Here is a 106,525-nt window from a genome sequence, read left to right as displayed (position 1 = left end):
ATCCATTTTAACTTGCCATCTCTGTCAGTGTCAAATACACCTCTTTGTTGCTGTGGTCATTAGTGCCACCTGATATTCTGCTGACTTTACGGCAATGGAAGGGATGCCCGGAAATCGCCCTTGTGGGACCTGAGCATGGAATCAAGTGCTGCCTTAGGACGGGGCTGCGTCCCTTAGGCCACCAGGCTGTCTCTTAAAACAGCTGAAGCCTGGAGGCCCTGAGTAATACCCTGGATGACACAACATTTAACAGTGCAGTGGTTTGAATCTAGGTTCAAATGCTACATCTGAATTAACAGCGTGTGATCGACTGCTGGGGATGTCAGCTGAGCAGACGGTGGTTTATGGGGCCCAGTGTGGGCACCGCGTGCCAGCCGTCTCTCCACCGGAGCCCTGACCACAGCCGGCAGTCCTGAGAGGAAGCGGCTGTCCGGCCGTGCCCCGGCCTGGGCTATTTCTGGGCATTGGCTCACATCTGTTGGCGGAATGTTCCCCTGCTGCCCCCCATAAGTCTACACCATATCCCCCCCCCATCTGGGGGCTGGCCACTTCCTCCCAGGGTTAGGCAGAGCTGTTGGGGTTTACTTTTGCTTAACTCATAACTGGGGATGCTTTCTCGTCTGTATAAGGGCTCACTCAGGGGAAAATAACCTGCACTAAATCTCACCCACTAAACTAGAAAATTAGTCTTTAGACAAAATGTTCACTTGGCCTGACTTCATATGCACAGATATATTTCCACAAAACCTTTATGCTCATATAGCGTATTGATGCACTATCCTCCTCCCAGTCATCCCCCTTTTGTCGGTCCCACAAGTTGTTTCCAATTCTTCACTACTACAAACAGCGGGGATCCAAACATTTCAATACTGACTGCTTTTTTCTAACTTCTGGATTTTTTCCCTTAGTGTAAAGAATGTGAGTTATTTCACAGTTCTCGTAACTAAAGACACACCACTTTTGTAAAACCAGCCGCTACGTGCAGGGCACCAGCGACGGTTAGGGGAACCGCGCTATGGCAAAGATTTATTTCTCTATTCTCTTCTTTCTATTCAGAGTCGTTTGTGATTAACAAAATGCCAGCACCCAGAAACCAGTCGCTGCTCGACCCACAATCCGAAATCTTTGCTTGAAAATCTAGGGTGTAAACTCTGACGAGCCCTTTCCCCATTCTCAAATGCTCAAGTTTTTGCTTTTAATATCAGTTATACTTCAGGGGACTCAAGGGGGCAAGTGGTGAAAGAGGAAGCAAACAAATGAGCACGTAAGCAAGGCAGGATTTCCTTCGCCACCGGGGCCTCCTGAAAGCCCCCGTGTTCACTGCAGGCGTCTGGGGGACCCTGGTGGGGGCAGTGCTTCCTCAGAGAAGGGACAGCGGCAGGTTCCCCACTCCCATGGGCTCCCGCCTCCTGCTCTTTTACCTTTCTTGGGGTTTTGCACGGACCCTTTCCTGAAGTGAGGGTGGGAAACTGCAGGATGTGCAAGGCCGTTGTCTGCTAAACTGCACAAAAGCGGGGCCCCGAGTTAAAGGCACGGCTTTCCAGCACGGACACCTCACCCCCGGAAGCCCGCACGGTGGTTTCATTCGTTCACAGATATTAATCGCGCTCCCCGGACATGGGCGACATGCTCCATGCCGTGCTCTAGCTGGGGCTTCCGGTCTAAAGGAGGGAAAGAGACTTCACTACGAAAAGTCAGTCGGTGGTAGAAGGCCACAAAAGTTGAGGCGCTCGAGGTCACTCTGCAGCAGAGAATCCAGAAAAGATTCCACGGAGGCGGTGGGGTTGTTTTTATTTTGTTTGTTTCTACAAACTAATAAAAATTGAAAAATGCAAAAAGTGTCTACTGCCCACACTCCCCCTGCACGTCCATTCCTTGCAGGTAACCTCTCTGAGAGTTCGCTTGGTACAATTCCAGGAAGTAGATTTTTGAACTGGGACTTGAAGAATGAAAAGATTTGGTCAGTGGAAGAGAAAGGGGAAGGGATGAAACAGTGGAGCTCTCTGAAATGGGAAGCATTAACTATGGATGGGCACTCAGCCACATGAGTTACTGTTGCAATATTCAAATTTCCTAATGTTATCAGGTCCCTTGAGTTTCTAGTAGTCCTCATAACTTAAAAAGAAAAAGAAAGAAAAAAAGAACCAGTTAATTCATTCCAGATACCTGGCTTCCTTCAGATTCCCCAGATATTTTTCTTGATTTTCTTCTTTGGTTTGACCATGGAGTGAACCCGAGAGAATGAATCATAAGCCTTCACCTCCCGGAAACTCTACTGCAAGACCTTTGACTCTCAGAACTTCTTATATTGCATTCAGATCCTGGGGCGATTCAAGATTCTCTCACGCTGCTGACCCTGGAAAGGAAGGGCTCTAAGTGTGGAGGATGTTTGCTGTATGGAAGCAAGTACTTAACTCCCAATTCAGTTGCTAACTTTCTAGATCCCCAGGACTAGTTTGTGCTCCGTTCCTCTGAACAACCTCTACTTACCTCTGTCAGAGAATGTAACAATTTATATTGTAATTGCTTCTCATTACTCACTATTTGTAGATTGTGAGATCCATGAGGTCTGTCTGCTCACTGTGGTTAAGTTCAGTGCCTTAGAACCTCAGATATTTTCAGAATGAATGTGTCAACATTGACTAATGTCCTCCATGACGTAATCATAGAAGTAGCCTCCGGACACGTGATGAAACGATAGCTCACCGACAGCTGAGCTACTCCCCACACAGGAAGTCTGAGTTGTGTCTCCATCGTTGACATCCCAACTCACTCGTTGGTGAGGAGAGTTGAATTTCTGTGCTTATACTGCTCAGTGCATGACACACACTCTCCCTGGCCCTCTTCCTGCCACCACTTCCCCAGTCAGGGGTGTCAGATACTCGGCAGATGCTGCAAGATGACCTGGCTGGTGTCACCCCGTGACCTGTGTTATCACCGACCTTCAGACTGAGCCAGCCAACTCCACAGAGCACAGCGAGCCACAGACGACGGCTCAGCGTTCACGCAGACCCCCCACCTCAACCTCTCCATCTTCATTTCCTGTGTCTCTTTTCCTACCTCTTCGGTCTCTTGGTGTCCTTCTCAGGTGCCTCATATCTACCTCAGGTTTTCTGTATTACTCAGGAAGGTCTAGGTTTGCCACAGCAACAAACACCACCCCTCTCCCCAATTTTAGTGGCTTACTACAGTTACGTTTATTTCTTGCCCGTGCTGCCTGTTCAGTATGGGTTGGTACATTGTTCGTTACAGTCACTGAGGGACCCAGGCTGATGGAAATTCCTTTTCAGAGTGCCATGGTTGCTGTGGCATGCAGAAGCAACATGGTGAACCACACACACACACGCCTAAAGCTCCTGCTTGTGTTCCCTCATCAAAGCAAGGCAAACGGCCAGGCCTAATGTCCATGGGTGCACGGAAGTACGGTCCTATCAAGTACCTAGAAGGAAAGGAGACCGGGATATCTGTGATTGGCCTTATTGACTGCTCTGCTCTCCTTTTATTGATGACGTGTTTGGACTTGTCTGCCACGGCCTTGGTATCCTGCCTGATGCTTGGCTTTGCTCACTCTTTCCGTTTTAATCCACCCACACTTGCAAGGGGGGAGAAATTTCTCTGGCTGAGGAAACCGGAACACTGCTTCCCGCCAGAGGAAGGAACTGGCCACCATTAATGGGAGAGCAAGGTCATATCATTAAACAAAATTCCCGGAGCATTCCCAAGCAGCATCTTAGCTAGTAGCTCTCCTTTAGCCAGCCACTTCGGGACCACAAAGCTCTCCCTGCCCGTGGTATATGCCAAGGACTCGGCGGTGCTGGGTGACACATGCCCCTGCTGCAAAGAAGTTAGGTCCTAATGTGAGACAGGCATATCCAAAAATACCCAAAGTGAGCTTGTCTCCCTTCCTAGCCCAGTACTTTATGGGCCCGGTGCTAACGTGGCCGAGAGAAGAGCTTAAAGGGAGTTTGGGGGGAACTCGGGGTCTGGCTCAGTCTGAGCTCAGGACAAGGTTGTCAGTGAGAGAGACACGTGGGCCCACTTTGCAGTCATTGGAGGGAAGTTGTCTCAGTCAGCTGTGGCACCACATGCACCGGGGCAGGGTCAGTAGGAAACGAAGTGTCAATTCCAGCAAAACACAGCCTTTCGGAGATGCCCTTGAGGGGCCTTGAGTGGCTGATGGACTTGGCATGAGTCTGAGTGTCAGCTTCTCCAGTGACGAGCTTGTGACCCTCTGGGCTGATTTTCTCATCTGTGAGATGTTTTGGTGAAGATTAACGAGAGAATGAATGCAAAGCACTCACCTCTCTCTCCGGAACACGGTAGGCAGCCAGGAAATGTCAGCTCTTGCTAAAATTATCGGAAATATGTGTAAGTATCTGCAGAGGTGGACCTGGCGCATTTGAAACCCAGAGCTGATCTTTTTTAACCATTCCTGCCTTCACAACAAAATGTTTTTCTGAAATAATCATGAAATTATATAAACATTAATAATGGCCAAAAAAGTGCTGTAAAATTCTTTTATTGAATTTTGTATATATGGTCATGATGATAAAACATAAAATATAAAATCAATATCCAGTTCAACAAAAGAATTAATGGATTAGTGCTTCTTAATTACATTAATGTATTTTTTTCAAAAAGGGGGAAAATCTTATACCTAAAAACTGATCTGTCCCAGTTACAAATAATGTTTGTTGTTAATTAAATAGAATGAAGAGGAATAGGAAAATATCAATTTCAAATACTCAAATTTTTAAATATTACTCAAATAAGCAAGATATTTCATGTTTGAATTTTAATTTTCACATAACAAGGTTATTATACCTTGCAGTGTGCATGCTGTTTTACTCTCTTACATTTTAGACATAAACTCCAAGCGATCACACAGAATGGCAGAATTGAAGTAACTCAGGCTCTAATTCTTCATTTTTATAATCTCTCTGTTATCATTGTTTATTTCAAATCTACTGCTTAAGTGCAGGATGATGTAATTCCACAGAAGATGGAGACCTGAACTCCAGGTGAACTTAGTTTCGAAAGGAGCAGGTGTAGCTAAGGCCATGCTACTAGAGGGTGGGGGAGGACAGCTGTATAAATGGAAATTTTCCTCTGAATTATTTATGGAGTAACTTGCAGGTAGTTGATTTTAAGGGCTCAAGAGCCCACACAGCCCAGTTTTTTTTTTGCAATTTTTTTGAGATATTTTCACACATCATCTAATCCATCCAAAGTATACAATAATGGCTCACAGTCTCATCATATAGTTGTGCATTCATTGCCACAATCAATTTTAGAACATTTTCATTACTCCAAAAGAAGTTAAAAAAATAAAAAGAAAAAAAGAACACCCAAAACATCCAATATCTCTTATCCCATGCACGCGCGCGCGCGCACACACACACACACACACACACACACATAAATATAATGTTTGTCTTTATTTTATTACTCATCTGCCCCTACACTGTATCCAGGGAGTGTCAGTCACTAGGTTTTCACAATCACATGGTCACATGATAAAAGCTATCTATAGTTACACAATCATCATCAAGAATCAAGTCTACTGAATTACAGTTCACAGATTCAGGTATTTCCTTCTAGCTATTCTAATACACTAGAAACTAAAAAGAAATATCTATATAATGCTTGAGAACAATCTCCAGAATGACCTCTCAACTCTAGTTGAAATCTCTCGGCTGCTGAAACTTTATTTTGTTTCATCTCTTTCCCCCCTTTTGGTCAAGAAGGCTTTCTCAATCACATGATGTCAGGGTGAGGCTCATCCCTGGGAGTCATGTCCCACGTTGCCAGGGAGACTTACACCCCTGGGAGTCATGTCCCACGTAGGGGGAAGGGTAGTGAATTCACCTGCCAAGTAGGCTTAGAGAGAGAGGCCACATCTGAGCAACAAAAGATGTTCTCTGGGGGTTACTCTTAGGCATAGTCGTAAGTAGGCTTAGCTTCTCCTTTGCAGGAATAAGTTTCAAAAGGGCAAGCCCCAAGATCAAGGGCTTGACTTATTAAATTGATAGTCCCTAATGCTTGCAAGAATATTAGGAATTCCCCAGGTGGGGAAGTTTAATATTTCCACATTTCCCCCCAGTCCCTCAAGGAGACTTTGCAAATACTTTTTTATTTCCTGACACACAGCCTAGTTTTCACTTGGATCCCTCAAAAAGCATAAAAGGGATGCAGCTTTATAACATACACCAGCAGTTCTTAAACTTTTGCTCTCACTCTTCAAAATTATTGAGGAGCCCAAAGAGCTTTTGTTTATGTGAATTCCATCTATCAGTGTTTACCCCCATAGGAAAGAATAAGTGGGAATTAAAAGAATATATATTGGTTGAGTCATTTTAAAACAATAACCATCCCATTAGTCAAGACAAATAACACATTTTTACAATAAAAGATGCTATATTAAAAAAAAAAAACATTAATGAGAAGGGTAGAATAGTTTTTGTAAATCTCTTAGGTCTGGCTTAATAGACAACAGCTGGATTCTCATATTTGCTTCTGCAGTCAGCTGGTGGCAACATCAGTCATCGTGTCTCTTCCGGGAACCTCACTGTACACCTGTGTGGGAATGAGGGTGAAAAAATAATATCTTAATATTATTATGAAAATATTTTTAACCTTTCAGCGCACCTGCCCTGAGATTCCCACAGGAATCTCCAGAACACACTCAGAGAACCACTGACTTACCCAATACCTCTTAACCCCCCTCCCCACCCCTCCAATTCATGTGTATTCTGACTCTGCTCTGGGAGTTCTCACGGTAGGACCTGATCCCTCCACTAAGTTCTCAGCAGCCCAAGGTGCAGAGCTCCCCTGGGGTTTGGGTGCCTCTCCCGTCACTCAGACCGTCCCCCACCCAGGAGAGCCCAAAGCTGGCCTCAGAACCCTTCTCCATTTCTGTCCATCTCTCCAGTCCTTCTTTCTGACTGCTTCTCCCATTCTGCATCACAAGAAATCCAGAACTGGGTGGAAAGGGCAGTTATTTATTTAAAGGAGAGGAGAGCAGAAGGGGGGAAGCTGAGCAGGCAAAGACCAAAAGGAGGGAAAATTTTAATAGATTTTGTCTCTGTCTAAAGGCTTAGTCCAAAGCAGTTCTACTTGCAATAAAGTACTCCTCTGTTGATGCCCCCTCTGACCTGGTGGAGGTTTCAGTTGCTCACCTAAGGTTCCTGCACCAGGGTTTTGACTCGCATCTGTGCAGTCCACAGCGCGTGCTGACGAGCCTGCTCCTTGGAGCCACAGGGGGTCCTGCACCACCTCTACGGTCTCGCCCCCATCTCACCCCTCATTGCTCCCAGCGTGGCACGATGACCCCGTCCACCACAGGCATTAATAAATATCCAAAAGGTGAATGAAGGCACGAGAAAGAAAATTTTAGAAAGCTGAGACTTTCTCCTCTGGGTCTATTACACTGCTTCTTTACTTGCCTGGGTCCCCGCTTTCAGCCCCTTGGGTCTAGAGGCCACATCTAGCTCCCCATTGCACCCCCATGTACAGCATCCGGCACATGGCTGGTAGTTGGCAAATATCTGTTGAACGATGAGGAGCATAGCAGCATCTCTGCAGCAGCCTTGCTGTCGTGTAGCCGGAAGAGCTGGACAGGGGCTGTCTAGTGCACCCCTTGTTTGGCCACCACTAAGGTAGCAGTCTCAGCTTCTGGGCCCCAAACTGCATTGAATGAGCTGCTGGGTTCGATGCCAAGACAATCTTTAAATGAAGAATTCTGCCCTTCTCCATCTCCTTGACTGCTTTGAGGCCAAACTCCTTAAAAGCATCTCTCCCTACAAATGGGATTCCAGGAAGGATTTGAGCAGATATTGATGCACAAAACATTATAAGAAGAATCTGGAAATCACAGAGGAAAGGGATTAAATTATAGCCCCTTAAACAAGGGAACATTTCAACACCATTTTCCTTTCCCTTCTCTTCTCCCCACCTTGTTTACAACCAAAAACAGACGAATGAACACCGCGGGGTCCCACCCCAGGGCCCGGGGCGCCCGAGCAGATGCCACATTGTCGTGCTGTCCCCTCTGCACCTTCCCCGAGAGGCTGAGCGAGGCGGGTGCTGTCTCCCACTTGCTGTGTGCTTCCCAATCGGAGGAGGGGTTTGCAAGCAAGGTTGGTTCCAAGGGTGATGCCCAGTGGAACCCCCCATCCTTTCCTTCCTTCTTCCTCACAATCACCCCCCAAGGGACAGACCTGCTCCCATCCTCCCTCCTCTTTTAGTCTCCTATTTATAAAAGTCACCCCCCACCCCACCTAAGTCAGAGTAAAACACTCTGCTCTGGTCCCTGCAACCCGAAGGGCGTGAGCTCCATCTGAGGGGCGCTCCTGGGAAAGCCAGAGTCTGTGCAGCCATTGAGGCTCCCCGACCCTATTTCTGGGCACACTCTGCTAAGCGGGACACACTCACACTCTGGGGAGCCATCTCCAGTGACCTGTTGCTGCTGAAGGAGGCAGCGAGGTCCAGATGATGGACAGAGGAGGCTTCTCCTAGGCCTCCTTCCCGCAAGGGTCTAAATGGTCATAAATAAATAACCTCAGCAGTTTTTCTTTTGCATTCTTTGGCTGCGCCAAATAAGTTCAGGGGTAAGTTTATTTGGTAATTTTATTTCTTATACTTATTTTAACTTGTTGTCAACCTATGTTAATTTATAAGTTACTGATTTTTAAATTCTCCACACATCTGTCTTTTTTTTATTGCATTAAAAGAATCCAGTAAAACTATTAAAATGGCTTTAGATTTGTGCAGTGGATATAACGGCCTGTTTAAATCCACAGCCCCATTTTATCCTTAGGAGAAAACAGTATCAGGAGCAAAATGGGCGTTATTATAACTGTTTCTGGGTCACAGCTGTGTCAGTCGGGGTCCCCACAGGGACGCTCAGGTTGGCAACACAGGGTCTGTTTCCCGGGGGTGGGGTGGCTGCAGGGACCCCCAGGGCAGTGCAGTTCTCCAAACTGTTCCCTGGGGCAACCACATCACTGCAAGAAGCAGGGACTACAGATACCTCTGCTCCCTTCTGGAAGGGTGTGAAGACTCAGCTTGTGAGATTTTTGGCCTGTCTGAGGCAGAGGTAAGGAAATAAAGGGAAATAAGATGGCACAGAAAGCCTTTTCCTCAGATTGAGAGGTGGGGGAGTGGTGGGAGGAAAAGGGGGGAGAAACACAGAGGGCACCTCGGAGTGCAGCAGAAGAGGGAGTGGGCACACTGCCCGCTGCCGAGGAGAGCCGAGCCCTGGGCTGGCAGATGGGCCCAGTGCAGGGTCGGTGCCCGCCCAGGAGTTGCAGCAGCTCAGCCCGGCCCGTGGCCCCCCCAGCTTCCCAGGCAGCCCAGGAGGGGCCACCAGCATCAGCACCCACCAGGACACCTGCCAGCCCAGAGCTTCGCCAGCTCGAGTTACCTGGAAGCTCTGTAAAAGCACATTTGCTAAGAAGACGAGTGGATAAACACAAAGTGGTACAGCCATACAGTGGGCTATTATTTCACCATAAAGGAATGAAGTTCTGGTGCACGCGACAATGTGGATGAAACCTGGAGACATCAAGTGGACGGGAATAAGCCAGATGCAAAAGGACAACTGTGGTATGATCTCACGGACGTGAAATAAGTAGAATAAGCAAAGTCATGAAATCAGAAACTAGAAATCAGGTTACCAGGGGCTGGGTGGGGGCGAGGAATGGGGAGTTAATGTTTAATTGGCACAAATTTTCTCTCTGGGATGAAGGAAAAGTTTTGGTGATGGGTGGTGGTGATGGTGGCAGAACTTAGGAATTTAAATAACCCCAGTAAATTGTATATTTGAAAGTTGATTAAGTGTGAAATTTTAGATTGTATCTAAGTTAATAGAATTTTTAAAAAATGGAATCTTAATATAAACTATGGACTATAATTATAATAATATTGTTTCATCAACTGGAACAAAGTTACTATCCTAATGCAAAGTGCTAATAATAGGGAAAACTGCATGTGTAGAGGGGGGGAATATGTAGGAACTCTGTACTTTCTGCATAATTTTTCTGTAAATCTGCAACTGCTGTAATGAAACACACAAAAAACACAGTTTGTGTTTTTAAATTCAGAAGGCCTAGGGCAGGGCCTGGGAACTTGCATTTCCAAGTTACTGGTGACACTGCTGCCGGGCTAGGGCCCACAGCTGGAGCCATGTCCCAGGCCCCCAGATCTCACAGCAGCTCGGGGTGCCTGGTCCTCATATCGCAGCCCCCCACCCCAGTCACCTCCAGCACACCCCTGATCCTGGATACCTCAAGGGCCACCGAGAACCTTCCTCTACACCTGCACTTGGGTTGGGTGGTGGGGAAGGAGCTCATGCAGAAGCAGATGAGATCCCCTAAAGAGCCCTTCTGCCCTGGCAACAAGCATTCCTTGGGGGCTTGTTAGTTTGAAGCCTACTCTTGGCCCTCCCTCCCTGCCTGCCTCTGGGCATGCTGGCCTTGGCTCCTGCAGGGTGCTGGCCGGGTGGGTCGGCAGGTGGGGGCCTGGGAGCACTGGCCAGAGTCCTCCCGCTGCCTTGGAGTGAAGACAGCGTCTCTCTCCTCAGCATGGTCCCCACATCCTCCCTCCGTCCCACCAGGCTCTTCCCCTCTGGACTTCTCTCAGACCTGGAGCACATTTCCTCGCCAGCGGGGCAATGGAAACCTGTTCTCTTTCTTGATATTCCTCCCAAATATGTCATCTGTGTCCAAAGCCAGGAAACTGGTGTGTCTGTCCGTGTCCGCTCATATCCATCCACAAGGAGATGAGCCCGGGAGAGCCTGTCTCCAGGGAGGATGCGGCATATCTCCAAAACGTCCATCTGCCTCGAGGGCCTTTTGTGGCTAATATTCTGGGGTAAGTGGTGACAGGATCAAGCCCCTGCCCTTCAAGAACTACTTGGATTGGACCATGGGTCTCTCTTGCCCACCCACCTGTCTGGCTTTCCTGTCGCCCACCTGTCTGGCTTTCCCGTCACCTTAGCAGTCGGGTCAGCTTGGAGGCCCCTCGACCATGCGTTTGACGATTTGGTTCTGATCATTGACTTGGACGCTGAAAAGAAGAATTCTCTTTTCCGAGCAGCATGCATTCTCATTTTGCACTTGCATAAGAATGGCTTCAGGTATGTTTTTCCCCGAGGTTGCATCAGAGATGGCTCTTTGATTTGGTAATAAAAAGTGATCACAGTGGTCTATTAATTGACAGAAACCAGTTCAAGCCTGACGATGCAGTCTAGAATTCTGTGGGTAGTTACCAACAGCTGCAAAAAGCCCCATGAATCCTGGGCCAGAGAAGAATCATCATAAAAATTCTAGCAATGGAATCTGCAAGGATTAATGATAAAACCGCAGCCAGACTGATTTCTACTGTAGAAAATGCATCATTAGAATGACTACCTTCACAGATGATTTAACCTTAACTCAGGAAAATGTTTGTGATCACTACTATGCGCCAGGAACATACATGAAACCATGAAGACAAAGCAGGCGTGATAAGCTCAATCACAGCAAAAGCGTCTTATAAAAGCACGGTTGGGGGAAAAAAACTAATTTTCACAGGGGAAGGGAAAGTCCCTTGGCAGAAATGTCACCTGTCCGCCATTTGTGTATAAGGCAGGGAGGGGCCCAAGTCGAAAACTTGAGGTTTTCTAGTGCATATATCAGGACAGATGGTACTGGAGCTAACCAAGTCCTCGGGAAGAGGCCTGGAAGGGTGTTTGAACACACTGACATTTAAGATATTTTGCAGAATTTCCACCTGACTCTTAGAGACTATGACAACAGTAACAAGATATTTTATCTTTTCAGGTCTGTTGACTTTTTTTTTTTAAGACCACAAATTCACACTTCATTTCACACTTTTAAAAGCGTATTGCTAATCTTTTATAGGTGAAGTTCTTAAATTATTCTTGCCTATAGACTTGGGTCCTGTGTGTGCTCACAGATCTTCTACGTCCTCTTGTCCGGTGCTGAGGGAACCCAGATAATTTCTGGTCACAGCTGCAGATCTGTGGTTGTAAGTGATCTCCTGGAAAACAGCCGTAAAGTTGCTGAAATTATCCTTTTAAAATTTTTATTTCATTTCATGACATAAAATACTTCAGCTTTGTTCTTGTGGCTAGATCTCAATTCCTGGCATTTGCCCAACCATGCTGCATTATCAAAGAACGTCATGCATTTTTAAACAAAATTATCCTCATTTCCAGAGTCTTTCATTTCTTTTTCTGTGAACTTCAACTTTTTCAAATCAGTTACCCTAGCCAGAATGGTAACTATTGCATCCATTATCCACTACACCACATGTAGATTTTTTACTTCTCCTAAAATACTTGCTTGGAAATTAGTCAACCTTTTGTTTTTTGTGTTATGCTCATTTTTCTCTTAGTGCGCCATTCTTTATTACCAAGTAATTGGTTTTCCTTATCTGCCTAAATATGTTGTTGTTTAATAATTGCCCAATTTCCACAATAGGCCAGAATATGGATGAGAATGTAATATCAATCCCTTCCCTTTTGTTCTAGTTTGCTAATGCTGCCGGAGTGCAAAACACCAGAAATGGATTGACTTTTATAAAAGGGGGTTTATTTGGTTACACAGTTACAGTCTTAAGGCCATAAAGTGTCCATCAACAAAAGGTGCCTTTACTGGAGAAAGGCCATTGGCATCCGGAAAACCTCTGTTGGCTGGGAAGGCACGTGGTTGGCGTCTGCTTGCTCCCAGGTTCTGTTTCAAAACGACGTTCTCCAAAATGTCTGCATCAGCTTCCAACGGCCATCTTCAAAATGTCTGTCTCAGCTCCAGCTGGCTGTGAGCGCCTTCTGTCTGAGCTTATATAGTGCTCCAGTAAACTAAACAAGGCCCATGCTGAATGGGTGGGGCCACACCTCCATGGAAATTATCCAATCAGAGTTATCACCTACAGTTGGGTGGGTCACATTTCCATGGATGCTGAACCAATAGGTTCCAAACCAATCCACACTAATACGCCTGCCCCCACAAGAATGCATTAAAGAATATGGCTTTTTCTGGGGAAGCTAATATATACAAACTAGCACACCTTCCAAGAGAATATTTTTAAATTAGCTGCCAAAGGGTAGATATTACTTTTAGCTTGATACTAGGATCATAAACCATTAAAAAAGTGACTATATAAAATATAGACTTTGTGCATGGCAAAATTTCACTCTATCAATCAATGAATCAATGAATCAACCAAAGGAAAAGCAGGAGAATATGTTTGCAACCTAGGCAACTGAAATGGTTAATATCCAAACTATAATCCTTTCTATAGAAAGAGATCTTACAAATCAATAAGAAGAAAAAACAATCACCCTAACAGAAAAATAGATAAAGAACACAAATAATCAATTCACATAGGAAATACAAAAAGCCATGAAACGTGGCAAAGATGCATAACTATACTAATTATCAGAGAAATAAAAATTAAAAGAGCAATGAAAAAAATGCTGATTAGATTAGCAACAATTTTAAAGGATTGATTTAAAAAACCCACAAACGCCTAGTGTTTGTTGCCCAGGATATGGAAATATGTGCCAGGAACGTACATTTTCAAACACTGTGTATAGCAGGAAAAATAGGAACAGCCTTTCCATAGGGCAATTTGACAACATCTACTAGAGATTTAAACATACGTGTTCTTCAGCGCAGTTCTCGGACGTATACAAATAATAAATAAACATAGAATTGCATGGAGATGTCTGCAGAATTTTATCCATTGCTTTATTATTTACAATGGGGGGGATATAAGATTTCTTGTTTATTTAATAACAAAAATATGTTACCTTTATAATAACAATAATAATGCTATTGAGGGGAAAATAAAGTATATGATTGAATTTTTCCAAAAATAGATAGTAGAATATCCTTCCATAATATACCTAAGTTGGAAGTCATAATGCCTCATTCATTTGATATAAGTTGAGGACTCTTCATGTGACTGAGAGCTGAGGAGTGCCTGTTACATATTAAGATAAGGCAAAGGTCAAATTTAAACCAGCACAGCATTAATAGCTCAGAGAGTGTCATGGAGTCAAGGTTCAATGGGATCTGTTGTTATAAAAGAAAAATTGGTAATAGATACATTAATTATTCATGTGTAAAATGGCTTTTGCCAAGCTTAAGAATCTGTGAAAAAAGTTATTAGTGTCTCAAATCCATCTTCCCAGTACAATATTTAATTTAAACCTCTGACTAAATTAATTAATGAAAACTTACTAATTTGCTATGCATTTTATTGTGAATTTTAAAAAATCTAAATCTAAATTGAAAGAGACAATAAAAGAGTTTCAATATTTCTAAATGGATTTTGCAAATAACCTAATCTTGGAGAAAGTACATTGAATGGAATTCGAGACTGACAATTTCTCTAATACATATTGTATAACACTTAGTTTCCTACTCTCTTGCATTATTGCTTGTCTGTTTTTACATTCTGTTGTATTTGTTATTCATGTAAAAATTTATGCAGATGTTGGAAATAAGACAAAAGGGAGACTTCATTTCCTTTCAATAGCATTTTGGAACGTTGTTGAACAGATCCACTCAAGGATTATTTGATTCCCTGGGGGATGATGCCTTGGGTTGAGTTGGTAATTACTATTGATTATAGCCCAAAATCTTAATTGTACAATTTTGTCCCCAAATTGTCCCAGTTTTCTTGCCCTCTTAGGACATTTCCCTCCTTCATCTCTTAACTTAGCAAAGACATGTCAGTGTGCCTTTATGACAGACTAAATATATTCTTGAATTCTTCTTTGGAAACAGTTTTAATATATTGTTGAATCTCTCACTAATGTGTTAAATAAACTTATATTTGTATGAGGGTCATTTTTTTAACTTTTTGAGCAATATTTTTTGACATAAGTTTTTTAAAGAGACAAGATCCTTGTTTTCCTCCTATTTGACATTTACTCTATTTGAGTACTCTTTTCCAAATTTTCTGTTGCTAATTATTTGGAAATCTGGGATATTAATCAGTATGTTGTGAACCAATATTCTCATCCGCTTTGGGTTTTTTGCTTTGTTTCATTTAGCTTCCCATAGGACCCTCCAGCCAGCAGGCCTTCTAGTTCCTTCAGATAATTCTCCTTCCTTTGCTTCATCTTAGGTCAAAGGGAGCTGGGAGACTTTGTCACTGAAAGGACCAGGCCCTGAAACACTGTTTAGATTAAATAGTGTTTAATAGCTATTAATAGTTATTAATAAGATCAGAGGAAACGGGCTTTTTCGGGGTTCAGAAAGCTCTTTGTGGGAAGTTAGTCTGCATGTCGCTGGGACTGCTCTCCTTGGGATGTGATATTTGGATATTCAGTATCAGCCTCATTCAGTGATTTAGGAGACATAAAACCTAATATAACCCTTTTGCAATTCATCTGGGACCTTCTCTAATCTCACCAGTCAAAAGCTGACACTTTATTCACAGCCAGGCATCCTGTATTTAGATAACTGAAATAGCTATTCCACATCACCAGCATGGATTAAATTTCTTTGATTTACCAAAGACACCAGCATGGATTAAATTTCTTTGATTTACCAAAGACGGAGAACAGACCAGATCTTCACAATGAGATGGGAGGTAGTTGTCTTCATTTAGAAAAACATTAGGTAAATTTCATTTAGAAACACGTGAATTAGCTTATCCAAGCCACTAGCGCCAACAAGCAAGCTCTTAAACCAGTGCAGAAAATGGCGCCATAGTGTTTGGAAAGACATAATAATTCTTATAGGGGGTACTAATTTAGAGGCAGAATGCATGATGGATTGGAGAAGGGCATGGGGGGGCAGTGAGTGAGAAGAAATCATTTTGACAGCTGGGGTCCCTGACCCCCAGTGAATAGACCTTGGGAATAGATACAAAGAAATTACCAAGCTTGTTTTCTTTAATTCCTGAGAGGAAATAAGCAATAAATAGTTCTAAATGCCTATGTCTGTAAGGTGTTGTACAACCTGCTTGGAGGAATGGTGACAGCCTATCGCTGAGCTCATCGCTCAGGAAAATAGGAACAAACAGTGTCGATATGTGCTGAGCCCCTGCTCGTCAGCCACTTCCTCCCATCCCAGACTGCTCACCCTTCACAAACAACCCTGAGAAGCAGCTCTTCTCGTCGCCCTTCACAGGTAAGAAAAGGAAGTTCACAGGGCTAAGAACCCAGCCCACAGGCTCATGGTGGGCAAGTCAGGGCATTAACATCTGAACTCTGATCCAATTGGCTCTCAAAGTTCTCAGTGTGGGTCATCAGATGAGTAATGGACAGCCTGTTTTATTTGTCTCATAAGCAATATCGTGACAGTGATACACCACATTTTTGAAAGAAAAAAAATCACAATCAGCAAAACCCCGTTCTTTGAAATTTGAAGGATAACCAATGTTACCCCCGCTTTGCCTCCTTATAGCCTAGGATTTCTTCTGTCTGTTTGATGCCAAACTTGCCCATGCTTTGATTCTTTCATTTGCCCAACAGTTATTTTGTTATCTGACCCAGGCCCTGGTCCTAAAATCCACTTTAGCTGCACTATTCTTGGTTTTAACATTACACAAATCTTCTTTTGATATCTTTGTGAGAATTAGATTAAGTTTAGCTTTCACACAGGGTGGGGGCAGCTCAGGGGAATGGCAGAGGGTCAAGAAGCCAAGCTGTAATCGGTGGCCAGTCCTCCTGTTTATCCGCCCACTGTCCTTGCAAGGTGGAGATGGGGGGAGGGTAGAGGTTCCTAAAACAGCTTTATAAGTTGTTACCAAACTAGCTCAGACTGGCTCTGCAGTTAAAAAACAAAGCAAAGAGGGGTGGAGACATGTTTCAAATGTTTCAAGTTTGCACAGGAGACTTTTTTCAAATGTTTCCAATTTAGGCAGGCTGCATGTTTCAAATTTGCTGGGGCTAGTTAGGCTTCTCCAATAGAATGTAACCTCTGAAGTATCCAGCCACTGGAGAAACAGGGGAGGGACTTGCAGTTAGGCTTAGGGAATAAATACTGCTGGGTCTATTGTTCTGTGCACCAACCCCCCACATTTTGGCTGGGTACCTGTTCTTGCAAGATTGTGAATAAATTCTTTTCTTCTCCACAATCAGGTGAGCATTTATTCCTTTTTAGGAATAGTGCTTGTTTCTCACATCTTCCCCCCAGATCAAGAGGAATTAACTCACTCCAAGAATTCATTCAATGAATAAATATTTCATGAGCTCTTAAAATTCTACCAGGGATGAGCAATATGTCCAAGGTAAGGAGGATGTAAAAATGAGTAAGAAACAGGCCCTGAACTTGATAAGATCTGGTGAGGAAAGAGAAGTGAACAATGAAAATACAGCTGACAGCAGCTAGGTCATTCAGACCAACACACTTGCTGAACATAACATAAAAAGTGTTTTTTTAAAAACTTAAAGTTAACAAAAAACTTCTTAAGAGCAGAAAGGAGCTAAAAGAAGTGAAACACTGCCAGGTTTCTTGAAGCTCATCCTGCAGAGCCTAAATTCTCTGCTGGATTGGCTCTCCACTCAGCCATGATCCTTTGGCTTTAACAATATGGAGCAGCAGAAACTCTGCTACACTGCTGGAGGCTGTGCACACTGCCATAGCTCCTTTGTGCACAGTTTGACGTGTTGAGCAACTTTGAAGAAATGCATAGACTATGAGCTAGCAATTTCACTGCTGGGTATTTCTGTTTCAACAGAAATGTTCGCACATAACAGGGAACACTTAATAGGAGCTGGACATGTAATAGTCCCAAACTGGAAACAAGCCACATATCCATAAATAGTGGAATGGATAAATATACAATCATGGAATACTATACAGCAAAAACAAAACTTGAATTAACTACGTGGACATGCAGCAACTTGGACAAATTTTTGAAACAGAAGTAAAAAACAAACATGCAAAAAATTACATGATTTAATGCATAATAGTCAAAATGGGAAAAACTAATTATATTGCTTATGGATGAACACTTAGATGGTAAACTATAAAGAAAAGCAAAGATGTGTTACCATAAAAGTGATTATCTTTGTGCAGAGGCAAGAATTATGATTAAGAAGGTCCAAGAGAAGAAATATTCCATTTCTTAATCCAGTTGGTGGTGACAAGAATGTCTACTTATTTGTATAAAGTATTAGAGGGTCAGTAAGCTCTACCAATGAGTTAAGTCCTGCTTGCTGCCTACTTCTGTAAATAAAGTTTTATTGCAACACAGCCACACTCATTCTTTTACAATGTTGTCTAGGGCTGTTTTTTTTGCTACAACAGCAGTTCAGCAGTTATGACAGAGACTGTATGGCCAAAAAGTCTAAAATATTTACTCTTTAGCTCTTTACAGAGAAAGTTTAGCCTTGCTTTATACTAATTTATTAAGTTGTATTTTATGTCTAACACACTTTTTGTAGGTGCATTGTATTTCATAGTAAAAAAAAAAAGGTTATAAAAAGAATGCAGTGTATAAGTACAATGTGGCAGTATGTCCACATGGACAGGGCTTGGAGTCTCATGAGAAGAACTTGGGGTGTAAGGAAATACTTTTGGGAGATGATTTCTTAATGAATGATTAGGAATTAGTCTTGTGAAGAAGGTAGAGAAGCTTCAATTTCTAGGAATATGGTGGACTAGGTTATGCCGAAAAATACTAGACTCCTGCTGAAAAACAATGTAAAATGATGTATAAAATATTTTTTAAAATATATTGCAAGCATGCAGTAGCTGACAAGTTAGCAAGAAATTACTGCACAAGAGTCTAAGTAGACATGGAAACCTAGACAGGTAAGTGGAGTTCTGCTGTTCCTTCTGCCCTGAGGAATCTGTCAATCTGACCAAAATTGAGCCTGGATTTTCTTGGCCTCATGGGATAATGGGATAAAAGTCCACACTTGGGGTCAGACAGAGCAGGGTGGGCTGGTCTTACGGGAGACCCTCCCTCCATAAGTTGGAGTTTAATTCTATTCCTTAAGCAAAACACCCCACAAGAATACTGTAAGGAAAGTTGCATTGATACTGAGCAGGGGATGGGAGATAAAAATTTCCCTAAAATGTCATGACTGTGAGCCAGCACTTGTGTAGATCTGTAGACCAAAATCATATCACCTGGGAGTTTCAATAAAACTCAAGCTTTGAGATTATTTTAAACTTCTCCTGGACTAGGAGTGTCCCAAAGCTGCTGGCGGAAACAAGCACAGATTCTCTCTAGAGGAAAGCACCTTCAGCCTAAGGTTCATTAAATTTCAAAGGACAATTTTTTCAAGGACAGCTAGCCAAACATAGCCATGGCCAACAAGCACTCAAGGTAACCTGACACCTTGAGAAAGAACCAGTAAAAACAATAGATAGGAGAAACTGGAAGGCAAAGATTTCAGCTACTTAATCATCAGGCATGGACTATAAAACAATGATACTTAGAGAATTTTTAAAGCTAGGAACTTGTAAATATGTAGAGAAAATAAACAATAAAATGTGTTATAGCAAATTTGAATAATCAAATAGAACTTCTACAAATGAAAAATTTAATAATCGAAATTAAAAATTAAAGAGCAGAAGCTAAACTACATGAAAAGTGGTTAAAAGGCTTGGAAAAATACCGTGAGATGGCTTAACATCCATTCCATCAGAATTCTAGAAGGACAGAAAAGAGGGAATGAGATAGAGGAAATATCGGAAGAAATAATGACTGAGAATTTTCCACAAATGATGAAAAAGACCAATCCAATTCAAGAATTCAAGAAGCCCAGTGAATCTCAAGCAGGATAAATTATAAGAAATTCACACCTAGAGCTATCATAGTGACAATTAAGAAAACTAAAGTCAAAGAGAACTTAAAAGGAGGCAGAGGAAAAGGACAGATTACCTTCCAAGAAGCAGTGGTTAGTTTTACTGACTATTCCACCACAGCAATGGCAGACAGCAGATAATGGAATCACATCTTCAATATGCAGAAGGCACTTTCTGCCAACCTGGAATTCTAAAACCCATGTAAACATCTTGCAAAAAAGTGGGCAAAATAAATGCTCTCTAAGAAACAAAATCTGAGAGCATTTGCAGTCAATAAAAATTACTCTAAAGATGATCTTTAGGTAGAAGGAAAGTGATTTCAGATGGAAGTACTGTGAAAGAGGGAATAAGAAGCAAAAGAAAATGGAGAAATATGGGTAAAACTAAGCAAATACTGATTGCACACAACAAAAACATTAATTCCAGGGGCGAGAAAAAGATAAATGAAAGTGAATGAAAACAATAATATAAGTAAGAAGGGTGAATGGAGAGAGGTATTTTTAAGATTCTTCTGTTGTCCAGGAGTGGGCTAAATGTATTGATTAGACTTTGAGAAGTTTAATATTTATGTTACAATTTCTAGAATAACCATTAAAAAAAGAAACATAGGTTATTTCTTCTAAACTGCTAGAGAATAAAAATATGGAATGTTAAAAATATTAAATTAATTGAAAATAAGGCAAGAAATAAGAGGAAGAGATTTTTAAATTTATCGTGACATCAGAGGGGGCTCAATGAATAATGAAAATAGTAGCAGAGGCCCTGGGGTAGATCACTCTTAAATGAAATGGTTAATCAGGGATCTCAGCGATTATTAGAGTGCAAGAGACAAAGGGCAAAGCCACTGTTTCTCCTTATTGGCAACTACATGGCACTCAATGAGCTGACCAGTTCCTCCAACACAGGGATGTTTTCATGGTGTGGTTTTTAATATGTGTGTTGTCCAAACTTGCCATAGTTCATCAGCTGTCATCCATCCCTATCCTCGAGACCAAATACATGCGTCCCCAGTGGGACCCTGAGAGCCCTTTACCCTCCACCAGCCCCCAGGCTCCTGAGCGTCCTTGACCATCACTCTGTAATGTGGTGGTTCCTCTTGTCACTGGCAAAGCTCCTCTGTCCAGGGAGAAGAGTTGCCTTTGCTGGATTTGAGGAACTCTCTTCCTTGTGTAAGACAAATAGTTGTTGGTTTTTTTTTTTGCAGTGTGAGACCAAATTTGGGAACCATTGTTTAAGCTTTCCTGTGCTGGGGTTTGTGATAAATCCTGACTTTTGTTTTGTTTTGTTTTTCTTCCTTGCAGAGGAAATTAAATACAGCAGGCCTCCTTATGAAGGGCTGTATCTGATGTGGCAAAAGCAACAAAGTCAGGAAGTTCCAGGGATGGCTCCTGGGTCCAAACACAAGCAACACCCCCGCTAGATGAAACAGAGAATGTTCTGCTAAAGCAAAAGATGCAAGACATGGTCCTCTGAGCACCCAGAACTCAGGCTTCTAAGATCTCTTTTCGTTAGTCATTCAACAAACAGTTTTCAGCACCCGTCACTGGCTGCCCCGCACTATGCTAGTCGATCCATGCACCTAGGAGCTCACTTTATAGGAGGGCAGCCCAGCACCCGGACTGCCAGAGCCCAGTGCAGAACAGGGGATTTCAGGCAAGGCGTCCAGGACAGGGCGAGATTAAAGCTGGGGCGTGCGGCCAGGAGAAGAGGAGAAGGGGTCTAGAGATCCCAGGCAAAAAGAGCCACACTTGTGGATGCACCAAGACGCAAGCACGTAGCTCCTTGAGACACAGCAAGTTCGCTTCCCCAGGGACGCCCCAGGGGAGGTGGGGAAGGTGCGGCTAGAGAAGCAGTTGTTCAAAACTGAATAATGCTGTAAGAATGTTTGAAATCCTAGGCCCCCACCTGTGGAGAAAAACAGAATTCCTTAGGTGGATAGCTGTGCCCCTGCATTCATTTTTGGTTTATCAGAGATCTGGAATGTGATGGAAATATGATGGATCATAAAAATTCAGGCAGGTTGATAGATTTAGTGATTCAAACTACACAGAACTGCAGCAGTATCTCTAGGATTCAGCTTCTTTATCTACAAAATTATAAAAATATCTACTCCTTACGCTAAAGGACGTGAAAGTGTTTTATAAGCTGTAAACTGTTGAGCAAACATAATAACAAATATATTAGGAGCCCTTTTTTTAGCATTTGCATTATCATCATTGTAATCTGCATCATGATCAAAAGGCTAATAACTCCTCCCGGCCTGACCCATGGTGAGAGATGGGAAAGAAAGGAAAGGACAAAGAAGGAAAGAAGGAAGAGGAAAAGGGGATGGGGGTGGCCGAGGGCCCTGGTTCCCAGTGCCCCTGCGGGACACGGACAGTGGAGTCTGCTGAAGGCTGAGGGGGATGGTGGGTGGGTGGGGGGGTTGACTGCCAGGGCCAGGAAGGACCCGGAAGGGGAAGTGGCTAGCTGTGTGGTGGGCGGATAAATAAAAAAAGTGAATCTGTGAGCCAACGTTCTATGACTCTTTGCATATTTATTGAGCAGTTATAATCACATTCATTGCAAAGTTATGGCTGCACTCATTTTTTAGGAATAAAACTTTCGGAGCAAGGAAATCCTAAATTGCTAAGCCTGTGCAGGTTTGGTCATGCTTTTCAACACATAGCTAAAGCATGAGTTCAAGTGCTCACTAAAAAGAAAATTGGAGAAAGTTTATTTGAATCCTATCAGAATGCTGAATGTGTCAAGTAGGACCACACATGTATTTTTAATTTTGTCTGTCACCCCTCCTTGAGTCAATTTAAACCCTAACATAGGAACAGCCAACTGAAATCATGCTTGACATGAGTAGGACAAGCTGTGCTACAGGTGGAGAGCAAAGGGTGGGACAGAATGTTCTCCCAGAACCCCAAGCAGCCAGAAGGTTCTTTAGGCACCTGTTTGGGCCAGTCAGAGCTGCAGCTCCTGTAGGAGAGCTGAGGGGCCTGTGCTCAGAAGCAAGCCCCTCCATCTGCTCCAGGTGGGTGGCAGGAGGAGGGGGGTAGGGAACAAGCCAAGGAAAGATGGACAAAGGAAGCAGGAGACAAGAACACTGAGCTTCCTTCTGGTCAAACCTCTAGGAACCATGTTGCTTAACAGCAGCCTAAACCCCCCAGGACAATCCAGGAAATCTGACTTAATGCATGCTTTAGTTTACACCAGTGTTTCCTAAATTGGATCCCAAGAACCCTACTGTCCCAAAAGATCTTTATTGGTGTGAATCAATATTCAACAAAGCAAGTAAACAGACAAACAAAAACAGGGTGGGATGGGATTCTGGAAAATGCTAAGTTAAATAGAATTAAACAGGCTTATTTACTGCAGGACTTCTCAGATCCTTTAATATGGTAATGAGCCTGTGAATCATCAGGACAGAGCTACAGTATTTGGGAGTTTCCCAAAAGGAAGCATTTTTAGTGGAACACTAGTTGCAAGAATGTTCTGCAGAACACTAAACCAGAGTCCTAAGATGCCATATTCATGAAACTCATGCTAATTATACTTGTAATCACGAACGATGGCTCAGTTATTCTACAAGGTCAAGAGGGTTTTTAAGCACGTCTGAAACGTGTGTGTGTGTGTGTCTGTGTGTGTAAATATGTCTTTCATGCATCATCCCTCGGGATACAGCTCCAGAAATATATATTGAAAAGTTTGTATGGACAATTGCAAACATCCACAGAAGTCGAGCACAGAGTGTAATGAACTTCCTTGTACCCTCCACCCACCTTCCACTGTCAGCAGCGCCTGCTGAGGATGTTGCATTTATTCTCCCCATCTCTCCCCGCCCTGCAAACTGGGTTATTGGAAAGAAAATCTCAGACTTCATTTTGTCTGTAAATATTTGAATGTGAATCTCTAAAACAGACAAGTGTTCTTTTTAAAACAGCCATAATACAATTACCATACCAAGAAAATATAAATGACTGAAATCACTTTACCTGTTTGTTTCCAACGGAAGCTGTAAAATAGGCAGCAAAGGTTTTCTGAGCACATCCTTGTGCCGGGCACTGTGCGAAATGCCTTCCCGACTTGCTTTTAGGACTCTCAACCACCCCCGGTGGCAGGTGCCTTCGCGTCCCGTTTCACAAACGAGGTGTGTCTGCAATGACAGCGGCTGAGCAGCCAGCCCTGGGTCTGCCCCCACTCACCGGCTGTGTGACTTCAAACAGAGTCACCTCCCGTCTCTTCAAAGTCTCTTCAGGCCTCCTTTTCCTCCTTTCCCTCCCCTGCAAAACAGGGCAAACAGTCGTCTCCAGCTGTAGTAGAATCACGAAATCCCCTAAGATCCTAAGAGGCACTGCTCTGCTCTTCCGCATGGCTGGGGACCAGGGGGAACTTTCTAAATTTTATCTGATCAATTAAAGTTAGCCAAAGCAATGATTCCAACCGTCCACCGGGGCCGTGCTTAGTCTTCTTCCGCAAACACGATCCAGCTCCCAGATTTTCCTTTCCCTCCTGTCTGTCCTCCAGCGGGCACGAGGGCATGGGGAAGACGGGTGGCTTACCATGGGGCAGGGAGAGGGGCGTACAAATACAGGTTCTAACCAGGGCCTTCTTGAGAGTGAGAAGGAGAGCTGGAAACAACTGCCTGAGGTTGCAGGCCCCCACTGGCCCTGTTCCCGGCCAAGCCTACGTCCATGTTCCCGGTGGAAGCAGGGGTAACAGGCCCTCAGGTGCCACTCAGGCCATGCACTCCCCTCTGGGGCCTCTGGGCTCCAACACAGTGCCCCTTGTCCTCCTGGGTGCTGCCCACTCTAGTGGCGGGCAGCCATGGCCACTACCAGTACCTGACATAGTGGGACTTCAGCCACCCGCCATGGTGGACTTGCTCCCGCCCACCTCTGTGGGCTCCGTGGGCTCTGGGGGTCTTGTTGTACCTCCCCTGTGGGCCCTGCCCAGAGGACAGACCTGCAGCCTTCAGTTCCTTGACCCCTCTGACAAGGCCCCTTGCCAGACCTCCAACGACTGCTCTCCTATGGGCTTTGTTTTACAGAGTCCGGGGAGGTAGCCTTATTTTTATTCCTGTGTTGTCGTCAGAAGCGGTGATTCTCGTGCGTACCATGAAGGCAGGGGCCACTGCAGTGTTTCCTTACTCAGGTTCCCTGGCCCGTAGCGCCCACTGGCTCACACAGGTCCTTCATAAGTGTTTGTTGAATGACTGCTCAACTGTAGCCTTCCCTCTGCTTGGCCACGACTCATCAAGTGTTCTTTGAAACAGTCGCCTCCAGGTTGCTGTGGGAACAGCCTGATTCTCCCAGAAGCCGCACTGAGACGATGAATGAACCGTGTTAGAAACTCATCTGTTTTGTTATAAGAAAAGGAAATTTGCTCAGACTAGCTCAAGTGGAAGGGCAGATTGTTGGAGGACACGGAGGAAACCCGCAGAACTCAATTTCATGAGGGACAGCTGACCTCACAGGAACCAGAACGTTATCAGGCATCGACCAGCTCCCCCCCACCCCCATCCCCAGCTTCCCATGGCCTCTCACCCCAGCTCTCCTGACTCATCTGCTTCCTGAGCAAGTTTCTAAGGTTAGAATTTCACTGCCAAAACGTGTGGGCTACCTGGGGAACGAGAGGCAGGTGGGATGGGGATGCCTCTGGAAACTCAGGAGAATGTGGCTGAGAGATGCTTTCAGGGTTTTGGTGCAATGACGACACGTGAAAATTGTATTTGAGAAAGACAATCTCGACAACTGTTTGCCTCTTGGACTGGCTTTTGGGGTCTTAATGTTAGTAGTAGTTTTTACCCAGGTGAAAACACACGTCTTTTCATAAAATGTACTTCCCTTCAATGGGCTTTAAGCACCTATTGGGATGTGTTTACTTTTGTTCTCCAGCAAAGCTCGTAGGCAGATGCTTTTTATGAAGTGCTCTTATATCCCTCTGCTGAGAATTCCAGTTGGGGATTAGCAGATGGGGATTGCGTAACCAATGGAAAGGCAGTCTGATATCCTTTCGCTTCTTTCAGAAAGATGTTTCAAACATGAATAACGCATTTTGTTTGGGGGATGCTGTGGTGAAATTCATTTCATGGTGGGGACGGTATCATGAAGTAATTCCATCCCAAGAGGCAGAGAGCGAGCAGCTGTTGGGATCTGTTTTTACCAAAGAACAACATGAACTGTGAAGTAACATGAAGGTTTTCACACCAAAACGTCAGCTATGGCTATAATTTTCAAACTGCTTTTTAAAACACCATTCCCCTTTAAAATCATATTTATACAAATCCAAAGTACTTGCTTTAGGGAGCCTTTGCCCATCCCTCTGGAAAATTGTTAAATGTATTAGGATATGATTTAGAATTTTGCACACACTTATGATTTGGAAACGTGCCAATGTTATAAGACAGCTCGAATAAGACAACTTATTTAATTCCTGCTAATCCTTGGCAGAAAAGGAAACCACTTTCTGTCTTGGTTTTGCTTGGGTTTCTATCAGACATCCAGAAAATCCGACTTGTGATGTAACAAAAGGGTTCAAACGTGCTACTCTTCAAATTTAAACATTCAAGCATGGGAAATCGAGGCCATTCCTTTTCATTCCATGCACTCTCGGGGTTGCTGCAAATGAGGATGTCCTGATGCCACATATGGTCCACCTTCCATGTGACCTCTGCAGAAAGGGAAAAGGGAAACCACGAGTGGGGGAAACAACCTCTATGGCAGAGCTCCGAATCGTGGATCTCAGATCAAGAACGGCAGAGAAGCTCTTTACGCAGAGAAGCCCTAGTGTGTAAGGCTCCCAGTTACACACTTGCCTGGGAATGTGGGGTTCCCACTGATTTCAGGGGGAACATGAGCCAGATCTCAGAAGGTGAATGTAGACCAAGGAAAACATAAACATAGGATGGCGATTTGGAACCTCTCCTATGAAATTGTTTTGCTTCAGTGTACTTTGAAAATCTCTGCAGCTCTTTGGTTTAAAGCCCAATGGTTTTGGTGTCTCTTCTGGGCTAAAATGGAACATAACATTGTCTGTCTTCTGTGAGGCTCTGTCCCTAAACATGTGAACGACATTCTGCATTTTTGACCAAATGCTATCATACTCACTCGGTTTATTTTAAAATACACGTATTGCCTGAAGACACCTGGGGACATTCACAGAAAGTGAAGAACTACAAGAATTCAACGAAATTAAGCATTCAGGATCATAGGTGGTTTGGGGCAAAGATAAGGCACAGCTGGTGCCCTTTTAGAAGGTAAAATGGATAATCTAGAAAACCAGTTAGATCAAAGTAGGCAAAAAAGGCACTGTTCAGGCAAAGAGATGTATTTTCTGGCAGAGGGAGATACATAAAATGTGAAATAAGGAGTTGAAATTCTGTTTGACATAAACTTTAAGATTTATTTGCCCTTGTAATGGTATGAAACATTGGAGTTAAGATGCTAAACCTGGAATAAGATGGAGACGAGACTTTTCAGGTATGAGAAAGCATATGCATGGGTCTCGCTGTCTCATCAGTGAATGCTTCTTAACAAAATTTTTTATGTCAGTTGCAATTAAACAATCTTTGAAAACAAAATGGATTTTATACCTAATCCTACTTAGTGGTCTATGTAGCTATATACTCAACCCAAACCGAAGACTTAATCATACTCCTAGGGAAAAAGTCACGTGCAGAGCTAAAAGTCCTTCGCACAGAAGGGAAGCCCTAGGAAAGCAGAAGCTGTGCACACATTTTCCCAAGTGTCACTGTATTAACGTGTACCTACCCAGAGCCTACATTTACAAGACGACTGATGACACTGGGGGCCCCATCCATCACCTCTAGTAGATGAAACGAACTGGCCTTTTTTAGGGATGTGAAATCGACCCCATGGCCTCATTTCTAGAGCTTATGACCAACAGCCTGCAACAGCTCTTGGCCAAGGTGCAGGAAAAGTTTGCATATCCTAGCTTCTAAAGTTTGATGCAATAAATGGGCAAATGAGAGACATCTGGTCAACCAGAAGGTCATGGTTTCACCACTGTATTTCCAAGGTCTGTCCTAGCACTCAGTAAATATGCAAATATTATGTAAGCAGCAGTGACACAGTGTTCTGGTTTGCTAATGCTGCCAGAATGCAAAATACCAGAAATGGATTGTTTTTTATAAAGGGGGGTTATTTGGGTACAAAGTTACAGACTCAAGGCTATGAAGTTTCCACAGTAAGGCATCGACAATAGGGTACCTTCACTGGAGAAAGGCCATTGGCATCCAGAAAACCTGTTTTAGCTGGGAAGGCACATGGCTGGCATCTGCTTGCTCCCAGGTTGCGTTTCTAAATGGCGTTCTCCAAAATGTCTGTGTCAGCTTCCAACGGCCATCTTCAAAATGCCTGTTTCAGCTGCAGCTCCTCTTCAAAATGTTACTCTCAGTTGCTCTGAGGTCCCTCTGTTTATGAGCTCTTTTTGTAGGACTCCAGTGAACTAATCAAGACCCACCCTGAATGGGCAGGGCCACATTTCCATAGAAACATTCAGTCAAGAGGTTGCACCTTAATCAAAGGTGTCACTCACAGTTGGGTGGGTCACATCTCCATGGAAACACTCAATCAGAAGTTTCCAACCTAATGAACTCTAATACATATGCCCCCCTTCCCCCCAAGATTGCATTAAAGAATATGGCTTTTTCTGAGGGACATAATATATACAAATCAGCACACACAGTGAGTATGTGCTAAAGAACAGAAGGCTATTCCCTTGGTTATTTTTAGTCTCTGTGGAAGTGAGTGGAGGTTTGAGAAGTTTCCTGGGTGGTAGGAGCTGCTGCAAGAGCAGCAGGAGGGGTTGCAAGGAGCCAGGCCTTTGCCTCCCCCACACCACTGGGCAGGACCCGCCACACTGCAGAGCATCCAGGGCAGAGCAAAGCAGATGTAGGAGCCACGTGGGGCTCCCTGTCCTGTCCTAGGAGGCCCTTCCATCTCTTTTAGAAACAACTCAAGAAGGGGGTCTGACCTCGAGAGAGCTGAGTTGGATAGTCCTTGCCATATCACGTCATCTCCTTGTCTCTTCTTTCCTCTCTCTTCCTGATAGTTCTTAATCCAAGTAGCCATTCGGTTTTACCTGTTCAGCGGGGACTCCGGGCACTGATACCATCTGCTACCAACCTGCATATCACCCAGAGAATTGGCCTCCCAGACTGACAGGTTCTCCAGGTTCCCTCCAGGTGTTCTTGCCCTTGGCTCCTGGCCTGAGAGGGGGCAGAATGGGATCAAATGTCCCTTCCGGGATAGCCCTGAACTGGGAAACTCAGCTGAGTAGATAATTAGGGTAAGCAGAGGCCCTGGTCAATTGTTGATTATGTGTTATTTCCTCTCACCCACCTCCGCCAACCCCTGCTCCTGAAGTTTCAGCACCCGGCTGAGGACAAGCTGTCACGATCCCTGGAGCAGCTCCCCAGGGGAGTGCCAGGGACCACGCTGGGTCAGATCCAGTGACCTGGTCCCACGGCAGGGCTCAGGCTCCTCCGACAGGCTCTGAGGAACATACTGCCATTTCTCCCCTGGAACCACCTGGGGGCACAGCCCTGGCGATGGTGTGGCACCCGGGCCCTCTACTGTGTCCTAACACCTCACTGGTCCATGGGTGGCACTTGGTGCTGTTTGCCTGAGTCCAGAAGTGGGCCTGAAATGTGTGTTTTATCTAGATGGAGAAATCCTTGGGAGAAGACATTTAAGCAGTCAACAGCCACAGCTTGGCTGGCATTACTGAGTTCTTATTATGCCCGATGTTTTATTATTAGCTCACTTAATACTCACCACCCCCACAATTTACTGACCAGGAGACAGGGACTCAGAGAGTAAGTAGCTCCTTGGATGCCACACAGCAAGGACATTAACTTAAATGGCCCTGGAGAGCAGGGGCTGCCAGGGCCCAGCTGCAGGGCCACCTAAGGCAACCCGGCACCCTGGAATCACCTAGGGCAGGCCCACTCCCAGAGATTTGGGGAACGGAGATGCTTAAAATCCCCAGGACTAACGGTTCTCAGCCCTGTATGTGCATCTGAATCATCTGGAGAGCTTGTAAAAATCCAATTGCCCAGCCGCCCCCAGACCAATTACAGCAGAATCTGCAGAGATGGAGCTTGGACATCGGTACTTTTGAAAACTCGCCAAATAATTGCAACGTGCTACTCATTGTGTTTTGTTTGTTTGTTCCTTCCTTGTTTGCCTGATTGATTGGTAGAAAGGTGGAAGGGCGCTGTGTGTATTTCTGTTTTTCCATCCTGTGGTCGGGAGTGAGGTCACCGAACCCGCACGGTAGGCGCAAGGCGCAGGACGCGGCCCGCGGGTCCTCAGCCGCGCGCCCTGGGCCCCTGCCCGGCGGCCTCGGCCTGCGGCTCCCCGCGCGCCCCGGGGCTCGGGCCTGGCAGGTTCGGCCCCGGCCCCGCGCTCGCGCCCGCGCCCTCGCCGCGCGCCCCGCTCTAAAGTAAACAGCGCAGAGCGGCGGCGGCCGGACCGGTGCAGCCCAGCGCCGCCGACGCGCCGCCGCCCGCCCTGCCCGGCCGGGGCTCCCCGCCATGGCCCAGAGCGCGCCGGCCTCCCCCGCGGGCGCCGGGGGCGGCCGGGGCCTGCACAGCGGCATCATCCAGTGGTGAGCGGCCGGGGCGGGCCGGGGCCGCCTGTCGTGGTCGGGCCTGGGGGCGGTGGAGGTGGGGCAGGGCCAGGGGGCACCGCGGGCCACGGCCAAGTGCGCGGAGCCACAGCCTGAGCCTGGGCCCTTATTTATAAAAGTCATTTATAAAATGACCCGGGACCAGCCGCTTCTAGGGCTGACCGGCCAGAGCCGCGGATGCGAAACACACACACACACACACACACACACACACACACACACACACACAGACACACACACACACACACACACACCCACCCCACCCCCCACCCCCTCTCTTGGTCGGGGTCGGCGATGGGGCAGGGTTGTTTTTTCCATCCTCCGGCTTCCCTGGCGCTCACACTTCCCACGGGAAGCAATCCAGACCGTGCCCCGCGGGGGTGGTGGTAACCGGCTCCTCCACACACCTCTGACGGCTCATGGGCCTTGGAGGAGAGGAAATGTTTTCTCTTAGCCTGAAATCCCAAATGGAATGTTTTCTAACTTAAAGCAAAGGAGTTTTCTAGTTTTAACAATGCATCACACATTGTTTGTGAAACTCACTTTTGGCTCTTTCAGTAGAGGCCGAAAAAGCTGGAAAGAAAAATACCCTTAGCACTTGGGATTAGCAAACCCATGGGTTTGTGGCTCTTCAAATAGGAAAATAATTGAAACCAGCCCTAGGACCTTAGTTTTATAAAGTGAATAACTATTAGGTTCGGTCTACTTTCTATTTTTAAATTTCAAGGAATATTTCTCAGGAAAGTTTCTGACAAAGATTGGGGCGTGAAGTTGGAAAATGAAGGTTATGTTTGTGATTATAACCCTAAAATGCCTAAACAATTACCATTTTCCCCCAAAAGAAAATTTCTGGTCTGTCTTGGGAGAGAAAAAAATGTCAAAAGAATAAATATTGCACCACAAACAGTATTTTTCAGAGGGTTACATAGCAGCACCCAATTTCAGCTCCTTCTTAGAAGAAAGGATTCTGGAGATGCTATTTAAAAAATTAGAAATAGTACAGTAGTAAATAGTAAACTAGTAAACTAGTGAATTAGAGTTTTCAAAGTGTGAAGTGTGACACTGAGACTTTTAAGAATGAGATGTTTAGATTAATGAAAGAATGATTTAGCGCTGCACGAACTGCCCACCGTCCTCCTGAGGGCCGTGTGTGAACTGACAGTGGAGGCTAGACTAGGATGGTTGGCACCATTTTACAGTCCGCCCAAACTAACCCAAGTCCCAGGCCACGGATTCCTACCACGACGAGTCTCTGAGCCATGGGGACATGCTCTTCGAGTTTCCGGAGGGGCAGCATTTCATCGTGGGGGCTGGTCTTAGGCACCCCAACTTTGAGGTGGAATGTTTAGCAGGCCATTGCCACTGGTGGTTTTGACACTGGTTTTCAAAACACATCTCCTCAGTGTGTAATCCAGAGCCGTGGTGTCCTGGGGATGTCACAAGCTGACCGAGGAGGCCAGATCCCCAGAGGAGCAGCACAGGGTAAGGCTGGGGAACCCACTCAGGCACAGGGACACCCAGGGGACCCCACTCAGGCTCCCCCGTCAGCGACTGGGGGGGATACTGCCTGTTACCATGCGTAAGAAACGCTCTGTTTTCAGTGTTACTTCCCATTGCTTCGTTTTCCAGTCAGTCACTTGGTAGGTTCCTTGGCGACCTTGGTGCCCTGCGAGGGGAAAGAAGGTTCCATGGAGAGCCGGACGGTCTCGGGGAGCAGGAGGAACGTCTGCTTATCAGAGGTTTCCATTTCGCGGACAGGATGAACTGCATCAACGGGCAGAGAAGGGACCGGTGGTCTGGGGAGTATGAAAAGGATGAAGACTGGTGACCTGACTCCCCCAGACTCCTGGCTTCAAGCCTCACCTGAAGCCCTGCACGTCTGCCAGCGCCTGTGCATGCTAAGTGCTGGCCGTGGGCAAAGTAACTGGCTCCCACAGATGAAGTAACTGTCCCCCTCATATAAATATGACTTTTTCAAATCTTCATAGACTGTATTGCAATTAATAAAATGCAAATTTATTTTAAAAGGTAGAGAAATCATAGGAGCTTTTGACCCGGCTGAATCAAAGGGTACTCTAATTTCTAGCAAGCAGAGGTCCATACTTTTTTTTATGATGTAAAGGAGTACGTGGAAAACATGGCAACCCCAGACTGGATGTGTGTGCTCTGAAGTCAGAGACCTTTACCGTTACCCATCACCCCAGACCAAGACAAATGAGTCTTCTCGAGACCTAGCTGTCCGCCTTAGCCGACAGTGAGACTTGGAAAACACCAATATCATGCAGAAGTTTGTGATTCGGTCCACACCAGGCTTGTCTCACCAAAGGACATTTTGGTGGCACAGCCTAAAACCTCTGACCAGTTGTTACCTGCCGGTAGTTCTGCTGCGCCCTGCTGTCTACACGTTCCCTGTTCAGCCTCTCCTTGGAGCCACATTTGTTACAAGCCAGGCTCACCTGCAGCAGGTGACTTCCGGGCTGTGATTCTACTAACATTGATGTCCTTCTTGCTTCCATCCAGGATTTTTGGCATTCCAGATGCGCCAGCTGGGATACTAGGCACATCCCGGCCTTTTTTCCTAATCACACACTCTGAGGTGTCTTTGAGTCAGGAGTTAAACCTGGATCTGTGTGGTTTTAAATCTCCGTGTCACAGTCGCAATCATATGTCGAGACTAAAGGCTGCGGCCGCTACTGCCTGAGAGGAAGTAAAGGCGTGAATCTGAACAGGGACGCTCTGATGGGACAAACTAAAGCCCAGTTTCAGACCTTCCATGTGTCCAGTTAACGTATGCCGGCTGCCTGCCCCCGGCAAGGTTCTGAGATTGTTCGGGAACTTTGGGGAACCATCCAAAGGTGGGCAGTCAGAAACGGGGTGATTCCCTTAGAGCAGAGTCGTGAAGCGGCAGCAGAAGGCCCCAGACCTAGCAGGCCGCCCTTGCAGCTGTGGATAGAAAGGGCCTTGCTCATTATTATTATTAGCATTATTATTTGACCCAACTTGTCCAACCAGATTACCGTCAGAGTCAGTAGTGGGATTTTGAAATAGAAGGACAAAATTTCACAGAGGCCCGGAGCAAGTGACTGCCGGTGACAAGATAAAACAATTAGCAAACATTTAAACCAGAGTTCGTTTTAAGGAGTTAGTATTTTGTTCAGTTCTTTCTTAAGGAGATCATTCCCTGACTAAATCAGAATTACCTGTGAATAAACAAAAATGAGTCTGAATTTCCACAGGTCTGTTTGAACTTGATGCGTATCACATTTTTGCCACATCTCCCCGAGCTTGGCCAACATCTCTCTGTGATACCTGAAGTTCTAAGGCTTTTCATATATCAACAAGTGGTGTCTTAACAAAAGAGCTATGAGATCACCCAGACGTATGAATTTGCCACTTCCCCCCATATTAGACATCACCCTGAATTCAACCTTGAGGCAAATAATTGGCAGAGAAGCAGCTGTATTTAAACCTCTGCGTGGATCCCACACTGGTGTTATGGGAGCCTCTCAGAAAACCCCCTCCATACCCCATATATCAATTTTTCCTTTTTGTGGGAAGCCTCTGGTGTCCAACAATTGTGACCCTGGTTTTCAGTTCTTCGGGTAAGCAAAGTTAGGTCCAAGTATTCCTCATCTCAGAAAATAAGCAGTGAATCATCAATAAGAAAGGAGAACCATATTGTCTCTCAATTCCCTGCTAAAACAATTCCTCTTTGTTTAAACATTATGCTGGCTGATTTCAGGTGGGTCTCTAAAAGAATGAAAAGAAACCCAACAGTCTATCCCAAATCAGAAAAAGGAAGGCTGTGACTGGATGTCACTGTGGACCCTCGCTTCTGACCCAGCCACCCTCGCCATTTGCCACCTGTGTGCACCCGTCTTGCTGAAACAGGCATCTGGCCATCTCCATGGGGCCTGGTCTACGGGCAAAGCCCCTCTGTGCCGACCCGCCTTGCCAGGGACGCCACGGCAGCCCCAGGGCCCAGGACTGTTCAGACAGTTGAAGATCTCACCTTGAGGAGAGGCTGCGAGCCCTGCAGGTGACACCCATTAGGAAATAAAGGAGAAATGAAAGCCGACCTCCTTTTTGCTTCTTGGGGTCTCGCATTTTCCATCGCATTGCAGTTCAAAGAACCAAACCCAGGGACCAGCCCTAAATCGTTTGGGTTTCAGAAATGTGCAGGAAGCTGCTTGAAAGATGGAGGGGTGATGGGGCACTGGCTTGAACCACAGGTGCTTAGTCTCAGGCAAATAGGGACAGAAAAGCCATGACTGACTGCAGGGGTAACCTGCAGGGTTGATGGACTCTGTGTGGGGGTGTTGTTTTGTGTCTCAGAGAGTAAGTGATTCTCCACTTTATGGTTATCTAAGTTCTTGGCTGCAGGCTTTGTAACTGTGTATGAGAAGATGTGCACTGAGCCCAAGGACTCATGGTTCTTTTCAGCATGCCCTCCCCTCCAGAAATATTGTTGGTAGTTTAAAAATAACCCACCATGTTGGTAAGCTAAAAGCCCATCTGTCTTAGTTTGCCAGGCTCCTATGACAAATATCACATAATAGCTTTGCTTAAACAACAAGAATTTGTTGGCTCATATTTTAGGGGCTAGAAATCCCATATCAAGATGTCAGGATGGCCGTTCTTTCTCCAAAGCCTGTAGCGCTTTGGTGATGGCAGGCCTCCGACATGAGGCAATCTCTCACTCTCCTCTCTGGCTGCTTCTGCCTTCTGCCTTCTACTGCCTGGCTGCACCTGACTTTTCTCTCCACCCTGATTCAATTTGGCCAAATCTTTAATAATAATAACATCTTCGAAGGTCCTGTTTGCAAATGGTTCCACACCCACAGGACTGTGGCTTAAGCTTTGAACATGTCTTTTGTGGGGTATATGATTCACTCCCCAACACCATTACCATTATGCCTACCCCTTGGCTGAGAACCGTGGGGGACACTGTTGACACTGGTTGGTGAGCCTTTGCGGGTTCTTCTCAGTAAGTTAAACGTATTTTGTCTGGTTGGATCGTACACTGTTGGATCATTGCTTCTTATCAAGATGTCCTGCTTTAGCAAAAACAAGTGCCAGTGACCCCTTCCTTTTCCTCTTCTCCCTCAGGTTGGTTGATAACTTCTGCATCTGTGAAGGGTGCAGTGTTCCTCGCTGTCTCATGTATGAGATTTATGTGGAAACTTGTGGGCAAAATGCTCCAGAGCAAGTCAACCCTGCAACATTTGGGAAGGTAGGTTGTGAAGATTAAAAAATACAGTATTGATTGAGTTTTAAAAGAAAACAAATTAATGGATAAAGAAAATTTGAAATTCATTTGGGTCTAGCAGGTTCTCAATGAGTATAATTGGCTTCCGGGAAGCCACCCAGAGGGTTGACATCGTCTTCGTCTCCATTAGAAACCCACACTGTTAGCTGCTTTCCTGGTCCACACTGTGGAGTGAGGACTCAGGAGAGGTGAGGAATGGGATGGCATCTATGGGAATGTATCTATGGCTGCTCCAAACACTCCTCGGGAGCCCAGTATGTGGGGCCGTTACTCCCTGCCACAGACATGCCAAGGCTCAGTCACAGCACAAGTTCCATCAGAAAACGGATGCATCCCATAATTTTGATTCTATTTAGAGAACTCATTGGCTCTTAAAGATTTCCCCTGGAAGTAAAGAGCTATAGCGAGGAACTCTGTTTAAAAGACCATGCAATATACACAAACATCAGCACAAGGATGGTTTATCTGAGACTCTCCACATTCAACAGATATTTATTGGGCACTGGCTGTGTGCCAGGCACTGTTTTGGTGCTGGGGATGCAACAGTGACCAAGCTCAATAAAAATTCCTGCACTTATAGAATTTCTATTCTAGTTGGAGGAGACAGACAAATGAGGTATAGTATATTAGATGGTGATAAAGGCTAAGGAGAAAAATGGAGCAGAAGGATGGGGGCTAAGCTGTGTGTGTGTGTGTTAGAGGGAAGAGTTGTAATGTTAGAGAAGGCAACCAGCCAAGGCCTTCCTGAGAAATAACATTTGAGTCCAGATATCCAAGGGGTGAGGCAGTGAGCACGTGGGAGCTGGAGGGAAGGGGGGTCTGGTCAGAGCTGGTGAAGGCCCCGAGGTGGGAACCTGAGCCACCAGGAGGGCAGGAAGCAGGGTGAGGGGTGAGCAGGTCAGATCAGGTGAGAGGAACCCACAGGTGCAGGGAAGGGGACAGTGCTGCAGCAGTGGACGTGGCTTGGACAGAGCTGGAGCAGGGAAGGTGGTAAGAGGTGGCAAGCAGGGTTTGTTGGTGGGAGGAATGCATCAAATCAAAGGGACCTGATTGTTATTAAATTAACATTAATAATACCTTCAGTCATACAGTGCACTGTATTTATTTTCAAGGCACTTTTCCACCTGGTCTTCAGGAACAGACACTGAAAACAAGTTAAAAGGGAATATATATATTTTTTTATTAGAGAAATTGTAGGTTTACAGAAAAACCTTGCAGAAAGTACAGAATTCCCATATAACCCCCTCACACATGCATTTTTCCCTATTATTAACACATTGCATTAGTGTGGTACTTCTGTTACAATTGATGAAAAAATATTATTATAATGGTATCATTACCCATACAATTATATTTTTGTATATATAATTGTACTATTACCTGTACAATTATATAGTTTCCCTAATGTAAAATGTATAGTTTACATTAGGGAAAAGGGAATGTTTAAAGGAAAAGGGATATCTCATTTTATCCAGCTATAAGAAATTTGGGCCTCAGAGAATCTAGCTCAGTGCTAGACTATCCATTCTCTCATTTGATTTTTTTAATTTTTATTTTTTAAATTTAATGAAGTTTTACTGAGATATAGTCACAATAAAACTGCATTAAATAAAAAATTAAACAATTAAAAAAATGAAAGGGGAGACACAGAAGTCATTTTAAATACTCTAGTCGCCTCTTTTAAAAAATGTTTTAAGAGGAGAAATTAATTTTAATAAGTTTTATTTAACCCCAACATCTAAAATATTATCATTTCAACATGAAATCAATATAACAAAAATAGTGAGCTCTTTTTCATTCTTTTTTCAATGCTACATCTTCTAAATCGAGTGTGTATGTTGCACTTGCAGCACATCTCAGTTGAACTTGCCGCCTTTCCAATGCTCCGTCGCCACGTGTGGCCAGTGGTTCCCATTTCAGACGGCACAGGACAGGCGTGGCAGTCGCCGGGCCTGTCCTCTCTCTCCCTCTGTCGGATCCTTAAACCGCTGGCTCTCGGCTTCTCTCCGTTAAGCCTGCTCAGCTCTCCCTCGAAGCCAGCTGCCCCCACCTGCTCCTCCTGCCCCACAGTGGCGGCTTGCCTGGTGCTTGCCGTGGCACACCCTCTGTCCCCTGCAGCGCCCGGCCCTGCTGTAGCGACCTGGATGGGGGCAGGAGAGGCACCCCGGAAGGGCATGCAGGTGGGGAGGAGATAACTGGCACCTTCAGTGCTTTGTCTTGTGTCCCAGCCACCTAGCTCTGGCAGGTGATATCAGCGTGGTTTTGTGGTCAAAACAAAACAAACCCAGAGTGATTAAGGCTTAAGTTCCACAGCCGGTTGCAAAGCTGGAGGAGGACGTCCATTCACCAGAATTGTGGGTCAGTGCTCTTTCCACTTTCCTTGCTCTTCCCCAGAAGGAGTCCTTGAGTTCATCACACCCAGTGCCAGGTCCTTCGGAAGCACCCCTGGCAGGGAGCTTTCTATTAGAAGGAAGGGCCCTGTCTTGCAGACGCAGCCCAGGCGCAGAGAGCTGGGTGAGGAGGCAGCTCGTTTCTGCAAAGACAAAGCTGTTTCTTTGGGTGAGCATACCCCAGCACCAGGCTCTGTGGCCTGGCCCCCACTCCACTCCTCCTCAGGAGTCTTGTGCAGTTTACAACCTGTGTACCCTACTGCTTTGGTGGGCCAGCTGGTCCCAGCTTAAATGATTTGGGGGACAAGGAGCTGGCTTCCTGTGCCACAAAGCTGCCAATTCAATTTCCTTCTTTCTTTCCCCTCATTTTCAGTGGTGCTTGGTGGCAGGATTGGATTAGTTCATGGCTTACTCTCATTATTGATCCATGCATGGCCTGATTTCTTTTGGTTTTAGTTCTTTTTAATAATATGATAAGCATCTGTGAACCCACCACCCAAAACACACCATATTGCTAATTTCCCACATCTTATCTCTCCACCTTCCCCATTGGTGGAAACCATCATCCTGTTCATGATTATCTTGCTTTTTGAAAAAGCTTTATTATATTTATATATATTACTAAAAAGCATATTTTTTTATTTTGTGACTTAACTTTATTAAAAAGGCTATCACATTTTCTGTAATCTTTTGGACTTTTTTCATTAATATTGTATTATTAAGATGCATCTAAATTCATTTTGACTATTGTATAATCACGGTTTATTTATCCACTCCTCCATTGATGAGCGTTTGGATTATTTCCTGATTTTGCAATTGTGAACATCCTTGTACAAGTCTCCCATTTGTGTGTGAAGATTTCCCCTTGGAAACCCTGTATATCCAGAGAGTGTGTGCTGTTGCAACTTCAGGGAATGGGGCCAAGCTGTTTTCCAAAGTGGTTGCACCAAGTTTCCCTCTCCCAGCAATCCTGTGGACTCCAACTGTTTTCAAAGCATTGAAATTTTTAGATCCATTTTCTTATATTCAGCCCAAATCCTCATCCCTGGAACTTCCAGCCATAGATGAGAGTTCTGTACTTTCAGTGATCATAGAATGTGTATTAAAATCTTCTAATATACCAGTTGCTCAAATATTTGAACGATCATTCATGTCTTTTGTCTTCCTTTTTCCACACTGAGTGTCTTAGTTCCTGGCCCTTCACCTTCCTGCCCACCTGTTTTGTTTTATGCACTTCAAATTATTGATGCTTCCCTTGAACAATGGTCCCGGGGTCGTCAGCCAGTGACTTGGTAATGCTCAGAGGCAGGAGCTTTTCCCTCGTCTTTCCATCAGTGCAACTTCTGCTACTGTTGGCTTTTATCCTTCCATGTCACCCTGTTGGTTTCATTTTAAGTTTATGGTCAACAAAAATAATCCTTAAGTATTTTTCACAGGAATTGAAATTAAGCTAGAACTCCTAAAACTGCTTGTAAACTGTAAAACATTCTGTGTCAATTCAAAATATCGTTGCAGTTATTATCAAGCTGTTATCATTATATAGTTGACTTTTTGCACCCAAGGGTGGCTATTTCCTTAGTCCTCTCATATTTCTCCTTTTTGATTTTGAGTTGCAATTCTAATTCTCGATATCTTCTCGAGTCTTACTGTAGGCCATCCAGTTTTATAACTGGTAAGGCTCACATGTTTGAAAAGCATATCTCTTATCCCTTCATTCCAATACTTGAAAAATAAGTCAACAGCAGTATGGCCTCAGGTTCCCTCTGGTACATTCTCTAGGTGTCTCTGAGCAAGGTTTTCCAGCTAGCCAGGAGCTCCCCAGCAATGTCACCATTCAGCCCAGATTTCCCCATTTCACCAGTCAGAATATTAGGAAACATCGTCAAAGGCTTTTCTGAGTCCCGGGTTTCCTGACACTCCAGTGCTTTCTTTATTGACCCGCCTCAGCCTTATCAGAGGGAAGTGGGGAGGATTTGGCTTGACGTGTTTTGGACCCATATGGTCCCTACTTACTTTCCTAAGAAATCAAAAACCCTTATTCAAAATATTTTTAAGATTCTATTATAAGGTTGTTTCACTTCCAGGGCAGTCTCACTGCAGAGTATTCCAAAGATCAATTTAAAAGGAGGCTTCTAGGGAACAGGGAGCTAAGGCTTAAAATGGACAGAGTTTCTTTTTGGAACCATGGAAAAATTTTGGCAATGGGATGTTGGTGATGGTGGCATAACCTTATGAATAATTAACAGCACTGAATTATATACTTGAATGTGTTAAAAGGGGAAATTTTAGGTTATATATGCCACTAGAATAAAAATTTTTTTAAATATCTGTGGAACTGTATAACACAGTGAACCCTACGTTAAACCATGAGCTATAGTTAATAGTACAATTATAAAAAAGTGCTTTAATGAGTTGTAACAAATGTACCACACCAATGCCAGGTGTGATAATAGGGGGGTATATCGAAATCCTGTATTTTAGTATTTTATGCATGATTGTTCTGTAAACTCACAACTTCTCTAATAAAAAATAAATAAATGGAATGGAAACATCCTCCCCCTCCGCCCAAAGGAAACTCCAGTGTAATTATTTGCATTTATTTAGCATTTTTTTTCATCTTAATACTTTCTTTAGAATCCATTCCCCAAAACGCTAAGGTACTACCTTTAGGTCCTTACTGGGAATCTGCCTGAAGACTTGGCCAGTTCAGTCGAGCCGGGAGGGCCCCTGTGTGTGTGACTATACGATACTAAAAATGGAGAGGGGGAGGGCACGGGGAAAAGGATATGATCACAAAGCTTGTTTACAAGAGAAACAACAAAATACCCAATTCTTACTTCCTCCCTCCTCCCCTGGGAACAAAGTTGATTCCTCTCCGAGTTCCTGCACAGATGTTGGAATGTTCCTGGCTCTTTTTGGCAGCTTTGGGCACACGACGGGTGATGCACATCCCTGGTGGAAGTACTATCTTACACGGATTAGGGAATTTCTGGAGGGTTGACTTCCTTTTTAAAAAAACACTTGCTATTGTTTTTCAGATTGTAGAAGAAATACATCCCCTTTATAGAAAATGTGGAAATTAGATAAAAGTGTATGCAAAGAAAATTAATATCAGCTGTAGCCTCACTGTCCAGAGATAGCCCCATGATGTAATGTACACACACTCGCACACACGTACACACGAGCGTGTAACCAGCAGGGATCGGGAGTTGATCGTCGTTTCCCATGTTTCCTTGGACCTGCTGTGGGGTGGCTCTTCCCCTGCTCTTTGCGAGCCTCTGAGCAGGAAGTATGACCTCTCTAAAAATTCTTCCATGAAGCAAAGTCCTGTTGGCTCTAAACTACCAAACACTATCAATCCGATTCTTACAATGCCCATTGCATTTAATGATCGAAACCTTGAACTCAGTTTAAAGTTGAATTTTTTCCCTCCCTCCTCCAACTTGGTTTCTTCCACCAGAGGACCAGGTGTAGGGGTTTCTGCTTCACACCCTAATCCTCCCCCCACCCCAGTCCCAGCTCACCAGGTGTTGTCTGAGCCCTCTGACTGGGAGAGAAGCAAGAGGAGCTGGGAAGTGGTTGCTCCATGGCTTCACACTTTGGGGACCAGCCGCATGCTTAAAATGGACTCTTTTTACCCTGTGTGCTCTGGGGGGTTCTTCAGAGCCCCCCTTGGGAACGTTGTAGTATACATCCCTTGGAATGGTAACTGGTTATTTTCAGATGGTCACTTGCTGGTTGCACAGCCCCTAGAAGTCAGCGGTCTTTCTCCCGGGCTGCCAAGACTCACCTGCCCCCCTGGGGGCCTTCTTGGGTGGGGTCCAGGCTCTCCCGCACCCCAGCTCTTTCCCATGGGTGGCCGACTCCTGGCCCATGGGAAACACTCAGGCATTCTTGGGTGTGTCTGCTGAACCAAGGGCTGTGGCCGTGCTGCTCTCCCACCAACGCTCCGGCCAGTCCTGCTCTCCCTGGCCAGGAGGCCCAGGCCGTGCCAGACACTAACTGCTCTACGTGTCCTCACACTGCGCTCTTCAAGTGACTCATTGAATCCCCTTCTGTTAGGCATCTCATGCCTATGCTTTCTCTGGAGAAATCCCCCCAAATTTTCTTCTCTAGAGTCCTTATTCTGCATGATTAGAGTCGAGGGTTTTTAGAACTGTAGCCAAATTTTATCTAAATGCCCTGGTTGCAGGTACCCCAGGGTATGCGTCTCACAATTCACTTTGTTATCTGTCTATCATCTTTATGTTCTATGCTCCTGCATAGAATCAATATGGATGGATGGATGGATGGATGGATGGATGGATAGATGAGTGGATGGATGAATAGAAAGATGGATGGATGTATGGAAAGATGCATGGATGGATGGTTGAATGGATGGATATATGGGAAGGAAGAAAGGAAGGAAGGAAGGAGGGAAGGAGGGAAGGAAGGGAGAAAGAAGGGAGAAAGACAGACAGACAGACGGATGGACCCTCTCCAAGGACTTACTCCTTCCAAGTTTGATTTTTATCTCCTTCCTTCTCTTTGGTCTAGGGATACAACAGCCTTGGGTACTGCATGACCTCTTGTTTCCTTGTCTCCCATCCACATCCTTTATCAGGACTCCTTTTGTTAAACTCTTTTCAATTATTTTAATTTGAATGTTCCATCTGTTTCCTGTTGGGGCCCTAACTGAAAAAGGTAGATAAAGAGACAATGCGTGAATCGTGTAATTTTTAACAGTAACAAACCTGGAATCAGACTTCTTAGATTATAACCCTAGGAAAATTATTTAACTTGTTTTGCTTCAATTACCTTAACTGTAAATGAGGATGTTAAAGACAGTAATATTAATATTAGTACCCTACTTTATGGGGTACTTTTAAGGAATTAATGAAAAACACATGTAAAGACATTTTAACAGTTCCTGGCACATAGGAAGCACCCAAGAAATGTTAACTTTTGTAATTATTATGCCTATTTGCACTTAGCATATCATGAACATTTTCATATTAAAGTATTTTTAAATACATGTTGTATAATAGCTATAAAACTTTTTTGGATGTACCATAAATTTTTAAACATTTCCCCTATCAGAAATTTAGATTATTTATAATATTTTTCTATTCTAAGGAACATAAATCTCCATTTGTATCTGGTAATTTCTTTAGAACAGATTCTTGGATAGAGCCTGCCAAATTGCTTTCCACAACCAATTTTCACCAACTGTAGTGAATTCATACCCTTCTTGATACTCTTACCCAAATCCGTAATATTCTCAACCTAGGAAGTTTCTTGGGTAAAAATTATATTGAGCTGTTTTAGTTTGCATATACTGGATTATTAGAGATGAGAACTTTTGTATGTGGTTTGGTCATGTATAACTTGTCTGTGTTCATATAATCAGAACATTTTTCTATTGGGGTTTTAGTGTTTTTCCTATTGATTTGTGTGAACTCTCTCTATATTAAGGATATATATTTTATACTTTTTACATTTCTTGCAAACAATCATTCCAATGGTTTTTCATTGATCTTTTAATTTTAACTGCAGTGTACCTGATCATAAAATAAAATCACGGGATAATCCAGGATTGGAATTACTCATTAGAACAAAAGTAGGCAGATTATTATGTTGCAGGCAGCTAGGCAGTTTATTTCTGCTTCTCCCTTTAAAACACCAGATTGTTTCCCACAGCCTTGCATCTGAGCCTGGTGCATACTTAACAGTTACTTCTTTAGGCATGAAAAGTCATTGAAATCCATGAAATGGGTTGGCTTAACAATGAGAATTTATTAACTTACAATTTTGAGGCTGAGAAAATATCCAAATCAAAACATCGTCAAAGCGATGCTTTCTTCCCAAAGACTGGCTGCCAGCGATCCTTGTCTCCTTTGCCACATGACAAGGCACAGGGTGACGTCTGCTGGTCTCTCCCTTCTTTTCCAGGTTTCGTTGCTTTCTGCTTTTTGCCTCCGTGGCATCCTTTCTCTTTGTCTGAATTTCATTCTCTTATAAAGAGCTCCAGTAAGAGGATTAAGTTCCACCCTGGGCCACACCTTAGCTGAAATAACCTCATCAAAATGTACTACTTACAATAGGTCCACACCCACAGGAATGGATTAGCTTTGAGTACATGATTTTCTGGGGTCCGTACAGTTCCAAACCAACCCAGGTACCTACTGTTTGCCTGTTGATTTCCTTTTACCAGTAGACATCTAAAGAAGGTGTTAAGTGATTTTTTTAAGTAAGAGATGAACTTGCAAAATGAGCTTGTTGAAAGTAGGACTTTCTGGCTTCTAATTCTGCATTAAGACTCGGCTGACTTTTTCTTTTATCTCCTACGATATATGTTTCTTCTGTACACTTTGGGTCTCCTTTCAATTGCACCTATTGATTTGCACTCACTACTGCAGTTCTTAGTTGTGCAAATCTTGTTTTCCCTGCTCTTTCATTTGGCCTCCTCCACACCAGTGCTTGTGTCGGTTTCCTTGTATGAGGAGGCAGGACGTGAATCAGGCAACACTTCTGTGAAGTCCTGCTGCTTGACAGCGAGTGGAAAAAGAGAGAGGGCTGCCACATACAGCCAAGCACACGCAGATGCAGAATGATTATGGAGGGGTTGTAGGAAAACAACAGAAAAGAAGTCATTAGTTTGACAGCTCCCCACAGGGTGCCTGCCTTGCTTTGTCTTTTTGTAATTTTGCCACACTTCCAGATTTCCACTTTGAACAGGCATGCATTTGAATACCAGTTCCTCTTCTAATTAGGAAACTGATGCAAATTTCTATTTATTTCAAGGTATTTGATCGTAAAATTTATCTCAGTGCTATCTTACAAAATGTACATCAAAAAGATAATTGAGAGATGAGAAGTTGAATCGGAAATGCCTATGTAATTCAATATCTTAAGAAAACCTTTACAATGAAATAAGTAGACATGAATAATGAAAAGTGAACATGACTATTACATTGGAAAAAGAGGAAAATGGGTAAATTATGGCATATTCCTATGATGGACCATTATGCAGCAGTTAGTAATCTGTTTTCAGAAATTTTTTATTGACAACAGGAAATGTTTATGGTACAATTTTGAGGGAAGATAGGAGGCAAAACTGCAAACATGCTAATGTGTGATCCCAATTATTTAATATGTTTATATATGGAATATATACATGTACAAATATATACATGTACGTATATATACACACACATGTGTATTGAGGCTTTGGAAAAAGACTGGAAGGCGTGATATTAAAATTTAAATGGTGGTGATTTTTTTCAAATTTCCTTTACATATATTTTCTTCATAATCAGAAAAAAAGAAAGACAATTGTGAGAGAAGAAAACGGAAGTTTTATTTTTAAGTTTTCTAATTGTAACTTTAAATCTGGCTTATTTTTTAGCTTGTGCGCTTGGTTTTTCCTGATCTTGGCACCAGGAGGCTGGGCACGAGAGGAAGTGCCAGGTAGATTTATATTTTTTGTTTTATTTTAAATGTTTAAAAACAAGCATTTGGAAAATCACAGAATGGGTGACAAGGAAATGCAAAACAAAACAAGCTGAAAACATCTCTTACCAAAGGGTTCCCGTAATTCAAATTAAATCCTAGTGCCTGAAGTAATTCAGGTGATGCGAGAACCAAATATTTGTCTCTACTTTCTTAGGGATTTTGTCTAAGTAGAAGGGTCAACAATATGTTTTTTTGTTTCACCACGTATACATGGAAATGTCTAATTATTGAAATATTTAAATAATACACATTGAGTAATATAATTTTACTCTTTGAACTAAAATTTCCAAGTATCCATCTAATTATCATATTTGGATTATATTCTGGATACAAGGCACTGAGGTTATATTTTTAACATAAAAATCATCTGAATCGAGTCATTATTGCCATGGAATTATTATTTGTTGTTTGTTTTAAATCAACATGGGAAATCAATGAGAAGGGAATGAAATGAAATTAGGAAATGGTCCAGCCACCCATGAAGGAATTGAAGACAGTGAAAGAGTTTGCCAAACTAAGCACTGGGCAGTCATTAATTTGACAAAATTTGGGGTGCCGCCGTGGGCTTGACGGGCTCCACAGCTGAAAGGGCTGGGGTTGCACAAGAGGATCCCAGCTTCTTCACTGGCTTCCTGAGAACCTGAGTCCAGTTCTCAGAAGAGAGAACCTTGGTGTCCCTCTGCTTCCTTTTAGAAAGGAGGCTTCCCTTGTTGCATCTCTCTAGGATTAGGGTGTCGTAAGTTGGGAAAGCACAGGAGGGCATTCTCCAGCTGATTTCAAGGCTGATGTGTATGAAACAGGCTGAAGTTGCCTGTTTGACCCAACAGAGCTTGATTAAGCCGAATGGCTGATTAACTTTTGGTAATAAATGGAGTCAATGAGAAGCCCAGGGAAGACTCTGAGCCCTAATTCATCAGCCTGCTCTGGGTCTTATGGGACATACAGTATGGAGGTTGTTTGATGTGATTTTTTTTTATTATTATTAAATTCAGATTTATTGAAATACATTCACACACCATACAGTCATCCATGATATACAATCCACTGTCCACAGTATGATAACATAGTTATGCGTTCATCACCACAATCTATCTCTGAACATTTTCCTTATGATGTGATTTTTAAGACATCTTTTTTTTTTTTCCCCAGGTATCATTATGATGGAATCTGCATCAAGGAAAGTTCTTTCTTCTATGCCCAGTATTGCTACCTCCTGAGTGAAAAAAGGTATCCCAGGTTAGTATCATTTGGGTAATTTGGTCATAGGTCACACATCTGGTTAATAATAGAACCGTTCAGATTTTAGTTGTATGTATCTGACTTTCAGCTGCTCTGCTATTAAGTCTTTCTTAAGGGTGGACACACACATCTTCTCAACTCAGGACCCCTCTGCCCTGTGCAGTAACCCAGCCTCTGGCCACATAATTGTTCAGGAAAACATATTTCTGGCTCATTTCCTTGGATCCATTTCATTTTGATTATCATCCCAGTTTCCAAAGCCATTTTTCATTGAGTCTTCATTCGTCTCATCTTTTCTGCAAACTATGATACCACTAGCCACTTCCTTCTTGAAATATCCATAGCCCTCAGGACTTTGTGTCGTCCATTCTTCCCTGAGGGACTCTTTCTCTGCCTCTTTATCCCTCCCCACTCCATTCAGTGCAGGCATTTCCCAAGATTCAGTCTTTGATCCTTAGTGGCACTTTTCCTACTCTTTTCCCCCAAGACACCTCATCCTGTCTTACCTTTCACCAACTGCCTACTGTGAATGACTTTGGAATCATTGTCACTGGTCCTGATCTCTCCCCCTCTAGACTCTCCTCTCCAGCTAGCTACTGGGCGTTTCCATTTAGATGACCCCACTTAATACATGAGACTCCAAAGTGACGATCTTCCTCCAAATTGTCTCTGCCTCTTGACTTCCGTATATAATCTATAATACCAATAGATAGAATCTGTACAAAGGGTCAGCTAAAGGCATCACTGACTCCCTCCTCTCCCTTGTTGCCAGATACAGCTGGTCATGGGGTCCTGTTGATTCTTTCTTTCCAGTTTCTCCTGGTTTATTCTTTCTGGTTACCAGCATTCCCTGTTAAGGCCTCCTCATCTTACATTGAGGTTATTTCCACGGCTCCCAGTTGGCCTCCCTTTCCTCAGTCCACTCTAATTCATCCCAAACACCACCAGCCACCAGACTGGTCTCCCTAAAATTCTGCATTTGTTTTTTGTCTCTTTCCCAACCAGAAACTCTCTTGGACAGCGTGGAGAAGGGAGGGGGTGTTGTTTGTAGGTCCCTGGCGAAGGGAGGCCTCCTTGAAGAGTAGGGTAGTGTTGTCATTGAAGACACCATAAGGGTGGAACCATGGAGAGCATTTCTATGCCCAGTGTTTAGCCCAAAAGCACAGAGTGGGCCCTGAAATAGCTGCTAAAGAACTGAAAACTTGGGTTTAAGACTAGATTAGGAAGGAGAGAGCAGTGGGACTGGAGATGGTTCAGAGGTGGCTATAGTCACTGAAATGAGTTCCTGAACCAAAAGGGCGGCAGATTTGAAAGACCTCACAGAGGCAGGGTCTTCAGGATTTGGCAGTTGACTGAGTCAACAACAACGGAAGGGCATAAAGATGCTTCAGCCAAGCCTGTCCCGCCAAAACCTCAAACTCAACCTCAAGGAAGGTCATTATGTTCTGCTCCAAACCAGCTCTTCCTCTTAAATCTCTTATTCATCCCTGAGTCACAGAAAAGGGAAATTACGTTAATAAAAATAAAGAAGTTAGGAGAGGGAGTTGATGTGATAGAGGATTTATTGTCCTTGTGGGGTACATTCTCTCTCTCCCTACCTATGTGCACCCCTAAAAGGCTCATCTTTGATCCTGCATTCACTTGTTTGCCCCCCAGCACCCAGAGGTCAGCAGTTTGGATAGCTCTGCATACACAAGGGAAACAGCTAACAGGGCAGGCACCCAACAGATGGGAGAGACCATTGGCATTAGGATTCAGATGTCACAGGAGAGAGGGGCTGGAGCTGGGCTTTGTAGAGAGGGGAGCAATAGGCTTTATCCTCAGCAAGGAAGGGGATGACCTTCCAGGGACAAAGACAGGGACAAGGGTGACATTCAAGAGAGAAGCCCAGCAGCAGGCACTTTTCACTCACTGTATGCTCAACAAATATTCACTAATTGATAGAACTTTAAAGTCTTAACCAGTGATGAAGTTTTTTTAAGCATCAAAATTGAAGAATACCTACCTTATCAATGTCATGTTTCAAGAAATACTACCTATATATTTTAGAATGCAGAAATAGAATCAGTGGTACACTGTTGTTAATGATCTATGAAATATACTGATGAAAATGCTATTTTGTTATAAATGATATATTTTGTATAAGGACTGGTGCAATAAATTCCTCTTGAAAATTAGGTCTCAAAATAGAAAAGTTCATCTGTTTGATTGTCAGGTAATGAATTATACACTCACTTTTTATTCATTTATTTGTTCATTCAACAAATATTTGGATTCCTATAATCAGCCAGGCCCTGTTCTAGCTACTGGTAAGACAGCAGGGCACGGTATAGACAAGGCCTCGCCTCTTATTGTGCTTTAGTGGTGAGACTCAGACAGTAAAAAAGGAACAACAAGGTGTGAGCTGAAGACAATAAAATGAGTAAGGGAAGGCCTCCCTGAGAAGATCCCATTTGGGCAGAAAGGTGAATAAAGGAGGCAGCCAAGCGAAGATCTTGAGGACAAGCAATCCAGACAGAAGGGCGAGCAAGTGCAAAGGGACTGGGGCAGCGATAAGTTAAAAAAGGAGCAAGAATTCCTGAGGGTGGAGCCTGGTCAGTGAGCAAGAGACTGGGAGAAAAGGAATCTGAAAACACAGGCAGGGACCTGGTAAGTGTTGGAAGGAGATGGGATTTTATTCTGGCTATGATGGGGAATTTCTGGAGAGTCTCTTTCTGGGGGGGGTGAAACAATCTGGTTTGGGAAATAGAGACCCTTCTGGCTCCTGTGCTGAGATTGGACTGTAGGGGCACAAGCAGGTGCAGAGGTGGTAGGGAGACTAGCTAGGAGGCTTTGGCTACAGCCCTGGAAGGACGTGGCCCATTGAGATTTGTATTTTACTGAGATAAATTTAATTCTTGCAGAGAGGCAGCACAATGCTATGCAGTATTATACATGGATCTGAGCAGAGGCTCTGCTAGCAGCCTGTCTCTGCCACTGGTAAGCTGTGTGGCTTCTCTATGCCTCAGTTTCCCTGTCCATTAAATGAGGATAGTGATAGTATCTACTTCAGATAGTGCTGCCGTGAGGATTAAATAGATTAATACAAGGAATATGCTTCAAATAGGCACATAGTAAATATATAGTAAGGCTTGTAGGCATATTTCCCTAGGCTTTTGATGTATTTAGTTTATCAAACCTGCATGAGTTTTTTCATTGTATTATGTACATTAATTTTATTTCAATAGTGTATTTTTTATTTCTATACTTTCCATCAGTTCTTTGTATTACTTCCATGTCTTTGCTGAGATTTTTTATTTTTTCATGTGTTTAAGAGAATTTGCAATTACTTATTGAAGGATTTTTGTGAAATCTGCTTTAGAATTCTTGGCAGATGCTTCCAGTATCCGACTCATCTTGGTACTGGTGTCCGTTGATTGTCTTTTCTCATTCAAATTGTGATTTTCCTGGTTCTTGGTAGGATGGGTAATTTTCTACTGCTGTTTAAATCTTCTATTTCAGTAAGCAGTCACCCTGTTCAGGTTTATGGCCTGCTTTCAAGGGATGTAGCTCCAAAGACAGTAGCGTTCTCTGAGCCCTGACGCGCTATTCTGGTTTGCTTCGTTCTTCTGTGCTGCTGGGACTTCTGATCAGTTGCTACTGGTGCTGTCTCCAGGGGCAGAACATACTTTTCTGGCCCACCTGGGGTCCTTGGGCCACTTTGTTGGGGGCCGGGAGGGCCAGAGTTACCAGGCCCGGGTCTCCTTATGCCATTTGGTGATGGGCAGGGAGATGTCAGTCTCTGTTGACCGACCTCTGGAAAGACCTGCTCTTTCTCCAAAGCAGAGGGCTTTGCTGCTGCCCATCCAGGTGCATGGGCTTGCCTGCCAGTGCCCCAGGTGTGGAGCGGGCAGGGCCCCCCCCCCCCAGGTCCCTGGTGGGCTTTCCTTTCCCAGTCCTTTGGCTGGGGAGCACAGATTCCATTTTTGTTTGTGTCTGTTGATGTTTCTGGATTGCACGTCTCTCCAGTGCCCAGGACAGGTGGAAATGAGAGAGGAAAAGAAAACCTGGGGAACACGCTGCTTTGTAATTCCTTACGTCTTGAGGTCCCTGGCCAGTTCACCCTCCGTCCAGCTTTCAGAGTCCCCTTATCATCATCTCTTGAATAAGGTCTGGGCTATTCAGTGGTATTTAGAGGGGAGGAATAGGGAAAAGAGAGTCTATACTATCTTGGTCCCTGCACATGATTTTTTTTTTTCAAAGTAGGCTTGGCCTCTCCTTTGCAGTAACAAACTTCAAAAGGGCAAGCCCCAAGATCAAGAGCTCAGCCTTCTAAATTCGTAGTCCCCAGTACTTGTGAGAATATCAGTAATTTCCCAGGTGGGGAGGTTTAATATTCCTGCCTTTTTCCCCAATCCCTCAGGAGGTTTTACAAATACATTTTTATTCTCTGCCAAAATTACTCTGGGATGTATTGTGGCTTCACACTAACCTGTACAAACCAAACAGATTTCACTCCCCATTCAAAGTTCCATGTAATTATGGTGTTTGAATAAACTGACCATACAAGTTAAATTATTTAGTGTGCTACAGAAAATATAGATTTTGCACCAAATAAACATCTCGTCCTTTGGTCTCACATGGAAGTTGAAGTTTTAAAACACAGTCAATATCGTCCTTTACCCTTTAGTCTGACTTGCCATAGTCCTAACCAGGTCAGCTTCATTCATAGCTCTAAGTGAAGTCTGAACTCTTTTTCAGCTTTTTTAACCGTTGCAATATGGGATAATGCTGACATTCATATCTGCCAAACTCTAGCTCTGAGTCTCAGGTGTCACACAGATACCCGAAGTTCCAGAGACTGACCAGGTTATACACAAAGAGCTCAGTACCTCAGAATTTAGAGATAACCCTTACAACCCAGGAATAGATGTGACTGCTCTAAGAGCTTACAGTCTAGGGACCTTTACAATAAGCCTTCCCCTGAGAACCTCTGCTCTAAGACTCAATTCTCAGAGTTTGCACATTATAGTTAGTCCGTATTACTGAGGCATTATAATATTTGTCTTTTCATTTCTGGCTTCTTTCACACAAAATGCTGCCCTCAAGAGCCATTCACCCAGTTGCATGCCTCACAACTTCATTCCTTCTTGCAGCTGCTCAATATTCTGTTTATGCATACACCACAGTTCACCATTCTGTTTGTCAGTCAGTGTACCCTTAGGCCACCTCCATCCGTTGCAAATAGTGAACACTGCCGCCATACATACTACAACCTACACATGATTTGTAATACAAGTGCCTTCAGATACCTTTTTAGAGCAGACAATGAATATATTATAAATAAACACTAATGATGAGTGGAATGCTTAATTATATGATTGTCCCTAGTAAGTTAAAATATGATGAGTTAAAACATGGTGGTGGGGGCTTCCGGTCAGGACAAGATGGTGTAGACTGGTTTCTCTCTGCCCTCCCAACTAAGAGCAACTCTAAACCCTGGCGTGGTGCCTGAGATGACCAAAGGAGAGCTCAGGGAGGTAGTAAGAAGAAAGTGGGTGGGTTTGAAACCCCAGGACTGGAGGGGCAGCACACTGGCAGGACATCTTGCACCCCCCAACCCAAGAGAAGGCTGCCCAGACCAGGTGATCCCAGAAAGGATCAGTCCTCCCCCAGATCAAATGGGGGCTCCTCTGACAATGTCAGCCAAGTGCTCCACTGCTGACAAGGAGAATCAAGTGGAAGTCCTGCCAAAAATAAATGGCCAGGCAACTCTGCTCCCTACCCAGGGATGAGCCTGGACCTGCCATTGTGGGATCAAGAAAGACTTCTTGACTGAAAGGGGGAAAAGAAATGGAACAAAATAAAGTTTCAGTGGCTGAGAGATCTCAAATAGAGTTGATTGTTCAATCTGGAGGTTATTCTTATGTATTATGTAGATATCCCTTTTTAGTTTCTAGTGTATTAGAATAGCTAGAAGGAAATACCTGAATCTGTTGAACAGTAATCCAGTAGATGTGATTCCTGATGATAATTGTATTACTATACAGCTTTTGTCATGTGACTGTGTGATTGTGAAAACCTTGTGACTGACACTTCCTGGATCCAGTATATGGGAAGATGAGTAATAAAATAATGACAAAAATATATAAACAATAGGGGGGAATAAAGGGTATGGTATGGTTTGGGTGTTCTTTTTTATTTCTTTTATTTATTTCTTTATTTTGGAGTAATGAAAATGTTCTAAAATTGATTGTGGCGATGAATGTACAACTATATGATGATACTGTGAGCCACTGATTGTATACTTTGGGTGGATTGTATGGTGTGTGAATATATCGCAATAAAATTGCATTAAATATAATAAATAACTAATTGGCCAGAGGGCACACTCTTACTCCTTGCCAGGCCTGAGACCCCTCCTCTGCACCTAGAGATGTTGAGAAGGGTGGCCAATCCAGCAAGGGTGGCCAATCCAGCTACAATAAGCAGCAGGTTGTGGAAAGCTTTTAATCCCACAGGCCAGAAACTGCTCTCACCTCAGGGACAGCTGGGGAGCATCCATAGGGACACCCAGTCCCTCACCGAGAGAAAACCTGCAGCGTGGCCTGGGGAGAGCCCTTCCTCTCCCTCGGGTCCGCACCTACTGAGGAGCCACAGCAGCACAAGATAAACCACACAGACAAAAATAACACCATGAGGGCTATGCAAATGAAACTTTTGAAAACTAAAGACAAAGAAAACCATCTTGAAATCAACCAGGGAAACAACATATTACCTATAGGTAATACCAACTCGAATGACAGCGGATTTGTCCTCTGAAACCATGGAGGCCAGAAGGAAGTGGCACAATATTTTTTAAGTCCTGAAAGAAAAGAACTTTCAACCGTGATTTCTGTATCTAATGAAACTGTCTGTTCCGGTTTGCTAATGCTGCCATTATGCGAAACATCAGAAATGAATTGGTTTTTATATAGGGGGTGTATTAAGTCACAGGTTTAGAGTTCTAAGGCCATAAAAATGTCCTAATGAAGGCATCAACATGAGTATACCTTCACTGAAGAATGGCCAATGGCATGCAGAAAACCTCTGTTAGCTTGGAAGGCCCATGGCTGGCTTCTGCTCCAGGGTTCTGGTTTCAAAATGGCTTTTTCTAAAATGTCTCTGGGCTTGTCTCTCTTAGCTTCTTCAGAGCAAACTCTGGGCTAGCGTCTCCAAAGCAGTCAGCTCCCAAGCATCTCTTGAAAAGTCTCTCTCCACTGAAGCACTGAGCTCCTTCTGTCTGTGAGCTCTTATAGGACTCCAGTGTTTTAATCAAGACCCACATTGACTGGGTGGGGCCACACCTCCATGGAAATAATCTTATCAAAGGTATCACTCACAGTTGGGTGAGTCACATCTCCATGGAAACACTCAATCAAAAGTTTCCACCCAACAAGGTTGGGTTAAAAGATCATGGCTCTTTTGGGGGGACATAATATACACAAACTGGCACACCATCTTTTGGGAAGGAAGGGGAAATAAAAACTTGCTCAGACAAAGGAAAAGTAAAAGAACTTGCCAGTAGCAGACCTACCCTTTTAGACTGGCTAGAAGAAATTCTTCAAAGAGAAAGGAAATGATAAAAGAAGGAATCTTGGAACATCAGGAAAGAAGAAACAATGAGAATAGCAGAAATATGGGTATATACAATAGATTGTTCTTTGCCTCATGAGTTTTATGAATCATATTTGATGATTGAGACAAAAATTATAACACCGTCTGATACTCTAGACAATGATATTTAAAAGCAGAGGAAGTAAAGGGATGCAAAGGGAACTGAGGTGTCCACATCTCACTGGAAGTGGTAAAAGGCTGATACCTGTGGACTGGGATAAATCACATATGTATATTGTAATACTTAGAGCAACCACTACAGAAACTACTCAAGGAGACAGGCTCAACTATGCTCTAATTAAATCAAGATGGAATCCTAAAAGATGTTCAGGTAACTCTCAGGAAGGTAAGAAAAGAGAAACAGAGGACCAAGAACCAAAGGAAATAAATAGAAAACACAATAAAATGGCATACTTAAACACTAACATGTCAATAAGTACCTGAAATGTAAATTAGCTAAATACACCCATCAAAAGATAAGGATTGGCAGAAAAGATTTAAAAAAAACAAACAAACATGGGTAGATTGAAAGTAAAAGGATGAAAAAGGTGTGCCATGCAGACATTAATTTTTTAAAAAAGCAGAAGTGGCTATGTTAACATCTAATATAGTAGACTTCAGAGGAAAGGAAATTACTGGAGAAAAGGAGGAACATTACTTCAACCCACCAGGAAGACAAAATGGCCCCAAATCTACACTCTAAACCACCGAGCATCTGCCTCTTTCTTTTCACCCAAATAACACTGTGGCCAAACTTTGAAGAGTTGGCATTATTCTAGCAAATTGTACCACTGCCATCACTGTTTGGGTGATCCCAAGACCAGCCCCGTGTTTGATGATTCTCGTGAGTAAGATTCATTACAGCGACAGCCAGGACACACGGCTGGGTTGTAAGTGGAAAAGAGGCGGAGTCTGGAGGGACCCAAGTACAGCTGCCTTATGCCCCCTGCCTGCCGGGAGGGACACACGAGCACACCTCCACAGCAGTGAAAATGCAGCAGCAGGGGTGTGCTGCTTCTGCCCAGGGAAGCCCGTTAGAGACTCGGGACCCAAGATTTTTATTAGGGCTGATGGTGTATGCTCTTTCTGCCCAGCATGTACCAAAACTCCAGACATCCAGAAAGAAAGCAGCTGTTCAGAATACACTCATTGTTAGCACAAAGAGTCTAGACACAGAGAACCACCCTTATCAGTTAAGTCTTGGCCGGGGAACGCTCTGTGAGCAAAGTTCCCAGAGGCCAGCCCAGGGCCAACCTTGCAAGCAGCCTTGCTAAGCATAGCAGTTTCATATCTACTGTGTTATCTCTTTTCTGCACAGTTGTACAACTCTTTCAAGATTCTAACAACAACAACAAAACACATTGAATTGTACTCTTTAAATGGGTGGATTGTATGATATGTGGATTATACATCAATAAAGCCATTAAAAATCTCAGCAAGGATTTTTGTAGACATACACAAGTTTATTCTAAAATTTATATGGAAAGATGCAGGCCCTGGAATAGCCCAAACAATCTTAACAAAGAAGAATAAAATGGGAGGAATAACTCTACCCGACATTGAAAGCTGCCATATGGCTACAGAATTCAAGACGGGGTGGTACTGGTGGAGGGATGGACACATAGATATTGGGACAGAAGAGACTCCAGAAGGAGACCCACACAAATACGCCCAGCTGATTTTTAACCAAGATGCAGAAGTAGTTCAGTGGAGGAATGAGAGCCTTTTCAACAAATGGTGCCAGAGCAATTGGACATCCTTAGGCAAATAAAATAAATCTCAACCTAAACCGCACACTTTAAACAAAACTTAACTCAAAATGGGTCATAGACTTAAATATAAACATAATATTAAACTTTAAAAATAGGATATCTTTTGGACCTAGGGTTAGACAAAAAGTTCTTAGACCTGACATGAAAGGTAGGATCCATAAAAGGAAAAACTAATAAATTGGACTTGAAAAAAATTAGAGATTTTTGCTCTGTGAAAGCCCATGTGAAGAGGATGAAATAATAAATCAAGCATAATCCTACTGTTCGGGGGGAAAATGATAGCAGATTCCATGAATATGTCCCTTCAGCCTTCCACTGTCCATTTCTCCAGGGCAGTTCCAGAGCCTTATTGTTTTGCAGGCTCACACCCATCCCTGCTTCTCAAAGTTCCAAGTTTTCCTTTATTTCGGAACACTCTCCTGACATTTTCATTTGTGTTAAAGTTGCAACAGCAATGCAGTTGTCCTTCCTCTGGAGACAAACACAGTGCCCCTCAAATTGGAGCAGGACTCACTAACCCAAGGAGCAAGTTTGCCAAAAGCGGGGTGAGTTGCACACGTGGAAGGTTCACAGCAGCCCAAAGGGTGTGCAGCTGCCTCTGCTTAGAGAGTGCTTTTACAAGTGTTTTTAAAAAGCATGCTTTCGAGAAGGGGCAAGATGGCTGCATAGAGAGGAGTGGAATTTAGTTAGTCCCCTGGAACAACTAATAAACAACCAAGAACAACTAGTAAATAGTTTGGAATAACTGCCGGGGGACAACCGTGACTATCCACACATCGTGCACCAACCTGGATTGGGAGGAATGCCTGAGATCACAGCATAAAATCTGTAAGTAAGAACTGCAGAACTGTGCCAGGACCCCCTGCCTCCCACGGCAGGCTGAGTAGCAAAACCTCACCATGGTAGAAAGCAGCACTCTCCCAGCTAGCAAATATAGCTCAGACCAACTCCAACTGGGGTTTTAATTAACAAACATGGACTGCTGAATACAAGCTACAAACCCGCAACAAGCAGACAGAGGCTTTTAGTGACAACTGACCTAAAAGAATCAGAAGACTCATCTGTCCCGGGACGGGGATTCCAGAAGTCCAGGTGTTACCTCTGGCCCAGGAGTGAAACTGGGGGGCCGTGTACTGGCTCTAAAAGGGGGCTTTCTGTCCCTTTTTCTCTCTCTCAACCTGAGGGCCTCCGAGAACAGAGCCTCAGCCATTTTCAGTTTGCAGCTCTCTGACCCAGACAGGAGTGGAGATAACAGAGTCAGAGAGACAACAATTCAAATGCAGATGATAATTCCCTAGGGGGTGTATCTTCCCTAAGAGGAAGGAGGTACTGCCCAGCTCTACTACCAGTCTTCCCTCTAGAACCAGACCCCAGAGCCTGGGGGAAAACAGCCAAAACAGAAACTGACAGGGCCACATCTCCTTACACCAGTCGGGAGCGACAGGCTGACAGGAGACACCTGCTGGGCAGGTTAGGAAAAGCACAGCAACTGGAGACCTCACAGGAAAGTCTGTCAATCTCTAAGACACACCCTCAGAGAAACTTGACACTGAATATAGCCCCACTCTGAGATCTGAACCTGTTCTGGTCTGGGAAAATCTGATTGGTGTAACCAAGGAAACCAGATGACTAGACAACAGAAAACTACAATCTACGCTAGTAAAACTGAAGAAATGGCCCAGTCAAAGGAACAAACTTACACCTCAGTCAAGATACAGTTGAGAAATTGTTTCAGTTTAATGAAACAATCTATTAAAGATTTTCAAAGAAATATGCTAAATCAATCAAAAACCAAATCAACGATTTCAGGGAAGATATGGCAAAAGTGATGAAGGATACAAAGAAAATACTGGGTGAACATAAGGTAGAAATCAAAAGTTTGAAAAAACAACTGACAAACTCTATGGAAATGAAAAACACAATGGAAACGTACAACAGCAGATCTCAAGAGGCCAGAAGAAAATACTCAGGAACTGGAGAACAAGACACCTGAAATCCTATACACTAAAGATCAGAGAGGGAAAGAATGGAAAAATATGAGCAACATCTCAGGGAACTGAATGACAACATGAAGTGCATGAATGTTCGTGTGTGTCATGGGTGTCCCAGAAGGAGAAGAGAAGGGAAAAGGGGCAGAAGCAATAATAGAGGAAATAATCAATGAAAATTTCCCATCTCTTATGAAAGACATAAAATTACAGATCCAAGAAGTGCAGCGTATCCTAAACAGAATAGATCTGAATAGACCTACACCAAGACACTTAATAATCAGATTATCAAACATCAAAGACAAAGAGAGAATCCTGAAAGCAGCAAGAGAAAAGCAATCCATCACATACAAAGGAAGCTTGATAAGACTATATGCAGATTTCTCAGTAGAAACCACAGAAGCAAGAAGGAAGTGGGGTGATATATTTAAGATATTGAAAGAGAAAAACCACCAACCAAGAATCCTATATCCGGCAAAACTGTCCTTCGAATATGAGGGAGAGCTTAAAATATTCTCTGACAAACAGACAATGAGTGAGTTTGTGAACAAGATACCTGCCCTACAGGAAACACTAAAGGGAGCACTACAGACAGACAGGAAAAGACAGGAGTGAGGGGTTTGGAACACAGTTTTGGATGATGGTAGCACAGCAATGTAAGTACACTGAACAAAGATGACTGTGAGTATGGTTGAAAGAGGAAGTTTAGGAGCATGTGGGACACCAGAAGGAAGGAGGAAAGATAAAGACTGGGACTGTATAACTCAACAAAACCTAGAATGCTCAACAATTGTGATAAAATGTACAAATATGTTTTTGCATGAGAGAGAACAAATGAATGTCAACCCTGCAAGGTGTTAAAAATAGGGTGGTATTGGGGGGAAAATACAATCAATGCAAACTAGAGACTATAGTTAACAGAAACATTGTATTATGCTTCCTTTACTGTAACAAAGGCAATATACCAAAGCTAAATGCCTGTATGAGGGGGACATAAGGGAGGGGTACGGGACTCTTGGCATTGGTGATGTAGTCTGACTCATTCTACTTTAGTTTAATTCTATCTTTCCTTTTGTTGCTTTTTAACTCTCATGTTTTTTTTTCTTTTTCTTTTTCTTTTCCTTTTGTCTCTCTACCTTCTTTGACTCTTCCTCCTTCTTTGTGGAAAAAATGGAGATGTCCTTTTATAGATAGTGGTGATGGTGGCAAATACATAAATATGTGACTATACAGTGAACAGTCGATTGTTTACTTAAGACAGAAAGTGTGGTGGGTGAACAAAACCGTGTTAAAAAAAAAAACGGGTTGATGAAGAAACCTTGAGGGCACTATATTGGGTGGAATAACTCAGACACATAAGGACAAATATTGCAGGGTCTCACTGATATGAACTAACTATAATATGTAAACTCATAGACATGAAATATAAGTTACCAGGATATAGAACTCATAGACATGAAATATAAGTTACCAGGATATAGAAGGATATATAAGGAATGGGGAGCGGTTGCTTATTGTGAGCAGAATGTTCAGCTAGGTTGAATTTAAGTGTTTGGAATTGGACAGAGGTGATGGTAGCATGTTATTGTGAGAATAAGTAACAGTGCTGAATGGTGTGTGAATGTGGTGGAAAGGGGAAGCTTAGAGTCACGTATGTCACCAGAAGGAAAGTCAGAGGTTAAAAGATGGGAATGTATAAAACAGTGAATCTTGTGGTGGATAATATCCGTGATTAACTGTACACATATTAGAAATCTCTTTCATGAACTAGAACAAATGTATGACTATAACTAGAAGTTAATAATAGAGGGGTATATGGGGGAAAATATACCTATCACAAACCATGTACTACAGTTAGTAGTATTTTAACATTCTTTCATCAATAGTAACAAATGTACTATACCAATACTATGAGTCAGTAATGGAGGGGCGGTGGTTAGGGGTATGGGAGGATTTGAGTTTCCTTTTTTTGTCTTTATTTCTTTTTTGGAGTAATGAAAAATTTCTAAAACTTGAAAAAAAATTGTGGTGATGGATGGACAGCTGTATGATGGTACCATGGGAAACTGATTGTACACTTTGGATCTTTGGATAATTGTATGGTATGTGAACAATCTCAATAAAATAAAAAAATTTTTTAAAAAGCATGCTTTCTCTGGTGTTTAAACCCAGAGGTGACCTCACCCCACCCAGCAGACCTGCGGATGAATATTTTTTCGTTGTCCCCTAAAGGTGGCTGCCTTGGTGCAGAAGGCATTTACTCCAGGTGGAGCAATGGGGGCCTAAGACTCTCCTACTGATATGTGTCTAAGGGAGGACTAGAGGTTTGATTTTCTGGTTTTTCAAAAGAGCAAGCCTTGCTCAGAGCCTCTTAGAGTCAACTGTGCGGCCTCTGCCACGCAGCCCCCTGAGTCACTGAGCTGTGCCCATGTTGTTCAAGGGCATTGCCTTTGTTTTTTTTTTTTTAATTGACCTTGTGCTAAGTAAAGAAATGGAAATATCAATAAACGCGTTAATAGAGAGACGTCCAGGAACCAGGGATGAGAGCAGGGGGGTTGAATTGGGAGACTTTGGTCCCCCAAGTACTCCAAAGAAGTATATAGTCGGATGAAAAAGGATTCAGTCTGAATATAAGCCCCATCTCCTCTCCATTTCTCCCACACTGCTGCTCCAAGGCCTCCCAATTTAGGAATTCTGATGGCCGGGTCCTTGGATCCCTTGATCCCACCCCCTCCCTAGGGTGCTAGGACCCCTGTGAGCTGAGGGTGGGGAGGGTGCGCTGAAGCAGCAGGAGGAGGTGAGGATGGCAGCATGGATGGCCCTGAAGGGGACACGTGGAGAGAAGGCCATGGAATGAATTGAGAATGTTCCTTCTTACTGGGGTGGGGTGGGACGTGGTGGCAAGTCTCCCTAAAAACTGCCGAGGCAGCATCTGCTCTGAACTGAGAGAGCAACATCTGATTTTTAAAACAAATGCAAAGCTTGAGGCTATTTTCTTTTTTAATGAAAATTACTATAAATGTGCAGTGTGTGCTATATGAAAAATACACCCTCACAAAGTTCAAAACATTTTCCCTCCCGCTCCCCCCTCAAGGGGAACATAATTTTGTGGGGATTATCTTCCCCAGATTCTGATTTCGTGTTGCTGGCAACCGGATTGAAGGCGGGACCTGGGCAAGTTGCTGAAGTTGAAATTCACTGAGGAGTTGAAGCCAAAGTATAAAAGACTTTGTTATTGTTGGGGGGTGGGGAGGGGGAGGGGCACAAGAATGTTTGTGTGTGTGTATGTGTGTGTGTGTTATTATCACATCTAGAGGAACACCTCTGCTAACCCTTCTTCATTCTCTACCTCTTAAGCAAAATCCCTGGTGCACATTTCGGAGAAAGCCTTTCCAGTCATTTTCCAATAGATTAATTCCCATTCTGCCTAACGTAAATTCTGAAATCAACTGTACAGCCTTACGTTTCTTTCTGGGATACACGGAAACCAACCCGGGCCCTCAGCTGTCCCCACAACACACATGCACACAGACAGACACACGCACACTCAGCTTTTCCAACACCGCTTACTAAAGGCCTCTCAAAACCTTCTGAAATGGTGCCTGCAACATCCCGTGCCTTGGCTTTCCACTGTTCTTTTGCCACCCAAAGGGCTCCTGGGCCTGCTGGGTCTGAGGACATGGGCCGACAGCTGGCTGGTTTGTGCCGACAACGCAGGGAAGGTCAAGGGTCCATCCCCCAGGCCATGGCCCCCAGGAGAAAGCGAGTTCACAGGGAGCCAGAGCTCGGCAGCTGTGGGCACCCAACCCAGGGATGTCAGAGAGGTCACGGGTGCTGCCCTCAGAGAGTCTCTTCAGCCCAGGAAGGCACTTCTATCCCTTCACCTCATGCAGCTCTGGTACGGGGAGGAGCTCTGAGCAGGTCAGGACCCCCTGTGAGGGCCTAATGAGCCCCACAGGGCCCTACCCTGAGGCACTAATGAGGTGTCCGAGGCGTAACCTGTTTTTTGGCCCTGTCCACCCTACGGTTTTCAAGGCTGGTTAGAACTTGTTAAAGTTTAAAAATATGTATTGCGCAGTGTTGTCTAGCCAGCTTAAAAAACACACATGTGGAAAATTAAGCCCTGGATTGCATCAGGCTTGGGAAAGGTTTTAAAAGCAGGTCACATTTGCACATTGGTGTTTATGGCGGAATTATTCACGACTTGCAATGGATGGCCGTGGCCTAAAGGTACATCCACAGATGAACAGATTGGTGAACTGTAGTGTATGCATACAATGGAATAGTGAGCGACTGCAAGAAGGAATGAAGTTGTGAGGCACGCAACTAGGTGAATGGACCTTGAGGACAGCATTTTGAGTGAAAGAAGCCAGAAAAGAAAAGACTGATATTTTAACACCTCAGTAATATGGACTGACCATAATGAGCAAACTCTGAGAAGTGAGTCTTAGAGCAGAGGTTCTCAGGGGAAGGCTTATTGTAAAGGTTCCTAGATTGTAAGCTCTTACAGCAGTCACATCTATTCCTGAGTTGTAAGGGTTATCTCTAAATTCTGAGATGCTGAGCTCTTTGTGTCAGTCTCTGGAACTTCAGGTATCTGTGTGACACCTGAGACTCAGAGCTAGAGTTTGGCAGCTCTGAATGTCAGTATTACCCCATATAGCAACTGTTAAAAAAGCTGAAAAAGAGATCAGACCTCAATTAGAGATATGAATGAAGCTGATCTGGTTAGGACTAAGGCAAATCAGACTAAAAGGTAAAGGACGATATTGACTGTGTTTTAAAACCTCAACTTCTTTGTGAGACCAAAGGAAGAGATGTTTATTTGGTGCAAAATCTGTATTTTCTGTAGCACACTAAGTAATTTGATTTGTATGGTCAGTTTATTCAAATACCATAATTACATGGAACTTTGAATAGGGAGTGAAATCTGGTTGGTTTGCACAGGTTAGTGTGAAGTCCTGATACATCCCAAAGTAATTTGGGCAGAGAAGAAAAATGTATTTGCAAAGCCCCCTTGAGGGACTGGGGGAAAATGTGGAAATATTAAACCTCCCCACCTGGGGAATTACTGATATTCTCACAAGCGTTAGGGACTACCAATTTAGAAGGCTGAGCCCTCGATCTTGGGGCTTGCCCTTATGAAGCTTGTAACTGCAAAAGAGAGGCTAAGCCTACTTATAATTGTGCCTAAGAGTCTCCCCCAGAGAACCTCTTTTGTTGCTCAGATATGGCCTTTCTCTCTCTAAGCCAACTCTGCAGATAAACTCACTGCCCTCCCCCCTACGTGGGCTCTGACTCCCAGGGGTGTAAATCTCCCTGGCAACATGGGACATGACGCCCAGGGATGAGCCTGGACTCAGCATCGTGGGATTGAGAAAGTCTTCTTGACCAAAAGAAGGAAGAGAAATGAAACACAATTAAGTTTCAGTAGCTGAGAGATTTCAAGTGGAGTCGAGAGTTTATTCTGGAGGTTATTCTTATGCATTATATAGATATCCCTTTTTAGTTTTTAGCGTATTGGAATAGCTAGAAGGGAAATACCTGAAACTGTTGAATGGCAACCCAGTAGCCTTGATTCTTAAAGACAATTGTATAACTATATAGCTTACATGGTGTGACCATGTGATTGTGAAAACCTTGTGGCTCCCACTCCCTTTATCCAGTGTATGGACAGATGAGTAGAAAAATGGGGACAAAAATTAAATGACTATTAGGGGGGATGGGGGGATGGGATATTTTGGGTGTTCTTTTTTACTTTTATTTTTATTCTTATTTGTATTTTTTGGAATAATGAAAATGTTCAAAAATTGATTATGGTGATGAACGCACAACTATATGATGATACTGTGAAAAATTGTACACTGTGGATGACTGTATGGTATGTGAATATATCTCAATAAAATCTAATTAAAAAAATAAAAGAGCAGGTCAGGATCCCAAGCCCCCTACCGCAGGGAACCGTATCATTTGTTCACAGTGTCCCTAACTTGCCCAGCACTGATGGAAGGGTGCCCATTGCAGTGTTCCGGTTTGCTAATGCTTCTGGAATGCAAAACACCAGAAATGGATTGGCTTTTATAAAAGGGGGTTTACTTGGTTACACAGTTATAGTCTTAAGGCCATGAAGTGTCCGAGGTAACACATCAGCAATCAGATACCTTCACTGGAGAATGGCCAGTGGTGTCTGGAAAACCTCTGTTAGCTGGGAAGGCACGGGGCTGGCATCTGCTCCAAAGTTCTGGGTTCAAAATGGCTTTCTCCCAGGACGTTCCTCTCTAGGCTGCAGGTCCTCAAAAATGTCACTCTTAGTTGCTCTTGGGGTGTTTGTCCTCTCTTAGCTTCTCTGGAGCAAGAGTCTGCTTTCAACAGCTGTCTTCAAACTGTCTCTCATCTGCAGCTACTCTCTCAGCTCCTGTGCATTCTTCAAAGTGTCCTGCTTGGCTGTAGCAAGCTCGCTCCTTCTGTCTGAGCTTATACAGTGCCCCAGTGAACTAATCAAGGCCCATGTTGACTGGGCTGGGCCACACCTCCATGGAAATTATCCAGAGTCATCACCTGTAGCTGGGTGGGTCTCGTCTCCATGGAAACACTCAATCAAAGAATTACAGTCCAATCAACAATAATACATCTGCCCACACAAGATTGCATCAAAGATAATGGTGTTTTGGGGGCCATAATACATCCAAACCGGCACAAATGTCATGTATTATTTGCTGTCTGCCTTTGAAGCTTGACTTTCGGCTGAAAGTTGCCGAGTTTTGCCTCAAAGAGGTGAAGATGGAGGACACACTTGCAATACTTCCAAAGATGTCCCCCAGGTCATCATTTTGCAATCAAGTTGTTCATCAAATCCAGGCTACAAAGAGTCAGGATCCAGTTAAGTTCTATAAGAGCAACAGTCCCCATTGCAGAAAACGACTAATGCACAAAACTCAGCAAACGAGTTTTGAAAACAGGATTGTCATTATAAGATTGTTTCTATCCACTTTAAATTTCAAAAAAAAAAAAAAGTATGGCTTATTTTTGTGCTTCTTGTGTTCATTTTTTCTTTTTATCTCACACATGCATATCTTAAAAGACAGAATAGTGGAGTAGGTTATAGAGACTGGGCTCTGAAGTCAGCTCTGGGTTTCTAGCTCTATGAATTCTGTCTTGCTTTCCCTATCCGTAAAAGGGGATAATAATTATCACCTACCAACATAAAGGGCTGTTGTGAGAACTAGGATAAAACAAGTAAAGCACTTAGCAACGCATAAGTGCTAAAGATACATTAGTGGTTAGTATTATTAGTATAATCAAAATATATTAATTAGAGCTTTTATACAACCGTAATGACCCATGTCCTTATATAAATACATATATATTTGCAATTTTCACTTTATATATAAAAATATTCATTAAGTTAAGTGTATCTTTTCCTAATCAAAACCAAAATAATTATTTCATCTGCTTTGAGGGAGAACTGCAAGTGGGTCCTTTAACGATTGGAAGATGAGGCACCTCTGCTCTGAAATCTGATGCAGAACAAGTATGGTACATGAATTGGATTTTATTACATTTTTATCCTCTTACCTTTGTAATTGCTTCAAGTTGTTTCCCTGTGGTTAGAGAGATTTGCGAGGGCAAATTATGATGCCAAAATGATGTCAATGAAAGTCTGGATTAATGAGAAATGATGTCAAAACCTAAGAATGTGAGTGCAAATTGTAGTTAGACTAAAAAGGAAGCTAAATGAAAAAAAAAAAAAAAACAAATTCAACTAAACATTATATTAGATTTTATGGGGGAAAAAAATGAGTTGTGAGCCATGTAACCATGTCTCAGATCTCTTTTTTAGCTAAATTGATCATAAAAACTAATTAAAGCAAAATGTGGTTCTTGCGCCGTGTCTACACTGCACCTAGTGCAGGGGAGAATTTGCGGGTCCCCAGAAGAGGTGGGGGTTCCTCCACTCTCCCCTCAGGAAGCCCAGAGAGAACCTCGTGGCCGTTACGTTAGCCCTGGAGGAATCCTAAGCCCGTGAGTTGGTGAAGGTTATAGGATCTCCGAGCCACAAAGGATTTGAGGGGGTGGGTGTCATCAAATCCCATCCCCTGCTTTGATAGGGGTAGGAAACGGAGACCCTCAGCCAGAGCGGAGGCGACTCTTCACGGAAACAGCAAGTCAGTGGCAGAGCTAGAGGAGAATGCCGTCTGCCGTGGGAAATCTCCGTCTCCCCTGGCTCCTCTCTCCTTGACCTGCCCTCTCCGCCTGCGTTCCCAGCTGACTGCCTCCCTCTCTGGCACCCCTTGACCTCCCTGCGTCCCCCCACCTGGCGTGGGCTTTGTGGAGTGGGAGCCGAGGCGGTGGCCCTCCAGGACCCCAGACGGCCTCCCGGGCTGTGCCCTCGGCGTCACTCCTGCCGGGGGCTTTAACCTTTTGCTCCAATCCCAGCAAGGCCAGCTCTGGATGTCCTGTGTGGTTTTACTTGAGCCATATTTCAGCAGTGACTGTGCTTTTGATCACAACCTAATAAATGTCCCAAAGGACTGAATCAGAGCCACATGTGGGAAATGACTCAGGGGGCATTGACCCTCCAAGACACAAAGCTGCCCTGGCTGGCAGCCCGGCAGATTCCCTCTGAAAACGTCACCCACTTTAGGCTCGCCTCTCGGCACCTTCCACTTGGGTGGTGGAACCCGGTGTGGGCGAGGGCACCTTGGGTGGAGAGCCTGTCTGCCTCAACCTTGCCCTCTAGCCCAGCCCTGCCTGCCTTCCTGCAAAACTAAAGCACAGCCCGAGGCTTCCAGATCTGCTGGGGGCTGCGACCCCTACAGTGGACCACCAAGAACCCCCATCTGGTGGAAAGGCTTGTCTCTGGCTGCAATTCTGTTTTCCAGCCTCGTAAACTGCCTTCAGTTTTGCCTCTTGCTCACCCTCTAACTCATGAATATTTTCATTGATCTTTGTTTGCATAGGGCCTCTGAGACTAGATAATTTTTTAAAAAATAATAAATATGATCTCATTGCACGTACATGTTGCCCCATGTTGCGAGTGGTTGACATAAATTAGACCATCTCAGAGGCTGTAAGAGGCACCCTCCAGGTCTTCTGAACAAGTCGGCTGTCATCGTTTGGCCAAGCAGAGAAGGTTTGTGTTCTGCTTTTTTGTTTGTTTTTTAATTATGACCCTTCCTCTCCACAAGGTTTGTTTTTTAATTATGACCCCTTCTCTCCACAAGGTTTATTTTTTAATTATGATCCCTTCTCTCTTCACACTATTGTTGTTTCAATGCATAAAATCCCCTAATTCAATAATAAAAAATAACTTAGCTCCCCCAGTTAGTATTTTTGCAACAGGCCCCTATGGGCAGTGAGCTCCCTTTCAGTGTTTCTTATAAAAGTGAGGAGGGTAACAACACCCTCCTTTCATTGCTGTCGGATTAAACTCATTTTTCCGCATTGAATATGTGCCATAAATTAGGGAGGTTCAGTTAAAAATCTGAAACTATGGCCTTACTCAGTTGAAGGGCCTCCAAAGCTAGCCGAGTCTGAGTGTGGGGAGGGGCTGAGGGATAAGGTGGAGGGCTTCGTCCGTCATTCCTCTGTCCTGTGAAGATCCCGATCACCACCACAAGGGTTTAACACGTGCTGTCCTAGTGTGGCGTGTGGTAGGACCAACCAAGTCAACCAACTAATAACAAGGGACACTCTCCTGGGCTTTTCAAGACCCCAAGTGAGAACCATGTGGACTGTTGAACTAACAAGAGAATAGGATGGGCTCCGGATCTGTGTTCCCATAACACCCTGTACTTCAGCTGTCATAATCCCCACTCAGAATCTTTGAAGTTATTATTATATTTCCTTCCCTGTAGGCTGTGACTTCCATGAGGACAGCCCTTGTCTGCCCCTATCACAGCTATATCAGCCAGGGCCTAGCACAAAGCCTGACATATAGTAGGTTCTCAATAAATATTTCATGGAGGAATAAGAAGTGGATGGATGATGGATGGATCGATGGGTGGATGATGGATAGATGGATGGACGAGTGGATGGGTGGATGGATGGGTGGATGGGTGGATGGATGGATGGATAAATAGATCTGAGTATATTCATACCATGCTGTTGCATTTATTTTCCAAAGAAAACATATTAGGAGTTGTATATTCACATGATGTGGAATTGTAGGGAAATTGCTCTCCCTCCGATTTAGTTGAGGAAGTTCTCACCACTGATTTTTAAAGACATCTCTAAAGGCTGATAACCATATTTTTCTGACTAAATTCCTTTCCTACTAGCCCTTTAATTACTGGACTTTCATTTCTTTGACATTTTCTTCTGTGTTGTTTCATTCATTAATTATTCATTGTTTGTTGTTTTCCTTGATATAATGTCCAAGAATCTGTAGCAGTGGGTTTTTTCTAACTTTCACTTGGAGAATTCCATCATTGCCATACCTACTCATGAGAAACAGAATTCCTAAAGCATGTCAAGTTCTTCATCTTTGGCTCCCCTTGCATGGTTCATCATCCTGTGTGAAGGGTTTATACATATATCCCTCTATGTTCAACTGGTCCCATGTTCTGCAACTGTTGCCATTGGAAAGTCCAAGGCAAAATCTCTGTTCTGGTAACTTCTTATCGAAGATGAAGAGAATGTTTTTCTAGTGGGCTTGTATTCAGACCCAGAATCTATTATCAGATGGGTGAAAAGTGTTCTGCCCAATTTTCCATGTCTTGGGTTGGAGAATGAACTGACAAAAACCTTCAGAAGATAACCTCTCGGGGGTTTTGAGAAGCTGAGTGGAAATGTAGAATCCTTCTCTGTGAGATGAAGCTGTTTTCCTCCACCTCCACTCTGATGCCCACACCCTCCCAGACCATCCCACCTTGACCACCCTTATCTCGGCTTCCAGAAGCAAAGCGCTAGTCTGCGGCTTTACTGTTCTCTTTTTGCTTACATATAGAGTTGAAACCATCAGGTGTGAGGATGTGTGTGGGCTTGGAGTGGACAATGCGGCCACAGAGTCACGCCTGCGTTCAGCTCAGCCACCACGCTGGGGGTGACCACGGGAAAACTGAGGAGAGGCCACCACCCCCGGCAGCTGGAGGATGCACTTCCCTAGCGCCAAGTGGGGCCCTGAGCTCCTAGTTTCTCAAATGCCCATAATGAAAGAGAAAATGTACCACACCACATGGACACAACTGAATCTGTTCTCCATTGTACATACATTTCTCTGCTACAGTATTGAACCCAAGAGGCATGGTTTCTATTATTAATTACCAGTTTTCTTGTTCTGTGAAGATGCTCTGCTCAGAGGATATTATTGTTTCTGAACTGATCATTTTCAAAGCCCAGAAATCAGAAAGTAAAAAGATTTAGTTTCCATAATGATTTTCCTCTTCTCACAGGAGCAGATTCTACCCATGATGATACCATATCCTCACTTCGAAAGGAATAAAACTTGAAAAATAAATATGTAGTTGTCCCAGTTACAGAAATGGATTTTTTAAACTCCAAGTGGGTGATAATCACCAGTTGTGAATAAAAACTTGGAGGAATGTTCTAAAATAAAAGTTATACCCGTTCAAATAACCTAAATTATTTCTATTGCTCAGAAACAGTTGTCTTACTAAAATTATTTCTCTGTTTTCTGTTCTGTCACAGTGGAGATGTTGTTGCCTTTGAAAAATCGACTGATTATAACAGCATTATCCAACAAGAAGGAACAGTGAGTGTTGAATAAAATAGATTTACTAATTGGACCTAGCAGTATACTGTAATTGCTTAATGAGTTGAGCTATATCCCCGTGTGTCCTGTTCTTATTATGTGTAGCCCTTAAACATTCACTCAATTGGCCACGATTGTCGAGTGCCCCTGACGTGCCATCCACTGTGCTGGGACAGACATGGTCCCTGTCCTCGAGGGACGGTTCAGCTGCACGCTAGCCGTTTAACTGTTTCTTTAACTACAGTCAAAAAGGATGCATGGGTTGTTCACAATTAATTTGTCTGAAGTTATCTATGCTACAGTCATAGAATTAGGACTCTAGAAATGCTGATAGCTAAGTCTGTGGCACACAAGTTGAATCTTCCTTCCGTTGGCCATGGTGACACAATAGTACGTTGACACTGTCTCATTGACATTATCTTTTAAAAACCTGTTTTGTGACCAGCACTCTTGAGGGCTGATTGGGGTATGAAAGAGAAGTGAAAATTACACACGCATGCCCCTTACACTCGAATAGAACCCAGTTTCATAGTTGGAGAGCTAAGATAGACATGAAACAATATTTAAATGAGCAGCACAGACTACAGGGGTTTGGGAAGTCAAAAGAAGGAAGAAGGGAGGGAAAAAGACTGGGTGAACAGAGCAATTACGGAAGGCTTCTTGGAAGACACGGCCTGTTGTAGCTTCCTGTTGCTGCTGTAACACCTTACCACAAACTTCATGGCTGAAAACAATGCAAATTTATTTATTTTTTTTACAAGTTCCTGGGTCATAAGTCTGACTCAGGTCTCACTGGGCTGAAATCAGATGTTGGTAGGGCTACGTTCCTTTCTGGAAGCTCTAGGGGAGACTGTGTTTCCCGGCCTTTTCCTGCTCCTAGAGACTGGTCATATTATCCTCAGCTCTTTGAGAAGGGAGTTCCTAAACTCACCTTGAGGGTGCAGCTTGCCTTTGAGCTGGGAGGTGATCATGGGAGCCAGAATGAGGAGCTGGGGGCAAGCAGGTTGGTGAGCAGCAGATTCTGGGGGAGACAGGTGGAAAGTTCCAGGTCGTGGTGAGTTCTTCAGTGCCGAGCTGAAACATTTGGATTTGCTCTAAAAGATTGCAGAATGCCCTGGAGGTATCTTCAGAAGGAGATTGACAGGATGCATTTGTCATGGGGGTGATCATTCTGGGAGCAGTGTCCTCAAGGATGCAGGAAGGACAAAAGACATCCAGGAGGATTGATGGAGAAATCCAGACGAGGCAGATGGTGCCCGGATGAGCATGGTGATGGCGGGAAGGTGCCTCCGTCCCCCCACTCTCCCCAGGGCCTGGCGCATACTATATGCTCAAGAAACATTGGTTGAATAAAAAAATGATATTAATTCCGATGACATTTCTTGGGTCGATGGAAAACTATGTTTAATAGTGTCTGGAAAATCTAAATAGAATTTCTCGCCTTTTCCTTTTTCATTTTGCTAAATGATTTCTCCAGGACCAGAATCCCTCTGACCCCTTTTGCCACTTACTGAAGGCCTCTCCTGGGTAGCAGAGATTCGAACTTGAGTAGCTCGGTACCATATCTTCACTTTAGATCTCTGATTAAGTTGCAAAGAAAAGATAATTTATGATTATTAAAATATTTCTTTGAAAGATCAGTTCTTTTCACAGTTTGTAGTGAAGGTATTATGTTTGTAAGTAATTATTATGGAGAAAGATCCCTGAGGGGATTGACTTCAGGAACTTGTGAACTTGCTTTTTATTATTTTTTCTAAGGCATATTTTTACATTCTCCTTGGAATCATTTCTTACGTATGCCAGTGCTGTCCTGCTGAATGACTTCTGAACAGGTGAAACTGGGATGTCTCTGCCATGTTGAAATGTGGAGATTTCTGCCGAGTTAGACAAGGAACCAGCTGCCTAGAGCTGTGGTCTCAGCTTGGATGTGCATCGGGCTCATCTGGGGAGGGGAGCTGGTTACAATGAGAGATCTCTGGCCTTCTCTGATCACCCAGGGACAGGGACCCCACTTCCCCAGGGGATTCAGGTGTAGCTGGTCTTGGAAACCACACCTTGAGAAATGATGGCTTTGATGATTAAGTATCAGCATCAGGAGAACATTGATGGATCCAGAAGGTCAAGGTGTACTGTGGAGAGAAGGATGGACTCAGGGTTGGACAGTAAGAAAGGCTGGTCCAGAGTTGGGGTGGAGGATTCTTCACGTCTTCACTGATAGAAGAACTGAGGGCCAGGCCAGGGAACTCCAGGAATAGCGGCCTCCTCCTTGTGGAGAGATCAGAGTGTGCACAAGACCCCATCCTGGAGAAGCGCTCACCATCAGGCAACTCCAAATAAGCCCATTGTTCTAAAGTGGTGGGAGCGAGGCGCCATAGCACCCGACAAAAACAGCCCTTTGAGTTGTCCCCTTTCAATGCCACTACTTTGTGTATTTGTTTACGTATTAATACTCCTATTTTATTTGAACAATACTAACAAGGAGGTTTTATCCTGGCAACGTGGTTAAAATTAAGTACATAATGTGCACTGGCCATTTGCTTTTCATCAGATTCTCAAAGGGGTTCAGGACCACAAAAGGGTTAAGAACCATGGGTTTTAGAAGATTGAGGAGACTGTTGAGCACAGTCTCCAAATTCCCCTAATCTTCAGTGCTACCTGGCTGATAATGAGGGATCGTGGTGGAGAAGGAGGAAGCCCAGGGGTGCCTGTTCTCCAGGGTGTGCAGGCTGGGTGGGACGGTACTGCTCTGCCGTCGGGTGGCTTATAGACAGGAAGAAACAACAGACTCACGCCAATGATTCTACTAGGCAGGACAGCAACGAGCAGTTTGGTCAGCCTCTGAGAACGTTAAGGATGAAACACTGACCTTGAAACTGAGCTGTCACCAAGTGAGCCATTTGGTTGGAAAGAGAATGAAAGAGACACTTGGGCAAGTCTTAGTCCAACATGAAAAACTCTGCAGCTCAGTTTCCAACTTGAATGGGTTATTTCATCTACTTGAATGTAATGGAAATCATTCAACAGAAGTCTGGGGAAATCCTGAAGGAGTAATTTAAAATAAAATCTATATACGTTTTTTAGACCGGGAACAGTCATGCCGTCCCTGGCTCAGGTGGACAGAAGTGTAGATGACACCAAGGGACTAATGTTGAATTTGTTTTCTGCCATGTTACCTTTTTTCCCCTCTTTGATGTAAATGTTTTCCTATTCAGTGATTTGTTCTTCTAAAGGAAAGAGTGTGCTCTCATTTTCCTTTTAAAAATATGACCCCGAGATTGCAAATACAACTAACCATTTCTATAGATGAAGTCCTCATGACCCAGATGGGACATGGCTTTATTTCAAGGAGGAGCAATGCTTGGGCAAGGGCTGTAGAAATGCATTTGTGACCTTAAATTATAATAGATAAGATTTTTACCATACCTTACAGTGCCATACTTGTAATACATGACCCCAAAAGTGATGCCTTTGGATAACCTATTAAATTTTAACCCTTCCCTGATGACCATAGTTCATAGAATTATAGAGTAGGGGAAGGTTGGCGTCATTTGGAATAAAATACAGAAGGACAGCTGCTAGAATCAGTAATGTGTCCAGAACTATGGGTAAAAGTTTACATAGAACATTTACCTGTAGTAGCAATGTTATAATTACATTGTTTATATGCAAGAAAATGCATTTTGTTTTAAAGAACTAATCCATTGTGTAAATGATTTCTAGTTTGAACATCATTCACTGATTAAGACAGACCTGGTTGGATCCCCATTGTCTGACTTCAGGAGATGGCCATTTTGGGAGCAAGAACTGGGCAAGAAATACTCCTGTGAAATGGTAGGATTGCATTGCCTGGGGGCAATTAGCTTTTCGAGCTTTGTGAGCCTGAGGGCAGTACATGTCTTCTGATTTTGCCTTTGGTCCTGGTTGTGCGTGGCGGAGTAATATTTGCCTTATCCCAGACCGCTGAGGACCAACATTCCCTCCTCGTCTTGGTGGTGGTTGGGAAATTCAGGTCTTCCCCTTGCATCCCTTACAAAGGCTCCATCGGGGGCCTTCTAGAATTAAGGCCTCAAAACAGAGGAGGGAACAGAGCTTTGTATTTTCTAGAAACTGGAACTCAGGAATATGGAGGAGACAAATGGGATTGGCAATTTAGGAGAAAGGTGTTAAAGGCTGGTGGCCTTTGTAGTGGGTGGAACAGGCCCTGAGAATATGTATTATGACACTGACATTGAAGCTACATAAATTATAGGCCAATACAGCACACATTACTCCACATAAATAAAAGGCATTGTGGCCCAAGTAAAGAGCTCAGCTGTTGTCATGTCAGGACTGCTACAAGAGCAGCCTCTAAAGGCTTCAGAAAAGCCTTTGAGGATCAGTTAATTTTTGAAGTGACCCACAAGCTGAAATAATTTTCCCTGTCCTTCCTAGATGGCCTTGCTTGCTGATGAATACTGCAATTATTGTCAAGATATTTTACAAAACGTGAGGAGCCAAGAACTTGAGAGGGTAGGGTTTCATCTATAAATTACAAGCATTTATGACTCATTATTAACCATTTTACTTCAAGAGACCACTCAAGAGATGTCTAGTGGCAATACATCGCACTCAAGTGCTTTAAGTGAAGCTAGTTTGTAGTTAGTAATTTCTTGAACATGATACTGATATTCAGTTTAATAATCTGGAAATTCTCTATGGTGCTAATATGGATAATTTCATGGTTTAAATACAAATGCAGCAGTTTTCTTAGATCCTGATTCCAGCTGATTTTGAACAAAGTACTGGTAATATTAAATACCCTCTAAAGAGCCATTTTATTGATACATGCTAACTGACAAAGAAGCAGGACTTGGAAACAGGTCAATCTGACTTGGGTATTGTAATGATTGGGTTTTATTCTAGAATTGGTCATAGAAAACATGGATAATTGCTTACGTTTGCTAAAGCTGCCAGAATTCATTACACCAGAAATGGGTTGGCTTTTTCAGTGGGGTTTTATTAGGTTACAAATTTACAGTTCTACGGCCATGAAAATGTCCAAATTAAGACATCAAGAGGAAGATACCTTCTCTGAAGAAAGGCTGCTGGCATCCGGGGTTCCTCTGACACATGGGAAGGCACATGGTGACATCTCTGCTCCTTCTCTCCTGGTTCTGGTTTCAACAGCTCTCTCCAAAATGTCCCTGGGCTTCTGTGGGTCCTTCTTTTTTCTTTCTAACCTCTCTCCATGAGCTCTCTTAAAGGACTCCAGTAAAGGATTAAGACCCATCTTGAATGGGTGGGGTCACATCTCCATGGAAACAACGTAATCAAAAGGTCCCACCCACAACGGGTCTGCACCCACAAGAATGGATTAAAAGAACATGGCATTTTCTGGGGTACATAACAGTTTCAAACCAGCACAATAATCTTTTAACAATCTGAAATTTCATCTTCTGCAGCGTCAAGTGAGAATCCAGGAAAACAAGTGCACATTTCAATGAAAGGTTTTCCAATACTTTGGTGTTCTAAATGCTTCAGTTTTAGTGATAATTTCATTCAACATGAGTGCATTTAGTACTTATCCAGTGTAAAGCATCACAGTTAAAGAGAGACCAAGAGGTATTCAGAATGGCCCTAGTAAGGGAATGTTATAACTATCCATCCACATCAACTATCTGGAATATTCCTTCCTTCACTCACTCATCAAATATTCACTTAATCCTTACACTGTGGCTGGCACCATTTCTGGAACTAAGAAGACATTCTCCACAAGGCTTGGTAAGCTTATAGCCTGGTAACAGGAGCAATGTGAGTTAGCAAATATGATACAATATGGCACGTTCTAGAGTATCAGTAAGAAAGGAATATTCTGGGTGCGCAGAGGAAGAGTAATGGAGAAGAGTGGGAGTGCCCCCAAGAGGCAGCCATGTGGCTGCTGTCTCTATTAGGAAAAGCAGAGGTTCAAATAGAAAATAGGTTAGGAAAGGGATTCCAGTTTGTGCAGTCAAAGGTAGCAAGTTGTTCACGAGCATGTCATGACAAAAAGGTCTCTAGGGCTGGATTTTATTATCACTAAAGGAGAGAAGTTAGAGGAGGTGAAATAGAAAAGTAGGCTGGCACCAGGAAGGAATTCTAATTTATTTAGAAAACATGGGAAGGGAGTGGCAACTAAATATGACTAGCCATACTGGAGCAGAGAGAGTAATAAAGACTTTCCATGGTGAGGGTCAGATTTGAAGCAGTGACAGTGACATCGGAAAGAAAGAGGAACAGATTAAAGAAATATTTCTGAAGTAGACACAACAGGGTTTGATGATCTTCAGATATGGGTGGTGAGAGAGTTAGCAGAGACGAGCCTGTGAGTGCTGCCTCATTCAGATCCAACACCAAAGTTACCAACCTGAGAGTAAAATGATTCGTAAGTCCTTTTCATCTCATTACCATGTATTTTCTGTTGAATTTCTATGAGTTTCTTGGGAGAAGTCTTCTCTAGAATTAATACCTCTGACAGCAGGATTTCAAATCAAAAGCATATAATCATGTAACTCAAGAGCTCACCTAACGTCCTTTTGTGTACTTGATGGTGTGCACATGGGAATAGCTTCTTACCTGGAGTCATTGGAAGGTCTAGCGTCAGGGAAGATAAACCAGGATTGTGATGCCTCGGAATATCTGAGGCTGCTGACATCCCCAAAAGGTGAGTCTTTGGCAGCTCAGATTGGCCACCTGGCTTGATCAAGGAATACGAAGAGTCAACACAGGGAGAAAGGAAGCCGCCATTTTGTTGCTCAACAAAAGTTGTCCACATGAGTCTTTAAAGAAGGCTGATATGAAGAACCACACCAGTCCTTTTTCTTGCACAGTCCGTAGGTGAATTCTAACTTGATTTTGAAGAGAGGGCCTCCTAGATTAAATACTGTTACACCCCTTTCCAAGCTGAAAAATAATCAATGCAGTCAGTCAGTCAATGAACATTTATTCTAGACTATTCTCTGCCTCTGTCGCCCAATCCTAACCTTATAACAGTCAACAGGAGCCCCCTTGTGATTAGGAACACCTTTCCTTCTAGGAATCTTCCTCATGAAAATATGTTCCATATTGTCCCATCCCTCTGGCAGGTACTCCCTGATGGCTTGCTAGAAAGAATACTTCTAAAACACGGCTTGGAGAGGCTGACAGGCAAAGCTTTACATTGACTGGAACAAAATTCATCCCATTATCATTCAGGGCAGCTTATGTATATATGGGGAATTGGTCTCACTAGACACAAAATGAGTTTTCAGTAATATGTTCTATTACTTACGTCAGGTGGAAGACTTGCTTACTTCCTTCTGGAAATCTCTGCAGCAAGACACAGTCATGCTGATGTCATTGCCTGATGTGTGCCAGCTCCTTAAATGCTACGATGTGCAGCTGTACAAGGTAAGAAGAGGTTTGTTCAAATTGCCGTTTTATGTCGTTTCCGGAAATCAGGACCAAATGCTGCAGTTACAACCACAGCCCGACCCCTCTGCAAACTTCCTGAACTTCCTGCTCTCTAAGGAGTAAATTGCTAAACGGATGAACCATGAGCCTTTGATTGCTGCCTAAAATTCAGTTTTTCTTTTTGAATTCAGTGAGGGTCTAAATGACCTCATGTAAAGAAAAGGCCAATACACATGGCAGCCTGTGGTTCCAGAACCAGTGAACCCTGAGCTGAGTCAAAGTTTTTTTCTCTGGTAACTTCAGCAAAAGAAGACTTTTAAAAATGAGTAAATGGAACAATTTGAGTTTGGGAATAATGGACTTTCAATAAATGAATTTTAAATAATGAGTTAAATAATAATAAATGGGTTTGGGAATATATGTAATTGCCAAGGTTTTTTTAAAACTCTATCAGTAGAGTATTTATTAGATTTTAGGGGTCAGCAACACATGGTAAAAATGTAGTCTCCTTCAACTAATCATAAATCATGCCTTTTATTTTATTTTATTTTTAGAAAACAATCCAGTTCTTTGAAGATTTTAATACAAAAGTTGAAAACTGAAGGCTGGGTTCAGCCCTTAAATTAGTTTAGTTCACCTCACCTACTATTGGCTGGCATAGTGTCTTTTAAAAAATTGAATCAGTTATCAGTATTTGAAAACTCTTAAAAAGATTCCAGTTCTGGCCATACCAGCCTGATTTCCTACGCAGGAAAGAGTGGTGAGGGCCACGTGGTAGCTACCCCCCAAGACCGAGTTGGGGCCTTCCCCCGACTTTTCATGATGTGCCCAGGCCCTGCAGACGTCCAAGTGTGTGGACAGGTGCCCTCTGGACACCTGTACCTGTGTCCGGCCTTCAGATTCACCGTTTGTCGACGTATCTCTTGCAGGGAATTGAGGACATTCTCCTGCATGACTTTTTGGAAGAAGTTTCTATTCAGTACCTGAAATCCGTCAGGTTATTTAGTAAGAAATTTAAGTTGTGGCTACTCAATGCTCTGGAAGGTTTCCCAGCCCTTTTACAGATCTCCAAACTCAAAGGTAGGTTTCAATGAAAAAAATTAAATAAATAAATTCCCTAAGAGAGCAAGAAGTATCTAACTTTCACACCCAGGGGCAGTCCACTGCAGCTGCTGCCCAGCTTTGTTTTTTCCCCATGTACTAAACCACATCCTAAACCGCGATGTACTAAACCCCAACGTACTAAATCTCGTAAGGCCCAAGATCTTGGGGTTTTCTGACTTTTTCTGTGGTGTCAGTGATGGGTTCTTGTGCTGAGTCACCCATACTTGTACCTATGCCCCCTTATGAATAATAGAAGAGGTTTTGGGCAGGTCTGAGGTGTTAGAGATGTGGAAAAGCTGCTGCTAACTGCCCCACAGGACGGAGAGGCTGGCCCCGTGAAGCTGGTCCCTGGAAGCCGCTGAGGGCGGCCGGCAGCTTTCTGGCGCCTGGTGCTCACCCCGAGCAGGCCTGGCTCAGGGCTGTGGCTCCCAGTCCCCTTCGTCTCTCTCTGCTCCGCATGGCCTCCCAGTGAGGCTTCCAAGAATGTTGTTTCCCCCTTAGAAATCAGTCCCCTATCAACAGCCTCCTCACACAATGGGGCCACCGGGTCCTTCATGCTTTTGAGGCCAAGGTTAATTCATAAGTCCTTAAACTCATAAGACCTGAATTGCAAGTCTCCCTGCTAACTTTCTAGAACTCTCTTTCCATCTGGCTACAGGTTAATTGTCTGCTCAAACCCGACGACGGCTTCCCATTACAAGCCTGAACTTTTCTGTCTGCTGTTGCAGCCCTCTATAAACTCTGAGACCCCGTGGTCCTTTCAATGCCAGCCCGCCCACTGAGAGGGTGCCATGTTTTGTGGTCCTGGAAATGCCCTCTCTCCAACCGTGACCCCTTCTTGGGTCAGCTCTGGGCCACTTGCTTCCCCGAGCCTCCACCACCTACCTGCCTTACCTTTCTATAAGTCTTGCTTTCTTCATACATTGCTTCCTGCAAGGGGGAGCAGGGGTTGGGGGCCATGTGCCTTGTCTTCTCAAAGTGCTTGTGGACTAGAACCACGTCTAATACCCACCCACCACCACCGTCCCTCCGCACCCCAAGTTGTGCTCAATATGCTGCGTGTCTCCTCCCAGTTTGCCCCACTCAGAGAGGTTCAGCAGGGCCGGGCCGGGCCCCTGGGCCCACGTGAGTGCCAGGCAAGAAGGCAGCAGGGAGCAGTAGCTGAAGAGGGAAGGTTAGGTCTGGGACTTTCGGTGAAAGGAGATCCATGAAGGGGGGGCCAGGGCGGGGAGGGAGAGGCCCTGCTCCAGTTGTCCCGTTGCCACTTTAACACCAGCCGTAATTCAAGCCCTTGGTCTCACTCCTTCCCTCCCCAAGGCCACTGCCGCAGCCACTGATCCCTCCAGCATCAGCTCCCCCAGTAACTGTGATTATTCCAAAAGACAATTTGGTCAATTAAAAACCTCCGCTGGCTCCCACCATGCAGAGGAGAGGGTCCATTCTCCTTGACGTGCTGTGCAAAGCCGGGGTGCCATCCATGTCGCCGTCCCCCACACCCCACCCTCAGGGACCCATCTGTGCTCCTCAGCAACACAAGACAGCCTGCCCCCCAAAAGGCCCTATTCCTGCTGTTCTCTGTGCTTGGACTGCCTCTCCCACCCTCACCCCCCGAGCTCACTCCTTTACACATTAAAGCCCAGATTAAACGTCACCTTCTAAGAGCAGGCTTCACTGATTCCTCCTTCCAAACAGACCTCTCCCTTCCCGGAACCCACCTCTCTCTCCTTCCCGGGGTTCTCCCATTGCCGGAGAAGCACTTACTTAGCTGGCTTGGGAGGTTTGCGTATCTGATGAGCCATCCCCACTGGGTGAACCCCTGAAAGCAGAACTTGTCTCCTTTATCCTTCCATTCAGCAGACATTGGTTGAACAAAGATTGCCGAGTGCCTGGGACAGGGTCCCCTCATAAACATTTGTCAAGTGAATGAATGAAAGCATCCAAGAGGGAGCACCCTCCGTCTTCATGTGCTCTCGTTTTCTCTCTCCCTTTCCAACTCTCCCTGTCCTTTGAGCATTTCTGGAGGAGAGCACTGTAGCCATGAGACAGTTGGGAGGTACTCAGGGTTGCTTGTCAAAATCCTAAACTCCTTCGAGCCCCCTCTCGGATGCTGGGATTGCATAAACTTCCTGGCATGTGGAGATACATTGGTCTAGTTGCCGCTGCCGGCATCCTAGTCCTTCAGAAAAGGGCCAGCAGACAGTGACCTTGACCGAGAGGCCGCACTCTGCAGAAGGCAAGTTCAGCGGCCTTCGCCGCAGAGGCACCTGTGCCTTCCAGCTGTGAAATGTGTCTCCCTTTCCCTGCTATCACACATGAGAGTGTGAAGTTATAGTATCAGTAATGGCCATGTGTATTATTATTAACAGAAGTTACCGTGTTTGTCAAAAGGCTAAGAAGAAAGACGTTCCTTTCCAACATGGCAAAGGTACGTTTCAGCCAACCAGACAGAAGGGCACAGAACAGTGTCCTGAAGTGCAAATTGGGGAAAGCTGCAGGGATGTCCTAAGAGCAGGTGGCAGCACCCTTTGCAGCGAGGCCGTTTCCATCCATCCTGATGGCAGGCACTGGCTGGGAAGGCCTGGTAGACCAGATGACTGAGCCAACAGTGATGAAAGGCTCTGCTCACCACCTCTCTGGGCATGTGAGAAAGGAGGGCAAGCAGGGCAAAGTTTCAAAGTTGCCAGAGGGAGGCTCCACGGAGGACCTCACACTGGGCTGGGCCCATGTCACAGGTGAAGTGGCATTGCCTGAGACAGGCAGACAGACTGACTGACCCCTTTTCACCATGCATGGCCCTATGGTCTGTGGGCATCCAGGCTGCCAGGTTTCTTGGCCCTGGGCTTCGCACTCCTGGGGCAATTATGTAGTTTCAATTTTAGAGGAAGGTAGGGGAAGACTGAAAAGGAGATGATAAAATGCCACACATGGGCCACCCAGGAATCTGTTCTGAAAGCCTGTGGCACCAGATTAGGACAGAGCTGTGGGGGTTGTCACTCTGCTCCAAATCAGTCTCAGCTCCAAAGGGCCTCGGCTGGGCCTTCTCTTTAACTGTCTTCATCCTTCCCGCACAAAGCTCTCCCTGGACTCTGTGTCAACTGTGGTTGTTATGTGGCCTTCCATGCTCATGGCCCAGTCCAGGTCCCCCTCACTGTCACACATCACATCTGTGTCTCAGTCCATCCTGGCAGTCGCCCTGCAGTAAAGTCAGCACCTCAGCCTGGGTGTCAAGCTTTGGTCCTGCAGCCACCCCTTGCTCTGCATCCAGAGAGTTCTCTGTGTCCTCATCTGTAAAAGGGAGGTGGTAACAGCACCTACTCTTGGGCTGGAGAGGGGACAACTAAGTGCCCTCCTACATACTCCAAAATGTAAGGGATTAGATTATCCCTGCTGCTTCTTCCCTTTTTCTTGCAGATAATCCATCACTCACTGTTTTCCTCTCTAGAGTCATTGAGGCTTGTTGAGGGGGTGCAGGGAATCAGAAACAGGGAGAAGAAGGGCTAGCAGCCTGATGGCCCTGGACACATGTGCTCGGAAGCAGAAGCAGGCTAAAGAGTGATCTTTCATCAAGTCAACTCTAGAATATGTGAGGTCTGAACATTTGAGTTGTCGTTTAGGATTCAGTTGTAATGGGTAATACCCTAACCCACTTTTCTTTCTAGTCCACAAAATATCTTAGTACTTTGGAGAGGGGTATTAGGTGAAAGTAAAATGAAAAGATTTAATGAAGTGTTATGCTTCCCCATTATCTTTAGACTATGAAAGTGGTACTGAAAAATAACAGGAGAGTCAGTATTTTGAAGTCGGATCTACACGCCATCATCATTCAAGGCACTATGGCCATTTCTAAGGGCTTCCCACCAAGCCACCCCATGGACATGGAGGAGCTGGACAACAACACAGAGATGAAATGTAAGCTGACTCTGCAACTTTCTTTATTGGAGCGTGTGGTAGATATTTGGAGCCAGCATGGCCGTCACTAATTCAAAAATCTATTAATAGAATGTTGTTTTCCCTTTGATGTAATCATTTATCTGCTCACACATCTTTCCCTGCAGGGGATGATGGGTGCCCCAGAGAGCCCACGGTGGCCCTGTACGTCCAGGGCTGGCCCAGGTGCCTGACCTGCTGTCCACACTAACGTGTGTGTTGTGTGAGTGAGTGAACTGATGTGTGGTTGTCACTTGACAATGTTTTGTTCTGGAAATCAGCCTGGAGTGTCTCATTTGGAAAAAGAAATTAATTTCTGTGTTTATCTCATTCATATGCACAGATTCAAGAGTGTCCCTGCTATCATATCTGAGCTGGAATTTAGTCGGCTCTCTGCCTGTCCAGATTCTACTATCACTCCTGTTAGCATCATCAAGTATTGTTTTTTAACAATATGAAGTTTAATAATTGTACTTTTAGTGTATTTCACAGCTTTACAAACAAGTGATATTAAGCATGTAGATAGTCTTGCCCTTTGATAACTGATAGTCATCATTATTTTCCAAGGGAAAAAATCTCCCTTCCACAGAGCTAGGAGAGCTGGCTGACAACATGGTTACATCCCTGGGCAAAAGCAGGGAAAAAAGGAAGCCAGGAAGTGTCACCTTGGGGGAGAGCCTGGGAACTGTTTCCTGAGGGCAAGCGAAGAATGTGTAAGACCATTTCGAACAGGTTAAGGGCCAATCTCTAGGGAAGGGGCTAAAAGCTCAGGCCTTTGTCCGATGGCTAAAGGCTCTGTGTGTGCTCCCCTATTTGTTCACGTAACAGGCTCTCCCCACCAACGTGCCCCAGAAAGATCTAGTAGCTTCCTCCTCTGCAGGCGTACCCCGTCGTGGCTCACTTGATTGTGTATTGAGCGGCCTCCCCTGTAAGCTGTGGACCCCCGCGGGATGTCGGCACGGCACACCCCGCACAGCACCTGGCGCGTGGCAGCACTTGCATGAGCATTTCATGACTAGATACGTGGATTGGGGAATACGTAAAAACACCGCCAATAAATTACCTATTCTCTTTCTTTGACATTGAAGCAGGGTTGACTTTTGAATGGCCAGACCAGTTATTAAAATGTTGAAATACATCCTTACTGGTTGATAAATAGTCTCTGCCCCACCCCACTCCCCCCAGTCCCATTGTCCACCCATATTGCCCTGGCTGTTCCAGATTCCCCCCAGCACGCCCCCGTTCCCACCAATCCAGCAACCAAAAGGTCAACCCCTATCCCCACAGCCCTCAGAGCTCTGGACAGCAGTTCTCATTAGTGGGTGCCCACAAGGCCCCCTCCCCAAGTACTGGCTCTCCCAGGCACCCCGAATGGCTGTCCCCAGCCAGAGCCCAGGGGGCCTGGAAAGTTCTGAGACCCACCCCCACCCCACCCCACCGTGTCTGCTGGGGCTCCTGTTCCCTTGTTGGCGTCCACGTGTGTCCCTCCAAGAGGGTGCAGAGCCCAGCAGGGGACAGCACCCTGGGGGCCGCAGCTGACATCTGGCAGCAAGCGCTGAGGGCTCCCGGAAGAGCCTCCAGAAGGCCCCGGACCGCAGCCAGGGGTGCACGGGGGCGTTGGCCACCCACTGGGTGCTCGGAGCTCTGCGTGGGAGGCCGTGGCGTCCGGGGGGTCGGGAGAGCCTAAGGCTGCCTCTCACGCTGCGAGGTGCCGCCCAGGTGGGGGAGCCGAGACCTGATGTCACCCCCGGCGGGTCTCTGCTGAGTGCACAACCCCAGGCAGAGCACTTAACCCCGGGCGGCTGCTCTGAGTTCCAGCCCGCAGGTGAAGGCCGTTACCTCTTAGGGAAACAGTAAGTATAAGGTGAGATCATGTCTGTACCTTGCAATGAGCTCATCTGAAGACAGGTTCTGTGTAATTACAAGGTGTAGCTTTCCTTTCAGACATTTTTTCCAAGTCAACAGCTGGCAGGAGGGGCTAGTAAAGACATGACCGTGATGACCCAGATGACGGCACAGCTGACGCATCCGGGATGAGAATTCCTCCTTTGTGTTCAAAATCAGTGCGGGTCCTTGGGGAATGCCTTTGAACTGCTATTTAGCTGCCGTCCCCTAGGTTACCTGGTATACAAATACCTACGGAAAAATTCTGCTGCATGGCCTGCAACCTTTTGTTTGTCTTGTTTTGTTTCTTTCTAGGTTTAAGCAGTTTAATTTCTTTGCTGGGGACGTCAACGGATCTCAGTGTATTCCTAAATAGTCTGTCTTCAAATCTCCAGGCATTTGTCTTCCAGGTACAAAACTGATTTTTTTAAAGGAAAGAAGTGGGTGTTGATAATTGTAGCTAAATTATAACACCCAGTGTCCAATGCCTGATGGCATGAAAAAGAAGTTTTCTAGTGTGCATGTCAGAAATGTGTCAGGGTGGGCCTGGGTGTCCAGGACAGAGAAGGGGCATCTCACTTTTGGAGCAAGGCAGAGACTCAGAGTTTTTTTGGGTGTGTGCGTGTGTGTGCAGGTGAGTGTGCGAGGGATCGTGTGTGCAAGCAGCAAGCACGTGGGGGAGTTGCATGTGTGCGTGCGGAAATGTGTGTGTGAGAGACCGTGTGTGTGCAGGTGCGTGTGCATGTGCATCGATGAGAGTGTGCGATTGCCCAGATGAGCATATTTGCAGGTGAGTAGTGAGGGGGTGAGTGTGTGTGTGTGTGTCCCACATTTTGGGCTTTGTCTTCCCCAAAGACTGGGGCATGTGGGAAAGGCCTTGGAGTGGGAGGTGAGATTTAAATGGATGTGAAGGGTGAGTAGGATTAAAAGAAGCTGAGAAAGGGAGACAATAAGGCAATCCAAGAGAGAACAGTGTGAGCAGAAGTGAGCGTGTGGGAAAACGGAAGGCCCACTTAGAAAAAAGAAATAGAAGCATCTGGAGTGGAGAGCCCTTGTCAGAGAGCAAAGCCCTGGAGGCCTGGGGATGGGCACGGGCCTTTGGGCTTTGTCCTTGAAGCCGCTGACCGCGTGTTGGCCGCTCCCATTGCCCGCCCCAGCCTGGCTTTGTGCACATCCCATAATCTCAGTCTAGGAGAAAGGGCAAAAATAATGGATGAGTCCATGAGGACTGCAGAAGCCTCTGGGGCCTTCAACTCATAAAGAAGAATCCAAAAACTCCTCAGGAAGGAGTTGGAAAGCCAGTGCCAACCCGTGGCAGGTGTTTGTTTGCATCCTCTGCTACTTGTAAATGATCATTCCAGATGCTGTATGGTTTTTAATCCTCCTTTTGGGTCTTAAGCAAAGCTTATTTATGATAGCAGCAACCCATCTAGTGTTGCATTGCCCCGGAGATATTTATTCATCTGACAGCTGCAGTCTTGTAGGTTGTCACTGATAGAAACTCTCAATGGTCTGTTCCTTGTTTTGGATTCTCACTCAGCCTGTGACTTTACCGAAGATGCACCCACTGAGATCATTAATTCAGATCCTGCCCAGAAACAGCCTGGCAGTCTTGTCCTATATTTCAAACTGTGTCATACCACATGTTTCCGAAGTCTCCCTCATCCTATCTTCCACCTTCACAAATGAGGCATGTTAGAAAAACGGCATTTTTGTAACCGTGTGCCTTTGCAGGGCTTGTTTTTGTAAAGTAGCTTAGCTGATAAAAAGCAGACTCTAGTCAATAAAATACTCAGATTTTTCAACATGAACCCTTGGGCTTGTCAGAGATGACTGACAGCTTCAGGTGTTAGCATTGGGCATATGTGAGCAGAGGAAAATGGGAAACTGCATCGTGTGTTTCCTTCTTACCATTCTCGGGCAGTTTGGGCTCAAGAATGATTTCTGAATGTAGGACCCTGAAGTGCCACACTGGGGTGCTGACCGCGAGCAAGCACAATCGTTTTTATGGTCCATCTCTAAACGTCTGGGCAGAGAGAGATCTGACTATCCAGAGCTACTTCTCCCAATACGTGTAGGAAGTAGTCTTGGGCTTTTTGTGCCCTCATTGCCCCTTCCACTTAAAAGCCCCCCTGAACACCAGGCTTCTCCTGAGAGCCGTGGCAGGTGCTAAGAAACCCCAAGTAACCCCAGCCGAGGCCATAGGAAGTCATGGGAGGGGGGTGCTGCCCATGAAACCCTGCCATCGAGGGCCACCCAAAGCCCAAGCAGAAGGGGAGAGAGAAACAGCGAGGAGAACTGGGCCTGGCCTTGCTTCTAGCAGTCTCCACATCTCTTTTTCAAAGAAATGCTTTTGAGCGGGTAGGTGGTCCAGACAGCAGATGGTTGAGACTCGGAAGAGGTTTCTGGGCATGCATTTCACCATATGCATTTGAAATGGAGTTGACTCCATTGATCTGTGGCACATTTGAAGTGTGACCCCAGCCTACCTTCGGTGGTGGGCTCTCACAGGTCCGCGTGCCCAGCTGTCCAGGGAGGGCGGGAGCTTCCGGTCCTGCAGTGCTTTACCCGTGCAGTGGCCGGTTCTGAGCCCTCCTAAGGCAGCACCGTTACTTCTCATTAGGATGGGATTCGATGCCCTTTTTCATAATCAGAGTTAGCAGGCAGAAGGGCAGGTATAAACTAGCCCCTGGCCTGCTCACTAGCCATTGCCAAGGAGATCTCCATGAGGCTGTGACCTGTGGTGTGTCTCTGCCGTGCTTTGCACGTGCCCTCTTTTTGAAAAATTGTGTGAGGACTGAGAAAAAAAGTAGGCCAATTGCCCATGTCCCTCCTTCTCTCCACCAATTTCATAGAGCTCTGTACTGGAATCGTCTCCACAGGGGTTGGAGCACGGCCAGAAATAGAGCCACGTGCCGCTGTCTTAGTGCTGGGCCTTAACATCATTTCATCTTCCTCTTCTCAGTCTGCCCTTCAAAATTTTCTGTTCATGACAAATGTGCACATTTGAAAACATGCTATTCTACTTGATTTTATCGTAACCCCAGCTTTTTTTGTCCCGAAAATATAATAGCCGAGCAGAAACAAAGAGGAGTTTATCCAGCTGGCTGCCAGCTTCCAGCTAAGATGGAACTTCCTTCTCACTGCCGTGAGCAGAGCTATGACCCTCTGCCACAGAGACAGTTTTGGTAAGTCAGAGAACACAGAAACATTTTGTGTTCCACCTTTTAAAAACATTATAGTGTATTTCCCATATTGCTTTGTAGACTCCATCATCAGCTTTCTAACCCTTCTGTGTAAAATAAGGTACAGAAAACATAAAAAAAAATAGAAATCTTTTCTTACTGGCACATGATGCTTCACTTACCCACTCTACCACTGATGGGCTCGTAGGAAGTTTTCCCTTGTTTTCAAATTATGGGCTTTGTGACATTTTGAGAAAAGCACAGAGGGAGACAACCAAGATGGAAAAACTTGTGTTATTTGGGGCACCCACATTTAACTTTCAGGAATAATGGTCAACGAAGTCACTATTGTATCCAGAGGGTGGACATGGTGAAGTGGTTTCCGTTCTGCAAAGTTCCTGGTCAAATCATTGGTCTCTCTTGGACGGGGAGGGTGTTTCAGTTTGCTAAACCTGCCATACCAGAAATGGGTTGGCTTCTACAATGGGGCTTTATTAACTTACAATTTACAGTTCTTCAGTCATGAAAATGTCCAAATTTAAGGCATCAACAGGATGATACCTTCTCTGAAGAAAGGACACCTCTGCCACATGGGAAGGCACATGGCCAGCGTCTGCTGGTCCTTCACTCCCTGGTTTTGTTGCTTTCAGCTTCTGGCTTTGGTGGCTTTCTCTCTCAGCTTCTGTGGGTGTGTCCTCATCTCTCAGCATCTCTGGGGCTTCTCTGAGCTTTCTGGCTTTTTCTGTCTGTCCTTTATCCTCTCATAAAGGACTCCGGTAAAGGATTAAGACCCACCTCGAATGGGCTGGGTTGCATCTCAATTGGAACAACCTAACCAAAAGGTCCCAACCATAGTAGTTCTGCATCCACAGGAATGGATTAAAAGAACCTGGCTTTTCCTGGGGTACATACCAGCTTCAGACCACCACAGAGAGTCAGGTCTTTGATACAGATGCATAGGAAGAAAAGTTTGCAATTCAGCCCTCCTGCTCCATGGAATGAGTCATTCATTCAGCCGATATTTATTGTGTCCCCATAATGTTCCAGACACTGCCCTGGGCACTAGCACGCAGCAGTGGAAAGACAGCCAACCTCTGCCACTATGGAGCTCACAAACTAGTCAAATAATCCAGTGCTCTCCAAAGCTGCTAGATGTCCTCAAGGCAGGGAATTGGGATACGGAGAGAAGACAACCCCCATTTAGGTCCATTGCTCAAACACCCTGGAGCTCTTTTGAGGGTGGCTGCTTTAAGCAGCCAGAGAGGGGGCACCCTTTATAAAATGATGCACTCCCTTTTAATGCTGTCCCAAATGACTGCTTTATGCTGGTGTCCTCCAGGACAGGGTGATAGAGCCCAGGTCAGCTGCTGTCACTGAAGGAAATCCAGCCTTCGAGGTGTTTTTCCCAGTCTACCTTCTCGGGACCCCCATATAGAGTCAGAGCATTAACGTCAGTCTCTTTTCCTCCTCACATGAACTGTGGCTCTTTGCAAAGTCCAGTGGGCCAGGCGGGCTTGGCCAGATAACCCCACCCCAGGCCCTATCATTCCACAGAGGCCAGGGCTGTCTTTGAACCTTAGGATATCTCTCACCCTAGATCCGTCAAGAAATATCAAACTTTGTGTAGGGAAAACTGCAGGACTTTGATGACTTTGGTTTCCGGTCCAGCACCCCTGTCTGGGTTATCTCCATCTTTCGCTGTCTCCCGGTTATTTTACAACTCGGTAAATGGTAGAGAATTGATAATAATGCAAATGATTCTTGTCCACAGGAAGGCAGACAACTTCTGGTGCAACGGATCACTGCCCTGTGGCCAAACCCAATTTTGCAACTCTTTGCACATTAACGTCAGCATTCCTTACTGCCCCTGTGTGTTTGGAACTTTGAATTCTCCTTGTAACCGTTACGTCATCTTTCTTATTCCCTCATTAATTAATGAGTTACATAAAGTCTTTGACACGTGTTCATTTTACATCAGAATGAGAGAGTCATGGTTTTACCCTTTAAAAAAAAATTCTCTCTAAGCAATTGCGAGAGGCAGTTCCCAGGTTAACAGTGATGACGGTTCTCTTCTGGGGAAGTCCAGAGGCCTTGGATGTGGGGCATCCGGGCCAGCCCAGGCCCCCTGCGCCTCCCCACCACGCGTCTCTAATGCGGCCCTCGCGGGCCCCTGTGAGAGGTGCCTCCGAGTGGGCGCCAGCTGGCTGCCCTCCCCCACGTCCCACCCAAGGAGAGGCAGCCACACAGGCTGCAGTCGGGCCAGGGGGCTGCCTGCCAAGCACAGTCCCTTCTGCACTCAGCCCCCACATCTCCCCACCCCTTCCCCCACTTCCCCGTGTGCCAGCTCTGGGACTGGCACCCATTTCTCTGTTGGAGTTGCCTCTCTCCTTAAACGCCATGTAGGTTTTCGTGTCCCCTTTGTGGACCGGTGTCCTTCTTCAGAATCTGCATTCGCTCAGGCGCTTTAGCTCTCTTTGCTTTCTGGCCTGAAGTGGCCCTGCCCGGGCGCCTCTGGGAATGGAGTGCTGCGGGCATGCCCGACCCACCGGGGCCCCTTGAGGATCAGCTGTGGGAACGGAGCTCTGGCCCCACAGGACCTCAAGGCCCCGGAGGAGCTGTTGGTTTCACCATGATTTATTTTGGTGTCTGTCTGTCTATCTACTCAATGTTGGTTGCTGTTTAAATGCAGGCTCCTGGCATCTGTTTAATTTGCTGCTTTTGGAATACGTGATTCATGTCCTCCAGTCCTGCCTAGAGGAAGAGGAGGAGGAGGAGGAGATGGGGACTCTCCAGGTGGTGCTGCCGGAGGACCAGCCACTCGTCCAGCTGGACCAGGCGCTTTTCCAGCCCCTGGATGCCTCGCCGACTCTGGAGTGGGAGAGCCCAGGTGCAGAGCCGCCCTGCATGCTGCTGAAACCTGTGAGCCAGGGCCAACACCCCACGGGCATGAGCAGCCTGGTCCTCAGGGTGCTGGGCTTCCTGCTGGACACGGCCACGGGCAACAAGGTAGAGCCCCAGGACCCGCTTCCCCATGGTTGTTTCTAGGGAAATGAGAACTCAAGAGGCAGTTAGGAAACCTGCAGAGAACACATTGTCCAAACACCGATAAGGAATTTTTTAATCATCTTTGCTTTCAGTGGTTCTGCTAGGCATGATCAGAGCATGTCTGTCATCACTGGTCCGTTCGGGCTCGTGGTGCATTGATTTGTACCTTCCATGACTGGGGGTGTGGAATATCAGGGTAGCTGGGTCTTGCCTTCCTGGAGCACGTGAGCTAGCCCGCAAGGTCGGACCAACCAAGCAACAGAGCACCACCAGCTGCTAAATGAGTGCCATGAACTGAAAATGCTTCTAGAGCTCGAGAAAGGAAGCATGGAATAGTCAGAGTAGAAAAGATTCTTTAAAGGATTGAACTAGGGTACAGCTTGGAGCATTTACTTAGCACCTGCTGTACACCCTTTATTTACATTATTTCAAAGTGATACAATACTGCAGAGTATCTGTTCTTAATACTTTCATGTGATGGATGCGAACATGGAGGCTCAGAGAAGCTAAGTGACTCACACAAAGTCACACAGCAAGTAAATGCAAGTAAATAGTGAAGCAGAGATACGAGCCCAGGTCCCATCTCAAGTCCATTCTTATCCCCCAATGTCATGTACCACTGTCTCTGATTTAGATCAGAAGAGAGTAGGACACACATGGGAGAGGTCGAGGCAGGGCCTTGGATGCCAGGAAGGGGAGAAGGGATGTAGGAAGCTGATGAAACTCCTCCAAAGAGGAAGAGGGAGTGGGCTAGTCAAAAAAGAAAAACCAGTGACAGGTGTCTTAGTACCAACTTCTCAAACTTCTCTTGGCGTGTTTTGGATGTTTAGCTACTTTCCGTGGACTTTCTCTCATCCCCACGTGGCTCCTTTTTGGATGGATGAGGAGTGGTGCTTAGCAGGATGTGACAGAGACAGGCACGTTGTCCTCAGTGTCACCAGAACCCTCCAGGGAACGTCCCTAAATAAAACTCTCGTTCTGAGTTACAGGCCTTTGTTCAGCACCTGCTCTGACAAGATACTGTGCTAGACAAAAAGTAATGAGAACAGAAGCGAAGGGAGTACATCTCTCGAGTTTAAAGATTCTCTTTGTCCCTATCTGGCCTTTTGAAAATTTTTAAATATTGGGATAGTAAATTCATACATCTTGCATTCGATGCCCTCTGAGAGCAGATCCAGATGTGTGTCTGTAAATGAGAAGACCCCTTTGTGAGTGTGCATATGGTGCAACGTGATGAAGGAGGCGTGAACGGGTGAAATACTGACCCCAGAAGTGGAGACCACTTGTGGGTGTGAGCCGGGCCTCCTCCTGCACAAGGAGCTGCTTGGCTCATCTGTGCCTAGGATAGCATCTCCACCTGCTCCCCGAAAGTCGGGAGAATACTCCCCGTCGAGGGGCTAGAGCCATTCGAGGGCTGCACCAGCTGGAGCGCCCCTGAGAATCCTCAGAAGCGCCCCTCTGCCACCCTGCTGTGGAGCCCCCACAGAACAGGCTTGTGGCGGTGGCCTCAGCATTCAGCTCCCAGCAGGCAGACCTCCTCTCTCCCTGCAGGGGGCGAGAGGCGGGACTGTGGCATGACAACTTTACATGCCCTTGGTCACCAAGGTCACCAGGAAAGGGAAAACTCTGACCTCCTCCGTGAAAGGTAAAGGCGGGTGGAGATCAGCCACAGTCTCCCCGAGCCAGGTGTGCAAACCCATCGTTTCAACTTTTCCTCCTACTAACCCAGTGAAGCAGGCCATCATCACCCCATTTCTCAGATGGCACAACCGAGGCTTATAGAGGGGTGGGGTAATTTTCCCAAGGTCTCTGTCTTAGTTTCTCAGCTGCCAAAACAAACACCATACAGTGGACTGGTTTAAACAATGGGAATTGATTGGCTCCTGGTTTTGAGGCTAAAAATCCAAAATCGAGGCTTCAGCAAGTCGATGCTTTCTCCACGAACACTATGGTGTTCTGGGGCTGGCGGCCGGGATCCTGGGCATTCCTTGGCTTTTCCATCACATGGTGATGCACGGGATGGTGTCTTCTCCTTTCTCTTCCCAGTTGCAGTGACCTCCGGTTTCTGGCTGCTCCCGGGGCTTCTTTTTTTTTTTTTTTTTTTTTTTAATCATCATTTTATTGAGATATATTCACATACCACGCAGTCATACAAAACAAATTGTACTTTCGATTGTTTACAGTACCATTACATAGTTGTACATTCATCACCTAAATCAATCCCTGACACCTTGATTAGCCCACACACAAAAATAACAAGAATAATAATTAGAGTGAAAAAGAGCAATTGAAGTAAAAAAGAACACTGGGTACCTTTCTCTGTTTGTTTCCTTCCCCTACTTTTCTACACATCCATCCATAAACTAGACAAAGTGGAGTTTGGTCCTTATGGCATTCCCAATCCCATTGTCACCCCTCATAAGCTACATTTTTATGCAACTGTCTTCGAGATTCATGGGTTCTGGGTTGTAGTTTAATAGTTTCAGGTATCCACCACCAGCTACCCCAATTCTTTAGAACCTAAAAAGGGTTGTCTAAAGTGTGCGTAAGAGTGCCCACCAGAGTGATCTCTCGGCTCGTTTTGGAATCTCTCTGCCACTGAAGCTTATTTCATTTCCTTTCACATCCCCCTTTTGGTCAAGAAGATGTTCTCCATCCCACGATGCCGGGTCTACATTCCTCTCCGGGAGTCACATTCCACGCTGCCAGGGAGATTCACTCCCCTGGGTGTCTGGTCCCACGTAGGGGGGAGGGCAGTGATTTCACCCTTCAAGTTGGCCCAGCCAGAGAGAGAGGGCCACATCTGAGCAACAAAGAGGCATTCGGGAGGAGACTCTTAGGCACAAATATAGGGAGGCCTAGCCTCTCCTTTGCAGCAACCGTCTTCCCAAGGGTAAAACTTATGGTAGAGGGCTCAACCCATCAAACCACCAGTCCCCTATGTCTGTGGTCTTGTTAGCAACCATGGAGGTGGGGTAGGCGAATACCCCTGCATTCTCCACAGGCTCCTCAAGGGGGCACTACATCTTTTTTTTTTTTTTCCTTGTTTGTCTTTTTTCTTTTTTTTTTTTTTTTTTTTTTTAACTTTCCCTTCTTTTTTAAATCAACTGTATGAAAAAAAAAGTTAAAAAGAAAACAAACATACAATAAAAGAACATTTCAAAGAGACCATAACAAGGGAGTAAGAAAAAGACAACTAACCTAAGATAACTGCTTAACTTCCAACATGTTCCTACTTTACCCCAAGAAAGTTACATAATATAGCAACATTTCAGTGAACTTGTTCCTACTACATCCATCAGAAATTAACAGACCATAGTCATTTCTGGGCATCCCCAGAACGTTAAATAGCTTATCTGTTCTTCTTGGATTATTGTTCCCCCTTCCTTAATTGCTCTCTACTGCTAGTTCCCCTACATTCTACATTATAAACCATTTGTTTTACATTTTTCAAAGTTCACATTAGTGGTAGCATATAATATTTCTCTTTTTGTGCCTGGCTTATTTCGCTCAGCATTATGTCTTCAAGGTTCATCCATGTTGTCATATGTTTCACGAGATCGTTCCTTCTTACTGCCGCGTAGTATTTCATCGTGTGTATATACCACATTTTATTTATCCACTCATCTGTTGAAGGACATTGGGTTGTTTCCATCTCTTGGCAATTGTGAATAATGCTGCTATGAACATTGGTGTGCAGATATCTGTTCGTGTCACTGCTTTCCGACCTTCTGGGTATATACCGAGAAGTGCAATCGCTGGATCGAATGGTAACTCTATATCTAGTTTTCTAAGGAACTGCCAGACTGACTTCCAGAGTGGCTGAACCATTATACAGTCCCACCAACAATGAGTAACAGTTCCAATTTCTCCACATCCCCTCCAGCATTTGTAGTTTCCTGTTTGTTTAATGGCAGGCATTCTAACCGGTGTTAGATGGTATCTCATTGTGGTCTTAATTTGCATCTCTCTAATAGCTAGTGAAGCTGAACATTTTTTCATGTGTTTCTTGGCCATTTGTATTTCCTCTTCAGAGAACTGTCTTTTCATATCTTTTGCCCATTTTATAATTGGGCCGACTGTACTATTGTCATTGAGTTGTAGGATTTCTTTATATATGCAAGATATCAGTCTTTTGTCAGATACATGGTTTCCAAACATTTTTTCCCATTGAGTTGGCTGCCTCTTTACCTTTTTGAGAAATTCCTTTGAGGTGCGGAAACTTCTAAGCTTGAGGAGTTCCCATTTATCTATTTTCTCTTTTGTTGCTTGTGCTTTGGGTGTAAAGTCTAGGAAGTGGCCGCCTAATACAAGGTCTTGAAGATGTTTTCCTACATTATCTTCTAGGAGTTTTATGGTACTTTCTTTTATATTGAGATCTTTGGTCCATTTTGAGTTAATTTTTGTGTAGGGGGTGAGGTAGGGGTCCTCTTTCATTCTTTTGGATATGGATATCCAACTCTCCCAGCCCCATTTGTTGAAAAGACCATTATGGCTCAGTTCGGTGGCTTTGGGGGCCTTATCAAAGATCAGTCGGCCATAGATCTGAGGGTCTATCTCTGAATTCTCAATTCGATTCCATTGATCTATATGTCTATCTTTGTGCCAGTACCATGCTGTTTTGGCAACTGTGGCTTTATAATAAGCTTCAAAGTCAGGGAGTGTAAGTCCTCCCACTTCGTTTTTCTTTTTTAGCGTGTCTTTAGCAATTCGAGGCATCTTCCGTTTCCAAATAAATTTGATAACTAGCTTTTCCATGTCTGCAAAGTAGGTTGTTGGGATTTTGATTGGGATTGCATTGAATCTGTAGATGAGTTTGGGTAGAATTGACATCTTAATGACAATTAGCCTTCCTATCCATGAACATGCAATATTTTTCCATCTTTTAAGGTCCCCTTCTATTTCTTTTAGTAGAGTTATGTAGTTTTCTTTGTATAGGTCTTTTACATCTTTGGTTAAGTTTATTCCTAGGTACTTGATTTTTTTAGTTGCTATTGAAAATGGTATCTTTTTCTTGAGTGTCACTTCTGTTTGTTCATTTCTAGCATATAGAAACATTACTGACTTATGTGCATTAATCTTGTATCCCGCTACTTTGCTAAATTTGTTTATTAGCTCTAGTAGGTGTATCGTTGATTTCTCAGGGTTTTCTAGATATAAGATCATATCATCTGCAAACATTGACAGTTTTACTTCTTCTTTTCCAATTTGGATGCCTTTTATTTCTTTGTCTTGCCGGATTGCCCTGGCTAGCACTTCCAGCACAATGTTGAATAACAGTGGTGACAGCGGGCATCCTTGTCTTGTTCCTGATCTTAGAGGGAAGGCTTTCAGTCTCTCACCATTGAGTACTATGCTGGCTGTGGGTTTTTCATATATGCTCTTTATCATGTTGAGGAAGTTTCCTTCAATTCCTACCTTTTGAAGTGTTTTTATCAAAAAGGGATGTTGGATTTTGTCAAATGCTTTTTCACATCTATTGCGATGATCAATTGATTTTTCCCTTTTGACTTGTTAATGTGTTGTAATACATTGATTGTTTTTCTTATGTTGAACCATCCTTGCATGCCTGGAATGAACCCCACTTGGTCATGGTGTATGATTTTTTTAATGTGTCTTTGGATTCGATTTGCAAGTATTTTGTTGAGGATTTTTGCATCTATATTCATTAGGGAGATTGGCCGGTAGTTTTCCTTTTTTGTAGCATCTTTGCCTGGTTTTGGTATTAGATTGATGTTAGCTTCATAAAATGAGTTAGGTAGTGTTCCATTTTTTTCAATGTTTTGAAAGAGTTTGAGTAAGATTGGTGTCAGTTCTTTCTGGAAAGTTTGGTAGAATTCCCCTGTGAAGCCATCTGGCCCTGGGCATTTATTTGTGGGAAGATTTTTGATGACTGATTGGATCTCTTTGCTTGTGATGGGTTGGTTGAGGTCTTCTATTTCTTCTCTGGTCAGTCTAGGTTGTTCATATGTTTCCAGGAAATTGTCCATTTCTTCTACGTTATCCAGTTTGTTGCCATACAGTTGTTCATAATATCCTCTTATAATTTTTTTAATTTCTTCAGGATCTGCAGTTATGTCACCTTTTTCATTCATTATTTTGTTTATATGGGTCTTCTCTCTTTTTGTTTTTGTCAGTCTAGCTAGGGGCTTGTCAATCTTGTTGATCTTCTCAAAGAACCAACTTTTGGTGATATTTATCCTCTCTATTGTTTTTTTTGTTCTCTATGTCATTTATTTCTGCTTTAATCCTTGTTATTTCTTTTCTTCTACTTGGTTTGGGATTGGTTTGCTGTTCATTTTCTAGCTTCTTCAGTTGATCCATTAGTTCTTTGATTTTGGCTCTTTCTTCCTTTTTAATATATGCGTTTAGTGCTATAAATTTCCCCCTTAGCACTGCTTTTGCTGCATCCCATAGGTTTTGGTATGTTGTGTTCTCATTTTCATTCGTCTCTATATATTTAGCAATTTCTCTTGCTATTTCTTCTTTAACCCACTGATTGTTTAGGAGTATGTTGTTTAACCTCCAGGTATTTGTGAATTTTCTAAGTCTCTGATGGTTATTGACTTCTAATTGTATTCCATTGTGGTCAGAGAATGTGCTTTGAATAATTTCAATCTTTTTAAATTTATTGAGGCTTGTTTTATGTCCCAGCATATGATCTATTCTGGAGAAAGTTCCGTGAGCACTAGAAAAGTATGTGTATCCTGGTGATTTGGGATGTAATGTCCTGTAGATGTCTGTTAAATCTAATTCATTTATCAGATTGTTTAGGTTTTCAATTTCCTTATTGGTCTTCTGTCTTGATTGATCTATCTATAGGAGAGAGTGATGTGTTGAAGTCTCCCACAATTATTGTGGAAACATCAATTGCTTCCTTTAGTTTTGCCAGTGTTTCTCTCATGTATTTTGTGGCACCTTGATTGGGTGCATAGACATTACGATTGTTATTTCTTCTTGCTGAATTGCCCCTTTTATTAGTATGTAGTGGCCTTCTTTGTCTCTCAAAACATCCCTGCATTTGAAGTCTATTTTATCTGAGATTAATATTGCTACACCTGCTTTCTTTTGGCTGTAGCTTGCATGAAATATTTTTTTCCATCCTTTCACTTTCAGTTTCTTTGTGTCCCTGTGTCTAAGATGAGTCTCTTGTATGCAACATATTGATGGTTCATTTTTTTTGATCCATTCTGCGAATCTATATCTTTTAATTGGGGAGTTTAATCCATTTACATTCAACGTTAAAACCGTGAAGGCATTTCTTGAATCGGCCATCTTATCCTTTGGTTTATGTTTGCCATATTTTTCCCTCTCTCTATTAATATCCTTTATTGTACCCATACCGAATCTCTTTAGTACTGAACCTTTCTCCAAGTCTCTCTGTCCTGTCTTTGTTTCTCTGTCTGTAGGGCTCCCTTTAGTATCTCCAGTAGGGCAGGTCTCTTGTTAGCAAATTCTCTCAGCATTTCTTTGTCTGTGAAAAATTTAAGCTCTCCCTCAAATTTGAAGGAGAGCTTTGCTGGATAGAGTATTCTTGGCTGGAAATTCCTCTCACTCAGAATTTTAAATATATTGTGCCACTGCCTTCTTGCCTCCATGGTGGCTGCTGAGTAGTCACTACTTAGTCTTATGCTGTTTCCTTTGTATGTGGTGAATTGCTTTTCTCTTGCTGCTTTCAGAACTTGCTCCTTCTCTTCTATGTTTGACAGTGTGATCAGTATATGTCTCGGAGTGGGTTTTTTTGGATTTATTCTATTTGGAGTTCGCTGAGCATTTATGATTTGTGTATTTATGTTGTTTAGAAGATTTGGGAAGTTTTCCCCAACAATTTCTTTGAATACTCTTCCTAGACCTTTACCCTTTTCTTCCCCTTCTGGGACACCAATGAGTCTTATATTTGGACGTTTCATATTATCTATCATATCCCTGAGGTCCGTTTCGATTTTTTCAATTTTTTTTCCCCATTCTTTCTTTTATGCTTTCATTTTCCATTCTGTCATCTTCCAGGTCACTGATTCGTTGTTCAACTTCCTCTAGTCTTGTACTATGAGTGTCCAGAATCTTTTTAATTTGGTCAACAGTTTCTTTAATTTCCATAAGATCATCCATTTTTTTATTTAGTCTTGCAATGTCTTCTTTATGCTCTTCTAGGGTCTTCTTGATTTCCTTCATATCCCGTACTATGGTCTCATTGTTCATCTTTAGTTCTTTGAGTAGCTGCTCTAGATGCTGTGTGTCTTCTGGTCTTTTGATTTGGGTGCTTGGGCTTGGGTTATCCATATCGTCTGGTTTTTTCATATGCTTTATAATTTTCTGTTGTTTTTGGCCTCGTGGCATTTGCTGAACTTGATAGGGTTCTTTTAGGGTTTGTAGACCTACTGAAGTCCTTATCTCTAATTTATCAGATCTACAGCTTCGTGGAGTACACTTTCTCTAACTAACCAGCAGGTGGCGTCCACGAGCCACCTGTTCTCCACAAGCCAGTTCTCCCCTGCTTAGCCTTTTTGGTGAGTGGGGGAGTGAGTCTTGTGGGGCCCAATTGGTGTACCAAGCTTGCGTGTGTAGTTGGTGTTGCCTGCCCTGTATGTGGGGCGTGTTTCTGGGCAGTCGGGGAGGGGGGGTGGCCCTAACAATCAAATCTCCCTGATGATCCTAGAGTTTTAAAGGTGCTGCAATAGTCTAATCCTTCAGTTCAGTCCTGCCACAGTTTGTCTCTGCCACTGACCCACAAGTCTTTGGTATTGGCGTATGGCTCCTGAGACTTGCAAGTGGGCCCCTCTTCCAGGCTGTGCACCCCGGGTCCTCTGTTGAGGGATGACTGTGCTATGTCACAGGTGAGTGCCGTCCCCCCAGGGCAGTTCTGGGCTGCTGGGCTGTGTAGGGAGGCTCCCAGTCTGCTCAAATGATGGCTGAATGGGGCTTTGTTAATTCACACTGCTCCACCTTCCCAGTTCTGGGACATTCAGCTGAGGTTGCAGAGAAGGCTAATGTCCACGCCCAGTTTTGTGGTGTGTGCCTGTTATTTGAAGCACTTCCGTCACACTGGGTTGTCTGGGGCAGCTCTGGGCTATGGGGCTGGCGATGGGCAGGAGTGTTTCCTGTCCACCAGGATGGTGGCTGTGAGCGGACACCCCCCTTTTCTTGGGAAGTTGTGTTGTTTTTTGAATTTTCTCAGCCACTGGATTATTGCCTTTTGTCTCAGAGCTCTCTTAGTTCTGCTCTTGACTTGACGTGCCCAAATTGCAATTCTTTGAAGCTTTCTGTATTGGGCTTCTTAGAGTAATTGTTTTAGAAAAGAAAAAAGGATTTAAAAAAAAAAAAAAAAAAAAAAAAAAACGGCCCTCCTCAGAGATCTAATGGGTTATTGAAATGCTAATAGACGAAGCAACCAGGGTCATTAAGGAAAGGTCCACAGGGCAGAGAGATCAGCTTTTCTTCGGGATTTGCATATGCGCCTCAGGGCCTGAGCTCGGGCTTGAGCTCTGCCCTTCCCCCTTCTATGTTCACCAGAACTCCAAAAATCTTCCGCTTTTATTTTGGAGTTTTTCGTGTTGTTTTTTTTCTATGCCTGTCTCCTCTCTGCTGGGCTGGCTGCTCTCAGAGTCTCTGGTGTCTGGTCTCAGTCTATCTATGGTTGGAGTTTGAATCAGTAGAATGAGTTTCCGATAAGAGCAGCCACTGCACTTCTCCCTTCTCCTTCCCGGAGCTGACAGCCCCTCCTCCCACGGGACTGAGCCTGGCAGGGAGGGGCGCGGGTCCCCTGGCTGCAAAAACTTACAGATTTCGCTGATCTCAGCAGTTCCACGTTTTCATGAGTGTTGTATGAAGTATGCCCAAAGTCAGATTGCTCTGTGGTGTCCAGTCCACGCAGTTCCTGGCTTTTTACCTACTTTCCTGGAGGAGTAACTAAAACATACAGCTCACCAGTCTGCCATCTTGCCCCGCCCCTCCCGGGGCTTCTTTTATTCATGTCCAGTTTCCTTGGCATCTAAGGATATAAGCTGTACTGGCTGAAGGCCACCTTCATTCAGTTTTGGGCAAAACTTTAGCTGACAACATCTTCAAAGGCCCCATTTACTAATGGGCTCCCACCCACAGGACCAGGGGTTGGGACCTGACGTGACTTGTGGGGGGCGTGCTTCCATGCCCCCCAGTGAACTAGCCAATAATCAGCAGAGCCCAGATGCAAACCTCTACAGATCTCCTTCCAACTGTCCTTTCCCAGCATCCTTTCCCCAAATGACATTCTGTGATTTCATTCCAAAAGGGGTGAATTAGGAGTACGTTAAAATATCTTAAAGTCTAATGATTTAACCGAATACAGAAAGTCATTTTGGAAAGCTCAAATAGTCAGACCCACAATGCAATTAATAGGCACCCCTCTTTCAAAGGCCATTTGCCTAAGGCTAGGAGAAAGGAGGCGCTCTCTTGGAAGCTGGAAATACTTCAGGGCCTGGACAGATTTTCTCAGAGATTTAAACCCAATTTTCTGTGCCCTGGTGCTCACGCTCCACGTGCTGCTCCTTTATTCAGTCCTGACTCCCCCATACGTGAGGCTTCACTGGCCAAACAGACACAGACATCCAAAATCTGGACCCATTTGTCACATATCTACTTGAAGACATGGTCTTCAGAAAGATAATATATATAAAAGATAGAGTAGGGGATGGTCTCTAGCTTTACAGAAACTGATTTTAAGTAAGAGCCCACTTGGATGTTTAAAACATTCTTCAGTTTGGGAAAATTTTATTTCAACCCAACCTTTCAGTTATGCTGGTTTGGCACAGATATTTTCGTTACACACAATCCACTTGCAGGGACCAGTGGCCGTCATTTCATCTTGTAATTGGAAGAAAGGCTGATGAAGAGCCCACGAGTTGCGTATGTTATGTATGTCCCAGTAAAACATGGCAAAGTGTTTTCAGACCACATCTCTGTTTCTGGGTAATGAGGTAACACTCATTATTAACTATATAAGCATAGGAGTTAGGTATACCCTTCTGGCATGTAACTTCTGGGTTCAAATTCTGCCTCTTCTACTGAGAATCTTGGACAAGTGGCTTAATTTATCTGTTCCTACAAAATGGAGATAATGATATCTAATTGCATAGGCCGGTTATGATGTTTAAATAAGTTAGTCATTGTAAATGTTTCTTAGAACATAGTAAGCACCCAATAACCACTAGCTATTGTTACTCTTATTCCAGCAAAACCATCTAATTGAGCCCCTTCCCATAACATGCCCTACCCAATCCCCTTCTGCTTCTTTGAAGTTCACTGCTGTGGGGTTTGACTCATATTTTAATTGGTGGAAATGATAAAGAACATATTAAATACTTCTTTGAATTACTTGATAAAGCAATACAAGCAGATGAAATGTCATCTAATCCAAGGTAATATACATTAGAGAGTCATTAAACCTTCTTCTGTTCCATTCCTGCTGAATTAGCTCTAATGACTTAAAACAATCTAACCCCCCAAAGTTATGCTCATCTAATTTTCATTGCATTCATTATTCAGCATTTGCACTCCTCATCAACAAAGGAGCCCACCCTGTGTGTCCCATCTGCATTCTGCTGCCACAAGTTAACGCCCCATTCGGCTGCACATCTGTGTGGCAGCCTCATTATTTGCACAATTTAGCACTTCTCTGCACCTCCAGTAACAGCTCAAGTCAGCGTCCCAATTGCCATATCCATCTGTCACCCTTCACCATTCTAGCCATGCTCAGAATAGTAAGATGCCAAGGCGTGCTGAAGAATGAAGTGCAAATTATACTGATATTAAATAAAGAATATGCTTTTTAAAAACATACCACACAGTTTAGGCCATGTACTCAAGGGACAAAGCATAACAAAAACATTTAGAACAAGTGGCTCTTCTGCTATCCGGCCAACGTGAAGATGAATTTCTGAGTGATCAGAAAAACATCTTTGTATTGGGTAGTGATGCTTCTTGTTAAATTGAGAGAAAAGAGTGAGAAATGCACTTACATTAGATTTGCATTTGGGATTATCTTGCACACAGATTTATCATAATGTATTAGTTTATGGGGGCTGGGGAGCAGTTCCTGATGAAATCAGACCAAGGAAATGCATTTCTATCGGTTTTGAAGTAATCATGTCCGAAGATCTGCCAATCTTCAGAGCACCCTTGGAGCTAGGGAGGGATGCCATAGTATCCCTGTTTCTCCGACAGGAAGACTTGTTCTTCAGGTTAAATGATTGTCTAGAAAACTAGCACTTAAGCTAACATCTCAAATCTGTTATCACCCAATGCAGTGTCATAATCAGATGACCATTTTCACAGTTTTCTTTTGTTTTTTATTCCCTCAGCTAATGGTATAGTTGACGGTTGGTGGCGGGAGTCTGTGGGAACTTGAGCTGTCTGCTCCAGGGGCTGGTGGGAACGGCAGGGCTCCGTGTCCACCCGGAAGACAGCCGAAATGATGGGCGCTAGGGCCACATGGAGACCCGCGTTAGATTCCACAAGCTCCTTTTTGACTTTCATAACTGATCTGCTTTCTCCCATGTCTTTAAAAAAAGGTTTCTGGTGAGCTTACACAGTAACTCGAGGGTGTTTCTCGCAAACAACTGCTGCCCCCACTTCCCGTTCCTCTGTGCTCTGCTCTTTCTTCCACTCACCCCTGGATTGTGAGCCCCCCCCCCCACACACACACAAAGTCCTTAGCAGACCTTCAGTGTTCCCTTTAGAAATTAGGATCTCCTGGAGTAGAAATAAATGTATAGCTTCTGGCTTGGCTCCTGGGTCGGGGGCGAGGGCTTGGTGGAATAATTCGAATGGTGGTTCCTACAGCCAGAGATAATGTAACTTTTTCTTTTTATCTCTTCCTTTTGGACACTTTCTCCTCGTAGCTCATCCAGGTAGCGTTGGAAGATGCAGCCACTGAAAGCACCGTTCAACTCAGCCTTCCCGTGGGGCAGGAAGCCCTCATTACCCTAAAAGATGGACAAAAATTTGTGATTCACGCATCATATGTTCCCCAAAGCCCTGAAAGTATTTATTTCAGGGAAAACGATGCTAATGTGTTAGATTATTTGAATAGGGAAAAAGAAAAGAAATAGATTTTTATTCTTAAAAATATATTACATGCAAAAGCTTTTGTATTGATATGGGAGAAGATTTTATGTACATAATAGATGTAGCATGACCTATTTTATGTTTCTATGTATTTTCAAAGAGTTGGCTTTGAGCAAATGTATAAATTGATTTGGAGAATAATGTTTGCCTCCATCTCTTTTCTTTTGGCTTTCCAAGTATTTCTAATTTGGGACTTAGGAAGGAAATTTTAGAAATCTTTTTGGGAGTAAAGACATAGAGAAGTCTCCAGAAAAAGATAAGATCTGAAGAATACCAACTGGTACAAGCAGTAAAATGCTACTGGTAACATTTTTCTTCCCCTTAGTAAGGCCATAATCAAAATAGGGTTGTAGAAAGAGCACCTCAGGCAGGGAGGAAGAGAAAGAGCTCAATTAGATATGACTGTCACACTCACTCACTGGGCCATTAAACGTCTCCAGTTCGCAGTTTCAGCTTTCTTATGGTGACATGGGATTTTGAAAGCAACAATATCCGCAACAGATGATGCTGTCCTGCTTTGGATCACTTTTTATTTCTCTCTTTGTAGCAAAATCCTAAAATGACGTTTTGAAACTAAGAACAAATCATTGTTAAACCAGATCTTTCTGTAACTTACTACAATATTTAAAAGAAATTTTAAAATTCATGCTTAACGTGATTTCTGGTATACGTGGAAAGAATAGAGAACATTTTATTGAAATGAACAAAATTTCCTAGATGGTTGGAAATTTTAAAGAAACATAAGAATATGTCACTAGATTGATAAAAATTATTGATCTTTGTGGTTAAAACCAAAGTTAACACATTTTAGAGTCAAGCTCTTTTAATATATTATCCAATTTCTTAAGCTTTCTGGGTGTAGTTAATATTTGTCAAAGAATAATTCAGATATCTCATTATTTTGCTCCCTTTTCAGTGATTTTGCATGTAATTTGCTCACAGCTCAGTAGACAGTTGGTAAACTGAGTCAAGGAACAAAGACAACACAGGATTTAGAAACTGCATATTTTTTGAGTAAACTGATTAGCTGAGAGTTAGCAGAGGTCATTCTGGGCACTCGGTCCTTGAAACAGCTGACTGGGCTTTGCCAAAGAAAGCGATCGACCTACGGTATTAGAAGTTAGGATAGGGGGTGAGAAAGGGTGGTAATGGGGAGGATCTGAAGGGGCTAAGGGGACCCTCGCAGCCATCGAGCCAGTGGTCTGGGTGGTGGCCAGTGTGTTCTTGTGAAATGTGACAAGCTTGTGACACAGTAGCTAAGAAGCATGCACAACATTCCAAGACGACAAGCCAGGTTTGAAAAGCCACCAGGGCCAACAAGCCCTGGTGTGAGATCAGAGCTGCACCTGCTGGGAGAGAGAGAATCCAAGCACATCAAGAAGCCAGGACAGAGGAGATGCTTTATCTTTAGTAAAATTTGACATTTTAATTATGACACTGAACCGGGCATTTTAATTACTGAGCTGAGCTGATTCTTCTGATTGAATGTAACTGGTGGGCTTCTATTATTTGAAAGTGAACATGAAATCCCTCTACCCACCTCCCAACTTGGATTTCATTCAAGAACCAGAAACGACCACAGAATAGGTTACAAAGATTGCTTTCTGCTTGCACCCGGTTTCAGTTAGCCCTCATATCGTAACGAATTACTCTAACCCTTAGTGACTTAAACAACCACTGTTCATTGATTCCTCACCTGCCCATAGGACGCTTGGTTGGTTCTGCTGATCTGGGCTGGACTCAGCTAATCTCAGCTGCTGTGCACCCCGACAGGCTTGCCGGGCACTGGCTGGTCGGGGCAGCCTCGGCGATTCCCCAGGTGGCCATCACCTCCGTCCGGCAGGCTAGCCACTGCGTGTTCTCATGGCAGAGGTGGTGTCCAAGAGACAGCAAGTGGAAACACACTTTTCCAAGCCTCTGCTTCCATCGAGAGCATCGGGGTGTCCCTTTCTCGTTGACCAATGCAAGTCGGGCTGCCAAGCTCATAGGCGGTGAGACAGGGCAGCCTCCAGGGCACAGCCCGAGAGGCATGAGACAACTAGGGTCATTCATCCAAGCCATCTACCACATACCTTATTTAGATGATGTCTAAATTATTATCCCACTCGTTCTGTTAGGGAGACAGTCTTGGAGTGGAGGTGACCTGCTCAAGGTCAGGCACCCAGTCTGCCCATCTGTAGGCTCCACATTCACCCCCGCGGCGGCTTCAACTGGGAAACGGTCAGCCCTCTGTACAACCCCACCCAACGGGGAGCATAAACATTTGATCTTCATTTATGCATAGAGGTCATCATGTTTTCTCAAACAGTAATTTGAAATAGCACTAATAACGAGATCCTGTACAGACAGAAATTTCCACAGAGCATATCACTAGTTGTCAATATGGTGCTTACAGAAAGAGAGGAAATTCAAATTTTTCTTCATGGCAATAATAGCTACACCCACATATATTTTGGAACATAAATTTTCACTCATGACGATGGTAAGTTGGGAGCCTGCTAACATTCTGGCAGAAGGCAGATTGCCAAAAACAGATCTACAAGTTAAAGCAATGTCTCCAAAAATGAAGCATTTGTCATTTATTTATTCTTTTACCAGGGACTGGAAATCATTATGGTACAAAAGAGGAAAGCTCTGCTCTTATGAAGCTTATAGTGCTAGTAGGGGAAGACAGACACTGAACTAATCAACAAATAAAAATATGGTACAATGTGGTAGGTGGTGGTAAGTGCAATAGCGAAAATAAAGCACAATACAGAGGGTGGAGAGTGATGGGGTTGGGATGCCAGTTCCTAGACGGCTTTCAAGGAAGGCCTCTCTCAAGGTGCAATCTGAAACGCGACCTGAAGAAGGTGAGTCTTGGGGTCTACAGAGAACATTCTAATCAGCAGGAGCCAGTGCCAAAGCCCCTGGCCTGCGTGCTTGGTGTTTTCAAGCATCAAGG

The 106,525-nt window shown here is 44.3% G+C and overlaps 2 protein-coding genes and 1 long non-coding RNA gene across 5 annotated transcripts; 2 read left to right on the top strand and 1 right to left on the bottom strand.

Annotated features, from left to right (window-relative positions):
- The first annotated feature begins 30,333 nt into the window (after positions 1 to 30,333).
- Positions 30,334 to 74,963, top strand: LOC119512395 (DNA-binding protein RFX8-like). Its single transcript, XM_037807020.1, has 7 exons — positions 30,334 to 30,407; positions 35,538 to 35,661; positions 45,475 to 45,536; positions 46,731 to 46,817; positions 69,865 to 69,928; positions 73,649 to 73,759; positions 74,360 to 74,963. The coding sequence occupies exons 1-7, from the start codon at positions 30,334 to 30,336 to the stop codon at positions 74,453 to 74,455; spliced, it is 618 nt and encodes a 205-aa protein (XP_037662948.1). The 3' UTR covers positions 74,456 to 74,963.
- A 254-nt stretch (positions 74,964 to 75,217) lies between these two features.
- Positions 75,218 to 103,711, top strand: LOC119512393 (DNA-binding protein RFX8-like). 3 transcript variants are annotated; one of them, XM_037807016.1, is made up of 9 exons: positions 75,290 to 75,306; positions 77,219 to 77,332; positions 78,265 to 78,415; positions 80,806 to 80,864; positions 82,192 to 82,348; positions 84,566 to 84,660; positions 87,324 to 87,438; positions 90,125 to 90,441; positions 103,356 to 103,711. In XM_037807016.1, the coding sequence occupies exons 1-9, from the start codon at positions 75,292 to 75,294 to the stop codon at positions 103,563 to 103,565; spliced, it is 1,233 nt and encodes a 410-aa protein (XP_037662944.1). In that variant the 5' UTR covers positions 75,290 to 75,291; the 3' UTR covers positions 103,566 to 103,711. The 3 variants fall into 3 exon arrangements, with proteins under 3 accessions (XP_037662943.1, XP_037662944.1, XP_037662945.1); XM_037807015.1 differs by having other exon boundaries at positions 75,218 to 77,332; XM_037807017.1 differs by lacking the exons at positions 75,290 to 75,306; positions 80,806 to 80,864.
- Positions 103,130 to 106,291, bottom strand: LOC119512396. Its single transcript, XR_005212370.1, has 3 exons — positions 105,278 to 106,291; positions 104,001 to 104,135; positions 103,130 to 103,439 (listed from the first exon to the last, which is right to left on the bottom strand). It is a non-coding gene; the product is annotated as an uncharacterized LOC119512396 (long non-coding RNA).
- Positions 106,292 to 106,525: the final 234 nt, after the last annotated feature.

Source organism: Choloepus didactylus, chromosome 17 (assembly GCF_015220235.1).
Source record: "Choloepus didactylus isolate mChoDid1 chromosome 17, mChoDid1.pri, whole genome shotgun sequence".
Classification (NCBI taxonomy): Eukaryota; Metazoa; Chordata; class Mammalia; order Pilosa; family Megalonychidae; genus Choloepus; species Choloepus didactylus.
The sequence above is the reverse complement of the archived record's forward strand: the minus strand, read 5'-3'. Positions and strand labels throughout refer to the sequence as shown.

Bases quoted from the DNA above. Each gene is read 5' to 3' on its own strand.
- LOC119512395 (XM_037807020.1), top strand. From the start codon at position 30,334: ATGGCCCAGAGCGCGCCGGCCTCCCCCGCGGGCGCCGGGGGCGGCCGG. The intron at 45,537-46,730 runs GTAGATTTATAT...TTTTTTCCCCAG, and splicing joins GGCACGAGAGGAAGTGCCAG to GTATCATTATGATGGAATCT. The intron at 46,818-69,864 runs GTTAGTATCATT...GTTCTGTCACAG, and splicing joins AGTGAAAAAAGGTATCCCAG to TGGAGATGTTGTTGCCTTTG.
- LOC119512393 (XM_037807015.1), top strand. From the start codon at position 77,198: ATGTTCTATTACTTACGTCAGGTGGAAGACTTGCTTACTTCCTTCTGG. The intron at 77,333-78,264 runs GTAAGAAGAGGT...TATCTCTTGCAG, and splicing joins ACGATGTGCAGCTGTACAAG to GGAATTGAGGACATTCTCCT. The intron at 87,439-90,124 runs GTAAGTCAGAGA...GTTTAAATGCAG, and splicing joins CTGCCACAGAGACAGTTTTG to GCTCCTGGCATCTGTTTAAT.